The sequence below is a fragment of the Rhipicephalus microplus genome, chromosome 6, assembly GCF_043290135.1.
Source record: "Rhipicephalus microplus isolate Deutch F79 chromosome 6, USDA_Rmic, whole genome shotgun sequence".
Lineage (NCBI taxonomy): Eukaryota > Metazoa > Arthropoda > Arachnida > Ixodida > Ixodidae > Rhipicephalus > Rhipicephalus microplus.
The window spans coordinates 161,697,636-161,838,999 of NC_134705.1; the positions used below are offsets into that span (position 1 = coordinate 161,697,636).

The 141,364-nt window shown below is 48.8% G+C and overlaps 2 protein-coding genes across 4 annotated transcripts; both read left to right on the forward strand.

Annotated features, from left to right (window-relative positions):
* Positions 1–22,978: 22,978 nt before the first annotated feature.
* Hers (Histone gene-specific Epigenetic Repressor in late S phase) lies at positions 22,979–110,390 on the forward strand. Of its 3 annotated transcripts, none has more exons than XM_037418662.2 (11): positions 22,979–23,114; positions 72,419–72,531; positions 82,335–82,722; positions 85,455–85,808; positions 87,509–87,949; positions 89,978–90,426; positions 92,315–92,547; positions 93,269–94,155; positions 95,810–96,352; positions 102,536–102,867; positions 109,971–110,390. In XM_037418662.2, exons 3-11 carry the CDS (start codon positions 82,516–82,518, stop codon positions 110,155–110,157), a joined length of 3,633 nt encoding a protein of 1,210 aa, XP_037274559.2. In that variant the 5' UTR covers positions 22,979–23,114; positions 72,419–72,531; positions 82,335–82,515; the 3' UTR covers positions 110,158–110,390. The 3 variants fall into 3 exon arrangements, with proteins under 3 accessions (XP_037274559.2, XP_037274561.2, XP_037274560.2); XM_037418664.2 differs by having other exon boundaries at positions 89,978–90,393; XM_037418663.2 differs by lacking the exon at positions 22,979–23,114 and adding an exon at positions 23,537–23,830.
* On the forward strand, positions 28,847–31,863 carry LOC142765620 (uncharacterized). Its single transcript, XM_075866899.1, has one exon. The coding sequence runs from the start codon at positions 29,439–29,441 to the stop codon at positions 31,728–31,730; it is 2,292 nt and encodes a 763-aa protein (XP_075723014.1). The 5' UTR covers positions 28,847–29,438; the 3' UTR covers positions 31,731–31,863.
* Positions 110,391–141,364: the final 30,974 nt, after the last annotated feature.

Sequence of the window (141,364 nt, forward strand, 5' to 3'; positions counted from 1 at the left end):
GAGGCTCTCAAGGTGAGAATATTAGTAGTAAAATCCAATCTAATTCGACTAAAAACCGCTTTAAGAATGTTTTCCCTTGGTGACATGAAGCGAGTACACAACAAAAAATAATGCTCCACTGTTTCGTCCTTGTTACAGAATGAGTAGAGAGCAAGGAGCCAGACCAGCTGTGTGCATCTATATCTAGTTTTGGAACACTGCGGCGTAATTACGTAAAAATAACTTATTCTTTGCGTGTTGAGCAGAACTTCTAACACCAAGAGAACAAGAGGTGTCATTATTCGTTCAGGTGAGTGGTTAATGTTTTACCAGAGTCTTGAATCATGGCACGCCTTCGAAATCTTATCACGTATTATGAGTAATATTATGAGAATAATTTAAAGTACCGGACCACTGAGAGCGGCTTTCGTCAGAGTGTCCGCCAATTATTTCATTTTTATCCCTTTGTATTCCTCCATTAAATTTTTATTTGTTTAGAGCAGGCTTGACTCCCCTCTCCACTTCGTTCTTTTTGTGGAGAAGAAGAAACTGTGGAGCACTTTTTGATCTCTTGTAGAAAGTTTTCAACATTAAGAAACGTATCATTAGAAATACCGTTACGAATCCTTGGCTTGGCTTTGACAACGTCAAATTTACTATCTCTAGGTGAACATATATCATATAGCACAGCAACGGGAAAGTGTGCGAGGCCGTGCAAGGTTTCATTCTACAGTCTAATAGATTTACTTATTAACCTCAATACCGAAATGTTCTCAGTTAACTAATGTAGGCTATAGAAATATTTTCATTATTATGAATCATTTATTCCTCATTCAGTAGGAACTAATTCATCTATTTTTTTTTCTGAAGGATAGTTTACGAAAAGTCAATACTTCTGTTAATTTTTTTCGCCAGCATTTAAACATATACATTCTTTTTTTTTTTTTGTTAAGCTACCCGATTCTTGGCTGATCCTCCAGGGTGGGTGAGAGCCACAAGTTTAGGATCTACATCTACATCTACATTGTGTCCGGAAAGCCAGATCGATGTGATTAAAGTTATATCAGTAAACACAAGAAAACTAGCCGTGCGGCATAAATACGAATCACTTGTTTGAAGCGAGCGTCGCGAACACAAATATAACGAATCGCCAACTACGGCCACGCTTGAGGCTGCCGGGCTGAACTTTCTCAACGCCATAATCACCGCCATTAAATTCTGCCGAATATACTGACAAGAAATCGTGCAGTCTCAATGAGAAGGAACAGTTAAGGGTGTCAGAGAAAATGCCGACGCCAGATTTCTCTTCAGATTGTGATCAGCAACGTCCTTTTTTGTTGTTGTTGTCCTGCACGCGAGCTGCTTGAGCGCGAGCTTCTTCGTTTTCCTCCTCATGGAGGCGGAAATGTTGTAGGCCCGTGTACTCAGATTTGGGCGCACGTTAAAGAACCCCAGGTGGTCGAAATTTCCGGAGCCCTCCGCTACGGCGTCTCTCATAATCAAATAGTGGTTTTGGGACGTCAAAACCCACAAATCAATCAATCAATCATCGTTTTCCTCCTCGTTTGTGACCGTGCCTCGCAAGTCGATCGCCCGCAATATCGATTAAGATCGGGGCGCGCCGAACGGTCGCAACCAGTCACAATAACGAATCGACACGTGCACATTTGAGTACGATGGAAACTGAGCGGGAAAGAAAATATAAATAAACGTGGACAAGGACTGCATGCGAAATAGCCCAAAACAACTTGTAGTACAACTCGGGAGCCACAAGAAAATTTGCAAAGCCGTGTGCGATTTTTTTTTTTTCACGGGAAACAGAACGAATAGAATGTGAAGTTCATGTACAACTTCACTGTTTCACCCTATTGGCTTGCTAAGTTCTTTTATTTTTATTGTACTATATTTCTTGAAAACCTTGATGGTATCAGTGAGTCTCCAAAAAAAAAAAACCACTCATTGCTAAACATGTTTGAATTGTAAACAATATCAACTATTAAATAAGGTATACCGTTCGTTTCATGGCCAATCCTCCGCGGTGGGTTGTGCCAGGTCGCTAAGGAACAACCAACCAACTGCGTAAGACAGTTTAATGAACTCTGGAAGTGTTACAGAGTTTCTGGGTTGCGCCTACTGAAGGCGGGAGCACAGTGAAGTGAACCGGAAACCGGGAACGGGAGATATGACCCCGCTATATTCAGCGCTTTCTGCTTTCTGAGACGAGTTGCGTTGGATGAGATGAAGCGGAAATGAAAGAAAGAAACAAAGGAAGAAAGAAAGAATAATGAAATCAAGCGTCTGTACTAAATAAAATTCATTGTAAGACCCTGATGCCGCAGCTGTGGCGAAGCGACGACGGGATGTTTGAAAAAATAAACGGGATTACGTTCGTCCACCGCATGCGTGTCGAGACTTGCATAATTACGGGGTGCAAAGTGATTGATCGGCCGCCCCGAGTAAGCGACCTTGGCCCGCATCATGGGAAATGAATGAGAAAAAAAAAAGAAAGGTAAAGCGACTTTGAATCTCTGCACGGTATGTCAACCATATAACCTTTGTTTTTTTCTTATTTCATTTTCTTTATTTGTTTCTGTATTTTATGTTCGCTATGGGAGCCTATAAATTATGGTTTGTCTTTTTTTTTTTTTTCGAGCTAAGCTTGTCACGAGCCTCGTTCAAACAGCGAGAATAGGCGTAGACAAGGAAGGCTCGTACGTCCTACGCGTTGTTGCCATCACGTGTACAGTTTTCAGCTAACTTAACACGGCCCCGCCGCGGTGGTCTAGTGGCTAAGGTACTCGGCTGCTGACCCGCAGGGAGCGGGACCGAATCCCGGCTGCATTTCCGATGGAGGCGGAAAATGTTGTAGGCCCGTGTGCTCAGATTTGGGTGCACGTTAAAGAACCCCAGGTGGTCGAAATTTCCGGAGCCCTGCACTATACGGCGTCTCTCATAATTATATCGTGGTTTTGGGACGTTAGACCCCACATATCAATCAATCAGCTAACTTAACATGAACGCTGCGCAACCCGCAACAGTTTGATTGACGCTAGCGCGGCGTAGCTTTAGGTTATGTTGCCGATATGTTACTTGTGCCTGCCGACATACTATCCGAGCACGCCGAGGTATTATCTTAACAACAACGTCCAGTGCTTCGCGGCTGGCATCAGTCAGAGTACAGTTTATCAGGTCACGTGTCGGGGCGTTTTTTTTTTAAAGCTTGCTGATGACTGTACGCCTCCTCGCGCTAATTTAACGATGCAGTTGTACCGACTAGCCCAACACTCTATCCTGTTGCTTGTTATGAGAGGCTCAATTTGGTGTCGGCGTTGTCGTGCGCTAGAAACTAGGCAGTGGGTGGCTGCCCGCGAACATAAGCTGGTCACACGTGTGTGTAGTTGTATGCGCATTTTTTTGTGTGTAATCGATGACCTTTTGTTCGTGGCCTTCTTAGCGATAAGCCATTTCTCATCATCATCATCATCATCATCATTTATTAAACCTTATTTTGTTAAATCGCTGCTGGGGTATAACTTAAGGAGGGTGCGTCATCATCATCATCGTTTATTAGCCCTTAGAGACCCATTTTGTGATACTGTACATAAGGGGGAGCACGCGTAGGATAAAAGGAACCTTCGAACAGTCGTGAATTAAGCAAATACAATAAAAGTAACGTTTAGAAAAACACAAGGTAAAATTCCGGGACAGTTGAAAAGTGCAGGAAGAATAACGTGCTGAAAAAGAAGAAGAAAAAATGAAAAAAGCAAACGTCAGAATACTTTACGTGTCACGACTCAATCCTTTCTGATTGTGCAATCTTATCTTTTGCTGAAGTCACTTGAGCTTTGACGTTGCTTCCTGGATATGCGTGAACTTTGGACCTCACGTTCCGGTGCTGGCCTTTGAGTAACTGAAGGTGCAATGGGGAGTGCGCAGGCGCAATTGGCTTCGTGCTTGCGCAAAGAAAGAAAACCAAAAGAAAGATAAGAAGGAGAAAGAAGAAAAGAAAGAAAAAGAAGAATAGGAAGCAGTAGTAGTATTAAGTTGTTGTTTATATTGAAGAAATACACAGTACAGAAGTAGGGGAAGGAAAAAGAAAATATCTGAGATGCATGAAAGCCTTGAGCAGGTGTGGATCGCACTCGCCAGACAGATCGATTATGTACGCCATGTTATGACCGTCATCATTACTGTAGTCTTTTGGCCTTTGTGAGCTGGTCGAAAATATTTCGACGCATTCCAAGCAAGGATGTGCCGTCAAGACGGGTTGATTTCCTTTCGGCAAAACGTGAACCGGGGGTTCCAGGACTGGGTCGGCGCTAAGAAAAACGCACGAGCAAGGAAATGCCATTGTGAACTCGACTCCATTCAAGGCTTTCCAGGGAAACGAGGAGGCAACTGGGCCACTTACGAGATCACCGTGGATCTGGAGAGACCAAGACTATTTTTAGTTTGGGCTGAAAGCTACAACCCAAACCAGTTCTGGCTGCACCTTGGGAAGAGAAGCAAAGCTTGTTCGAGTAGAAGCGAGGTCCCGGAAATCAGCAGTTAAGCCGTCACTTCTAGCAAACGACGAGGGATTGAATGGTGTGTGATTGAAGGAAAGGAAAAAACGCACTATCTTCTGCAGCCCTTGCGGGAGCACGGCTCAGCGCCTCGACGACGAGGGATTATTCGACCACTCCTCCGTCCCCTTCTCTCCTTGGCATCGGCTAAAGGGAGCGGCAGATTTGACGATAAGCTGTCAGACCACTACATTGTCCTACCCGAACGCAGTCAGGCAAGTTTGGCGTGCACGTGTACCGGATGCCGGTTTTTCGAACCTCACTCTTACTGCCGGAAGAGCTCTTGGAAACCAAGGTCATCTAGGATCATCGGACGATCGCAAAATCTTGGTGCAGTGGTGGTGGTGGTTGTGATTAGAGGAAAGAAAAGACGCCTAATTTCGGCGGCCCGTTAGGGAGCACGGCGCAGCGTCTCGTGCAGTGCGTTCGTGATTGTATTTGGGCATCGCGTGGAGAGTGCCCTCTCCACGTGCATTGTGTGGTGTCTTTCCTCGCCTTCGTGGGCGGAGCACCTAGACCATCGAGCGCCGTTTTTGCTGAAGGCGCGGACAATGCGCCCAGGTTTGGCAACGTGGCGCGATATAAGCTGAAGACATTTGTATATTTTCAGTTCTATACTTCTTGAGTTCTGCTTGATCACCTCCTTCCGAATTCTCAGTTACCGTGTAAATAAATTGTTGTTGTTCTTACGAGTGCCTCGTCTGACCTGTCCGACGATGGGTCCTAGGACGGGGGCCCGCTACCAGAATGAGACCCGCGGTACCCGGAGTCGCAACACCCACGAGAAGTTTCGATTCCGTATAGATATACGCGAAGCTTGCGATGGAACAAGTAGGCGCGGAAAGGGGTGGGCGAAGGAATACCGTATTTACTCGCATAATTTGCGCCCTCGGATAATTTGCGCGTCCCTAATATTTTGTCCGCTTTGCGACAAAAAAAAATTACTCGCATATTTTACGCTTCCCGAGCCGGCTCACCGGCGCACACACGAAGAGTCTTTGGACCTTTGTATGCCTTGACCGGACGCGCGCCTCTCCGAGCAGGCGAACTCAATCAAACAAGCTGCGGGTGGGAAGCCCCTCCTTCCGATGAATTCCCCCGAACTAGGGTACCAGAACACCCTATCCACTGGAACTGCTCGAGCGTTTGCCTCCCTCCCCCTATCTCTACGATGTCTACCATGGTAGTGGTTAGAAGGAAGAGGAAGAAGGCACCTAATTTCTGTCTGCCTTCAGGCGACACGGCGCAGTGCCTTATAGGGGTGGGGGGAAGGAGGGATAAAAAGAATAGAAGGAAAATAAATGAAGAAATAGACAGGCAAGCAGCGGAAAAAAGAAGGAGATAGGAAAGTGGGGATCCGGTCGAAGCAGTCCAAGGGCGGGGGGCCACAATGCGAGAGCTGCACGGCGTCAGGAGACCGCGGAGGGCGAACCAGTCGGCGGGAGCTACGCTGGCGTCGGAGATCGCGAGGGCACAACCGTCCAGCTTGAAATCCTGCGAGCTAATCCAGCGAAGTCCAGAGAGAGAGCCGATGTCTACCATGAGAATGTACTTCGCGTCACGGCACGGACAACTTTCTGCATCGAGGGCGCTCCTGTCGCGCCAACTGTTCCTTTCGTTCTCTGCGTCCGCGATGCAACGCAAGCATGGTTGATTTCCGAAGATGTGTTTTGCCATCCATCCGTCGCGTTTTTGCTGTTCTCTGGCGATGGCCTATACGGTAGTTATATATATGCGGCAAAATTCAAGCTCGCTGTTTTGAAGTTTGCCCGAAGAAAACTGGAACCGTGGCGCCCCCAAGCAGTTCAGCGTGTACTTCAACGATCGGCGCGATGGAGGAAGCAGAGTGCCCGCTAGCTAATACGAGTTTACTGCCGTTGAAGAAGACCTTTTTTCAATCACATGCGAACGCTTGGGTCCTTCGGTATTGCCGTGTCGTGGGACCTAGTTCCTTCCGACATTGTCGAACTGAAGAGCTTCAAGAAAATTGGGAATTCGAGCGGGCTCGACAGGTTTGTGAGGGTGGTGACAGCGGTCGCGATGATGATTCACGATTGGAACTTTCGATCAGCGATTCCAACTATACCGCGCATGACCGCATCTGACTGCTTACACTTTTAGAAAAAAAGGTGGCAGTACTTGCTAACTTTCAGGTAGTAATGGTTTGTCACATATGTCACAACCCTGGTAGTGAGCGCAGTTAATAACGGTGAGGGTGGTAACAGTTACTGCCTCTGCTGTTACTACCAGCAGTTAGTAACTGTTACTACCCCAGCCGTAAGCACCCATTGGTAGTAACTTTTAAGGGTTTCAAAAAAGTAGTAATCGATACTACGTGGTTTATTCATTTTAGCGTATTAGTACTCCACTGCTAATGTTGGCTAATCAATGTCTTATATTGATTGATTTGTGGGGTTTAACGTCCCAAAACCACTCTTTGATTATGAGAGACGCCGTAGTGGAGGGCTCCGGAAATTTTGACCACCTGGGGTTCTTTAACGTGCACCCAAATCTGAGTACACGGGCCTACAACATTTCCGCCTCCATCGGAAATGCAGCCGCCACAGCCAGGATTCGATCCCGCGACCTGCGGGTCAGCAGCCGAGTACCTTAGCCACTAGACCACCGTGGCGGGGCAATCAATGTCTTATAACTAGACAAGTTCGGGTAAGAAGCGGTGTGTGCCATGAATGCGAAGAATGCATAGACCATACAATTTCACTATCTTTTACGTATACATGTAGTAAGTAGTAAGCGTGGCGTATATATCGCCCCTACTTCGCAGGGGCATGTCTGGCACAAGGGAGCACTTGCGTTTCGGGATGAATTATAACAAATATAAACCTCAAGCACAGTATTATACTAACTGGTTACGTGTGTTTGGTGACACAGCACAATACTTTTAATTAGCCTTACTCATGACAAATTATGTATCATATTTATTTATTATAAAGTGGCCACAATACGACATTATGTACAGTGGCCGGAACAATGTACCAAACTCATTCTCAGTGCATTTGAATGCTTCACACGACGAATATATCAACGTTTAAAAGATAATAATGGTTTTGGAGGTTCGACGTGCCAAAACAATGATAATATTTGGAGACACGCCGCAGTGGATTAACTGTGAATGTCCTCGAAGCTAATTGTGGCCATCTGGTTATTTTGATCTGCCGGTCTTGTTAATATGTGCTGTAATTTACTAAGTTTGTTGTGATTGTCTATTACGAGGCGTGTAGCACTCGATAATGGTTCCTAAACTTCCTCGTTTCGACAATATCAGAGTGACGTTTACATATCTCGGTTGAGTAATTCAAAACAAAATGTATTTTCTTGATCTATGGATACCTTCTGCATCATTTTTCCGTGTAATGGATATACGTCGAGACGATTCCTCTCTTAAACTAATAATCGCTATCACACACCACTATTTTGGAATAGATAGTCAAAATCTGGTTAGCAAAGAGGTAGTAACGGGGCAAGAAAGGTAGTAACGGCTGCAGTTACTACCTCTTTCATTCTAGTTACTAACTGAATTTACTAACACAGGTAGTAAACAGGTCGCAAAAAGTTAGTAACGGTAGTAGCTAGTAACTGTTTACTAACGTAGATAGCAAACAGGTAGCAAAAGTGTAGTAACGGTCCAAGTAAGGTAGTAACCACTGCAGTTACTATCTATTTGTTTGCAGTTGCTATGTTTCACTAAGTTTTCTAAGAGTGTAAGGTACGCGCTAAATCTCTTTAATTAACAAGTACACTTCGTTTGTGAATCAATTCATTATTTTGAGTGTATGTACTGTGCGCGTTAGGGCGATTGCGCATTATGTCGTATGCGTTTGCGAAATCCCCGCGTAATTTGCGCACCCCCTTTTCGGAACCCCAAAATCGCAAAAAGAAAAAAAAGTGCGCAAATTATGCGAGTAAACACGGTATTTGGCCTGCGGCGGTCTACAAACCTCCTTCCACTGTCGGCCGGCTCGCCAAGGCCACCCGGTGACACCCGCTCGTCTGAGGTTGTACTGCAGTGTGTGTTTAGTAAGTAAGTGCGTGTGCGTACAACGCGAGCGTCTGTGACATCGCACAGTCGCTCGAGTGCGCTGATCCGTCGCGCAGACACACCACCGCCCCTACCGCACCTCTTTGCGGGTTCTCTTGCACACGTCCTGGAAGGTCGCGGGCTCGAATCTCGGACCGGGATGACCTACAGCGAATCTGTCTGCATGTATACCTTCTGCCGTCGTCGTACTATACTAGTGGTATACCACTATCAGTACTACTACTATACTACCGTTACTTCACTATTACTGGTACTACTACCAATAATAATAATAATAATAATAATAATAATAATAATAATAATAATAATAATAATAATAATAATAATAATAATAATAATAATAATAATACCTGTAGTAGTAGTAGTAGTAGTAGTAGTAGTAGTAGTAGTAGTAGTAGTACAACTTGTTGTAGTAGTAGTCACGCAAGTAGCTTCACGAAAACGATGATGCTCAGTCTTGAAATATGTAAGCATGCGTATTGCATCCAAATCTAGCGGCGGATTTACGGCACTATACGTGGCTTCGCCTACCAATCCAACGCACTCGCGCGCTTACGGCCGGATTTGTACTAAAGCATTTCATGTAATACTTGCAATCAGTCATATGTTCTTGTATTTTCGATGCTGTAAGTTTCTGGGTAAACCTAAAATCACTCTAAGGAGAAACGATGACTTCGTTTAGATTGAGAAACTGCGCTGGGAAAACCAACGCCATAAGTCTGATTATAATAAGTTACCTATTAGCGCAGGAAATCAAGGTTGAAATGCCACTTTTAAATATCGCGCCGAAATCTCCGCGTGTGACGTCAAATTTCAGAATGTGATTTTAGTACTTTTACGACATTGGCTCGATGACATTTCCCGAAACTTCGCACTCTGCATGTATACTGCACCCACGGTTGACCATGTACTTCAGAACGATCGATTAGAGGCTACGTAGGACCAATGAGACGCCTTCGAAATCTATGACGTCATGGTGTTTGGTGCGGGAAACGTGCAGCTATATAGGGCTAAAAAGCGCTGTGACAGTCATCTTGCTTTATTATCTGAAAGTTATTGATTATCTTTGGGTAGATAGGAGTAAAGAAGTGGTCCCGCGGGCAATGCAGCACCTATGACCGCGTAATACGACTGAGAACGTCGTTGAAATTGAGCATCTGTCTCTAGCACTGCGGCTTGTTACGTCTTGCAAGGTTTAAATTAATTAATTACCGATTTTCCAGCAGGATATAACCTTCAAGTGTTACATGTTGTATAGGAACATGCAGCAGCCCCCACCCCCTTTCCTCCCCTTTTTTTGTAAATGTTACCATTATTCTAGTGATCTTATAAATGTGCGAGAACCTCAATGGAGATCACCCATTTCTATAGAGCTGCCAAAACGTACCTTCCTTCCTGAAAAGGCGGTGCACTTATTTCACGCTGGTTCAGCGCTTGTCTCATCTGAAGTCATCTCCTTTTTTGCGACTGCGCTATTTTGAATGGGGAAAAACTGGCGTTCATTTCAAAAGCGACATTTAAAAAACCCAAAAATTACACATTGTTAAAAAAGACTTTCAACGATGCGAGTTCCTAAATCAAACTCCCACTTAAAAAAAAAAACAGCCGCTCTAATTTATACACCTTCATCGCCCCATCACAGGGGACAAATTCTATATAAATCTCTTCCGGTGTGGTGTCCTTGTGAAAGTGTATATACGCTTTCGCATTTTAACCGCGTGTATTTCGAATTGGGAAGATCACAGCAGTGCTCTAAAAAATCTTCTTTCATGCCGCGTAAAAATCGGGACAAAAAAAAAAAAGCGACGATGACGACGCCGTCGCCAGCTCACGTCGTTCCTTTTGTCCTATTTCTCGATGAATGAGACGTAATTCTTTTCGGGAGCGACACTGCTTTCTTTTTATTCTTTCTTTTGCAGATCGTTTTTTCTTGTTTTTTTTTCTTCTCTTTATGGGTAAAGAAATACGTGACAGTTTTTTTTTTCTTGCTTTTTTTCAGCCGCGAAAGACACGCCTTAGGTGCCATTGAGTGGCTATAAGTTATGTAAATGAGGACCCCGGCCGTGGAGGCTTGTAACTCAATTTCGTTAATTTACTTTTCTGCATAGTACGTTTGTCTACGGAAAGAAACGCACAAATCAGAGCGACGGAGTGCGTTGATGCGCGTGTCTGTAGTTTGCCTACATTTCACGAACTATTTCTGAAAAAAAAAAATTAAACAAAATTAAAAAAGGAGACTTGGGGATATTCTTTAATCGGCAAAATAGGGGTGAGGCTTGGCGTTTGGGTGTCCGATCTATCTATCTATCTATCTATCTATCTATCTATCTATCTATCTATCTATCTATCTATCTATCTATCTATCCATCTATCTATCTATCTATCTATCTATCTATCTATCTATCTATCTATCTATCTATCTATCTATCTATCTATCTATCTATCTATCTATCTATCTATCTATCTATCTATCTATCTATCTATCTATCTATCTATCTAAATCGGGTGGGGGTGAAATTTCTATAGAAGGGGTGTTTTAGCGATGGATAAAGAAAAGGGGTATTTTTCAAAGCCTTCAACGGATGGACCATTCCCGAATAAAATTTCTGGCTACACTGAGCCTGCCGTGACTATACATGGTGTGATGATGACACACCGCTACGACAGGAGAGGGTTGAGATGCTATGTCTACCTCCGAACTCAAGTACTTGGGTCTTCACACCACTCATAATATGCGTTGGAATTACCACATAAACCATATTGTTAATATTGCCATGGCTAAATTAGAGGTGCCGCGAACCGAGACCCAAATTGCATCTCACATTTAAGTATGCCACTATAGCTTTGCGCCTTCATTTTTTTCTCCTTTCCGCCTCTCATTTATTTCCGTGCACGTACCTAAAAGGTGCAGCCATGTGTCTTCGCCCGAACTATCAAGACACTTTCCCTCAAAAGAGATTGGCCGTTTGTACAAAGCGCTGACAATATAACGGGACACACATTTACCAATTGTGGACGCGGCGATACATGTATATACGTGCGAATAAGCAGGCGCGCGCTATATACATCGAACGAAAGAAAGCAGTGTATACGCAAGAAGGCTGTCTCATTACGGCAGCGAACGGCCGGGGACACCCGAGGTGTCTGTCCTAATTAAAACGCTAATTCTTCGAGCGCGTGGACACTTGGCGCGAACACCCTACCCGCCTCCCGGGGAACTCTGCGGCTTCCCAGCAGTGCTTCTCCTTTTATCGTCGCCCTCGTTATATAAGTGTTGCATGCCCTTGAGGCGAATAGTTTAGGGGCAGCGCGCCGCCCTATAGCTTTCTCGTATACGGTGTGTCCTAATGCAAGAACTCACAAGGATAATAAACGGACTCTCCAACCACGTGTGGATTAGCTTTTTTTTATTTTAAAATTGGCGCGGTAGGTAACCGCACCCATGGCCGCACCAAAAGACAACTCTGAAAACCTTCATATATTCAAAGATATGTGGGGTGTTAGGACCCAAAGCTGCCAAATGATTATGACGGACGCCGTTGTGGACGGCTCCGGAAATTCTAGCCATCTGGTGCTCTTTAACGTGCTAAAATCTGGGGACCCTTAAGCTTCTTCGCCTTTAAGAGTTGAACGCGATAGCGAAATCCGGCCCATAGTGCACCCTTAAACCGCTAAGTGCGTACTTATTCATATGTTTTGTTACATACACACGCACGCACATGAACACGCACACAGTAGATTGGACCAACGCGCGCTATTATCGCCGAATGGGCTCGTTTTCGTCGTGACACCTGTCGAACAAAATGCGTTAAAGGGGCTCTGAAGCACTTTTTATAGTAACCATAGAATGAATTCACTAGAAGAACTCATTGCCTCACGAATTCAACGCCGGTGAAATTTTAAGAATCCGTCCAGTGCGAGTGGAGTTGCAAAGGTTTGTCGCATGCTGCAATTGCATTATCTGTTTTCTCGTCCCGACGAAAGAGTGGGAAGCTAAGCAGAAAGGGTTGGCAGGGCAAAGAAACTACCGCGCCTCGTGACCTTGACCGCTTTTTTTTTCTTCGAATGCGCGGCTTTCTCAGCCTTATCGCGCGCGCACGCGTGGACAAGTAGCGGCCTCCCGCGGCTATCTCGGTACCTTGATTTTTCGGTCACAGACGCACAGACGATTTTTCGCTCATTACCAACGGGGCCGACGCCGGCGGCAGGTTTTCTGCGACACGAGCTCTTTAACGAGCCCTCTCGTCCCGACGAAAGCGCTGGAAGCTAAGCAGAAAGGGTTGGCAGGGCAAAGCGACTACCGCGCCTCGTGACCTTGAGCACTTTGACCATGGTTACTATCGCGTTAATAACATCGCCCAGCCACAGCTACCATTCCGCCTCCATCGAAATGTGACCGCCGCTGCCGGGGCCGAATCCGCGCGACCTTTTAGTCGGAACGACCGTGTTCTCCCTTGCACTGACGCTCTCTAATGAGCTAAAGAGTCCCGGTAGCCGCCGTGATGAGGCACCTAAGATAGAGAGCCTGTCTGCGGCGTCACGTGAACACAACCTACATAAACCAATGTAACCACACTTCCGGAACTTCTCTTACGCGCGCTACACGCAATTCTCCTGACCTCCACACTCCGAGAACAACGCATTTCGTCTCGGGCTTTTGTTGGCGGCAGCAGCTGCGCTACACTTGTACTTCGCAAGCGCACACCTGTAGGCTTCTGTTTCCATTCCAGAAAACCCCTCCCCGGGAGAGACGCATATGGGAGAATATCATTCACGGCTTTCAACTGCTCATCGCCAGCTGTTACTGGCGATGAGAGAGTCTTCTTGTTTCTGTCGCACCTGTTCGTTCGAGGCTCTAAAGCGCCCTTTGTTTCCGCGCACTGGCGCACGTCTACCTTCTCCGGTATCATGCACCTCTCGCGATCGTGGCGTGCGACGTGAAGTCCTCTGTCTAAGAGACTCAAAACCGACCAATGGCGAATTCCATTGGGAGAGCAGGAGCACTCAAAAGCACACTAAGTGCTCTCTTTAAAGCCGGCGTGTTTCAGTGGTCGAACACGTGCAGGAGCACTGTCATCAATTAGTAGAGCGATAGTGCTTTTGCTGTGCCCAGAGCAGCCAGGAGCAGTTTGCAGTGCTCTCGCCTGAAAAGTGGAGTAGGTGCAGTACGACGAGTCACGTGGTCCTTGAACGTCATAGCCTCCAAATTTTTCTTCAGCCGGTGAGCGCGGTGGCAATGGTAGCAACCATGTGTAGTTTGACACCCCTGTTTTGTACGGATGGCTACGATGAGAGCTGGACGTTTGCCGAATGAGTCATTTCACAGGCATACTAGGTATTAGGAGAACGAAGAATATGTGGCGGACCGATTTCACGCGTACTTTGCTGCTGCCCCACAAAGAATATGCCGGGGCTTGGAATGTTTCGGTCACACGGTCTTTCTACTCGTCACCTTCTCACCTGCCCTCTGGGAGCGTGGCGCATTCCAGTGGCAGGTTGAGTGGCCCTGCACTCAGCGCTCTGCCCCCCACTCCTCAGGGCCCTGCCCCTCTGCTGCTGTTCTCGCACTGGAATTCGCCTTAAGAGAGAGAGAAAAAAAAGGAAAGGCAGCTAGGCGGCTTCCTACTGTTGTTGCCAAGCCTGATTGAATGACGACTCAGTGTGGCCTGCTTCATAGCTTCACGAGGCCTCCCCACACGTGCGCGCTTCAGTGTTTCAGCACGTGGTTGTCTGACTCGACGTCGAGCACTCTTCGGAGAAAGAAGGTGCGCAGCTTTTTTTTTTTTTTTTTGACGCGGCACCGACTTCTTTTTTATCGGAGTAACACAGATGGAGCCTACTTCGTAGACGTGGCGGGGCCCGTGGAAGGAATTTCTACAATAGCGGTCGTTCACCAAAGTATAGGTAGTTGACAGCCTATCACTAAGATGCTCCGATGCATCTGTCGTAGAAGAAAGTGCAGTAGCCCTAGCAGCAACGCACTCCTCTGCGCTATACATACTCACAGATTGAAAGGTAGCGTACCACAACTATATGAGAGGCCGTATTTAAATGCAAGCCACGAGAGAAGAAGAGAGAGAGAGAGAATAAACATTTATTAATAACAAATGCACACTGAGCCTTCTTTGGGTGGGGCCCTCAGTCCAGGGCTTCATTGCCTTGAGCGACCCTGCGAGCCCGCTGGACCAGCTGCTGCTGTTCCTGCCGGCGTAAGCTGAGCAGTGCAGACTCCCAAGAGGAAAGGGTGGGATAGGGATTGGGAGGAACGCCCTGTAGGGCAGAGCATTCCCACGTGGAGTGGTACACCGTCGGTACGGATCCACAGAAGGGGCAGTAGGAGGGGTAGAGAGTCGGATGAAAGCGATTTAGCATATAAAGGCAAGGAAATGAATTGGTCTGTAGCTGCCGCCAAGCGACAGCATCTGCTCTGTTAAGTGAAGGATGAGGGGGAGGATACGTATAACGGCTCTGTCGGTAGTACTCCAGCGTAGCGTTGTAGTTTAGCGGTTCTGTCGATGCGTAGTCTGGATTGGACAGCTTTTCCAATGGAACGCAAGCCACGAAAAAGCAGCTCATCTGGCTGCCTGTTCAACAGGGGAAACGAGTTAGCACATAAGTCGACCCGAGCATTCTTTCCCCGGGTTCTGCATACCGACCCTTCAGCTGACCACGGCATTCAACCACCAATACCAGCTACAGCATACACAGATATACTGCCACCTACGAAGACAAACTTTGCCTCATTCCGCTAAGGAACTTATTATTAAAATTGAGGAGACCTGTCTGCGCACGCTCCAGACCATGTCTTATACAGCAGCCCGGTCATAACGGCGAAGATAGACCCAGAACAATTTTAGTGCGTTGCGTAAATTCTTTGGCAGCCGCGCTGACTTGTTTCACGTGGTTTTGGCTCGCCAGTCTAAATAGAAGCGTCGCGCAAATTACGCAGCCAACGTGGGAGGAGGCTTCGTCGGGCACAGCTCTCGAGGACCAGCGGAGGCTCGTGTAGCGGGCGCGAATTGCAGCGCAATCCAACGGAGTCTCGGAATAGGGACCCGCCCAGTCCTTCCTTCATATAAAATAAATTTTTTATTCATTTATTCACTCTCCCGTCGGAGAGAGAGGTTGCGCGGCTGTACAAGCATGCGCGCGCGCTCCCTCTGCAAAGTATAAGGGCTCGACGACGCGTCAAAAAAGGGCCACGCGCTAAAATGCTGCAGAGCGCGCGTGTAGTCGGGCCTTAACCTGTAGGTAGCCGCATGAACATCGACATAGTAGTTAAGCTTGTGAAATTACCCGCTACGGTGGTCTAGACCCACAGGTCGCGGAAGCAAATCCCTGGCCGCGGCGGCCGCATTTCCGACTGCGAACATCTTTCCTCCCTTACCTGCTTTCCTTCACCCTTTACGTAACGAGGAGCTGTGGGATGATGCTCTCCGCAATGGACCTCCCGAGGTCCGTTGAGCTTTGGCACAGCGAGGCCGACTCGTCGCTGGAGTCGTCCTAGGGACCCCGTACTTGTCCCAGGGACCCCGGAAACGTTACGTCAAACGGCCGACCACATTCGCAGCGCCCACCAACATTTCTCGTCTCGGCGTTCATACTTGTGTTATTGTCGCTTTAAAAGCAATTATTGCGCATATCTGAGGCACCGCAACAACACGTCAATATTCTGTATGTGTGGCTTTATGGTAGAGAAAGCATACGTAAGTAATTCTAAGAACCGTTCCTTTTATCACGCTGCGCTGACAATGAAAGGCGTTTCCAACGCTTTACTGAGACAGCACGGTGGCGGCATCTACCCGTCGCCTAGCGTTCTACACCTTATCACCTCTGAGAGGGGCGCGCACGCCGCGTGCTCTGTTTTTCCAGATAAGTGCCAGGTAATTAACGCTCATGTCTCACGTGTGACGTGACTCGATGTGCTCGTTCGCCCCCGCTGCTCGCTCGAGGCACTCTAACGCAGCGCCTCCAGAATACCATTCACCGATTTTCTTGCGCAGAACATCAAATAAACGTTTTGTTCACTCTCTCCAGACGCAAGACTGCATCGTCTTTCGACGACATTTGTGGTGTGACATGCAGATACGGGGCCATTTTTATTTTTACTCTCTATACCACTCTAGGCTCCAACCTTCTACCCCACCGCTCTCCCTCCATTGTCTTCGTTCTCTCTCGCACCTATACTGCGCAAGGCAGTGAGGCTTGCCTTCCGAATTTTGGCGGGCTACACCTTACTATCGCTCCGACCGACCTCTCTGTTTTTCTGTCAATAAATGTCCTCCACTGTGGATCACTGGCCACGTTGTTCGGCTGCTGACCCAAAGGTGGCGCGTTTGGTGCCGGGCGTGGCTGTCGCACTTCGACGGAGGTGAAATGGTAGGGGCTTATGTGTACCATGTGATGTCAGTGCACGCTGAAGAACACCAGATGGTCCAAATTTCTGGAGCTCTCCACTATGGCGTCTCTGAAAATCACGTGGTTTTGGGACGTAATACCACAGATCCTATTGTTTCGTAAATAAATCTTGTGTACCCAGCTGATTTCTTTATGCATCATAGTTCCTCTTTGATGTTTGTTTTTCTGCATCTTTTTTTTTATCTATTACCATCAGTCCTCCTAACCCTCACTTCTCTTTTTGTACTATAACCCCCCCCCCCCCCCCCCCCCCCCACGGAACGCAAAATTTCCGAGAAAGCTACATGCCCGCTTTGTCGGAGAACACAGCCTCCAAACAGGAGTTCCAGCTTGTAGGGGCCTACGCAGTTACTTTTGTGGGTTAGAAGCGCCGTGCACTAACAGAGTTGAAATTCGAATTGCAGTGTAGCCCCCGCTCCGTAAACTTTTATGGTTTGTTGTATCTGGTTACAATATAGATGCTTGGAGCTGCTTGGTACATGTATCTATAGGCTGGCATGCGCTACCGAAAGCTGTGTGTATATTCTTTGCACGCCAACAGACCTTAAGCTGTTAAATTAAACATCAGGCCCTTTGCGTTTTTACCACTACAGATTAGTTTCCGCGGGAGATAAGTTTATCCCCGGGTCTCCACCGCTGCGATTCTTTCAATCAGCTCATAATCGAAAATCCGGATATCTCCACTTTATTCGCTCTATGGTTCATCGTCCTCGCATATATTGTGCCGCCCTTTTTTATTTTTTTTTTCATTTTGATTGTCGTGGTCTTGACGAGCTTTTGCTCAACGCTTTCTCGCACGCGCTTATCAGATAGCGTGCTCACACGCGAGGCAGTGTGCGTATGCTCTCCAATCTCCGCGAGCCTGTCGCCTATAGAGATTGTATATACGGAACGCTCGATAGTAACTGTTTGACAAGCAGCGTCAGTTTCCTCCGCGGCGCAGATAAGATTTGACGCTCGCAAAGATTAGACTGATAAGCTCTCTCCGGTATTGTTACCCTACGCGCTTAATGAAGTCAGCAGAGAACAACGCCATTCGTGCGAAGGGGCATTATCTGTAGCTTCTAATTTTTTTAAGTAGCGTGCAGTAACTGTGTCGGGAATGAACAGGAATTAGAGCGGACGAAAAAAAAAAAACAACTTCTGTCGGTATAAGTATTGAAGCCACAACTTTCGGATAACGCGTCCAATGCTGTACCGATGGATGGTTTACAGAAAGTCACAGGCTCACTTCTTCTCCTCCTCCTCCTCCTCCTTTCGTGGCTCATACCCAATGCGTAGGATTGGCCAAGTAGTAGGCGAATTTTATGCATCCGCCTAAGGCGACATGATGGTAACATACATGTATGGCTGACACCATCGAGTTTCATATAAATACACTATACGCTAATGTGTCAAAGAGCTGGTAACGGCGCTTCAGCGAGCATGTATTGGTAGCAGATGGATTTGCCTATATTTCTCGCGCTCTGTGTTCCGTTTGGTTTGTCATGGCTTGAAGCTGTTTTTTCACGAAACAACAATCAGCAAATGTTTATCAGTTACGTTTCACTATTTTTACCTGTTAAGCTCACCAGTTTGAATCGGGTCACTAAGTTCAAAACGGTTTGTTCTTTTATCGTTTAGAAAAAAAAATTATTCACAGCATGTACAGAACACAAAGGCTTCATACCATTCCAGTAACAGGGCACATACACTTCGGCACATCTATATTTCACGACTAACATCACTACGTTACTGTGAAGACATTTGCTCTAATATACATGATTATGTGGCATACATGTACACAAGAACTCAATGCGATATCATGATACAATGGTATAACGATACAATAAATTATTTTATAGGTTTTTTTATTCGAATAGGTTCTTTTATGTTGGAAGAAAAACTGAAACGCTGCAATGAATGAAGCCACAACTGCGTTCGTAGCCCACAAGTACGAAAACTATAGGCAAAACCACGTACTATCCACCATTCCCATGCCTGCTGACGATCGCAGCGCCAGGGTCCCCTCTACAGTGAAACTATATGTCTGACACCCACTCTGGGGGATTGGCCAAGAAACGAATAGTTTTTAATTAAAAGTGATCACGTATTTGTTGTATGACTTATTAGTTGCGAAGTTGTTCTAATAAATTAATGATGGTAATTTACATACCAGACATCGACAAGGCGCAAGCCGTATTCTTTTCCTTCTCGACCGATGTGTTGATCCATGCCCTCTGAAAGCTTTCCGGTGTGTAACGTAGTTTTACGTGGCCTCCGTGATCGACTCATTTTTGACCGAGCGATGACGTCACAGGCATCGGTAAGCTGTGACGTCATGTGGTGACTTCATCGCGTGATGGCAACTTCACTGAACAATTTATAAGGGTATATCGCACCACGACAAGGACACGAAAAGAGAGACGGACATACACATAGCGATAACTTGCAACTATTGTTTTATTTGCGATCACACATGCCATTTATACAGTAACAGTGGACCGATAAAACCTGGAACATATCATGTTAGGATACAGCACACCTCATGCACGCGTCATAATCGATCGCGACGATCTGAACTCGCCAACTTCAAAGTGAAGATTCCAGATACTTCTTTTCTTTAGCTGACGAAGCTATCGAAGCCACAGTCACGCATTTATCTTTCATTTTGTCAATGTCAAAGGCTTCAATGATTTCACGCGTAGTTCTGTCACGGGCCCTAAAGAGAATACGGGTGTTTTGAAACACAGGGACACTGTGTGTGTGTGCGTCTCTCTTTTTGTGTCCTTGTATAGTGGTGCGCTATACCCTTACAAATGATGAACCCAAACCGACTAGCCCGGTAACGTGTCTTAGCGAATTTCACTAAACCGCTCGTGTAGGCGCCGACCCCCCTAGGATGCCGGTCAACCTTTGCGTTTGACGAAGCGTTTAATAAGACTTTGGCCTTGATAATCTTCAAAACGGCTTCCCTGCAAGTTTTTTTTTTTTCACCAATGTATCTCGTTCTCAGACTGCTTTTCTCGCGTCTTATCTTAATACTTATGAACGTCTTCTAACCCGGTAGTCGCAGGATCAAATCCCGGCTGCATTTTCGATGGAGGCGAAAATGTTGGGGTTAGTTTGCTTAGATTTAGGTGCCTGTCAAAGAACCCCATGTGGTCGAAATTTTTTGGAGCCCTCCACTATGGTGTCTTTCATAATCATATCGTGATTTTGGGACGTTAAACTCTAGATATTATTATGATTTATTCCTAATTCATCGATCCCTCCGTCGATCGATCGATGTAAGGGCGCTCGCGTTCGTAACCTGGTATATAATAATTTCGCAGCACCGGGACAGTGCAAAAGGTTGGATCCCGGAGGGAGGAAGCTTGAGCTAACTGTGGGATTTAAAAGATTGCCTCTCTGTTACAAAGCAGTAACGAAGTCCTTGGGCCGGATGCCCCCAAGCGTGCCTTCCCGTCATCTCGGACATTCTTTTGTGGGGTGCGGGTTGTCACCTGCACCGGCTCTGTTTGTCTCGGCTGTGCGCTTTGCCTGCGGGGCAGTGGCTACGGGCGGGCCCCTCTGGAATGTGGGGAAGGCCGGTTGTGTGCTACAGGAGCGGCTGCCATGAATTTCTCCTGCGTGGTCGCTTCCTAGTCCCCGCGCGTGTGCCACGTTTCATCTGCCACGTGTGTGAAGGGATACTTGTGTTGTGCTCTCTATGAGTGGTTGGTTCCCCGAAGTGTCATTTCCACCCCTATCTTCGGAACTGCCCGGCGAGGCAGCGGGAGCAGCCCGCCAGAAGGGAACAGAGGAGTGTCGCGAGAAGAGTCGTCGTTCGGACGTGTTACTGTCCAACATGTTGCAAATAAACGTCTTGTTAAGTTTTCCTTGACGCCTGTCCCTCTGCCTCAGCTCTCGAGAGTTCTGAACGTCCCCGTGGCCTGCGGAATGACGACCACCACCCAGCTCCACGCTACCTACTGGGTCCGCTGCGGCCACCGACGCGGCTCGTAACACTCTCCCAGTGGAGGATCCAGAGGGAGAGCAGTGTAGGGTATTTTTACCTCGCATCAGACCACGTGTTTGAGACCCCTGCCATATAGGAGGACACCAGTGCATACACAGATAGTGCGCTTATATGACGACTGTTCTTTGGCTTTGCTACAATCGTGTCCCGCTTTCTTTCTGTACGGTTGGGATCACCGATGAGTCGACACTTATATGGCCCTCATTGCATAATTTCGTAGTTTGCTTACGCCAACGCACGAGTGTTTGCATACGAACAGCGCGCGGTCCGCCGAAAACGGCATACGACATCAATAGACTTGCTTAGCTTAGGGAACCTTTATGTGCGCGTCGCAGGCCGCGCCCACGTGACTGCTCCCTCGGTTCGCTATAGGACGATCGTGAACGCGGAAACGCGCGCAGAGGTTGTACCGAATCATCCCGGTTTTTATTCGCTACTTTCAGATAGCGCGCGAGATAAACGCGTCGGTTGCTTTTGATAAACGTTGCATCAAACGGGGCGTCTATTCGAACTGGATTTCGTGAGACGCTTCGTGGACTTCGTAGACGTGCGAATATCATCATTGCACCTGTGAAGGGTGGCGTAACGTATGGTAAAAGTTCTTAGGTTGGGTACGCTCGTAATGCATGACGCCAGCCAAAGGGCATTGCCACATATTTGTCAGGGAAAGCGGCCGAACATAACGGCAAATGGTACATATGCGAGTTTTGCGTGCCGAAACTCGTATACGATTACGAGGCCCGCCGCTGTGCAGAACCCCGAAAATTTGGGCCACGCGGTAGTCCTTAAAGTGCACTGAACTCGCACAGTACGCGGACCTTCAGCGTTTCATTCATTAATTTACTTATTTATTTATTTCTGCTGGCTTGCTTTGCAACCCATAAGCAGGAGTGGGTTGTACAAAAAGCTCAAAGAAACAAAAGTAACGAACTGTAAATACACATTGTAAGAAATGCGACCACCGCGAACGGAATCGAACCCGCTATCTTTGGTTCAGTATCCGAGCACCACAACTACCGTAGAAACCGCAGCGAAATGTTCACCTACAGAGATATAATTCGCGATAACCCAACAATAGTGTGACTTCTGTGACTTCCGGTTGTACCACCCCTCCTCCCTTGATTTCTGCGCCAACTCTATTATCCTCTCTCGGCGCGACTCAACAAGTGTGCTGTCAACGTGGGCGTATTCGACCAAACTCATCTCACGCGAATCAAAACACTAAAAAAAAAAAAAAAGCGGCAGCCGGGAGCTGTCAGTCGGAACAAAAGCCGTGACCTGCGCGCGTCCCTCACCTTCTCTCTCTCTCCTCTACCGACCTTCTCATCGCTTTCTACACCGGCATAGATCTCTCGCTAACGCGGTCTCTAATTGAACGCGCGGGCGCCCCTGACGCTTAATTAGTCAAATGAAAGCTGGCGACGGGACTGCCTGCCCGCGTCGTCTTCAACACCGACCTTCTTCCCTCCCGCGTCCTTCGCTCTACTCCTAATCTCCCTCTTTGCCGTCGCAATAACAAACTGCGCCGCTGTGTTTTAGTTGGATACAGGCACGCACAAACACAGCGAAAGGAACAGCGCACGTGCGCATCTCGTCAAGTGCCGCTTGACAGCGCGATTTTCGGCAGCAACTCTCGAGCTTAGCTCATTCGCGAATCCTCGCTCACCCGTCATCGCATCTACATTCTAGCCAGCGCGGGGTTATCATCTTCTCCGAGAGCTAGCGGCGTCACGCTTGGAGATGTAGCTCCGCGTTCTCTACTGCTACCGCGACCTAGCGAGAGAGTGGACTGGGAAAGAGCGAGAAACTGCGAGAAGCGAAGCGTAGTGCACCGCCACCGCTACGCCCTCTCCCATTGGTCGACACCTCGGCTTGTCCGTGCCGCGCGCTGCGATTGGCCCATCCTCGCCGCTGCTTTCCTCGTCTCGGCGACCGCGGCGACGCCTCGGCGGCAGTCTCAGGGGTGGGGGGTTGCGAAGGGTTTCCTGGCTGCGTCAGTGTTTCTATTTTTTTGTTGTTACTTCAGTGTCGTGTCGGGTCCTTGACGCCTTCGGCCCTGGATTTACGCCGTGCCCTCGACGTCGCCATCAACGTAAGTTCTCTGCTTCCTTTCGGAACTACGTTGCCGCTTTCGCGAGACGCGCGCGCTCGTAGTCAATTCGCCTTGCTTCGGGCGCGCGCGGAAAAAACGGACGCAGCCAGCGGCAGCACTGCATGCAATCGTAACCGAGCCAAAAAAAAAAAAAAAAAAAAGGAATACAGGTAGCGCCATCTGTCGACGCAGCTGTCAAGCAAGCCGTGTCGCTGGCTGCTAGCAAAAGTGCGAGGGGCTTGCTAAGCCTAACGCCACGCTTACTCCTCCTCGCTTGCCTTCCCTCGCTCGTACGCCGCGCTACGCCCGTTCTAGCGGCGTTTTCCCGTGGCTGCTGCTGCGGACATCGGCAGGAGCATCGGCTCGCAAGTAAGCCTCCGGAAAACGTCTGGCAACGAGTCAAAAAAGCAGAAACAAGTGCGCCGTCTTCCAAACAAGAGTTTCTGCGGTTTGCGCTTGTCGCCGTTTTGCGACCCGAAAGGATGCTCGCCTCTTTCTTCGCCCAAGACTGTGTTCACAAGTGGTGGTGGTGGTGTTAGTGGTGGTTGTGGTGCTGCTCAGTGGATAAGTACGGCGCGGGGGCCAGCGCTAGCTATTGATGCTGGCCGGCCTTGCACTGTGAGTACCGCTGCCCCGTCGGCTACGAACGTCGCCTGTGCGGTGAAGAAGTACCCCTCCACTGCGTGTTGTTTCCCCTGCGCTGCTGCTGGCTCCTCGTAAGTGCGCTCACGCTCATTTCTTTTTTTTTTCTCTCGTGTTTTCCTAGTTAGCGTAGCGCGGCCGGTGGCGCTTAGGCACAAGAAGTTGCCTACCCGTAGTTCACCGCCTACCCAGGCGAGAGCTGTGCTAGCGCCGGTGTCGAGCTATGCCTAGCGACGACTTCGGGGACTCCCCGTGAACAGCGCTCGGCTCGGTCGGTGGCATCTCGGGCTTGTTCTAGGCCATGCCGCCGCCAGCGCCGCAAAAAAACAAACAAAAGAGAACGCGTGTTGGGGCGGCGTACACGTCGAGTACCTCGGCTTCTTTCCTATTCGACTCTCCCGAGTTGGTCGCTCACATTCTAGAAAGGTTCTGTCCAAGCAGCCGCGTCGTAGCATTTAACGCGACGGTTATTTCGATTTCGCCACCGTTTCTGCCCGTAGTGAAGTGGAAAGATAGCGTTTCTGCCTAAGTTGGAACTGCACGATCACTACCTGGTTAGCGCTTGTCATTCGTTTCATCGCGCATTTTGTCGTGATAACGCGCTATTGATCTAAGCATCATATAAGGTGGTGGACTATTACATTTTCCCGAGTGTCGGTAGTTGGTTGGAAGTTGGGCGATGCGAGTCCCAAGTCGCGCGTCTCTTACGGGCCGAGTTCTTCACCTCGTCTTGTCCCGACGCTGAATCTGCGTTTCATTCGTGAATGAATGCCGTAGATTGCCGGTGATTCCTAGTGACTGCTTTCCGACACTGTAGTAGCGCCGACGACGCACTGTGTCTGCGCGCTTGCCGCGACCTGTTTGTTTAACCCTGCGAATTCGATTGAACAAGAAGAAAAAAAAAGTTGCGCGGCATTCCTACCTCGGAATGCGAAGCTGGTACGACATCTTGGTTTCGTTGCGTTTGTTCCATTCGCGGTGATGGATCTAACAGAGAGTACAAAGTTGCGTAATAACTGTTTTGGCGTACCTGTTGCGTATGTAAAACGCTAATTGCGCTCGCGTCCAAGCTCTGCCAACTTTTCTTTGTCGGAGGCTGGTCCAGTCTGAGTCGACACCTTTCTCGAGCGACCGCTCAGTCGCTTCGGCGGCCGTTTCTTTTGCACAAATAGACAGAGGTGAAAAAAGTTGCAGTGATGGCAGACCTAATCGTGCCGCATGCTAGGACCTTGCGCGTGAATGGAAGCTTGTAGCTAATAACCACAGCCCTCTCCTAGATTTGAACTTGCCTGCCGGATTATCGGCGGTCACTTGGGAAGCGGCCGTCGTCGGAACTACGGTGGTAGCGCCACTTAAGTAGGGTTTGTCTTCAAATAAGTTTTTGAGTTTTTGGAGCTTATATGCAACAAAACTAACGAAAAACAGTTTTAAAAAGGCGTAAACGTAATTAAAATTAATTATAACTAACCCTACGTAAGTGACGCCGCCATAGATGACGGGCGTTTCGCGCTCATTCAGCAGGAAACCCTTTGAATACAAGGCATAGCCTCTGAAATTAGCAAACGCCAACGTTGCTGACCTTAAAGGCCAAGTACAAAGACCCTTAACCCTACGTAGGTGGCGGTGCCATGGATGACGGGCGTTTAGCGCTCGTGCGGCAGGCAAGAAAAATCTTGGAGGCTACGAGCTAACATGAGGGTGGTGCTAGCGTCCGCAGCCATCTTGAAAAGTGCGCAAACTACGGGTACAGGGAAAATATAAGGACCCACCGCCGCGCTGATTCAAGAACCATCACCGATTGAGCCACCTGTCGGTTCTACAGTCCAGAGCCAGGCGCCCGACCGCTCTAGATAAGCGCGGTTCAGACTGCGCTCTTTGCACTGGTCAGATGCGTTGTGTCGTAGCAGACGACCAAACTTGCGGAGCCCCAAAGGGATGCCTTGTCACGGTTAGTCGCATCCGCGATCGAAAAGTAGTCCGTCGGAACGCCTTACGCAGTAACGGTGTTAGCTGAACTCTCGTGCGTGCTTCGTTAATGCGTGGTGGGTGTCGAGATCTGGAGCTAATTATGCGCGGCGGAGCGACACACTCCGGTTGATCAGAGGACTATGCGGCACATGCGTCGTTCTCCCAGGCGACCGACAACGTAGTATCACTGAGCGAGAGAGGAGGAATGATGCTTTGTGAGGCACGGGACCTACTGAAACCAACATACAAAGAAGAAATGAAAGTTTTCGACGACGTTATTTTTGGTCTATTTAACTATACGTTTCTAATTGACATACACGAGAGCAAAAAAAAAAAGAAATCCAAACGTGTACGAAAAGTCAACTTCTCGCCGGCAGGGTCTGAACATACAACCATAGCATAACGCGTGCGATGTTCTGCCACGCACCGGCTCATACTTTTTGTCTGTGTCTCCTGGCGCCTACACTCATTTCGGCGCAGTTCGTGGCGCCACCAGTCCATGCAGTCACGAGCGATATCAGTTTTTGAATCGCGCACGGCCGCGGCCTCTAAACATGCCTACACTACGCCCCAGTTCAGATGGTAGATTGAGGGGTTTCTTTGCCGCCTTCTTCCTAAAGGCGCATCCTCGCCACTTGTTATTTCTTCATAAAGCACGCGCACAAAGTCAGCCCTAAGACTGATCGATTGATATGGGGGGTTGAACGTCCCAAAACCACCGTATGATTATGAGAGACGCCGTAGTGGAGCCAGGCTCCGGAACTGGGGTTCGTTAATGTGCACCCAAATCTGAGCACACGGGCCTACGACATTTCCGCCTCCATAGGAAATGCAGCCGCCGCAGCCGGGATTCGATCCCGCGACCTGCGGGTCAGCAGCCACTAGACCACCGCGGCGGGGCAGCCGTAAGCCTTCCACTTATCAGAATATCGCGCTTTTCGGCTACACGCTGCTGCCTCCGCTGGCGCAGAAGGCACGAGACGAAGGGAAATCGTGGAAATCAGTGATCGCAACACGATATTCATGCGAGACGAGGCCATGTGGGCGTACTACTCCGCGAAAAAAAAAGTACGGCAGGAAACAGTCATCGCAACCGATACCACTCGCGTATAGACCAATCGAGAGCCTATATACTCTCTCGCAACGTCGCTCGCGCGGATCCGTTGCTGCATCTGACGAATGTCGCGGAAAGGGCGACAAACTCCGGCGCCAAATAACGCAACGCGCTTGTTTTTTCGGAGGTTCCTCGGGGACCGTTCAACGCGGTACTGCACAGTCTCTCACCGAAGACGTCGCTGTTTGCAGTCACGTTGCTACAGTTGCGTCGCGAAGAAACGGGAAAAGGGTGACCGAAACACTGCGTTATACAGTCGAGTTCTGTAATACTTTCGAGGTGCAGCTTGCACTTCTGCGTCACGTCAGGCAGGTGGCAGTGGAGTCCTGGACTTGGGGCCCCACCCATCAAGCTCATGACCCCTGTACCAAACCCTTGCGAATAAAGTTTTTTTCTTTTTTCCTTCCTTCGATGCCTTGAACATGAAACAAAATAACTGGCAGTTCCGTGTACGAATACAACTGGTGAGCGGAGATCCTGAGAATTGAGACGCTAACGATTCGATGCGTCTGCGTGATCCTGCTGCTGGCTTTCACGAAGACAGTAGGGTAGAGCAGAAGTTGACGTTTCGAGAACCTGTACCGTTTCGCAGGCAGTTCCGCTCGCTAACCGGCACGTGCGGCTGATGCGTGAACGCGTATAGGCGACGCGCATGCCGCGTCAGCGATGCTGTGCGCGTTCTTCCGTGCCCTTTTTTTCTCCACACGCCGCGCGTCGTTTGCGAACGCTTGAGGCACGATCACCGTGGGCGGGACGCGAGATGGAACTGCAGCGTCGCAGACGACATTTCTTGGCAATGCTGCGAAGGCTACAGAGGCGAAACGCGCGTGTCCTGCCGCTTACGAATGTATCGTCCGGCAATTGTGTCCTTATCTTCTGCGTGAAATATGAAAGATACCGCCTTCAATATTTGCGTATGGGCACCGTGCAGTGGAGTTTTTCGATTGAATTGCAGCGCCAAAACACATAGCCTTGCGGAAGAAAAAAGCATCATTGGGACGGGTTCGGTAAAAAATGGAACGCGATGCGCGCGCCTAGCGCCCTGCATGACAGGGCGCAGATTGTGGCCGGGGTGCACGCGTCCATTTCTGCTTGCCCCTTAACGGCCAATGGCAGCGACTTTGAGGCGGGCCAGTGTTGAGCAACGCAGCTCCCTCTGGTCACTGGACGATGCCCGGAGGACGCAGCTTACATTATAGTAAGATGTAAGATCCATTTCCGATGGAGGCGGAAATGTTGTAGGCCCGTGTGCTCAGATTTGGGTGCACGTTTTAAAGAACCCCTGCAGGTGGTCGAAATTTCCGGAGACCTCCACTACGTCTATAGTTCTAATCTATGCCAGTACTGTACCACCAGAGCCACTCTCGACCATATCCTATGGGAGTGTCCAGCATTAGTCAGAAATTCTGGGGTCGCGGCCTCCAATGAAGACCTTCGGGCTCGTTGGCGGACTGCGCTGCTCAGTTCGGGCCTGGACAAACAACTTTGGGCGATCCAGCAGGCCAAGGAAGCTGCCGGGAGACACGGTCTCTCCGTTGGCCCCTAGGTGGGAGCCCATCCCAGCAATCTGCCGGAAATTAAGTCTATCTCTTTCTCTCTCTCCACTACGGCGTCTCTCCTAATCATATGGTGGTTTTGGGACGTTAAACCCCACAAATCAATCAACCTCGTTGGTTTTATCTTATTCGTTGTCACTTGGCGTTTTCGAACGTGTGAGAAGAAGAACATAAACTTTATTTGTCGAATCCAGACGATTCTAGTCCGGCGTTTTTTAGTGGGCCTGGGCACCCACCGCGGATGCGGTTCCGAGACCTTGTCTCGAAGCGGCTTCCTCGGCACGCTGGACGGCCCAGAGTTGTGCTGTCAGGTTCGAGCTGAGCAGTGCAGCCTTCCAACGCGAGTGGAGGCTGGCGGTGGAAGAGTGAGATGAATCGGCACTGTTCGAATTGTTTATTAGGCTGTTCGAATTGTTTATTAGGCAACGTGTGAGAAATCCGCGCCTTTTGTGTGCACTTACAGGGTGTCTACCAACCTGGAAAACCTGGAAAACCTGGAAAAGTCAGGGAATTTGAACACGCCTGGAAAAGTCAGGGAAAAGTCAGGGAATTTCTGAAAAATCCGGCCAGGTCATGGAAACTGACTGTAGTCTTTCAGATCGTCACGAAAATATTCATTAGCATTAATCAAAGCTTTAAAAATCGCTCCTTAAACCACACAGAACAGCTAAGCAGAAGCATAGTTAAAAAAAAAAGCAGTGCATAGCTGGCGCTTCTACTTTCCGAGTACAACGTTACTCACGCGCATAAAATTGTGCATGTTTGTCTTGGCCGCGATCTCGGCTCGGCTTGAGGGTTTTCTGGTTAGGCTGGAAGTGCCATCAGCAGAGGGCAAGGTGCACAGAATATGCGAGTCGTAATTATTTTTTTACTGAAATGTGTAGTTTACAGGTGCGTAAATTGGACTGGGATACAAAAACAGTAGTAGAGCAAATATGGTAATCCAGATCGGATCCAATCCAATCCAATCCACATATCAAGATGCCTGGGCTGCAGCCATATTGCCATTCTTCTTGTGATGCCGTGAGCATGCAGTGAGTTGCTATGCCTCTTGCGAAGAAGTGTTCGTTTAACCCTGATTGGGTGAACGCGGAAATATCCGAGCACGCCTCATGGATTAGAGCAGTGCCGAACGATACAAGTAAGGCTCACTGTGCAGCATGCCAGAAGACTTTCTCGCTTAGCAATATGGGCATCGCTGCTGTCTCCAGTCACGCTGTGAGCAAGAAACACCTAACTGCTGTGAGCATTGTGCAAAGTGCTTCCCAGACAAACATCCGCGCGTTTTTCGGTGCTGGACCCAACTTGCCGTGTTCCATGACTGCTACGACTACGAGTGAATGTGTATCGACTGTGCCAAGCACGAGTGCTGAAAGCGTGCCTGCTAAACCGGTGGCCGTCGCGCCTGACGGGAAGGCATCCTTAAATGGGTTTCTGGTCAAAAAATGTGTCACGAAAGCAGAAGTTGTTTGGTGTCTGAACACTATAGCGACCCATGGATCGTTTCGTTCAGCAGCAGCGTCAGCGGCGCTTTTTCCCATCATGTTCCCCACGTGCGACGTCGCGAAGAAGTTGCAACTTGGTAAGGACAAAGTTGGCTATACAATTTGTTACGGTATAGCCCCGTACTTCCGAAACAGGCTGCTATCAAAGCTGCATAGTGTCCCACACGTGGTCGTGGCTTTTGACGAGTCCCTGAACAAAATTGCTCAGAAAGAGCAAATGGACGTTTTGATCAGGTTTTGGGACCCAGCTGACGACGTTGTCAAAACCCGCTACCTGACGTCCTGTTTTTTAGGACACACTCGCGCAGAAGATTTAGCTGCCGCTTTCAAAAAGGCCACTGAGAACATTGAGCCGGCAAAAATACTTCAACTTTCGATGGATGGTCCAAACGTCAATTTGAAGTTGTTGAAGTCGTTGAAGCAAGAGTTTTCTGCGTCTGATGGAAATCAGAATATTGTGGACATTGGAAGCTGCGGACTGCACGTTGTGAGTGGTGCATTTAAAACAGGCCACAATGTGACAAAGTGGAACACAGTAGTGTTTCTTAGAAGCTTGTACAATTTGTTCAAAAACGTCCCTGCACGCCGAGCCGACTATGTCAATTTCACAGGGAGCATACTGTTTCCGCTAAAGTTTTGCTCAGTGCGCTGGCTGGAAAATGGCAAGGCTCTTGCTAGGGCACTGCAAGTCCTCCCAAATGTGGTCAAATATGTTGAGCATGTCAAGAAAGAAAAGAAACTTCCAGCGTGTGGCAGCTATGCTCATGTCGAGACGGCTGTGAAAGACGAGATGCTGCCAGTAAAGCTGGCCTTTATGCTTTCAGTTTCAGAAGAATTGGAGCCATTTTTGGCTGAGTTTCAGACAGAAAAGCCGATGCTACCTTTTCTTGCAACAGCACTGGACGGCCTGTTGCGGTCACTGCTGGGACGAATCGTGCTAAAGGAAAAGCTGGATGCTGCAGGCACATTTTCAAAACTGATAAAAATTGATCTGGAGAACCCAAACAACATCATTGGTATAGCTGCCTTTGACATAGGCCTTGCCGCCAAAAGTGAGTTGCGAAAGATCACTAAACCATCTCACACTGCGGTGGTAAGTGTCAAAAAAGAATGCATCTTATTTATTAAGGCCTGTTCAGCAAAGATAATCGAAAGATCACCTCTGAAATACAAGCTGACAAGGGGGGCCAGTTGCTTAAACCCAGCAGTTTGTGCCGCTTCTGTGGAAGCTGGCCAGAAGCAGCTAAATATTGCACTTGAAGTACTTATAGATCATGGGCGCCTTACAGGCCTACAAGGAGAGAGAGCAAGTAGATCATATGTACAAGTGTGCTCGAACAGCACTGCACAAGTGCGTTTGCGAAAATTTGATCGTGCAAGAGAGCGCTTGGAGAAGCTGTGGGTGGAACTCTGTGCAAGTTCTCATGAAGAGCTACTGCTGTTTGTGAAGATTGTGCTGTGCCTTTCTCATGGAAATTCTTCCGTGGAGCGGGGATTTTCAGTGAACAAGGAATGTCTTGTGGAAAATATGAAGGAGGAGTCACTTGTAGCACAGAGGTTAGTGTACGATGAGGTGTCTGCAGCAGGTGGTGTTGCAGAAGTTGACGTAACAGACAAGATGATAGACATGGTTCGAAGTTCCAACATCAAATGGAAGGAAGACCTGGAGAGGAAAAAGAAGGAACGGTTGGACGTATTGGATGCTGAAAGGAAAAAGAAGAGGACTGCGGCTCTTGTGAAAGAGCTTGAATCAAAGAAGCAAAAACTGATGGAAGACGCACAGCTTCAGGTCTCCATGCTGCAGCAAGAGATTGAATCCTTGAAACAGTGAAGGCATTGCCGATGCAAGTAAACAAGCTTTTCTGTTTGTCGAGGGACAATTATTGTGTCTTTGAATATTTTATTTATTGTAAAAAATGCTTTCAGACAAGGGAATGCAATAAAGCAGCATGGTTTCCATTTTATATGAGCGCCTCATAATTTCTTTTTACCGCTCTGGAGTTTGTTTTCCAGTGCGCAGTTTCTTCCAAGCAGACGTACCGGTCATGGAATTTGCTTGAAATGGTCATGGAAAACCTGGAAAAGTCAGGGAATTTGGAAAAATGTAATTGGTAGACACCCTGACTTAGAACGCCAAGTGGCGCATGCGTCGATACGAAACGCTCTTCGCGCGCAGCCGTCACTTTGCCCAGCGGCGCGGATTATATCGCCTCGTCGGGATTAGATATGATTAGAGTGCCACGTCGGGGAAATACCAATTGCCGACAAGCCCACGATCTAGAGGGCGACACTGGTTGGAGAGCGGAGCATACGGACCCGGCGTGTTACCTGCGCACCTTCGAGTAACGCGTTTCTGTGTAGTCGCCGGCGACGAATTAATTACTCGCGTACGACAACGCCGCCGCCTATACCAAATCGCAGGCTTCGCTCGAAACTTCTAGTTGTTGTTGCTTTTAGTGGTTCACGAGGTAAAGGAAGAAGGCACCTAATTTCTGTCTGCTTACAGGCGACAAGAAGAGAGCAGAGTGGATTAGGCGACAAACGGGGGTTAAGGATATCATAGTTGAAATCGAGAAGAGGAAATTAACATGGGCCGGGCATGTAGCACGTAGACAGGATAACCGCTGGTCGTCAAGGGTAACTAACTGGATTCCCAGAAAAGGGAAGCGGGTTAGGGGGAGACAGAAGGTTAGGTGGGCAGATGAGATTAAGAAGTTTGCGGGTGTATAAATTGGCAGCAGCAAGCACAGAACCAGGTTATCTGGCGGAACATGGGAGAGGCCTTTGTCCTGCAGTGGGCGTAGTCAGGCTGATGATGATGATGATGACAGGCGACACGGCGCAGTGCCCCTTCTAGTTAGTTCGAGATTTCCCATCCTTTCTTTCGGTAGGCGTCGGTGGAAGAGAGAGAGAGAGCTTCGCAGAAGTTGACGGGAAGACCAGAAGAGCGAGGCTCTCGTTTTGACGCGCCAGGCTTTGCGCCTGACGTCATCGCTTTCCTCCTCTCCGAAGTTCGTCTGCTGCTCGTGCAGTGACGTCACGAGCTGGGAAGACGACGTCAGTCCCGTTTGCGGCAGCGCTACTTGTCCGGTTGTAGTGAAACTGTGTATATAGCTAGGGGGCTGAAGCAGAATTCGTCCTCCCTGTACGTGCCGTCTATTGTTCCACTCTGTATTAGTGAAGCAGTCGCCCGCGGGCGAAAAATGGGCGCGTCACAGATATTGGGCAGTGAAACGCCGGTCCACTCGAAGTGAACGCATCGGCGGTGAACACCGATCGAAGTTTCGGGACATGCGTAACCAATAAGGGGGAAATACTTTACACGAGCCATTGGGATTAGGCGCAGTGATAAACACCGGAGCCGCTAGTTTCAGCCTCGCTAGTCCTTGCGGAGAAAGTAATTGTAAATGTGAAGAAAAAAAGAGTGGACGAAAAAATAATCTGCCTTCGGGAGCTACCGACAAATTTTATGTTCTATATAACGGAGTGACACTGCGCTATATATGTATATAATGTATGACATGTCGATTATAGATAAGCTTTATATAGTACATCAAGTTTATATTGTAAGTCTGTCATGTTCGTAGTGCCTCGCTATAGCTAGAGATCCACAGCCTGCGTGTTGTGACCATATATGGTCTGCATCGCTCGTTCATGGTAAGTTCTGTTTGCGTCACCCTCGCAGAACTTTCTCGCGCGCCTGCCTGAAGTAGCTTTTGGATACGTCTTCCTCGTAACGAAAACACAAACACACACATACACACTCATGATGTGTGAGCGCTTGTCCTGTATTGTCTCTCGCAGGTTCGTTCACGAACTCGCCTGGTAACAAGTTATTATTAGCCGTGAGGTGCCGCCACGTTACAGCTATAAAATTAGAAAGAATCGAAAAAAGTCTCTTTTCCGCTGTCATAATTCTTCTGGATAGAAAAAATGATTTATGCGTGGCCATAACTTCGTTAAACCAAGTTTCAGCTGCTATTAGTTCACCTATATAGTATCCACTTAAAACGTCTGCGAGCTTGCTTTCCTGAAAGAAAAGGAAAAAAAAAGCAATAAAGTTCGCGGCGGCAATACGGTGTTATCGCGCCTTGTGCCGCGCCTGCAACAACGGAACACTTGACGAATGTCGCTGGAGAACGTCCACGCTTTCTGTTTTGTTTTTGTTTTTTTAGTCTACAAGCTCTCTCGAATGCAGTTGACGTTGCTTTGTGATGCGTGCCGCCCCCGTGAGCACGTGTCAAGCGCCTCGGTCACCGCTGTTATCGTCTGAACAAGCTGTTTCTCGTGACGTCATGGACGCGCCTTCTGCGGCCTGGCAGCCTAGATAACGTCAACGCAGTGTAGTCCATGTGTGGCTAACCGGTACGGTATGGCGCGATCGCATCCAGTGAATATCGCCGAAATCGAAACTCCGTGGCCTCCGAACTTGTCTATATTGTATTGTCTATATTGTATTGTACAATCTATATTGTATTATCAATATAGATAATAAGACTTTCCGTTCGGCTAGTTGGTGCTCTATCCCAGACGTGATATTTTTGTAGCGTGAACAGGGAAAAAAAATGTAATGCTGAAAAGATGTATATAGCTTCCCTTTTTTCCTGCTTGCGCTAGAAGTCACGACGTCTGGAATAGAAATAATCTCGGGGACCTGGTACTTCTCGTAATAATTCACAAGCCGGTGACGCCAAGTGCCGCTGAGGTCGCTCTTGTCGCCGCCGCTGCACATGCGCGGAGTAGCCTCCTGGAAAAGGCGCATTCCGTAAGGTAGAATATAGGTTTTTCTGGTGAGAAATAACATGGGGGGACTCGGTGGGCACGATAACTGACCCTCGAAGAGGACGCCGGAACCGGTGCAGAAGGGTTAAAAAAAAAAGAGAGAGAATTCGGAACAAAAAGATAGGAAAATGACGACAGTATGGAAATTCTACTAGGGAGACGAGTGTCCCGATGAAGGCATTATTTCGCATATTTTTGAACAGTAGGTTGTATTGCAGTACAACTAAAAAAAAGATGACAGTATTTTCTGGAGGATTCTCGGCGTGCGGCGGCTGCAAGCCAGCCAGCGCAAGCCGTGACGTCAGAGTCACCGTGGTGGAACCACGCCATCCAGAACCGTAGGTGGTGTCTATAGACTATTGATTGATTGATATGTGGGGTTTAACGTCCCAAAATCACCATATGATTATGAGAGACGCCGTAGTGGAGGGCTCCGGAAATTTCGACCACCTGGGGTTCTTTAACGTGCGTCCAAATCTGAGCACACGGGCCTACAACATTTCCGCCTCCATCGGAAATGCAGCCGCCGCAGCCGGATTCGATCCCGCGACGTGCGGGTCACCAGCCGAGTACCTTAGCCACTAGACCACCGCGGCGGGGCGTGACAAGCACTAAGGCTATCATAGGGTGCAACACAATCGATGGCCTCGTTCTCCTTTTGTGTCTCTCGTACGCTATAATGGAACGTTCTTAGTGGCTCTTGTGGCGAACTCCATTGAGTGTTGACAGGAGCACCCTATAACCGCCGATCCGCCGCGGTGGCTAGGGTGCTCGCCTGGTGACCCGGTGGAAGCGGAAATGCGTGCGGCCCTTACAGTTTAATTCGGGTGGTCGAAAATTTTCCGGAGTCTTTTACTACGGCGTCTATCATTAATTTATCCAGATACTGCTTATACTGTGCCCGACTGGAATAATTGTATAAAGAAAGTAAAGGAATACGCAGTAATACATCGCAAGTAGTACGGTTAGGCTAACAGATAACATGGCGTATCTATAGGAGGGTTGCACAGGGGCGTGGCCCATGAGATGGCGCCAGCGTCGAAAAGGCAGTGCATCCATCTTTGTGGTCTCCCTCCCTGCCGCCGCGGGCAAGCAGTCGCACAACTATAGTATGCAGGTGTTCTGTGGCGCACTCACGGGTGCGCGCGCGTCTGTGCAAGATTCCTGAGCTCATAACGGTGAACTGTGTAGTATTTGGTTGCTACAACAACTCGAGTAAGAAGGCTGGTCATGAGAATGCGTCTGATGTCGGTTTTTTTTTTCATACCTAAAATGATTGTAAACCAATCGAAATTGTTTGGATGACTCAGCCACACAATATACCGCGTGTGCGTTAAACATTTCATTTCATTTCCGGTAAGTGTTCAGAACCTATGCAACATCATAGAGGTTCGCTTTTGTGGTGAAAAACTTGAGTTTTCACGATGTGCTATAAAGCTTTGTTTACGCAGCAGGAGACGAGCGCGCGCACTATATACGACCGCGATCGCTGCTTATCAGCGTTATCATTCTGGTAGGTGCGACGTGTTACTGATTTATCTGTGTTAGTAAAGAGTCAGCGACGCAGTGCGCTCTCGTTTACCCATGCTTTAAAGAGCTGAGCACATTAACGTCGATCAGTTACAATCGAGACTGTGTCATTTCTGGGTGCGCAACTGCCCAACGCGCGTGATTGGACCCTGCAGCAAAGAGCATTTTTAATCGCAAGCGGCTTGGGCTCAAGCACGAACGAACTATGCCAATTGTATCACCTCACATGCTGTTGCAAATGGTGAAGCCCTTCCCCACGAAGAATTCGGGAAACGAGACCACCGCGGTGGAAAAAAAAAAAAATTGTCCGAACACTTGTTTCCGACGACGACGTGGCGGCCGTCTCCGAGGTCGCTGTTGGACTCATCCGCTAGTGGCATAGTTGTGGGCGTCCATCAATTTACAGGCTTTAAGCTCGTCCCTTGTTGCAAAGCTTGTGCCGCCAACAAGGTGGTCCTTAATGTCCGTGAGCTTGATGCGGGAATAATACTTCACATCCCACACAGCTTCATCGCTGCTGAAGTCGAACGGGTCGATATCCGCCTCAAATGTGAACCTTATGTTCGTAGCGAAGTTTCGCCGGACCTCGGAAGCCACGCGCGTAAGCACTCAGTCGAATTTCACCACGTTGGTACCGCACGTAACGGCACGCACACAACCTCTCACTGCCGCTCGGCTCGCCGCTTCAAAAAGGGCGCGCTTAGACCACTGACATGGCGGTAGAGGCAAACGCCGCTAGCGCCTCAAGTGGATGACGTCACGTGCAACCCTCCTATACACTCGGAACATAACACAATACAAAAAGTGGAAAAAAACTTGTTTTAATAACTACATTGTATTTTCGCGACGTTACGCCCTATGCAATTACATAGTGTTATAGTCTATTTTGTCTCCGCTGTCTCCCCCCCCCCCCAACTACAATGCTCGTACCAACAGCTGGTTTCTCTTAGCACCTTTAATCGCTTTTGTCATTACCGGCTTCATGAGAAACGATGTGACGAAAAGTATGCGCATGAGCTTTCGTTCGCTGCACTTTCTATGGGTGCCAATTTTCGGAGAATTTTCGTTTCGCTTTGATACGTTTTCCGCTAAGTGTGCGTCACGAGAGAATTCAAGAAAAGAAAAAAGAAACACTGGTGAAAGATATACGTACGGATGATGTCATCGATTAAAAAGCACCGCCGTCTGTGAGAAGCAGACGATACTTTTTTTTTTGTTCCCTTTTTTATGCGTATATTTTTTGCGGGCTGCCCTGTTCCCATAAGCTCTTTTGTTTTCTTTTTTTATTCTTATCTTTCCCTTTCTTCTTGAAGTGCGTCCTCCTATCATTCTTTGACCCTCATTTGCAACGTGGTGCGATATTACAGAATATCTTGTCCGTATGAAGTTAAAACGATGACGAAATAGAACAAAAGAAAAATGACAAATGTTAAGCTGGCGGCAGCAAATACTATAAAAAGTATCTATTTGATGCAAGATTGTTTCGTTCGATTTGAATACAATCGGTGATTCGTCTCGCTTTTTTTACGTGTTCTAGCCGGGAGCCGTTGTTTCTGAAAACAAAGAAACAAATAAGTAAAAAACGACAAAATCGTGAAATTGCGCGTGCACTTTCCGCATTGTTTTTTAGAATTGTCAGCCGAGAACCGTAAAAGAAAATATGCCGCACTGGCTCACAATGTCTTTCGTGGTTTTAGCGTATCTATATCTGCAGTTAAAACTCGATCTAACGAAATCTAATTTTGCGAATCTCTCGGCATAGCGCAGAAATATCCATTCCCTGGCGTGTACTTGTACGAGGGTCAAACGTTGCCGCGAACTGAAATTAACGATGTATGCCATGGAAGTAGAGTAAAAAAAATGCAGCAACATTCTGTAATTTCGACGCTGACTGGTTTTATACGGGCGCGCGATATAGCGCTGAAACATCTGACCGCACTATAGTCACGACACTGGCTTATATGGCCGCGTTTGCTTGTTTTGATACATTCGGGTTTCACCCGGAAATGCTGTTTGCAACGTTCGACGCAGACCGCGTCGAACGTTGCCAATCGTCTATCGCTCTTTATTGCTAACAGCTATACATATAGGCTGCACGCCGCAAATGTGCAATGGACAACAGACTTGAAAGGAATACGGACACAAAGTTGAAACATCGCAAAAAGGACATTTGACGCGCACAAAAAGGACATTTGACATTTCTTTGCTGTGCAATGCCGACGCTTTCCACACGCCGGAGTCAGGCTACGCGTATCAAAATTTGAATACGGTGTCGGGTCCCTGCTGAAACAGACTTCTCTGAAGCTGGTTTAAAGCTATCGCGCATCATTATAATTTGCACATCTCTCTATATACGCGAGGTGGAATGACGGCATGTGCTGAAGCTTCAAAGAGACGACGCACGGCTGCACGTATACGATGCGTATATACACGTCGACGTAATAAAAAAAAAACGAATTGGCTTTAAATACTCGGCGTACGAAAAAAGGGTGACGTCGGTGTGCTCTGAAGAGTTTTGCGACGTTTACGATGTATACGGGACCGCTCGAGTCGGACGAATGGGAGATTCTAAAAAAACTCGCAACAATCGCGCTCGTGCCGTTGGTGGTCTCTGTATAGGTATATGCAGTCTTGAAGAGCGCTGCCGACGACATATGTTGGAATTCTGTACTTTGACGACGCATCTACACCTGCGGCTACTGTACCACGGCCGGGCTATAGCGCAGTCCTCTTTAGTCCGGCCGTGGCTGTATATAAACGTAAAGGGCCGTTCGACATCTCTTCAACTGCGAGGTTGATTTTGTCTTGATAATGAGCAGGATTCCCAAACAAAGACCTTCTATCAAACCACACTGCATGTCGTATAGATGTGACCACCCCCACAAAGTACACATTCATTTTTTAACATACCAAGTTTTTTTTCACGATTCTTTTATTCCCACTACCTCGAACGAATGGAACCACCTACCCTCCTCTGTTGCCCAATCGGCCAATGTCACTGCTTTTAAGGCTGCTGTTCAATGCCATGTTTACTCTAGGCGGCATTTTTCTTTGCTCACTCTTATTGTTCTTATTATTATGTATACTATTGCCCACTCCCTTCTGTGACGCCTTCGGGCCCTGAAGGTACTGAAATAAATAAATAAATAAATAAATAAATAAATAATATAGCGTAAAATAATAGTTGGGGGGTTTAACGTTTGCAAAACCACGATCTGATTGTGGGAGGAAGGAGGGCCCCGGAAATTTCGACCACTCGGGGTTCTTTTTGTCGTGCGCTGACATGGCACTGAACGCGCGTGCCTCTATAGCACGTCGCCTCCGTCGAGACGCTATCGGCCGGAATCGAACCCGCGACTCTCCGGTCTGTGTATCCGAGCACCGTCACCACCGTGGCAGACCCGCCGCAAAGAAACGGCACAGGGCGGACCCGGGACGCGTTCCGTCTCCGGATGACTTGTGTTGGATCGAAACGTAAGCGCTCGGATCCGGGAAGCGAATCGTATGGCTCTTTGTGTCTGGCTTTGTCTGCGGCTTAATCCAATCGCGCGCCGACCGTTTGCGAAACGGGAACCACTGAATGTCTCGTGCAGTTGCCAAAAAGAACTGCTTTTTGGGACAATTGGTGCGCACATTTTTTTTTTTTTTTGGGGGGGGGGGGGGGTACTTTTGACCGTGATGCGAAATACGTGTTTAAAAGGAGGCGAATGGAAGTGAAGCGCCGACTATCGACCGTTGAATGACTCTCTGAAAAACGTACAAAAAGAATCTTCCCGCGCGTGCTTTGTGAAGACCATATGACTGGGGAGCGTCATGGTCGGAATGACGTGCTATCAAGAAAGCGCGTTTCTGAGGAACACAACGTTACAGATGTGTCACTCACTCAACCAGACCGTTTCCTTATGATATGGAAGGCTTACAACTAATACTCGTGAAATCGTGAAACCACTAGTCGTCCGCTCGAAGCATTGAAAGTTCCAGTACAGCGGAAAACAGCAAACGCAACAGTTTAGCATTGGCGTTGCGTGCTCCAGACTGAGCATGCGCAGAACGTTAAGAACGCCCGGACTCTTACGTACGAACGCTATCTCTGGCTTAAAGCGTTCAATGCTAACGCACGCAAGAGGTCGCGTACGTAGGATAAGATGGCGGTGCCTGTCGAAGCGAGAGCCGTCGACTTGGTATGTTTCTATAGCGGTCAGCCTGCATAGTTGAAGTCCTTCGCTCCGAAATAGTGGTCGTATTTGATTTAAATTGGAGTAATGAGGCTTCGCCTGCAGCTGTGTACTGTCGATAAAACACCTATGAGATTTTGTGATGCACACTCAATTCGGTCCAAACTATTTTACCAAATTTCCCATTTTTTGAACGAACACCCGACTCTAGCTAGCTACTTTTATTGACGATACTGGCTCATATGGCAATTTTAAAAGGAAGATACAGGCTCACTTACTGTCTACGCAAACATAATCACCGTCATCATTATTTTTGTTCCGTATTTTTTGTATTTTTGTACTAAAATTTTATGTTCTGTGTTTTATGTATCCTAATGTAAATCACATTAGCGTTTGAGTATATTTTATGAACTGTTTTTCATTAGTTGTTGCCGTAGATGCTTTGTGGATGTAATTACCTGAGCGAATTTCTCTCATATTTTTTTATCTTCGCACAGATGTGATTTGCATGTAACACACATTTATGTTTGTTTTACACTGAGTGTTGTGTTATTTTGGTAGGTTTTGGGTTTACAGGGCGCAGGCGCTTTGTCAGGCTTTTATGCATTTTCGCCGGTCCCCTAGGCAGAAAGGCAATTTGTACATCTCCTTCTTTTCATTGTACTACTTTTCCTTTTGCCTAAAATAAACTTCAACTTCAATGAAACACGTCTAGAAGGTTCGCTTATGTTATAGCAACGCAGAGGTGGCGACGCTGTATACATTCGCTTGTTTCTATAGGACAAGGCGAATACGGCCGCAACTCAAGTTGAGCCAGGTAATACTCGATTACGTCGTATGTTGAAAGAAAACAGTGCGTTTCGGGCCCTCGGACGCAACACTGAATTAAACGCGGCACGGAGACACAGCGAAGGCGACTTCATGTCAATTTGTTTTAGTGGTGCACTTGATGTTTCCAGAGTAACTATATATGGCGATGTAGATGCTTACGAAATAAAGGGCCACAACACCGGAAAAAAATACCGAAATTTAACCACCCGTCAATCAAAGCGTATGATAAACTAAAAGGATGCCCCGCCGCGGTGGTCTAGTGGCTAAGGTACTCGGCTGCTGACCCGCAGGTCGCGGGTTCAAATCCCGGCTGCGGCGGCTGCATTTCCGATGGAGGCGGAAATGTTGTAGGCCCGTGTGCTCAGATTTGGTTGCACGTTAAAGAACCCCAGGTGGTCAAAATTTTCCGGAGTCCTCCACTACGGCGTCTATGGTGGTTTTGGGACGTTAAACCCCACAAATCAAAAATAAAAGGATGTAAACCAAAAGAAAATAGGAGGCCACGGTTCCCTGTCCGATGCACACTGCTTTCGCCCCATCTCACCAGCATTCACTTCGTGGACATGCATCGATGATTTGTTTTTTTCCCCTAATGGTCGCTCGCTCTTTCTAAAACTTTATCTCTTCCCCGCGAGTGCACGGAGAGCTTTGAGCACGCCACTGCCCCGCGGTGTGGCTCGGCCCTTGACCTGCAGTGATCAGCGAGGCGATAGATTGACGACGCACGGCCCGAGTCACGCCTTGTGCGATCGATAAGCGCGCCTTTTGTATTTGGTACACACTGCTTCTCGGGCGCCGTCCACGCGTCGCAGCGGATCGACTTTGCCGCGTTTCCGCTTTGCTATGTGTATAAAGTGGGAACGACGCGCAGTAGATGCACCGTTTCGGCATACGGCGAGAGCACTTCGCGTTTCGCGTGGGTTTCGTTCGTCAACGCTGCTTTTTCTATATAGCCCAACACAACTCAATCAATCAATCAATCAATCGGTCGGACGGGTCGGCTGGTTGATAGAGGAAACTTACTTTTGCACGGAATAAATTCACACCTTCTCACTATTGATGCATGCACTTCGCCTCGCTACGCGCTTGTCAGTATACGCTTTCTCCATAGGCTCTTGAGGTCCTGGCCTTTCATTTCATAGAGTTTCCCGAAAAATACGCTAGAGGCAACTCTGGCGCTAGTGTCTACGGAAGCTGGAACGCAAGGCGCTTCAGCGAGCATGGGAATGATGTAGTATACACCGATTTGTCTATTCTTCGTACTTCTGGCTCCGTGTGTGTTCGCGTCTCCCCTCCACTACACGGCGTCTCGCGTAATAGTATCGCGATTTTGGGATGGCAAATCCCAACTATTTTAATGATCAGTATCACTTTAAGACAGGAGGATATACACACGTAATGCAAAACTATATACTAACATTGGTATACATTGCTCGCTGCGATGATTGGCTTAAAAAAAAACCGCAGTTCACGCTTATTAGTGGTCCCCCTTACGTATTCAACTCGACGACGCGGTGATAATAATCCGCTTGCACTCTGCGGGGAAACAATGCGCTCGATTGAAAAGGGGGAGGGCTTTGCGTTGGCGCCGCGCAAGTGTTGTTGCCTCATCGCTCGGCAATGCGTTAGTTGCTCGTCACAGACTGCGCGTCGAGCGAACGCTATTGTTCTACGCCGTAGAGGGATCCCCATTCACGACGCTTTCATATATATACACACAGGCGCGCGCTTATTGCGTGCACAGCAGTTGCCGACCGACACTGTTGCGCGTCCCTCGGGAGTGTATGTGGCTGCATTGTTTTCCTTGCGTTTCGTGTCGGCCACACCTCGATTGTGATGAGCGTGTGTGTGTGTGTGTGTGTGTGTGTGTGTGTGTGTGTGTGTGTGTGTGTGTGTGTGCGTGCGTGTGCGTGCGTGTGTGTGTGGGGGAGGGCGGGCGGGCGGGCGGGCGGGCGGTTGCGACGCGTCGCGGCGCCTCTGGATCGATGGATGGATGGATGGATAGATGTGGCTGTACCCTTTAGATCGGGCGGCGGCTAACGCCACCTAGCCGTAATACATAGTGAACTAACCATTAGATTTATCTTTTTTTTTTTCGTTTAAATAGTGCGATTGAGGATTCGTATTTTGCAGTGAAGGGTTTAATTTTCGCCCGTGCCTTGACTTTAGCCACCAATCACATAACCGGATTCTAGTTAATTCTACCCGCTTAGTCTATTTCGCCCTCCCTTTCCCTAAACCCCAGTGCTTTGAGAAACTCTGCGTCATCGTCCTGAACTATAGGTTGAAGCCCTTTACAGAACATTATCAAGTATTCTCGAAGCGTCATTTTACCGCCACCTGCACGCAAGAAACGGCAACAGCTCGTTCGGGCGAGCACGTTTTTCGAGGCCCTTCCTTCCTTTGTACGCGGCGCGAGACACTCTGACGTCACACCGGGCGGGTGCGAAAAAAAAAAAAAAGAGGTGCCCGAATTTCGCGCTTGTGTGTGCAAGTGCTGTTCTAATTAGTTATGTGTTTAATTTTAAAAAATGAGCCGCTGATTTTGCTTTCTCTCGTTCAGTACATATATATAGAGGACGCTGTGCGCTTTGTATGTGTACTGAACGTACGTTGCGTGTCAGGAATTTTTTTTTTCAATATTTCCAGCATGGGTAGTTAAGCAGAGTGACTTGTTGGGAGAGTTGGTGGCGCGCAAAGAAAAAAAAAACCACGCGAGAAAGACAAGCGCGAACTATCAACTAAATTTATTCGAAAAAGCGCACACACACATATATATATATACAGGTCTTAGATCGCCAATTAGCGGTACTAAGCGAAAAGGTCTTGCACATGTTGATGTTGGAAGCGCGGGGGATATAAGCCGAGTAACGGAAGGAAGGGGCTCCTCTTGTGAGCATTCCGTATGCTCACGGGGTTTCCCATCAGCTGAGGAAACTTGAGGGTAGGTTCGGATGTAGCGTCTTTTTTTTTTTTTTCTGCCGCAGACAAGCTTGGCCGGATTTGTGTGGCTGTGAGTGAGAAGTTACCTAGACAGTGAGCGGGTCCATGGGTGCGACATCAAGCACCGTCATAAATTGGTCGAGTGTGCCAAAAAAGTGCTTTATGATACCCCACTATCTTGTGGAAAATGATAGCCCCGCCGCGGTGGTCTAGTGGCTAAGCTACTCGGCTGCTGACCCGCAGGTCGCGGGATCGAATCCCGGCTGCGGCGGCTGCATTTCCGATGGAGGCGGAAATGTTGTAGGCCCGTGTGCTCAGATTTGGGTGCACGTTAACGAACCCCAGGTGGTCGAAATTTCCGGAGCCCTCCACTACGGCGTCTCTCATAATCATATGGTGGTTTTGGGACGTTAAACTCCACATATCTATCAATTGTGGAAAATGATATGTCGGGCAGGCGGGACGGTGTGTAAACAATGGACTGTTAGACCATAAGGCGGCGCCTTTGAGGGGGACACCCTGTTCAAATCTTTCGTTACACTGCAGGGAGTGCGGCTGCGCACCCTATCAGAGACCAGGGTGCTCGCAAGAATGAAAGGAAAAACTGCGCGAGAAAGGAGGCATATTTTATTAAGATTAGGCGATACATGCGTTGCGAAGCCCTCAATCACGTTACATGCTACCGAGATGTACTTAAGTGCTTGCCGCTAAAGGATTTATTTTCTGCTAATATGACTTGTGACTTTGTTGACCTGTATATATGTGTGCGCTTTTTCGAATAAACTTAGTTGATAGTTTGCGCTTGTCTTTCTCTCGTGTCTTCTTTTTCGCGACATAATCTACGTTAAGGGTAGTTAATGTTGCTTAATTAACTGTATCGTACGAAAGCTGTAGCACTAGTTTTGAAACGTCGGAAGTTTTAACTCATGCTAGGATAATCGCAAATTTGATTAGCTGGTTATTTAACTAATATTGCTTCACATTTAGGAGAGTGACTAGTAACGAAAGATATTGTACAGTGAAATTGTAGTAACTAAAATTTTCGGAGCCCTCCACTACGGCGTCTCTCATAATCAAGTGGTGGTTTTGGGACGTTAAACCCCACAAATCAATCAATCAATTGTAGTAACTAAATTTTGTTCAACGATGGCGGACTTCTTTTTTTTCGTCTATGTACGTTAAGATAGCTTTTTCGCTAAAAGTTTACTTAGTTCAGGGTTCTACCTACCTACCTACCTACCTGTGTTGAAAGTGGTGCTGGAGTGAAACAATGAATCTGTTTAGATTTCATGAACTGTACTCTGAAAACTGCAATGACGTTAATTTCAGCGTGAAGTGTTGATTAATAGAGGCGGGAATGAATATCAATGTTTTACTTTTATTAAATCTGGCGCCCAAATATTCCCGCGGATTTTGAGTTATACTTTTTCCGTACTGCGTGCCATCGGTTGAAGGGAAATTTTCTGATAATTCACATGTCAAGTGTTTCGGCTGCTCAGAGCGCGATGTTCTTCGTTTTTACCGATTAGAAACTCTATGTAGGTCCTGCTAAATATCGTCAACATCTATGTCGTCACGACGATTTGTGCAGGTTCTTCAAGGTGGCGTCGCCGCCTGCATTTTCTCCTAACGCGTTTTCTCGCCTATACCAAGCGCCATCTCGCGGAAAGCATGCTGTTTTTGGTTGTGTTCATAGAGGTGCTCAATGTCAACTAGAAGGGACTCTGGCGCTGTGATTGTTCAGCCATAATGCGAATAATGGCCTATATAGTACACCGGTTTGCCTAATGTTCGAGCTTGCGGGCCTCGAATCGTACTTGTGGTTTTGTTTATTGCTGCGTCTTGCTTTTGTTCTGAATAAAAAAAAAATGAACCGTTATGAGCTTTGTGAGCCGATTTGAATCGGTGAGCCTTGGAAGTTCAAAGTGGTGGAGTGTAACTGCGGAACTTTCTTTGCTTATCTTCGTCTTGCGGCAAGGGGAATTCAAGTCCCGCGAGGCCAAGCAAAGCCGGAAGAACGAAGATTCGACAAATGTGTGTATCGCAAATCGCTCCCAAGCTGTCTGAAGCGCCGTGCGTTGCAGCTCTCGTGGACACTAGCGCCAGTGTTCCCTCTATAGTGTATTTGTACGAAACTATGGTTTGGGTAGATAGTAATCTGATAATACGTAGAAATCTTTCGTGAAGTCCTAAAATGGCGTGCGTATACAGTAAACGCTGCGGATCGTTTATAGCGTGCTCCGCATGCGTGTTTCGATCTCGCTATTATACGCTGAGCCCGGTACAGCGTAACCGAATTACTTTTCGTCCCTTTGTAACTGTTTTTTTCGTTGTAGGGTAGCAAACCAGGAGTTTGTCTCATTAGCACCTTTGCCTTCCTTTGTCTCTATCGGTATGCGCACAACGGGCAGCGAAATGCGGCTCGACTTAGCCGTGTCGTGTTTTAATGCGGAGCGTTAAAAGTAGGGGGGCGCCGTTTAATGCTATACTTCAGTATGGCAATTATCCAACTGGACTTTTTGGTAAGCTTGGTTATTCGGGTAATTAACCGAGTCACTCAAATAATTAATGGGGCAGGTTTAACGTGGAACTCTCACTGCATCTTTAACCGGGGCAGGTCTCCAACAATTCGTTTTGTGTGCTTTTAATCCGCCGGTGCTTAGCTTCTCCCTGTCTCACTAGTTTCGAAAGTATACAGTTGCGAAATCCTAACACGTTCGTGCATGGCCAAACCTTCTGGTGTCGCTCCCCCCCCCCCCCCTTGGGTGTGTGTGTTTTTTTAGGTAAATATTTGTGTGTTTAGCTCGGCAGCGTATTGCAACTTTGGTTGCAGTGGTCTGTCTCCAGGGAGACCACTGCCTCCGTGTGTCGTCGACCTTGTGAACCGTCCACATCGATCGCCACTGATTTGTAAGAAGAAACAGGCGAGCAGGGCACCCCCCGTTTTTTTTTTTTTTAGTTCTTTCTCAACGCCATTTTGATGTCGCAAAGCTTTCGCAACTCTCGACGCAAATGAAAGGGACGCAACGCAGCGAATGCAGTCCTCAGATATCCGCTTTTGGATCCCCGCGTCTCGGATGTCGTGCATGACTGACTGTGATAAACGTATAACCCCTCGAATTGTGTAACGCGGCCGCTTGCCTGGCCCGCCTGGAAAGTTGGTAGGCCTTATCGGCCTCGTTTTGAAATATTCGAACACGTTCATATCTGTCTTCAGACTTGTCAAGTTTCTTTGATTGAATCAGCAGGGACAGTTGGGTGGAGTTGGTTGAAAGTAATGTCTGAAAAAAAGAAAGCGCGAAAAAAACACAACACACGGGCACCTCATCCTGTCCCCTTCGTGCCTGTGTCTTGTGTTTTTTTTTTCCCCTCGTGCTTTGTTTCGAACGCGAGTTTATTTGGGTGTCATGTTGCTGTACATCTCGTCCACTTTGTCTTTTTACGCTGGGAAAGGGGTGGCCGGTACCGTGCGTCGATGTGGTCAAGAGTGCCGTGACATCACTGCTTTTTCGTGTAACTGAATGCGCCGCGCCAAAGTGGACACAGCCTACATGGACACAACGTTGATGGACACATCTCCCCGGTGCGCCGCCTGGAAACACGTGCGTGCGATATCGGCCGCGGCGTTCGCATTTCGGTGGGGGCGAAAATCACAACACATGTCCCTTGATGACACCCGGTTTCGTCCACCAATGTGTGGGCAAGAAGACCTTTAGAAAATAGCCCGCTGATAATCTACAGTTTCCTTCGCTTATTTGGCAACAATATTTTCAAGCAAATGTCTTTTCGAGGTTCATAAAAATACGAGAGATTCCATTGAACATTACGCACGCAACTTTTATCTGAAAAACTACAGAAATATTTTCCTTACTCTTGGAAAAAAGAAAAAACTCAAAGACGGGCTGTCAGTTTCAACGTTAGGAGCTGGTAAATTTGGTGACTAGGAGTTTTTCGGGGTACAGCGCTTGCGATCTTGAAACCGTATACAGAGGCCCGTGTGGTGTGCGATGGCAGCGAATATTGAAGAACCCCGAGGGGTGATAATTATCGTGAGTCGTCCAGTCTCGCCGCCCTGTATTTGATTTGGGACAGACCGCGCAAACCATTCAAAGGACTAGTTTTCAAGTGAAGCTTCGATGAGTTGACATTTAAGATGTGGCGGTATATGGCAGAATTGTGTCTGTAACGAGTAATCCTACTTCAATCACGTATTTCTGAATTTGTCCGAACAAATCCAAGCACCCGTGGCGAGGATTGGTAGGCTGCTCCGCGCAGCTCGTAACCGGAGTTACAGCTCCGACCAGTGGGCTGGGCCAGAGGGGTCTCCCAAGCACAAAAGTGGCAGGCCACATATAGAGTGGCCAGAACCTGTCATCATCCCCCCGCCCCCCCCCCCACACACACACCCTTAAATGGTTCTTTTGTGAATCAATAAAACTGTTTACTTACCTACCTAAGCGTAATTGGGTCGGTAATGAGTCACGTTAAAAATTTCAAGTAATTCGTTAAATTACTTAATTACCAGCCCACGAAAGCACATCATCGCATTGCTCCACCAAAGTATAACTTACGGTCCTGTCTGATCGGAATGCTTCTGCAGCCGTTGACCTTACACAGCTGTGATAGCATAAGCATGCCGTCTGGACATGCGTTCCTGCGTATTTGAACGCACCCACAGGCAATGTGCGTGCGTGCGTGCTTTCTTCCTATCACGAAACGATTCTATAGGCCTGCTGCTTACAGCCAGGGAACGCGTGTCGGAGTGTTGAGTGTATACTTAGATTTAGAAAGTGCATTTTAATTGGCCGAAATTAAACATCAGTCTTGCATGAACGCCGTGCCTCAAAATCTTTTCGTCACTTTGGTGTGCGAAGGCTCAGAAATTATCAATAGTAAGGGACGTGTGAATAACAATTCCTTACTTCGAAGTTTATTCGAATAAGGAAAAACGAGGGCGAATTTAATAGTTTTCGAATATATTGGAATACGGATTCATTGGAACCTTCGTATTGAAGCAGCACATGGACCACAAGTTCGTACGCTGTATCCGATATTCGTTGTAACAGTACACATGAACCGGCGCCAACGGATCGGCATGCGAGAATCCCGTGTACAGAAGGGAATTACTCCTTGCTTTCAAAGCCACTGTAAACGAAGCACTCCTTACCTGTGCCTGTAGCGTTGCAAACTGGACAGAGCGTAACATGAGTAAGTGAAATGGCAACAGAAGAGAGTTCGACAAAACAGGCGTGCGTTCACATTCCCTTTAAAGAAGAACGTGCCTAATTTTATTACTCAACATTTTACAGGAAAACGTGGTTGTCATTTCTCTTTTAATTATTTATTTTGCTTTTTATGCTATATTTTCTGTTTCAAGCCTCGCGCAAACAAAATGTTGTTGGGTGAATGACAAGTCGCTTGCGTTGTATACACTATTTAGAAATTAAATTTAGAACAGCGGACGCAGCGCTGACCAGTTCTGCGCAAAGCCCGAGCACAGAGACATTTATCGTCTTCGTCGAGCGCGCATGGGCGTGTGGTTCAAGAAGCTGGCACTAGGCGTAGAGTAATATTTTTCTTTGATACCTCTTCGTTATAGCCAATGTCCCGGTTGATCACGCGTCTTTCAATTTGAATATGAAAATAATAAATGTGCTTGAAATGAAGCGTGGCGTACCGAATTCTCGTTTAGTTCGCCATTGCCGGTAACTCGGTATATTGTTGTTCGTTATAATGACCTTATAAACTGTACTATACACGTCTATATATCTCTTCTTCTTCTTCACTGTCGGCGGCTGCTGCACAAGATAGTCTCACTTTGCTCGGGCGATCAACTCGCCGATCGGAGGCCGCGAAGCGCTCGTTTTCCGAGCTCGCGCCAGAAAACGTAGAAAGGGGCAGGACAAAAAGAATAAAAAAGAGATACAAAGCAAAAGAGATAGGAAAGAGGTTCGCCGCTTCAAAGAAGTCGGGAAAATCACCCGTAAAACTGTGTGCGCGCCGTCCACCGATAACATCGCGAGGCCGCTTTCTCGTTTTCGTACCCACAACTCTATACGCGCACCGATTTCGAGCCTTCTTTTTCCTCTTGTCTGTATATTTATTTGGATAGGTTTCAGCGTGAATTAGATGAAGACACACAGACAAGCCCTCGTCGGTGTGTCTTCTTTGTCTTCGACTGAATCGCGCTGAAGCCTACCAAGTATGTTACCAATTTGCCCAAGTCAAAGCGCTATTGGAATATATTTCATTTTTCGCGCGTGCACTTTTGAGAAGCTGTCGTGGTGTGTGTGTGTGTGGAGGGGGCGGGGGTATAGCCTAACAACACCACTGTCGGTCTGGTTTAGAGAAGCTAAGGAAAGGTATACAAGGACTTCACTTGTATTCTTTTAACTTTTGTGTAGTAGTTGTTTAGCGGTAGAAATTTAAATTGAATGAAACGACTATTTGCCGCCGGTAGAAACCGAACCCCTGATTTTCGGATAACGTGCGTCCGATGTTGCCTTTGTTAGGCAGAACCTAACGAAACCAACGAAGAAAACGAGCCCCCTGATGTAATCAATACTTTCGATTTTACGTGAAGTATAATTTTAAAGCAACGTTTCTGGCTATTCGCTCAACTATATGAGTAACAGTTTTCGACCGAAAACGTGACGTCTATTCTGACGCGTCTACTGGATAACGACGTTAAATTAAAAATTATCTGCTCTCGGTCGAAACGTCCGAATAAATGTTAGTTCTCGCTGCAAATTTGTGCTTATACGTATATACGGCCTTCAGTTGTATATTATACGTGTGTGTGTGTGTGTGTGTGTGTGTGTAGCTTCACTCATTTTTGTGCCAGTGGTGTAGCCAGGGGTAATACACCGTGCCCGTGCAGCCCCCCCCCCCCCCTCCTCCCTTCGAAGTTTCTTTCGCTGTGGCATACGGAGCGGATGCGAAATAACCATTTACCGCCTCTCCGTAAAAATTTCTGCCTACACCATTTAACCCTGATTATCCTTACGTCATCCGCGGTACGCCACTGGAGCCCCCGGGTTGTGGGGCAGATGTCTTCGTTCGGACGGGCGGTCCTACCTGGACGAGGGTGCTAACGCTTAGCGAAGGGCGTCCAGCACGTGTAACCTGTCTCACGGGCCGCCGAGGCGCTATCAGTTTAGGGCCGCGGCATTTCGTCTACGCATAGATCTCATTCGGTGTGACCAATTCAAGGAATCAATACAGGCCTGCGTAGCATTTGCACTAACAGATCAAATACACTGGATCTCAAAGGCCTCAACCAGAAAAACAAGTATGTTTTCAAGGTTTTTGGAACGCTAAAATTCGCTTCACTTTTGCTGGTAAGGTATCGCGGGCGCTTCCACTCCAGCAATATATTTTTTAACCTGCTTTATTTAGGAAGAATCGTGGTTGGAAAATATTTATTTCTTCGTAGGGTGCTGCGAATACATATCAGATAAATTAACGTACACAAATTTCTATGTACAGAGCCGTCCACTGTGAACATGTCTCAGCGTGGCCGCACTCCGCGGAGCGCCAGTGTGGCCATCCAAGGGTAGCGGCGCATGCGCACATGGACACACGGGAGATACTTTACGTCGTCTGCTACATTGCTCGAGCGTGCTGCTCCGTAACAGCCAGACGCCGGTCCTGCTTCTCTGTAGCACAGCGAGATCGGCGCGCCGTAGTGCGCCTGCGCCACATCAGTTCAATGTGCGGCCGCGCCGGCTGCACTGGCGCTCCGCCGAGCATATGCACTGCCACGCGGAGCCGTGTTGACTCTAATAGTGGACGCCACTGTACATCAAACGCTTTACCAAAATTGGCAGATCCCACGTGCAGTGGGAATCGATGATATGCGAAGCACGAATGAGAAATTGTGATATGTCACTTTAAAATGAGCACAACTTTACGAGGTGGAGGTAATTCACGTCGTACACGACTTCCGTGTCATGATCATCTTGTTTCAATGTGTCGTTAACATTAGTCATCTATTCACGTCACGTGATACCAAATTTAGTATATGTGGAGCTAGCGAAACGGCCACGCGCATGCTATGAGCGTGGTATGTTGTCAAGTTATAATCATATTTGCACCAGTCATATATTTCGTCATCCATTGACGTCGCGTAACACCAAATTTGGTATATGTGAAGAAAGCAAAATTACCGCGAGCACATCATGAAGAGGCCAATATACTCCAATGTAGCGTTGACGCGCGCGCACGCAGGGCACAGCGACGCTACGTTAGTTAAACGCGAGCACTGCATAGTGTGACGCCAGGCGCGACCAGCGTCCGTCGGCGCGGCCCGCAGGCAACCGGCGCGAAATATGACATGCTGCAGTTCGCGCCGATGCGTTACCGAGACAACACTGCGTCTCCTTCTTCTCGTGACAGAGAGACGCTGGACGCGCTGAAACGCGCATGCGTCAAAGCAACGCAGCGCGGCGCGCGTCTGCGAATATATGGCAGGACCGGCGTCTGGCGTGGCAACGCCTGCGTGACGTGACGAAATGAACGCCGGCGAGCACGTGCAACGCGTCATGTCGAAATGTATTGGTGCCTCGAATGTGGTATGTAGTCGTGTTCTTACATGACACGCATATCATGATTATCATGTCTGCACCAATCACATACCTTCGTCATCCATTGGCGTCACGTACTACCAAATTTGGCATACGTGAGGCTAGCGAAACGGCCGCGAGCGCATCATCAGTGTGTTGTCACATGACACGCATCTCATGTTTATCATGTTTGCACCAGTATAATACTTTCGTCATCCATTCACGTCCTGTAATACCAAATTTGGTATAAGTAAAGATAGTGAAATGGCCGCTATAGCGCATCATGAGCGTGGCATGTAGTCATGTTGGTACATGACACGCATCTCAAGATTCTCTTGATTTGCCTCTCGGCCCTTGGACACAAGGGCGCTGATGAGGCATTTGTGCTAGTGCCAAATATTTTTACACATGCTTTTATTATCGAAACCTTTTGTCACCCATTTTTACTATCCATATCACGTCATTGCCATGATTTTATTAGTTGTGTTTTTACCCGCGTTAGCGCGAGGGATTTTAAGGCCCCTATACAGCCACGCACCATATCATTCACTGAAATGGCGCTTTTTGGCCACCAATTGGCCTTTGCGCCATTAAGCCCTACACATCATCATCAAGATTATCATGTTTGCACCAGTGACATACCTTCGTCATCCATTCACGTGCCGTAATACCAAATGTGGCATATGTGACGCTAGCGAAATGGCGGAGAGCGCATCATGAAGGGCCCGATAAACTCCTACGTAACGTCGACGCGTGCGCATGCTGGGCGCAGTGATGCTACGCTAGCAAAACGCGAGCATTCTGACGCCAGGCGCGACCGGCGTCCGTCGGCGCGGCCCGGCAGCAACCGCGCCAAATGCTACTTTGCGCCGACGACGTTACCCTTTCAATGGAGGTCACTGCGTTACCCAGACACAACGTGTCTGCCTCTTTTCGTGACGTAGGGACGCCGGGCGCGCGCCTGCGAGTATATAGAGCAAACCTCATAAGCGCGAAAATGCACGCGACGGCGACGAGCGATGCTATGAGCGACGAAACAGGGCGTTCGCGCGACGTGTCGCTTGCTCGTTTTCGCGCGATCGCTCGGTTCTCCAGATTTGGAAACCGTCGCTCATCGCCCGGAAGTGCTGGGCTCAAGCAGCCAATAGCGAAAAACCGGAAAAGACAACGACTACATAGGTGCACGTGACCCTGCCCGAGTCACGTATTCGCAACAAGAAATAACGCAATGTTTATTACGCAAGTGCAGATAAAAAAAGTGCTGCTACGCGGTTCTCTTGGTACGAGTAGACGGCCTCACTGCCAGCAACAGTGGAATTCGCTCGCCGAAGCCGTCGCGTGAATGAGGTTGGCCTGCGCTAGCGACTGATCGCGCGAAGACGATCTACGTCGCATCGCTCGTCGCTGTCGCGCGCATTTTCGCGCTTATGAGGTTTGGGCTTATAGCAGGCAGATGGGCGCCTGGCATGACATAGCCGGGGTGACGCGACGAAACGAACGTCGGCGCGGACGCGCGCTAGGTCACGACGAAGTGTATTGATGCCTTTAGTGTGGCATGTAGTCTTGTTCTTACATGACACGCCTGTCATGATTATCATGTTTGCACCGTCACATATACCTTCGTCATCCCTTCACGTGACGTAACACCAAATTTGGCATATGTGAAGCTAGCGAAACTGCCGCGAGTGCATCATGCAGCGTGGCATGTAGTCATGCTGTTATACGGCGCGCATCTCTTGATTATCATGTTAGGGTCTGTAGTTTGTGTTCACCATGTAGCCATGTCATACCATACCAGTTTTGGAACATAGCATGTGAACGAAACCACCGCAAGAGCAGCAAGACCATGAAATGCAAATCATGACATACATGTCATGATTTTCATGTTATCACTAGTCACTTATACTCGTCGTACAGTCATGCTATGCCATACCAATTTTGGTGCTGGTACCATTATCGGAACGGGCAGGAGAGCTAAATGTCGTTAGGTGGCTAGATAGATGGTTATATACGTTGTTAAGGTTCGGAAGGAAGGTCGCTGATGGCGGCATCCCACCGCTGCCACCAGTTGTTAAGGTTGAAGGAGGATCGCACGAGGATACGAAAAACAGAACAGGTTTATGGCACTATTTACACATATTTACAAAAAAGAAAGGTTAGTGGTTTCCCAAACCACGAGCGTGGTGGTTGAACCGTTACATGGTTCAGAGCGACGTCCAGCACTCTGCGGCGGCGTTTTAAGCTCTCTGTCGGGCTTCTCCTCTCCGAGTGGAACACCAATCACACACACACAACAGGTGAGGGGGACGAGCATGCACGGCCCACGTGCACGTCCAATATTGAGTCGTGAACACTGCACTGCAAGGTGGCGCCAGCAGGGCTCTTCCTCGTCGTGTGTGTGCCGCTAGTCGAGAGGTCCCAAGATCTTGACAGCATACATCAAAGGGTCCGCCGATCGGTTCGCTCAATTAGCGGGGTGATTTGCGGCGGCCTCCACGGTCAGATGCTGTCTTTGTTGTCCTCTCTGGAACGGTTTACGGCGTCGTGGTGACACGACGTCTCATCCTCCGGCTAGCACGGACAATGCCTGACGAGCATAGGCAGCCGGCCGGTCGGCTACTTGATTGAGGATTAAAAGAGCGCCGCTCCCCCGTCAGCTCTGGCGCCGGTCACGACAGCTTCCCCGTCGCCCGATGAGTCGCTAAGGGCATCAGTCATCGCATCTGCTCGAAGAGACGACGACAGGGTCCGTAGTTGAAAGTCAGGAACTCGCCTTCGCTTGCCACATGGTCTGGGTAATTGCTCAAATCTTCGACAGCGTCTGGCAGACTGGACGCCGAAGGGATTGAGAGCCTCCCCAGTAGACCGGCTTACGCACAATGGCGTCTGCCCAGACGAATTTCCAGGCCAAACTTAACAACGTTAAAGAACCCCGGGTGTACACGTACACGTGCTTTGCGGGGACGTGGAACCCCAAATGGATATGTTACGACAGAAATGCGAGCGACGTCATTTTTGGTTGCGACGGCGTTATTTATGCGCGCGCATATTATATATGCGGCCGGCGGCGACCACGCAATAAAGCCTCCGGGTAATTTAGGTATGTGATACGTGTCTCGCGGATTAAGTCCGTTAGAGACTTCTTCGCCGCCGCCGATTCGTTTTCGCATACCGTTATCGAACCTGATCTGCGTGCGCTCTCTTTAGAGCTCTATTTAGTTTGTTAAGCGGTTTATTGACGGACACTCAGCGATGATTCACGACAGCGACAGTCAATGCGGGGATCGACTCTCTGCACGAGCTGCTCTTCTCCTTAAGAAAAGGGCGACCCACTAGAAGGCGCTGAAGAGGATGACCCACTGTTCAAAGGCTTTACCACAAGTTATACGCCTTGGTGGAACAGTGGCTAGCGTGCTCGGCTGCTGACCGAAAGGTCGCGGGTTCGATTCCAATCGTGGCGGTAGCATTTCGACGAAGGCGCAATAGTATAGAGGCCCGCGTATTGCGCGGTGTCGGTGCACGATAAAGAGTACCAGATGGTCGGAAATTTCCCTCAGCCCTCTCCACTATACGGCGCCTCTCGTAATCATATCGTAGTGATAGTTGTAGCGCGAGAACAGAACGACGACGCAGAGACACGAAGGACACGAGCAAAGAGCAGCGATGATGCGCACCTTGCAAAAAGGCTGGCACCGGACAGTTGATGACGTCATTTCTCCTGAAGGACCCGCGGCAACTATAGGAGGAATGTGCAACGAATTTTGTTGGTCTTCCTGCGAGACACTGGGCTGTCTCACACGTGGTGACAATTTCCAATTTCGGGAGATGCTCGGGCGGAACAATTGCCGGTCATGCAGGCCAGGCTAACCCCGCCTGCTGCAACACCACCACCACCGACTTGAGTGCTCGTGTCCTTCGTCACCTTGTCTCTGCGTCGTCGTTCTGTTCTCGCGCTACAACTATAGCGTCATGTCATACCAACTAGCCCAAGCTGCCACACTCGTATCGTGCTATTGGGACGTTAAGCCCCACATTATGTTAATAATCCTGAGCCGCCTTTCACTTTTTTCATTGTGATTGTGTCTGTAGCGTGCTTTGTTTAAACAGGAGAGTGCAGAAAACAAAGGAGGAAAGTGATATCGTTACTTTCTTTCCGCTTTGCCCCTGAGCTGTTTTATTGATACTGCGCGCCGAGTATCTATATAAGCAACAACCTTCTTGAGGATGCAGCTCACGCTACCTGGCTCGCGCCTTCGATTTTGTAGTTGTTTTGTGGTCACGGCTATATATAGGCTTGCACCGGCTTAAACTGTTGTGCACACCTGACATCGCCAAGCTATAAGCGTGCCTGCTGATAAACGTGCGCGCCGTTCATCCGTACCGTGCGATTTGAGCACGCTATAACCCCGCTAGTAACTTCTCGGGTTTTTGCGTACCGAAACCGCAATGTGATTCCGAGGTACGGGCCATATATACTGCCCCATTTAATTTCGACCAGACGATCGAAATGGTCCATAGAGGCATTTTGTGTTTTATTAATTGAAGCGTGGCGGTATCGAACCAGCTACCTTCAAGTCTGTGTAGACGTGCACCGCAACTATTAGGCCACCGGAGCGGGCAAAGCACACGCATCAGGAGCGTAGGCAAAAATCTTTTAGAGGGAAGGGGGGGAGGGTGTTGGACCACACTTTGTGTTCGTACATGCGTTTGTATGTGTGCTTGTGTATATGCGCAAGCAAAATTCAAAAATTTTCGAAGGGCTTTTTTTCTTTGGGGCGGGGGAAATCAAATCTTCCCCAACCATTTGGCTTCGTCCTTCACACGCATATATTATAAGCGGCGTTTGGGTGAGCGTAAAAAAAAAAAAAAAAACACGCAGGTGGTTTAACGTATCACCAGCCTCTGTCATGTCTATCGCGGTTGGCGCTCGCGAGCTCTCATAAAGCGTTGTCGCGCACATATACATATATTAATCGATGGAGGCGGAAATGTTGTAGGCCCGTGTACTCAGATTTGGGTGCACGTTAAAGAACCCCAGGTGGTCGAAATTTCCGGAGCCCTCCACTACGGCGTCTCTCATAATCATCAGTGGTTTTGGGACGTTAAACCGCACATATCAATCAATTACATATATTAATCAACGGCCACTTGCCCGTCCTCTCTCATCGTTTGCTTTTGTATTGCTCGCTTGTGTCATTTTTTATCGATAAGCCGCACAACCTTGGCGCGAAGTTTTTGCATCCGACTCATTTAATTCTTCCAGTGCTCTGGCGCACGGATTTTCCGGTTAGTTTCGTCTTTCTTTATTTACTTTTTTCAAATTGTCACATCCGCGACCTTCCCAGAAGATTGCCCTATATACAGTATCCACTGCGCGTCGGCCACGGTTTGGGCCCGAAGCGTACGCCGTCCGATAAGGCGCTACTTCCTCGTGGCGATAACAGTAGTGACAGGACGAGATAAGGTAGCGACCGCAGTGTTCGTCTGCGATAGGAACGACGTGCAAACGTGAAGCGGGAACTGATCGAGTTTGGCCTCATAAAACTGGGGGTGTGCTTAACCGCATTTTTCCCGCGCTGACCTTCTATTATTATTATTATTATTATTATTATTATTATTATTATTATTATTATTATTATTATTATTATTATTATTATTAGTTTCCCGTTGTGCGCGATTGCATGCCGCTATGGCGTATTGCGGTATACTTTGCGGGAATCCGCCTTACGTCGCCGAATAACACCTTGGAAATGTGTTTTCTTTTTACTTTATTATTATTTTATTTTTTCACGGTGCTAACACAAGTTCTGGGTGTACGTACACTGAGCATGAAAAGTACGCGACTTGTCGCCACCACAACAAATGCGAGTCTCTTGTCTTTTATAGTGCGTAATGCTTCTAATAGGTTAAAGTATGAACTGCAGGCTAGAACATTCACTTCAAAATACTGCAGGCCAACAGTCTGAGTAGGAGGGAGTGATACATAATACATACACATATTTAACAACGCACAAGTGAAAAAAAAAAGAAAGAATATAATGCTTCGTGACGCCAACAGGTAGAAAAAAGTGTCCCACACTGGCCGTCATGGCAACAAACGGCGCTGACTGACACTGCAGCGTGACTGACACTGCAACGTTTAAATGTACATGTATACCCCGTAAAGTAAATGGGTGGGAGGGGGAGTTACTGCCGCTGTAGCTCAGCTGGTAGAGCATCGGTCGCTTTATTCGAAGGTCACGGGTTCGCTGCCGGCCAGCGGCAAGTTTTGTTTTCGTCCACTTTTCTTTCTTCGCATTCACATTACGATTACCGCTAAATAACGTGCCCCGTACTTACTTTCCTTAGCATTAACTGTTAGTTCACTTTATTGCCTAAAAAAGAAACTGAGGACATAAATTTCTACCTATTTCCTTACTACAGTACAATTTCGAGGTTATGGTCCCAAGTGGTGGAGCGAGAAGGCAGCCTTCTCGAACGTTTCACGTCCCGCAAACTTCTTCTGCAAGGTGTGCTTAAGGTATTGCAGTACACTTACGCCAATTCGTTCTCGGGCCACCATGGGGCATCTCAAGCCGCCTTGGTGGTCGCCACTGACCCGAATCTCGCCGAATGGAATCCCGCCCTGGGTGGCCGCGATGCGACGGACGCGAAATTCGACAGGCTGTGCGACGTCAGTGGACGCTGGGGAACACCGTGCACATGGTAGAATTTCCCGAGCCCTCCGTTACAGCCTCTCTCATAATCATATTGTGGTGTTGGGAACTACAACGGTACCAATTGTTGTTGTTGTTGTTGTTGTTGAATACGAGACGCAGAACTATTAGTATTAGTATGTTGAATACGAGACGCAATTACTATTATGATAACGGCGGGTTCGTTTTCTCAAGCAATCAAGTATGTCGGATACGGAAATGTTGTAGGCCCGTGTGCTCAGATTTGGGTGCACGTTAAAGAACCCCAGGTGGTCGAAATTTCCGGAGCCCTCCACTACGGCGTCTCTCGTAATCATATGGTGGTTTTGGGACGTTAAACACCACAAATCAATCAAATCAATCGATCAATCAAATATGTCGGATACCCAACCTCACACTCACACTCGTAACACAAAAGTTACTGCATTAACGTCGTTTCGACATACTTATTAATGAGCTCGAAAAACAATTTTTTTCTTCACTCATTTAGATTACAGCAGCTTCATTGATTGATTGATATGTGGGGTTTAAAGTCCCAAAACCACCATATATATAATTATGAGAGACGCCGTAGTGGAGGGCTCTGGGAATTTCGACCACCTGGGGTTCTTTAACGTGCACCCAAATTTAAGCACACGGGCCTACAACATTTCCGCCTCCATCGGAAATGCAGCCGGGATTCGATCCCGCGACCTGCGGGTCAGCAGCCGAGTACCTTAGCCACTGGACCACCGCGGCGGGGCTATTACGGCAGCTTCAGAAGTCTGTCTCTGTTCCCTATAATCTCTATATAGACAGCCCTTATTGTAGGCCGCAAGGCGGCTATCGCAGATATTGCGCGCACCAGTTTGCTGGTACCGTGGTAGACATACAGCTTTGGAGATAAGTGGATCTATATACTGTGAGAAAGGAGAAAGGGGGTGAGAAATAAAGGGAGGTGGGGGGCACCGTAGTTTGACGGCGCTCGTCGCCAACAGCGAGGTAGTACTAAGTACAACATGTGTCGTTGAGGTGTGCTCTCGGTCACTTAGTGCGACACGATCAAGTTGACTATTATACCCGTGCCATTGGAATATCCCGCATTAAGCTTTGATTTGAACAGTACCCCTGCTTCAGCTATCACTTGGGGTATATATACCTATTGCTATAAGCGCGTGTGCATGTACATCGGCTTAGCCTGAGCGGATTGCGTTGAAACCTGCTCCCCGTCCGTTCGAAACTCACGGAGTTCGTATGCATTTAGTCGTCTTATATACAATGCGCTTCTTGGGAAACCTTGTGATTTGTTCCAAGTCTCTCGCAATTCCTTTAGAAGGCGTTGCGTAAGGGAAGCATCAAGAATGGCTATGTGGTTTATACTATTGAGGAATAACAGACAATGATGCCAGGGAAAGTATTAGGGGATGTTATTAGAAGTAACTTTAATGTAAATGAAACGGAAAGAAAAGTGAAGGAAGGGATAAGTTGCCACCGAGGTTTACAGGCTGCTTGAGAGATACTATAAAATGGACGCACACGCATGCCACTCGTGCTGATTTGTTGGTCGTTTTCTTACGTGTATCGATCTTCAGCCGTGGCACCGCTTTAGCCGGAGACGGTTTTCGTACGACTCCCATTAACGCCCTTTAACCAACCGTGCAATCGATTCCGTTATTCCCTGCTGCCTCTGATTGACTCAATTAGGCAGTGTGGCTGAACTTCGCCGTGTTTTTCGGAGATTAATTACCCTCCTTCCTCCACCCCAGCGGTGCGTGGTTGTGGTGCTGAACTTCTGACTCAAAGGTTGCGAGATGGAATCCCCGACCGCGTGCTTTTTTGTCTTTTTTTATGGAGGCGGAAAAGTGCTTGAAGCCCGTGTATTCTAGCGACCCCGCATTCTGTGCTCTTTCGGTGCACTTGAAAGAGCACCAGGTCGAATGGAATTGGAGAATAACTTTCAAACTTGAGATGGTCGAAAATTTTAGAGCCTTCTACTACGGCGCCCCCCCCCCCCTCCTTCCTCCATACCCCGGTTTTGGCACGTCAAAACCGAACAATTGTTACAGAGATTAAATTTTGCCGCCCTCTTCGTGACAATGGTGTCGTGAGCGAACGACGGACGTAGTGGGTACCTTGCAGGTGTACTCGTAATAGTTACCCAAAGAGTTTAAAAGGGAGGCTCAGAAGAACCGCTCTTCCAGCTTTCGCCGTGACTGTGCTGCGCGGGCTTGGGCGGCTTTTTTTTTTTTTTTTCCGTGGTCCCGATAAACGGCGTTATCTTCTCTGTCACGACGGGGCTCTGCGCGTTTACGATTTTTCTTGTATGTTTGTAGTTTTTTTTTGTTTGTTATCTTCCTTCTCGTTTCACATTTTCTTTTTGCCTTCGTCGGCGATTCGAGCGCTCGCGCTGCCCACTCCCGTGTGTCATACGCGTACAGCCTCGGAGGCTTATCGCGCGTCGTGTTTTGTGAGCGGCGAGAGCGCAGAGGTCGGAGGGGGATCGGGAGGCGTGTCCTCTGGCTTAATTGTCACCTCGAGTGACACTGTAATGCCTCGAGAGAATGGTAAAAAAAGAAAGAAAAAAAACCTAATGTTAGACCGATAATCAGATCGATAAAAAATAGAAAAACAAGGAAGGGGCTAAGTATGTAGCTAAGAGTGTTTCTGGTGCTCCGCTAACTGCGTGGTAATGCAGCTTTTTTTGTTTTTATTGTTGTTTTCCTCTGGAGATGGCTCGTACTCAAATGGCCTGTCTTTTTCTTCTTGCTTACGTGCTCCGCAAACGTCGACAGCTATTTGTTGGGCTGTTTCTCTCATTTTTTTTAGTGGAGAGAGTCACCCAATTCTTGTGGTGCATAGCGGTTTACGATAGTCCGTGACCACATTACAAAGCGTGACGACGTAAGACTTCGACAAGCCGGGACCCTCCTGAGGTGCTTCGCGCCTAAAGAAATTGAAGGATTGCCCCCCGGCGATGTTGCCCCTCGTTCGTCCCTTAGCCGGCTGCTCCTGGGTGTCGGATCTTGGCTGTAGCGTTACAATGTTTCACTGCGTGGGTGTTGGCTGTGGGTTTTCAGTGCGGCACGCTCGAGGCAATACACAGGTGTCTAATATGCACACAAGTAACGCATGCATTCAAGCACACACACACACGGTCTTCTCTTACCCACAGCGTAGTACTTACGGCGTAAGCAAAAAAGGAGTTAATTAAACGTACCCTGGAACAGTTTCAGTGACTTTTTGCAAACACATTGAGCTGGCAGACTAAGTGTCAGGAGTTACTTAGAGACAGATTTGTGCTCTATGCATAAACTGTGCAATTTGTTAGAACGCTTTAAAGCTGTGAATCGCTTCAGATCGTTGCGGCTCCGTCCAAACGCGTTTTCAACCGCCCATTCACAGAGCGACACAGCGCACGCCAGCAGCACGTCACTTTGGCGTCTGATCTGATTGGCTGTTGTGGGCCGTAGAAATGGGCGAAAGGAAAATCGGCTGGCAGGGTGGTGGCACCGGTCGGAGCAATCCACTCCGCGATCTTTGTCTATGTTGCCAGACGGCGCGCGTGCTGCCGGGCGCACTATGTGATGGCCTCGGAGACTGTGCGCTATCTGTTGGCGTGCGATTTCGGAGGTCTAGACTGGTGAAAGCTCAAATCGTCACTCACGAAAGCTCTGCGATGCCAGCGTGTCTCATCATTTGAGAAAGCCACGCAGAGGTGAAAATGGGGGGGGGGGGGGGGGGATACAATATAATTGTCCGTAGCGGCCTTGATACGCGGTGTGTCACTAAATTTTTGGTGCGAATGGTTTCGTGATGATTTTGCCTAAACGCTGACAAAACTTCAAGAAAACTGTTTCGGGGTCTTTTCAAAGGTGGACTAAAAAAGAAAGTCTGCCGCCTGTGTACAGACCCAACCGGTGACCTGCTGATAACGTGCGCGATGCCGCCCCGCCGCGGTGGTCTAGTGGCTAAGGTACTCGGCTGCTGACCCGCAGGGCGCGGGTTCGATTCCCGGCTGTGGCGGCTGCATTTCCGATGGAGGCGGAAATGTTGTAGGCCCGTGTGCTCAGATTTGGTTGCACGTTAAAGAACCCCGGGTGGTCTAAATTTCCGGAGCCCTCCACTACGGCGTCTCTCATAATCATATGGTGGTTTTCGGACGTTAAACCCCACATATCAATCAATCAACGTGCGCGATGCCGTACCAGTTCAGTTAGCACAGCGGTCACTCAACCCGTACACTTTGCCGGCTGTTTCCGTGTGTGTAAAGTGTTGGAGTCGCCGTGAATGCGAGCGTGGCACATTTCTTATACCCCTGTCACACGGCCACCACCAAACTCCGTTGAACACCGTCAACGTAAAAATCTCCCCTAGGGGGTTCGACGGAGAAGGAGTTGTGGCAGTGTCACACGGCAATGACAAGGTTGCAACAGTTGCCGCGAGGGGGCTCAGCTGGCGCTGTTTGATTTTCGGAAAAGCATTCTAATCTCATCTCTTTTGATTTTTTTTTGTGAATCCTTGTTATGCGGTTTTTGCAAAAAAAGCACTATTAAGTAAGTATGCGACTAACAAACCATTAAAAATAATTTCAAATAAAAACGCATTTGCTAAATGTAGCAATGCTGCTAGTGACGATGACCACATTGTGCTTTTAGTTGTTTTTTTTTTTTTTGCCGGTATACATGCTCAATACGAAAATTCTTATGCCTCCTTGCCTCGTGAGCGCACATTTTGTGTTCTTCAGCCATGAGTGACACAGCGGACGACGTGAGGAAGTGGTGCGATATTGCGCTGGTAATGACGTTGATCGGCTGGCGCCGGCCGGCCCGACTCGCGAGGCACGGTGTGTAGGGCATCGGTGTTGAGAGTAAGTGAACTCTGGCGGGCGTAAATATTGTAAACAAACACGCGTTGTGAATGAGTACTGCAACTAAAGAACGTTTAAGATTGCCAAAATGTATTATTCTTTCACTGCGGCCACTTAGTGCTCGAAATTTTTCTCTGACCTCTAGACTGCTGGGGACAAGAGTACCTCGTTTCGCTGCGAAGGGAGATCGTTGAACGTCCTTTGGGAAATGCTCCGTTTACCTTCGTTTGCGTAAGGGTGGCCGTGTGACACGGATCGCATCTTCGTTGTCCTAAGGACGAGTTAAACGGTCTTCGCGGGTGCCCGTGTGACAGGGGTATTAAAGGAGGAGCGCTTCAGAGGGCCGTGCTGTCTTGTGCTTTCGTCCTTTGGCGAAGCCACGTGTAAAAAATACAGAAACAGAGAGGTAGAGAAAAACAGGTGAAGGATGGGAAGAAAAATGGATAGAAGTAAAGACAAAGAAAGTGATGAAGAGAGGAGGAAAGAGCCCGAGTAGAGCCAGTCGTTGATCAATAGATACGTCTCGAAATGTAGAGCGTATTACGTGTTCTTAAAATTATTTTAATACCAGAATATAGACATCTTATCGTGAAGTTTGTGTTCTTTGTTATGTAAAGAGCGTAAAAGCTTCAGGGCAGGAATAAAATACTAACTTCGGTCGGGACATTCAAAGGCACTCCTCACAATCGTTTATTTATTTATTTATTTATTTATTTATTTATTTGTTTGTTTGTTTGTTTGTTTGTTTGTTTTGAGCACTCGGTGTCTGCAAGAAACCTTTGAGATGCATTTTTGATATTCTGCCAATCCACAGATCCGGCTACGAAAGGGGATCTTCTCCTCATCAAAACTGTTACTGCGGAAAAGCCAGCTTTCGGGGGTTTCTGACGCGACGCGCAGACGCTGCATCTGAACGGTGCCGATTTCGCGCGCCGTACGTGGAGGATCTTTCTCTGGCTCTCCACCTCGATCTATCAGGGACTAGGGTGCTCGGCCGCTGACTCAGATGTCGCGGGTTCGATTCTGGCCGCGGCGGTCGCATTTTGACGGGGGGTGAAACGGTAAAGGCCCGTGTACAGTGCGCTGTATCGTAATCACATCGTGGTTTTGGCACGTAAAACTCCACATCGTCATCATCATCATCATCGTCACCACCATCATCAACACCACCACCACCACTACCACCACCATCATCATCACCATTATTATTATTATTATTATTATTATTATTATTATTATTAATATCTTCTCTGGCTGCCGTAGTAGTAGAGTAGCAGTACTAGCAGCTACCTGTATACCGTGCGGACATGTTCGCTAGGTGGGTGTTGTCCGAGGCCGCCCGTTTCTTGTACTGCCCCTGACGTGCGTCGCGTCGCCGACATGAAGGACGACTCCGTGTGCCGTTGAACACCGATCAGTGAGCTTGTGCGAAACGTTGTGGCCTTGCAATACCTTTAGCATGGTGCCATTTTTCGTCCTTCTTTCTTTTTTGTCCGTTTCACCCTCGTGAGACACTGCCCCGGTATATTCCCTAATGCGAAGCGTGTGGTGGGGCAGAATGAACGGCGGTTCCAGAAGTATTGCTTAACTATTGCTTAGGGGCACCGTCGAAACGTAAATCTAATCTACGAAAGAATTGCTTTTGCTCGCTTCCGACCCACTGAAGTTTCCCACTATATACTCTCGGCTCTCTTATATATATATATATATATATATATATATATATATATATATATATATATATATATATATACACACACACACACACACACACACATCCACAATTCGACAGTCGCCGAAGACGCGTGCAACGAGTGGTTTTCGTAAAAGCCGCCACACAATTGGCAAGAAAACCGCGCCATAGAACGCCGTCGCGAACGCGCCACGGTGCGGGACCGGCACGAGACTCGAGGGGCAAAGAAGAAGAGAACCGACCAAGTTCGAGACAGCGAGCAAGGGACATTCCGCCGAATTAATTTCACAGTCAAAACACAGTAATCATGTTCCCCTGATCTAGAAAATCTAAAGGAATTGACTTGCATTAACCACCGGCTTCTTGGCCAATCCCCCTTAGTGGGTGAGAGCCACAAAAGAAAGGAACAAGCAAGCAAGCAAGACATTTTAGGGGCGAAGCTTCTTACGGCGTGGCTTGTGCGTCCCTCGTAGTACGTAACCACCGGTGGCACATACCCGAAATAGCGGTCCTTACGTTTTTGACCTCCAAGGTGGTTCCGGTGAGAGATTTCTTCTGTGCGTTGCTGAACAATTAAAAAAAGTGCTCATCGCACATGTTAATGGCTGCTAAGGGGGGATGAGAGACGGGAGCATTCGGCCTTTAGGTAACGCGCACGCTGCGATCCCCATTAGCAGCTATTGTCATGTTCATCGAGCACGATCTGACAAGAAAGGGTTGCTACGTTATGCTCGCTGGGTGTAACCTCCTTGGTTTTAGAAAGGTTTAGCGACCGTTGGGCCGCATAGCCATGAATACAGTGAACTAGTATACACCATGAATGAACTCGAGGTGGTTAAAGGTGGGAAGTAAACCCGAAGCGCAAGCCGTAAGAAAGTGTGCATGTGCCACCTCCCGTTTAGTCATTGAAATGTCCGCTTGATGGCGGTGCTTCTATATGGAGAATATATGATGAAAAGATGCGAGATGGTGGTACTTGGAGTGCTGAATAGATGTACGAACAGACACACAGACAGGTGCATGGATCGACGCATGAATGGACGCAGGCGCGGATGCATAGACGAACGCAGGGACGGACGCACGAACAGACGCACGCACGGACGGGCGGATGGACGCATGGACGGTTACACAGACGTACGCAGGAACAGACGGAAGCAAGAACGAATGGACGGACGAATGCTTCGCCCCACTCCCCATCATTCACTCCGTGGATATGCTACCATTTTTTTTGGCCGACCATTTAGTTTTGAGTTTACGGGCACAAGATCGCCCTACATAGTTTATATAGTACCGTGCTTTTATCTCGCTGTAACCCACGATTGGCTGGGTGGAAGTGTTATGACCCCTTCAACAACTGTTGTTATTGGGAACCGAACCCAAAAACTCACAGCATTGTATGTGGACGCTCTCTAAGGGCCAAACCTCATAAGCGCGAAAATGCACGCGACGAGCGACGCGACGTAGATCGTCTTCGCGCGATCAGTCGCTAGCGCAGGCAAACCTCATTCACGCGACGGCTTCCGCGAGCGAATTCCACTGTTGCTGGCAGTGAGGCCGTCTACTCGCACCAAGAAAACCGCTTAGTGAACGGTATGCAATTTAAGAATAAAATATATTGTTGTATAATGGAACGGAAAGTGTTTATGAATGCCTTGCAGCACTTTCTTTATATGCACATGCGTAATAAACATTGCGTTATTTCTTGTTGCGCATACGTGCCTCGGGCAGGGTCACGTGCACCTATGTAGTCGTTGCCTTTTCCGGTTTTTCGCTATTGGCTGCTTGAGCCCGGCACTTCCGGGCGATGGGCGACGGTTTCCAAATCTGGAGAACCGAGCGATCGCGCGAAAACTACCCCGCGACACGTCGCGCGAACGCCCCGTTTCGTCGCTCATGGCATCGCTCGTCGCTGTCGCGTGCATTTTCGCGCTTATGAGGTTTGCTCTTAACACATCCACACCGCCGACCCCGCCGCGGTGGTCTAGTGGTTATAAGGTACTCGGCTGCTGACCCGCACGTCGCGGGATCGAATACCGGCGGTGGCGGTGGCTGCATTCCCGATGGAGGCGGAAACGTTGTAGGCCCGTGTGCTCAGATTTGGGTGCACGTTAAAAGAACCCCGGGTGGTCTCAATCTCCGGAGCCCTCCACTACGGCGTCTCTCATATGGTGGCTTCGGGACACCGTAAACCCCACATATCAATCAACGTCCACACCGCCGCTGCGGTTAGGGACCTCGGAAGCTCTCACCCGAAGATTTATCGTCCCCTGCCGTGGGAGAGGTGTATCGCCGTGAAGATGCCGTGTTGCGTAACAGTGGCGGGAGACGCCGCGCGTAAAGAAGTGGCGACGGGGGTGGTTTTTTTTTTTTTCTCCTTCGGCGACCTTGTCGCACACTCGGCTCTCTTATCGGTGCTCGACCGCCCGTGCATGTATAAGAGAACCGGCCGAGGGGGGTGAACGATCGCCGTCCGCCTCGAGCGGGATCCCCCCTGCAGGCCCGATCGGTCTCTCAATTTCGAACAGCGGTATATATGCGCGAATGCGATCGTGACGGTGATAAACGGGTGTATATAATCACGGGTGAAAATGTGACGTCAGTCTTTTATGATTATTATTATAACGATTGGCACGCGCATTTGCTCGAGATAACCATGCCATGACACAAAGGAGGTGGTCGTTGACGATATTGCTGACTCTGATACCAACGCGCTATAGAATAAGACGAATCCGTGTACTACCTATCATTCCCTTGCTGGCTGGAGTGCCGTGCGTTGATGTTCCGATAGATGGACGGATGGATGGATGAATGGGTTGGTTGATATGGCTGTGCCCTTTAGATCGGGTGGTGGCTAACGCCACCTAGCCGTAATACTTAGTGAACAAGAACTAAATTTATTTTTTCCCCTTTAAATAGTGAGGTTGAGGACTGCTACTTTGCAGTGAAAGGTTTAATTTTCACTCGTGCCTTGACTTTAGCCACCGATCAGATAACCTCCTTCTAGTTAAGTCTACCCGCTTAAAGTCTATTTTGCCCTCCCTGGCCCTAAACCCCAGTGCTTTAAAAAACTCTGCGCCATCATCCTAAACTATAGGGTGAAACCCTTTTCAGAACATTGTCAGGTGTTCGGCAGTTTCATCTTTCTCTCCACACGCACTGCATACCGTGTCTACCCCTTCGTGGCTCTACTGACTCTGTCTTGGTTCGCAATACTCCCGTACTGGCGTCAAACAGTGGAGAACTACCCCGAGTATTATCATAGATCCTTTCCTTGGCAATTTCCTGCTTAAAAGTTCGATAGATCTCTAGTGCAGGCTTTTTAATCATGCTAATTCTCCACATACCGGTCTCAGCTTCCTTCACCTTTTTTTTTTAACCGATAGTTATTTTTTGTTTGGCCCCCTGTTGTTTTCTAAGTATTTACTCGTCAATTTTCTCGTTAGCTTCCTCCATTCTGTATCGACATTCTTCATGTACAATTAGCTGAATACCTTTCCTAGCCCAACGCTCCTCCCCCATTTCTCTCAATCGCTTCTCAAATTTTATCTCGCTGTTAGCTTCCCTGCCCTCGAATGATGTCCATCCCATGTCACCTTGTACTCCCTGATTTGGTGTATTCCCGTGAGCACCTATTCCACGTTGCTTAATTTCTAATCTAGCGCCATATACACTAGCTCCAGAGTTTCCCCGAGTGTATTTATAGGAAACTCTACGGGAGGTGGGGCGGGGGGGGGGGGGGTACAGCGAGCTACAGCTCATGTGTGTCGATACGTTAAGTCCGTCAGTGCTGTGCAGGCAGACAAAAGTTTTGAGGCCACGAGACACGACGCTGAATATTACCGCCGGCTGCCTTGAATTTGCTGTCTTTTAAATAAGATATTCTTTCTCTGGGACCTTCGACGCAAAAATTTTGGTTTGTTCTGTTTGTTCGTATGTCTATCTGTAAATTTCTTTGTTTGTCCGCCTTTAACGGCACCCCAAACGGCGGACCCATCCGCAGCGCTCACCAATATTGCTCACGATTTAGCGTTCATACTTGTGTGATTGTCAATATTAAAGCGATTATTGCGCACACCCGAGGCATCATAACAACACGTCGATAATCTATGTGTGTGCCTTTATGCTAGAAAATACATAATTCTAAGGACCGTAGCGTTTATCACGCTGCGCACATAATTCAACGCTTGCACGAAAAGGCAAGTGTTTCCAACGCTTTGCTAAGACGACACGGTGGCGGCACTTACCCGTCGCCTTGCGTTCTACACCTTACCGCCTCCAAGACGGGCGTGCACGCCGCGCACTTCGTTTTCCAATATAACTGCCAGATGGCGCTCGTGTCTCACGTGTGACGTGATTCCATGCGCTCGTTCGCCTGCGCTGCTTGCTCGAGGCACTATCACGCAGCGCCTCCAGTATACCATTCAGCCCCGCCGCGGTGGTCTAGTGGTTAAGGTACCTTATACTCGGCTGCTGACCCGCAGGGCGCGGGTTCAAATCCCGGCTGCGGCGGCTGCATTTCCGATGGAGGCGGAAATGTCGTAGGCCCGTGTGCTCAGATTTGGGTGCACGTTAAAGAACCCCAGGTGGTCCAAATTTCCGGAGCCCTCCACTACGGCGTCTCTCATAATCATATATAGTGGTTTTGGGACGTTAAACCCCACATATCAATCAATCAGTATACCATTCACTGATTTTCTTGCGCAGAGCATCGAATAACCGTTTTGCAGTGTAACATGCAAATACGGGGTCTTTTTTTTTTTTCTTTTTCGTACCTCTTCTGCAACGTATCGCTATATGTACTGCTAGAACAGAGTCGCAAGTCGCTGGGAAATTCAGTCTGCTCGTTCACGACGAAACCCTTGCCGTATACGAAATAGCGCTCGCCTGTATACACGTATTGAGCCGCGTTCTTCACGTGATGTCGCCACGGCTGTAGCCGGGCGATGGAGAAACAGTATATGGTGCGTCGTCCCGCGTTGTTTGGAAAAGGCTTCGCTCGAAGCGCGCGCGCGCGGTCGATATAATATAGCTGCGGTCTCGCAATGGCTTCTGTGCAATGGCTTCTATGTGGATGGACGGCGTTGTGCGGTCTACGAACCTGCTATAGATGTAGCGCGAAATTTGCTTCAATGACACGGAAGGCCGAGACGCAAGCAATCTTTGGGCATTACGACTATAGGGATATATTCATCACGGGGAGTATCCTCTGTCGAGGAAGAAGAGGCGCGCATAAATACACCCCTCACTTCCTTCTCATAAAGAAGGAACCCAACTTCACACCGTGCCCGGTTTCTCCTCTTCAATCAATTAGTGTTTTCTCCTGTTATCTTATGTAACTCGCATATGCTATACAATTGCCAGGTTTTGTTTTTGTTTTTTTGCTCCTCAGTTGTCCATGTGTATAAGTTTTTTTTTTTTTTTTTGGCTGTGAATCGTAACTACGCACACAATTTTCTGTGCCTCATAGTTTGATTTCTGTAGAAATGTTGATGTATTTGATTTTTTTTTCGACCCATGTTTATATTTTTGTCGTGTACGTCTGGTTTTTATACGTGTGTATGCGCTGGAGATAAGGTTATCAGCCGCATACGATACGGCAATGTGATCTTGTATCTAGGGGACTCGTGGTTTCTCGTTTCGTTGCCGCCTTTCACTCAGGTTGCCCCGAATGCGGACGCATGACCCGTTTGTTGTTGTTGTTGTTGCCGTCGTCGTCGTCTGCAACAGCTGAAGTGTTGCGTCACTAAGTGGCTGGGTGAAGGTCCGATTTTTGCATGCAGGAAGAACACAGTTCGGGGCCATGGATTGATTGAAGTTTATGTTCGCGAAATAAATACAAATCGATTGCGAACTCTCTATGGCCCCTTGGCCAAAAAATAGTATTGGGGCCACTTGCAGGCGGGTAATTGACAGATGTGTTCGTCAGGGACGTTTGGTTGCAAAATGAGCAACAGCAGAGAATGACCAATCTCGTAGGAAGGAAACTATAGCGGGTCGGGAACTCACGCGCCGAGCTGCGTCTGCCTTCATTTTCCCGGAAGGTGAATGGCAGGTTGCCCAGTTTGTATTTCTTCTTGCGCACGGATACAACGTATAACATCGCGCCGTTAAGGTTCTCCATGTTTAACCACAACAGCTGGATGTTTTGACTAAACATCGTTTAGTGGTGATGTTTTCCATGAGCTGCTTTTTCTTATTTTTTGTTCGAAGCTTGTTTTCGATTCCGATATAAGCTCCCCTAATTTTGTAATAATAATAATAATGATGATGATGGCGTTCTTGGTCAGTGTGCGTGAGCTCCCCGTCTCCCCTAATTTTGTAATAATAATAATAATGATGATGATGGCGTTCTTGGTCAGTGTGCGTGAGCTCCCCGTGATAGACGAGCTGGAAAAGCGAAAATTTTGTGCTGATTCTGAGCAAACGTGCTGCAATATCCCCCTCTTGTTCTTGCTTGCAGGAGGGACCCTGCGTCGTGGATGTGCACTGCCGTAGTAGCCGCAGCCCCTCTCCTTGCCGTCCTCGGTGAGCTGGCTTCCCCACCGCGTAGCGTGTCCTGAGCTACGTCTCGAGGTAAGTGCCGTTATATAGCGGTGACTGAGTCACTTCTTAGCAGCTCGGAATCACTCTGGTTGTTCCGTTGGAAGACACGGGCGGCTCCAGCCGCTCAACTTATGTGGGAGTGGCGGTCGCTGGAAGAGAAACGGGACGAGGGGGAGGAGGGGGTGTTTCTGATTATGCTTTCAGCAGTAACTATCATTACAATAATCCCATCGCAGCATAAATACCGTTAGTTTGTCCCGCCCATCAGTCGTGATTGGTGAAGGAGGTGGGCGACGGGCACTGAAGGAAGGCGGGGGGGGGGGGGAATCGCCTTTACTGCACCTCTAACCGAATCTGCCACTGGGATTACAGAACATAGGCCACTTGGCACAAAACAACAAATAACGTGCGTGTGCGTATGTTAAGGGCTATCGACAGTTTATTGCAGGCTTTCTATTGTAAGACGCTCTTGCGGGCTTGCTGCTCCACATCAGGAAGGAGGGAACGAGACACCACAAGAGGCCTTGTTCGTTGTCTTCCGTGTTCCTGTTTTGAGCAGCTATTAATAATAATTGTTCGGGTTCTACCTCCCTAAACCTCGATATGATCCAGAGCGACGCCGTAGCGGAGGGCTCCGGGATCTTCGGCCTCCCGGTGTTCTTGAATGTGCACCTAAACCTATAGGCACTTGGGGCCTCAACATTTTCGTCTCCATCGAAAATGCGGCTGGTGCGACCGAGATTTGACGCCTGGTGTTTTGGTTTTCCGCAGTTATTAAAAAAAAAAACAGGCGTTTAGCAGTCAGTTTTCTTCTCTGCATTGATTACGCGGACCTCGAAACTGTTGCCGAAGTGTCGGTGCCCCGAAGCGGATATCTAGAGTAGCGACGTCGCCGTATAGCCGCTTCGGGACCCAGACAATATGCGCGTATAGTAGTTCGAAGATCGCAGCTTCAGATGCCACCGACCGGAAGAGTGATTTTTTTTTTTCGTCCGCTTGGGTTCACTCTAATTTACGCCACAATTAGTACACTACTCTTAAAGTCATAACGCTTTCCCCCAGAGCCTGGGCCTTCCGTGTGCAAGAATTTTCACGGCGAAAGCTGTTATGAAATCATAACTCGGGTCACGCGTGACACCGTAGTTGTCCGCCGCTGCCACCGGTGTCCGTAGCCACTGTCGCACGAAATGAGGGAAAAAAAAAACTTGGTACTAGTACCAAGGACACAGTTAAGCTCGAAACCGGGTTCGCTCCGTGCCAGCCCAGTATTCTACCACCGAGCCACGCCGGTGCTTGGAACTTGTTGGCAAACTTGCCTTAGGCAGGCTTGATGTCAGGAAAAGGGGGGGGGGGAGTGATTTTTAAATGAGTGAAAAGAAGATAAAAGTGAGCCCTGTAACTCTCTGCATCATGGTGCGACACCTCAACAGTGGCTAACGAAGGATGAAGGGTAAAGAGAGATTAAAATGATTGGGAGGATTAAAAGGGATAGGGATAGAGATAGAGGAGGGACAGAGAGACTCACATGCAGAAATAAATAAGGGGAAGATAGGAAAGATGGAGACCGTCGCAGGAGTCCGAGGACGGGGCACCACTCAGCGAGAGCTCTTGTCGGCGTCAGGAGATGGTGGAGGGCGAGCCAGTCGGCCAGAGCTGCGCTGTCGTCGGATATCGCGGGGGCACAACCGGTCGGCACGAAATCCAGCGAGCGAGTCAGATGTCGGTAAAGGAATCGCGTTAATACGAGTAATAAAGCGTTTTAGAACATCGAAAGAACAACCAGGCGTTACACACTGCGAATAGCGTAACGAGTGGGCCGTCCAATGCTCCAACCAATTAGAGCAGCTTGTTCTTGATCACCTAATAACTGTGGCGCATACTGACTTCAGGCGTAATTCCTCATCGTCGTCAGGCACTGCATGAACAATAGGCACAAAATTCCTTGCAAGTGTTTAACGAACACCACGCTTCTCCAAGGAATGACGAAGGGTAGCAAAGCGAATGTCGGCCCACTATTCAGGAATTATTAATAATGCTGTAGTGGGTACCCAGCGAGTGTGTTTGCAGTAGTTACCCGATGAGTGTTTTGAAAAGGCTCTGAAAGGCCGCTCTTCTAGCCTTCGCTGTGACTATGCTGCGCCTTCCGCGCAGGCCTGACGTTTTTTTCGTCTAATCCATCTTCCATCCCCTCGCGAACTCATTGTTTCACTCTGTAGTGTCGCTTCGAGTTGCTCGTTTCGCTTCGCTGTGGAGCGGGCTACGCGCTGACATGGCGAGGCGTTTGCGTGTTTATCTCGGAGAGTGAGAGGGACGGTCTTCTTCCGCGACGTGTTCTCCGAAGTGGCCCCGTTGTCGTCATCCTCTTCCTCGCTCTGCTTGCTCGGCGTCCTCCGCGGTGCGACGACCGCTGCGCGTTGTAAGGCGGGCGAGGAGGTCCTGCCGCTCGTTGTTCCTCCTCCTCCTCTTCCTCCTTGGCTGTGGCCTCGATCGCCAACCGCGACGTGCCGTGGAAGGTCACTAGCGCAGCGCGCCTCCCGTTTGCTGGCCTGGCTGTGATGTCCGCTTGCTCGGTTTCTTCGCGTCGTGCGTCCGCTAGTCGAGTTACCCCTGCTTGGCTGTTTTAAGAGGATAATAATGATGTCAGGTGGTCGCCACTGTGAAGAATGCGGGGCCCGGACTCGTTTTAAGGCGCACTAAAGCGAAGCAATAAATTAGTGCAAAGTATCCGGATAAATTGCACTGAAAATTTGGGTGTCGTTAATAATAACAATAATAATAATGTTTTATTGATATTTTCATAAAGCAACAATGCTATACATTATTGGCGTGCCAAAGCCTCATTGGGTTCGAAGGGCAGAGCCGACATACAGCAAACAGGAACTGATTTATCTTGTCTTGTCTCCTAGGAGATCTTGGCTCATACCCACATGGGGGATTGGCCACACTGTGCCTCATAGTAGATCATTTTTTACAACGCTTGCTAAAAAAAATAAAGAGAAGTTAGATAGGAACAATAATAATGTTCCTTTGAAAAAACGTGAAAAAATTTCAGAAGAATGCGATAAACCAGAATATATAAAACAAATTAACAAGAATGACGAAGGGGGAGCAAGAATTGAATATATCTGGCAGTACCACTAGCAGCGTATCCATCTAAAAGCGCACAAGCGCAGACTTTTTTTTTTTCTTTTTTCTTTTCGAGCGACATGCAATATGTAGGCGCACGTGTACCGCAGTGCGTGAAGAAATAAAACTAATGCTAATACGTATAACATCACCCAGCCCTTACATGAGTTAATTTTACCACTACAGATTCGTAAATAAAGAAAAATTGATGTCAAAAGTATTATCACGTTCAAATTTCCTGCCCAAATATCCTATCGTAACGTCACGGATTTCTTCGAAGTCAAGTGAAGTTTACTTTTCGTTTTGATGGGTGCATACATCGATTACTTATTAAGTAGTTTGGCACCAAAGCGCTGGTGAAAGGCAATGGAATGCTTGCGAATGCACCAATCCCCTCTCGGGCCACTACAGCGCGTAACGTGCGGCACGTCTATGTAATGCGTAAGGGCAGTGCATCTGAATACAGTGGAGATGCAATGCAGGCTTTTTAAAAAGTGTTTGAACGATGACAAATTTGAGCGTCTCCCCCCCCCCTTTTTTTTTCGTTTGTCTACATTATCTCAACGAAAGTTTCTGAAAGTTGGTGTGTGAAGTCTGTCTACGTTGGAAGACAGTGTACTGAGTTTTTACACTTTAGGAACTTCGTAGATTCTAGAAGAAATCGTCAAAATCTAAGACGTCACGCCGACTGGTTCCGGAACTTTTATTTGGGGTCGCCATCCGCTTTTTATTTTGTTAATTTTATTATCCTTTATTAGTGTTTTTTCTCTCGTCTCCTTGCTGCAAGAGTGGTGTTGCTATTGGACCACAACGTGAAAGGTGGAAGTGCCGTTTTCTCTTTTCCGCCCCGAAATTATTCCCCCACTCCTCCACCTCACGTGTAGGGTAGCCGACAGAGCCAAAGCTTGTTTAGCTTCCCTGTGCTGCTCTTCGGTTTCTCTCTCTTTATGAGAAAGTCGATCTGCATCAGTGGGAACTCCCTTGGCCCTTTACCGGCCAAGGCTAGGCGCGTGCGCTTGGCCCCCACTTGTGCTCGGTGTTCTACTATAGTTAATTAAAATGACCGCCGCAGGACAACGCTCGAACCATTTCTACTGGCATTGTTTTGATCTCTACTTAATTTCGTTGATTTTCGCGTTGAAAAGCTTGATTACCGGAGATTTAGAGCGTCTGCTTGAGGCTTTGTTCGCCGCTGAGGATCGGTAGTAGTTGTGCTCGGCTGCTGACTGGGAGGTCGCGGGTTCGATTCCGGCCGCGGTGGTCGAGTTTTACGTGACTCGAGGAAGTACTACGTAGCATGCTCACCCAGCGATTATACCGTTCGTCGGCCACTGATGCCACTGCTCGTTTTCCCGTTGATGACGCCGATGGCTGATGTAAGCGTGCATGCAGGGTTCACGACGTAGGCGAAATTGTAGATGTGCCCGTGTGTTGGGCGACGGGAGTGGGCGTCAAAGAACACCAGGTGGTCTGAATGTGCCGAGCCCTCCGCTGTACGGCGTCTCTCGTATTGGTATCCCGGTTTTGGCACGTAAAACATCCATCAATAAAACCGGTCGAGCTACCTCGATGGAGCAAGATGGCAAGTTGGATTACGTTCATAATTGAAAACTTTGTCGAAGCGCACTAAAAAACGGACAGACAGAGAAAAGGCTGACAAGGACAGCGCTTGTCTCGGCAGCCTCTTCTGTCCGTTCGTTTTTCAGTGCGCTTCAACAAAATTTTCGACTACCTCGATGGGTCGCAGTATAGTGCGCTTTTTTCCCCCTCCTTCACTTACGACTGCTATGTGCCCACACCAGGAAGCGCCATGGCGGTTATCTTTTTTTTTAAAGTTATGGAATATCTGACGCATTTTGGGGATTGATTTTGTGAGAAGCATTCGACGAGCAGCCTGTAGACCAGCCTTTGGGCCCAGCGGTATACGAGGTGGGTCGACGTCATCGTGTCAATTGAGGAGTTGACATATACGGTCGGACTGGAAAGGCTGGTGACCTGCAGGCGCGCCGACTTCACTGACACCTGAAAGGTGACTCGCGGTGGTTCTATGCGAGGCCAGTACTCGCGTTAGGGCACTGTATACGACACCTCTGTTGGAACGAAGTGCGTGCTCCGGCGCGATGAGCTGCGTATCACGAGGAGCGCTCGTTGGCCTTCGGGTTCGAGCAGCGCTTAGCCGGCGCTTGCTTGGACCTAGCGAGTACACGTGTTACGACGTTTATTTCATGATGATCAAAGCGATTAACCAACGCTGCTACCACAACTGGCATTGCCTCACGTCGCGCCTGTGTATGTTAATTAGCAGTTTAAACCGTGGTGCGACTTTGTGGTGAGGCAATACTTTTTTTGCAGACTAGTTGGTTCATACTTGAAAAATTGAATTGCTGCACAAACTTGAAGAAAAACAAGGGAGACAGGAAAGAGCGCAGTTGTTTTGGGTCGGCTTTGTTTGCGGCGTCTTTGGTTTTGTGCGCATCGTGGAAGCGCAGCGTAGCATGCGTATATATTGGTTTCAAAAAAAAAAAATGACGACATAAACAGTTGGTAGAACTGCGCTCTTTCCTGTCTCCCTTGTTTTTCTTCAAGTTTGTGCAGCAATTCAATTTTTCATTTGTGGTGAGGATGCCTGACTGCCTCGCAGAATTCCGCTGTTCGATGCCGACTTGGTGGTGAAATATGACTTAACTAGAAATCCGACGAGTGGAAGGCCCGGGCCAGCAGGACCCTCGTAAATTGTCGCTTGCAACGCTTGCTGCCGCGCTGCCTCCATGCATATGGCTCGTTAGCGGCCTCAAAGTTGGTTTCATAAGCTCTGAACTGAGTGAGGCGTCCTGCCACGGCGCCCGCAGATGTTCCGGGGGAGACCTTAATCGTGAGTTTTGTGCGTCTATTGGGACTCTCGGCGTTGCTCGCAATTGATACGGACCGTGAATGACGTGTATAGTGCACACCCACATTCTATACGGACTCCAGGGGTGGACTTGTTCCACATGTCACGAGGCTGTTTCATGGGCAAGCTCTCGTGTAGGTTCGTGTAAAGCAAAAACCACCGATGACATAACCATCATCGGGAAAAGAGCTGACGAGACCATTTGCTTCCACCCTAATTCCCAACACTCAATATATTTAGAAACCCCTAAAAACAAATAGCAGACAAAGAACACAGCATACATAACTAGAAAGAGGTTAGCGAGAAGAACAAACGGCTAAAGACGTGAGCAGTGCATGGACATAAATGTTCAGTGTAAAATAAGCCTTGTCACAACATAGCGGGACGCGGTGCTTGCAGCGAAGGCTGTGCTACCAAGGAAGGCATGGACGCACTCACGTAAACGATGACAGTGGTGATGCGGGGCTTGCAACCGATGCGATCGAGTAATGGTGAAGACGCACTCGTGCAGCAGGGGAAAGACTGGCGATTAGCTTGAGACGCTCAAGAGGCTGACTTGCACGGAAGGAAGCGTCAGGCTGGTTGAAGTCAGTGACCTTCCGGCGTTCGGCAGCCGCAGCTCGCACACGAAGCCGGAGGCGTTTCTTGGCCAACGCCAGAAGACCAGAACGAGCCTGGCCCACGTCAGGTGACGAGAAGAAGCTCTGTGTCCAGGTGGGAGCCCGCTGGGACCTTGATGCAGGAACTCTGCTGGCCGCCACTCCCGCACCCTGGCCACCTTCTTCACTCGATCCCGACTCAGCCACGTCTGCCTATAGCTTCACTGTTCTTCTCCAGTGGCTCTCCTAAATCTCCGTGGAGAGACCTCATTGGACCAAAATGTTCACGCCCCCACGTGCCGCAACCGAGCGTTATCTTCATCTTCTTCTGGCTGATGGAGTGGCGCACTTTTTAAACGCGCCCAATCACATCACAAAAGCCCCCCTTTCAAAAAGTTTTTTCGCCATGAAAAAAGTGCAGATTGGTGTGCGTTTCACCACACACAACACACATCGTGCCCAATGTTCACTACAATCTTACAATCAATCCACTCATTTTGCGCAGTCACACAAAATCTACTAAAGCCCACTAGATAATTCACAGCCAAGCTACAACATCCTGCCCAAAACTAAGAAGATCACAACTCTTGTGAAGTTAGTATTTTAAATCCAGAATATATACAAACTATGCGTGTCCTTGTCCATATGGTCTAAATCTAGAGGTAGCGACCGGTTATTTGAACTCGACTCTCAGATTATAGCATCCCACACCAGACGAATAGAATGATTGTTTCTTTCATATGAATGCAAAACGAAAACCTTGCACATTTCCGATCAGAGATCTGCCTGTACTTCTGCCTCAGAATTTTATCCACATGGACATCAGCCCTGCCAGCGGCATCTGTCACTACAGCTGGCGCCATGCAGACAGACGCTGCTACAGACCCCTCCGAGTTTTTTATTTGGCTTGCAAACAAGTCACATGCTCCTTCATATAACTTCTTTTAGTTTTGCAAACTCAGACACAAATATTCCTCTCGCCAGTCTCTATCTTTTAGTGTGCTCACTTCGGCAAGTCTAAGACGCAGCTGCAGGTTTTGGTTCTGTAATTCAAGCTGCTCCTTCTTCGTGCGTGTCTCCAGTTCGAGCTGTTTTTCTTTCTCGCGCGTCTCGAACCCAAGCTGCTCCTTCTTGGCCTGCGTCTCCCGTTCCAACTGTTCCTCTCAAACTCAATCTCCGCCTCCCTCTCTTTGCGAATGCGCCTCTCGCGTTCCTCACACCAAGCCTCCATTTCATCGCCTTTTAGACCCAGGCGTCTTGCTAACTCCTCTAGGTCTGCTTTACTCATGGTCGTGTTCTAGTCTGGAGAGGTAAGTGGTAAAAATGGTCTCGTCCTGTCGCGGACGCCAATTGTCACGAGGCTGTTTAATGGGCAAGCTCTCGTGTAGGTTCGTGTAAAGCAAAAACCACCGATGACATAACCATCATCGGGAAAAGAGCTGACGAGACCATTTGCTTCCACCCTAATTCCCAACACTCAATATATTTAGAAACCCCTAAAAACAAATAGCAGACAAAGAACACAGCATACATAACTAGAAAGAGGTTAGCGAGAAGAACAAACGGCTAAAGACGTGAGCAGTGCATGGACATAAATGTTCAGTGTAAAATAAGCCTTGTCACAACATAGCGGGACGCGGTGCTTGCAGCGAAGGCTGTGCTACCAAGGAAGGCATGGACGCACTCACGTAAACGATGACAGTGGTGATGCGGGGCTTGCAACCGATGCGATCGAGTAATGGTGAAGACGCACTCGTGCAGCAGGGGAAAGACTGGCGATTAGCTTGAGACGCTCAAGAGGCTGACTTGCACGGAAGGAAGCGTCAGGCTGGTTGAAGTCAGTGACCTTCCGGCGTTCGGCAGCCGCAGCTCGCACACGAAGCCGGAGGCGTTTCTTGGCCAACGCCAGAAGACCAGAACGAGCCTGGCCCACGTCAGGTGACGAGAAGAAGCTCTGTGTCCAGGTGGGAGCCCGCTGGGACCTTGATGCAGGAACTCTGCTGGCCGCCACTCCCGCACCCTGGCCACCTTCTTCACTCGATCCCGACTCAGCCACGTCTGCCTATAGCTTCACTGTTCTTCTCCAGTGGCTCTCCTAAATCTCCGTGGAGAGACCTCATTGGACCAAAATGTTCACGCCCCCACGTGCCGCAACCGAGCGTTATCTTCATCTTCTTCTGGCTGATGGAGTGGCGCACTTTTTAAACGCGCCCAATCACATCACACACAAGCGACTTGGGGAACGGGTCTGATGACGCACGCGATAAGCAGATGTCGCGTTACTCATGTCATGACATGCTAAGATCGTTCGTCATTCGCTGATGTCCTTCTACTCCGCTTGTGTAGTTGATACCATATTTCAAAGAGACGGCCACGAGAGCGTCCAGCATACGCAGATAGACTGAGTGACGGATAGATACACGTGCATATATATATGGGTAGATAGATAGATAGATAGATAGATAGATAGATAGATAGATAGATAGATAGATAGATAGATAGATAGATTGAAAGAGGAGCAACCGTGCACAGAAATTATCTTGTTGTGAAAGGGGGTGTGGATAAGAGAGGAGTTTAAAGAGAGAGAGTGAAAGGGATTGAGGGGAAAGAAAAGCCGAAACCTCGGCACGGCTCAGCGCTGAGTTTTGGGACAAAGCGTTTCGGCGCCGCGTCTCCTTCCTATCTGACAACGGCACCCGCCTGCAGCAGTCGAGCGCCTCCTCCTCCTCAAATGGGTTGTGTGTTGGTGCGCGCGCAACTTCGTATGCGTATCCGCCTCCACTTGGGCCACATTCGCCGCCTCTTCGTAGTGCGCTTGCAGAAAGGTGAGTTCGTTACCGAGGCGTGGAACCTAGGCTCGAAGGGTCGTTAGGGACGAAAGAGTTTTCGGGGGGCACGTGTTGTCATGCGTGCGTGGACAAGTCGGAACTGCGTGGGAAAGTTAGGCCTAACTCAAGAACTCGCGTTGATTGCTTTTTTTTTCTCGCCGGTGTGCTTCACATCGGCATTGTTTATTTCGCTTTAACAATTAACAGGTTGTTCGATGTTGTGCTCTCTAGGTGTGTAGTTTGTGGAAGCTGTTTTACACATTTTTGCTATGATTTGATTGTTTAGTGTTTGTGTGGGTAACGTGCCGGCCTCTTGTTTTACTGTGTGTGTGTCTTGACTGTTGGTCCGGTGGGGCGGGGGTTTCTTTTTTTTTTTCCTGTTCGTCGCAGGGCCCCTCGTCGGTTCTTCGTTTCCACTCCGCGTGCGTCTCTCTTCGTTTGCGGTGGTGGGACTCTAGTGCTATAGCCCTGGCGTCGTCCCTGTCGCGGCGGTGATGGCCGCCCCGGAGAAGAGCCAGCGTTGGCGGGTCTGCAGTGCGGCTGTGCCGATCGTCGCCGAGCGTCGTGCGCGATGAGCGAGCGCCAGCACCACGGCCGCCAGCAGCACCGCCGGCCCTCGGAGGACGCCGGCGGACGCAAGCTGAAGCGGCCCAAGAAGGAGCCCGCGGCGTCGTCGCCCGCGCGGGCTCCGACGTCGTCGACGACCTCCGCGAGGTCGGCCCGACGTCCCAGCGAAACCGTCAAGGCGGCCGCTACGTCCGCGCGCAGGAACTCAAAGGTGCGGTGAAATGCGTGACCCCCCTCCCCCTCCCCCGTGGCTTTCCGTAGAGCTTCCTATACAAAACAGTGGATGGCTTGCATTTGCGTCGCTGAAATTGCCGCGTTGGAGCACCGCGTGATGCGTCACGAAGTTTGTGATGTCCCAGTGATGTCGTCGGTGCACCGCATGGTCGTCTTTCTTTTCTTTTTTTTTTCCGTACACGGGGGAGACAGTTAGCTTCCGGCAGCATTGGTTATCGCATTGAAGTAGGTTAACCTGGCAGAAATTTCTGGTGTCACACTTGAAAACGAATATATCTAGAAACTGTCATCACAAAAAAAAATGTCCTAACGATTGTAGCATAAGGGTTTCTTTTTGCCAATTTTTGTAGGAAACTCTGCGCCATTCGCAGCCCTCCTCCGGCCCGGCATATTCTTGTTCTTGCCATACTCCGTCTGTTGACGCGCATGCTGTGGTCCGTCTTTTAATGGAGAATGTGCTTGTTGTGGAGGTAACATGTGGGCTTAGCCAGTTTGTAGGCACAAAAAGAAAAACAAGGAAATGTGCTTGTGAAAAATGCTTGAAACTGGCCCGTCCATAATGTCCTGTGACTTGTACTAAACGTTGGAAAAAACAAAAATTCATGAACAGGAATATTGCTGGAGCCAGCGTTTTGTCAAGCAGTCTTGTCAGGGCAGCAACTGCCTTTCTGATCGCATGTATGTGTATGCTTCAGAGAGGTCATATGGTAGTTTTGGAATGTTAAACCACACATATCAATCAATTATATTTCATAAAAGGGAATTGACAAGCACCAGAACCCAATTGTGGCATGAAGGCACAGGGAAATTCATATGGATTTCTCTGACAGGAAGCTTCTTATAGTTGCCAAAAAATTAGTCCTGGTCCGAGGGATTGATCCCTGGATCAGGATTGGTATCGGCCTCTTTTGTCCGCAATGTATCTATCCCCGAACCTGGAGAAATTTTTGAGCAACTATAAGCAGCTTTCTTCCCGAATTCATGCTACAAATGGGTGATCATCCCGTCTTTAACCCTTCTACCACATTGTGGGAATCCACAGAACGGATTTGCAAAGCATATGCTTCGTCCACTCTCCTTCGACCACAAGTGTACGAAGCATGCATATACAGTGGTGAACACACATGCTTAAAACGGTGACATGCCACGCTCAGGACAGCACGAGCGACATCTCCAGTTCAAAGCGGGAGACATCTGAGCATGCACAGCGCCACTGAAGCTCCTACCTTGCAGTTTCTGTCCTTGTGTATCGCAGTGCTCGCGACAGCCTGTTTTGTCCGTGAGAAGTACTGTCAACTATATAGCATCAAAATAGAGTGGAATTGCCCTGATTGGCACTTTCTGTACTGTTAACTTATTCTCGTCATAGTATAATATCATACTGAGAACAGTTCTTTTTTGTTTTTCCCCCATTTTACGCTACAGTTCAGAGCACTTTCAACGGTCAAAGTGGTTGTTGCATCCGTGGTGATGAACAGATATAAAATGCAAGGGAGGTTGCAGCGGTGGCGCCAGGCATACTTAGATGTGGCTTGTTTTTGACAGCAGATGTCGGTTATGTAGTTATGAGTGGAACGATTCATTGTTCTAGACATGGGTGTGGACCACTGTACATGTGCTACGCTTGACAAAACGTTGGCCCCTGTTTAAATATTTTTCACCGGTTCAACTCTCCATCTTCACCAGGACTTCGGCGTAATGCTAGCGTAAGAACATCAAGACATAGTGCAAACTTTCTGGTACTATTTTTTCGGCAAACACACAGGTGCATGGTTTGTGATATTTGAAGTACCATTGCAGCCAGTGCAGCTGCACGTCAAATGAAAATTGCATAAGGGCAGTGATGTATGGATGTGCATGACTTTGTGTCAGCTACGTTGCCATGGTGTGCCACATTTTCGCTGCCACAAAAGCAACTCTGTTTTCAATGCAGCATTGATGTTGTGGGCTAGCAAATCTTGTATTTTTGTACTGTATCCGAGTTGTCAGAGGTTTCAGAGCTTCCAGCTTGTGTAACAACACATGTATCACAAAAAAACTCTGGCTTCTCATTAACCTCATCAGTTGAGGAATGGGGTGGGTTTTCTTCAGGACAGTTCACTAGTGAAGCGTGGGGTGGGTATCTGCTAGACACGTGCATATTACAGGACTTTGCAGACGTGGCCCCTAGGGCTACTTCAGGCAAAGTTTGTTAAAGCAAATTGCTGCCATGGCACAACACAAAAGCACAGCTCCATGCAACAATTGCACCCACAGATCTTTCCTTAGCTTTGTGGTTGTGCTAGTTGCAGGCGTTCTGCAGGGCATGGCCACACGTATGGGTTTTTCGCTTAAAGAGTGGACATGCATGTGCGTGATTTTGGCAGGTAAAACTAAAAAATTCAAGCCTTTCGTTATGTCAAACTAATGCTGTTTGCAACATGCACTGAGTGCTGATTATATCACGGCATCACTGCTAAAGTAGCCAAAACGAGTGGTATTGAAATAAAACATTACTTTGTCCTGGTTCAGACTTCCAGCTAGTACAGTGCCCATGTGCATATCCTTGTCATGTTTTACAGCCTGAGCTATAAGCCACAGGGCTTATGCACCTGCTAACCTTGACAGTGGCAGCTGCTACTAAAGAACTAGTTCGGTGCGTACTGCCCCAGTGAATGCGGCACGGGAGTTAAACTATTCTCGTTCCGTTGTCTGTGCCATTCTGTGCAGTCCAAGGCGCAGCCGCCTCCCAAGCCCCAGCCAAAGCGGAAGCCCGAGCCACCGCCGGCCAGGCACAACGGGGAACGCGTCGTCTGCAAGCGCAGAGCAGGCGTTCGCCGTTCGCAGGGTATCCTGGGCCTCTGTGATTCATTCTCGTCGCAGTGCGACCTGCGCGGAAGCCGTTCTGCTTCTGCAGTCATGCCGCCAGGGGCCGGTGGTGGTGCCCGGGCGGTTGAGCCGGTCCCGAGCCCCGGCCCCAACCTGCGGCCCAAGTTTCCTGCCTTCCTGGCATCCGTGGCGGCAGCCGAGGATTGGCCCACGGCCCGCGTCCAGCGTGTCGCCAGCCTCAATGCTATGGCCAAGGTATGCTGCCTTCCATGTGCGTAATCTGTCCTTATCAAACACGCAGCTCAACAACGCCGCGTAGGATGTCTTTAGGAGCTAGCTGGTTAATTCTAATGACTGGCTACTGAATTCACAAGATGAGGAACGAAGACTGCAAGAGAACACACAAAAATATGGAGGGCTGAGTATTAACTGATTGAATGAAACCTTGTTTATTAGTAGGTATGACATACACAATCTCCTAAATATGCAAGCACCTAAGGTATGTATGCCATATCATGTGATGGTGAGGGTTACATTAAACCAGTTGGCGTCCTGCGCTTAATCCTACTGTGAGTCTCCTGTGTCTTTTTTCCGGACTTTCACATCCTGTAATCCATCATTAAAAACCTGTGCACAAACACAAATGATAGAGAAAGAAAAAACAACTTTGGGGTACTTTAAAGGGGCGCGGCAACACTTTTTTAGCATGGTCAGAAAATGCTGCCAATCGGTAGTAGAGGCTCCCAAGAACACGCGAGCCGAATGTTGTAGCGCATCACGCGGCCTGGAATTCATGATAAATTATCAAAGTCAAGTAAAAATTGCTTTCTCTTGCCTTGAAAAAGGGCGAAAAACGCTCAAAAATCACACGTATATTACCCATCTATTAGCCATTAGCTGATTTGAACATGGCAGGCTCGGTTGTTACAAAGATCGCCTCAAAAAGCCATCACTTGTCCACGCGTGCACGATCTCACTGAAAAGGCCGCATATTCGAAGAAAAACGGAGAAAAATGGGCTCAAGGTCATGAGGCCCGCGTGCCGTTTTTTTTTGTTCGCCCCTCCCATCACTCCCTGCTTAGCTTCCAGCCCTTTCGTGGACGAGAGAAGAAAGAATGCAATTGCAGCGTGTGACAAATCTTAGGGTAACTCCGCTTGTACTGGACGGATTCTTAAAATTTTTGCGGCGTTGAATTTGTGAGTCAATACACTTTCCCAGTGAATTAATTCGTGTTACTCAAAAAGCATTTCAGGGCCTTTTTAACACATAGGAAGACAGGGGGGTTGTAATAGCGAGCTAACAGGGGCACCTGATACTCTTTTTCAGAATAAGGGAGGAGAAATCGAGCTGGTCAAGGTATGCAATGCGTATGTTAGATGTCTAATCACTAATTCATAGTGACAGTGGATGTCAAGGAGAAGGGAAGTGCAGTTGGAGACTGGGCGGAATGCAGTGGTGTGATGAAAATTTGGAAGTTTAGACATAATTCTATATATACTTAAGGCAGAGTGATTATAATTTTGTTGGGAGAGGCATTTTGGCCTCGGTAGGTGTATAAGTAAACCAATGAGATGACACCTGTGAAAATCGCCCCCCTTTTCACAAGGAGAGAAACTGTTCACCCTGCACATGCCTCTGATCAGAACGAGAGATTCTGAGACTGTGCAGCCAAATAAACTTCATATGGAAGGCCTCATTTGTAATACTCGGATATGTGACGCTTACTGCCGTTCTTGAGTATATATATATGTATATATATATATATATATAATCATTTTTTAGCACCTCCTTCTGCCACTGTTCACAGTATGTACTTGGTACTTGGTGTTCATTTTTCTCTCTTCTAGTCATGACATCTTTTATACTGCCTGCATTTTTTCTTCCTGTGCATTGAAATAAAGCAGAAATACCACTGTTCAACTCTCCTGACCTTCTGCGCGCATCCTCTCTGCAGGTGCACATCTTGTACGAAAACGAGAGCCGCCCAGCCATCGTCGAAGCAGACGACGCGCAAGAGGACTGCAAGGCCCTGGTGCCGCTGAGGACGGACCACCTACCATCGCCATCTCCGCCGCCGCCGCAGTCTTCTCCACCCCAGTCTCCTCCGCCCTCATCTCCTCCCACTCCGATTGTGGTCACCAGGCGGAAGAAAAAGGCCATAGTCGCCCGAAAGGTGATCAAGAGGAAGCGTGATGTCCTCGACGCCGACGTGGAGATCATCGACACGCGGCAGTGCCGCCGCATGGCCAGCCTCAACGCGCAAGCCATCATGGCAGCCAGCTACAGTCGGGAGCGGAGCAGCCGCAAGTTTGACAAGGAATCTCCATCATCATTTTCTTCCTCCTCCTCCTCTTCCTCATCGTCAACCTCGTCAGCAGCTTCATGCGAGCTTAAGGTGCCCTTTTCTTTTTGTGATTGTTTTCTTATGCTAGCTATGTAACGAAGTTCATTTTCATCTCAGATGCTAAGTTTGAGTATACCGTATTTACTCGCGTAATCCTCGCACTCGCATAGTTCTCGCACCCCCCACATCGCCCCACATCGTCTGCTCGTTCCAGCCACTGATGATGAAAGCACACGCCATCTGGCGCCATCTCTTAAGCATCAAGCGCACTATTATTGCACGGAAATTCAATTCAAGCCAAAGTGGCAAGTGTGCATTGCGGCGTGTTTTGTACGTTGTGTCGGTAATCTTGTCATGTTATTGGGCGATAATGAAGCTACACGGCTGCTTTCAAGTTGAAAGTGATAGATCATGCACTGAACAATGGCAACAGGGCCGCCGGTAGGCTCTTTGGAGTCTATGAGTTTTGTGTTTTCTACTGGCGACGGCAGCTGAAAACCACTAAGACGCGTTGGGCTTGCCAAGTGCCTAAAACTGGAATTGATGGTGAACTTCATTTCTTCAGAAGGAAACTGCGAATGATTCGGTTATATAGCCATCAGCCCAATACTGACGTCCCACGCTTACCTTTTGAGGGCTCCTGTCCTGAAATGCTACTGCTACGCCCGCAATGCCCACAAGCTTTGCGTATGGTATTCTAATTCTCAACTATTTGCTTGCACTTTTTGTGTCTTAAATAAATCTTGCCTTGTGTTGAACCTGTGCTTTTATTGTTGGGATGAGTTTAATAAGTTCTTTTCAAAGCTTGCTGTTAGTTGCTGGTGTGAGAATCCCGATTTGTGGCCACTTCATTTTCTTTTTTGCTCTGTACGTTTTCGTGAAAAGTTCTCCCCGCGTAATTCTCGCACCCCCCAATTTTGCATTGGTTTTTTTGCCAAAAAAAGTGTGAGGATTATGCGAGTAAATACCGTAAATGGGAATTTTGGAAACACTGAAAGACAGGCAAAGCATAACTTGCCGCTACTCACCTCTGATATCGCATGGAACAGCCTAATCCAACTTTTGAAGGTCACTGAGCTTGTTTGATAACTTGCGGTCTTCTTCTCGTAACCTAACTGGAGGGCTTTTTGCATAGCATTATTTTTCTTAGTTTCTACAGTAAATGAGAGATAATGGATAGCGTGTGTGCTGTTTGATTTGCATAATTAGAAGTCTTTGATGATGCGGGGAAAATTCTGTGCTTTGCCTCTGTTGCCACTGTTGCATGTTGCATCAGTGTGGAAAAGGGTGAATGAACACTTAACTCGCATCTTGTGAGGTGTGCCACTTCACTGTAATGTGCTCCAATAGAAGCTGTGTGTTAAAAGTTTATCAGCAGGCCTCTCGATCAGATCGATCATCTCCTTTTGCAATATGTTTTGTGTCTGGAAACAGCTATTGTACAACATTAGTGGATTGTCACGAGGCACATGATAGCCTAAATTTCGACCGTGCTGTCGTGTACGGTGCGGAATTTTAAAGGGGGGAGGGCGATAACAATGAGGAAAAACGTAGGATGAGCAGTGACTATTAGCTGTAAGTTGGTTGAGTAAAATTGGCACTTATGCTTGAAAATTGCTTGCAGCTGCTCACGCGCATTCATTATCGTGGGTCTGAAGCATTCACGTAACCAGAGAAAACAGTTACATGCGCATGTGGTTACTTACATATGTGTTGTCAAGAAACATAGGTTTAGATGATAAGATAGACTTTTTAAGGAAGAGGAACCAAAGGTCACTGATAAGAAGATAGGGTTTGGGGTAGTAGCTACACACTAAAGCGCATGCCCTGAGTGATTAGTAAGTAGGAAATTGGCCTATGTAGCAGGCTGAGAGTTACGGAAGCCTGGCTTTCAACTCATTGATTTTATGATTGCCCCGTGACTGATTGCCAACATGTCCATCCTTCTGAATTCCTACTCTTGTGCCACCTAAAGCTGTGCACGTGTTGGCAGGTGCATGGAGGCAAGCCACCATGCTGAGCATTCGTCGTCACACTGAACCATTCATCTCCAATCACTTTTTTTCTTGTTTTCGCTAGGTCGTACACCACCACCATCAGCAGGAGATTGTTGTCTGCTCAGTGCAGACAAAAACCGTCCACAAGACGGTGCAGGAGAAGGCTGAAGTGCCAGTGTTGCCTAGCACCCCCAAGGGGCCGCACGGCGACGTGGTTGTCAGGCGCCCGCGCAAGAATGACGCCAAGGCGGGATCGTCGACGGCAGCCGACGGGGCGGCGTCCTCATCGTCGGTGGCGGTGAGCGAGTACCGAGAGGTGGTGCGCATCAACACCACCAAGGAGATGGCGGTGAAGGACGAGCGGCGCGAGAAGGAGGGTGTCACGCACCTCTACCACTACCACACGAAGGCCACCTGCATGCAGATGCAGACGACTTACAACGGACCTCCGAGCCCCGTCCCGTCACACCCCGCAGTGCTGGGCCCTCAGGCACCGGGGTATGACCGGGGTTTGCTCTCGGAGTGTGCATGGTGGGTCTTTTGTCCCGAAGACGCGACTCAAGCAGCTCCTCTCGTAGATGACTTTCGTTTCCCGCCACGGAGACGTTACTGAGTAGCATTAGCAGTTAGCATTCAAATTTTGCGTTCGGATAAGCTGGCGGCATTTATCTTTTCGGTAGATTCTTTTCAGAAAGTCGGTCACTTTCGTGCAATCTTGCGTGATCTATTGCAAAAATGTTGTTGCATAAAGGGTTGCAGAAAGGGTTGTTGGCGCTATAATGACAGAAATGGTGTTGCATGTAGACACGAAATCACATGTTGTTACCATATTGCCAGAAACAGTCTGTGTAGAACACTGCCGTGGGCTATGAAGCTAATTAGATAATGAATGCATAGCACAGATGCAAATGGTAAAAGCGTTGTGAAAAATGGCAAGAACTACTGACGTGCCTGAGGCATACCATTTAGCACACTATTCTATTAGCTAGTCAGGGTTCTGTTATTTCAAATGCTGTGCAACCATGCCTTGGCTTTAATGAATGCCAGTCTGAGCATTGCTTCAGTTGATTTGAAGTTGGTGTTGATCATTACTTGTAGCTCAGGTGCTAAAACAATAGTGGTACGATTCTTTGCATCTTGGAGCAGAACAACCCACATGATACACATAAATACTATTCACTCACCAAGAGCTAAACGAGTGTTAGCTTGTTGACTACTGTGTCAGTAAGCACTCTATAAACCTCTGCATGTTATACATTTTAGCTGCCGCAATTGCTATAGCTGGCTCCTTTGAATACAAATGCAGTCATTGAGATTGTTAAGAAATTGTGATTGCATACCTTAGGCCGAAATTTAGGTGGCACTCTTGAGGCTGTTGTGGAAGTTGTATTGATTGTAATTTTCATGGTCAGTCAAAAGACCTTTACTGTGTGTATTATGGGCCGTGTCAGATTCCCACTGACTGCTCATGTCATTGGGTAGGTGTGTCACTTCTGTTCTTATTAGCATATCAGCCTCCTACAAGGCAATGGAGGTCAGCCGTGAGGGTGTTGTGTTGCATCGATGGCCTTGTGCTAGGTATCGTGCGGTGGACCCAAGATTAGGTTTGGGCACCGTGCAAGAATACTTTAGGTTAGCGAATGCCACAAAGCGAGCGCTTGGCAGGGAGGGACTGATCGTGTTTTTTTTTTTTTCTTTTGCGGCATGCCAATAGATGGCTCACCAGATGAAGGACCGTGGCGGGCTGCTGGCAAATTTCGCAAAGCACATCCGGCACGTGGGCGACGGTTTTCAAATTCGAGAAAACCTGGTTATCTCGCGAAAGAGGAAGGTGATAAGGGAGGAGGTTGGTGGCGTGGCGAGGGTAGTGTGGCGACGATAAATGCTCGGGCTCCTCGCGAGGCAGAAGATTATCGGGCAGCGGATAGTTTCGGAGTTCGCTCGCCTAAAGTATTCTTGTACTGTGGGTTTGGGTTACATGCTTGGTAACCCCCCTTTGCAAAGTGCTACAAATGAGTGCTAAGGACATTACTTGAAATGAGGAAATGGGCAAGGGCAATTAGCTTGAAGGCAAAAGGTAACAGCTGGTCTTAGGACAGGAGTTGGCAACATTTTGAAATAGAGGGCCTAGTTGCAATAAACCGATACAGTAGGAGGGCGGGCAGCAAATAGAGGGGGGAGGGGGCATATCAGGCCAAGATAAAATTGAACCAATGAACAATAATGTACAAAACAGCAGTGTTCTTTGGATGTCTGTTACTTTCAACTTCTTCCGAAAGATATCTTCAGGAACGTAGTTCTTGAGCTGTACTTAATGCATTCCAGCTTCTCTAGTTTCTAAAAAAGCAAACTTTGTTGCGGGGTCCTCCCGTTTGCCGCAGGTGGCACAATCTGGTGTTTTTCAAACGTCCTCTCGCAGGTATTACGGTCCACCGTCGTACCCTCCGGCCCTGACGGGTCCACCTCCGATGGCAGCAGCGGCTGCGCTCATGCCCCCGCCCACGGCCAGTGCTAGCTCGGCACCAGGTCCTCCTGCCTACGGGGTGAACCACGTGATGCCCATGAGCGGGGCACCCATGCACCGGCACTACGGCAGCGCCTTCACTGTGCCCCACTATGGACACGCGGTTCCCTACCCACAGGCGGAGTACAGTGAGTGGACGATGGGCACGTTTTTACATTCATAACTTTGCAGAGGGACACTGCAAACCCAGAGATTTCCCCAAACTCTCTAAATATCTTGCTCTATCCTTCTGATGCCCAGAGTGAATTCAGTGTCATTGGTTTTTGTTAAACTTCCAGAAATGCTTTTTCCCAGTGCAATACAGAAAATTTTCCGGTAGGTTTCTTTTTTTCTGTATTTTATATTACTCAGCCGCAGCACATTGTCCAGTATATTGGACAGAGTCGGGGATGTCGTGGAGGCGTTGCGTGATGCACGATTCTAAATTTTCTGATTCTTACTGCAGTTCTGATGGGTTGCAGCTGTCATTTCAATAATATTTGATATTTTCCTTATAGACATAAAATTCCAAAACTATTGGAAAGGTTTAAGTCTGATTTTTGGAAGTTTTAGTGCAGCACTATTGAAATATACCATAAAATGCCAAGCGTAAACCTCCCTTCCTCCCACCCTTCAATGGTGAACGATAATCTGACCAGATTATGGATGCGGGCGCTTGCTCTGTCCTGGGGACCGATAAATCGCACTTATTTCAAATGAACCGAAAAAAGCGCTTGCTCGGAATTTCACAGTCGGGTCGGTATGAAAGCCTCCACTGAACAAATGCCCTCAAAATAAGCCTTAATGTAGTTTGCACACACTGCAAAATAAACCTTCCCAGAGTTCATTGTCATTTCTGTGCGTTTTCAGTGCCCGGCTACTACCAACCTGCGGGGCCAACGATCCAACCGCCGCCACACGACCAGTGCCTCATTCACAAACCCGTGCCGTACCACCCCCAGCACCGGCCCGCCCCAGTTCCCCTGCCACCACCGCCCCCAGGCGGGTTCTCCTCTTCGCACTGTGCCTCGCCCCTGTGTCCTCCGCCCCCTCCCCCACATTGTTACTCGGAACACATGCCTTGCAGCCCCCCGCCGGCACCCCAGGGCAGCGCCGCCTCTGGCCCCGCCCCTCCTCAAGCTTACCCACCCTATAGGCCCGGCCCCTACCATACACAGCCTTCTTTCCAAGCACCGCCCTCTGCCTCCAGCTCGTCCAGCACATCGTCCCAAGTTTCGTCCTCGTCCGTGGCTCCACCCCCGGCTCCGCAGCCTCAGTCGACCACCGACTCGTACCAGATGTCGACGACGGCACCCGCAGCGGCCGTGCCCAAGTCGGAGCCCGTCACGCCTCCAGAGACCAAGTCACCGTCGCAGGGTAACGACTTCTTGGACGCTTCTAAAGCGGTGGGAAAGGATGGCGGGGCCAACGGCGAGTCGCGGACAACTCCGTTCCAGCCGGAAGCACAGTTATCAGTGGCCGAGCCACTAGTCCTGACAAAGAATGCACCCAAGCCGTCGTCAGTGAAGACCGCGACGACAACGCTGCAGCCAGAGACAAACATCGTGGCTGTAGAACCGGTGGTGCCCGTGAAGAAGAGGCCGAGGAGCATGGAGAAGCAGATCAAGAGTGGCACGGTGATGGCACAGCAGAGGTTGGGCCGAGCCTCTTCGATGGAAGAGCGAACTGGCGACAAGAAGGGCTCTTCGGCAAAACTCGTGAAAAGGAGCTTCACAAAGAGCGGCGATACAGACAAGGTACGATCTTGAGTTGTGATTGAGCGCAGTGGAGTTTGAGTGAGTCGACGCAAACAGTCACAAAGAGGTCACACTTTTGCCACAAGAGAGATTCAATGTGTGCCATAGCAATTGATTAGAGTGTTCTACAAAGTAATGCTGTTAGCTAACACCTCTGAGACGTGACCTATCGTAACTCTACAAAACGCTAGCGTAAGGAAATGTGGCTGTTCCAAAAAGCTATGCAGTTTTCGTGCTCTCTTTTCGTGCTGCATAGTAAATGGCAAGAGCAGAGCACATAGGAAGGTATGAGCCAGCTGCTAACTTTATTGGGATAGCGCATGCGTTGAATGCTGCCTGAGTGTCAATGCCCTTTACCGTGCCGCTCTTTGTGCCATGTCATGGGTTAATAAATGAGCCTCTGCAACAGTCAAGCAGCCCAGTGAAGTGTGCACCGCCTACTGTAAGTGGTCTATAAATAGCTTGTTGTTGGTATGTTGATGTGTGTGTATGCAATTTTGACTGGGTGGTCTAACACACAGCTGAGGAGAGTCGCTGCTTCGATTTCGGGGTCGCATGCTTTGAAAAAGTTTTCTGCAGGACTCTTTTTGTCAGTGTTTTAATTTTTAAGCACACATGCACACAGATGTATGTACAGTATAATCACTGTCATACAAACCCAGCTGATACGATTTCGGTCAGATACATGCTGTAGAATTCACCGGCCCAGTTACATTGTGCCCAATGAGCCAAAATTTCTGATGTTCTGAATACTTTTCCACCTTGCGATGGGCAATACGGACTTGTGTACCTAGACCGTCGAGCAACAACCAAAAGCAGCACGCTCTGGAAGCCAAGTGCACATGTGCCCAATGCACACAGATTGAACAGTAATCTAACGTTTTCCACAATCGCTGTGCACGAAACCACGGTCATTGTTAGCGACTATGTGGCAGTAGATTGAAGGCAATCAAGTCGTAAAAAGAAACAGCATTTCCGCATTCCTGCCATTCGAATATGGCTATGGGAGACTACATTTTAGCACTTAGTTTTCAGCTGTCCTCAGGCGACGATCTAATGCACGGGTTCGCGGAAGCCAGCTGCTCTGTCTTTTATTGGCCTGTTTTCGTGTGATCCAGAAACATGTATGCAAGTTCCTTCTACAAAAGTGGGTGTTTCATACATACATGGTATGTATAAAACACCCACTGGTAGTCTGAATTCAGTTTTTGCTCGTTTTTCGGTTGTGTGAAATTTCAGGCGATAGAAATATTTTCACTCCCCCTTAAAATTATTATTATTATTGTGATTCTATTGTATGATTTTTACTGAACATGACGGCAACAGAAAAGACAAAGCTGTGAGCCCATATGATGGCTTTCATATTGGAACAGTGTAGAGGCAAATCGTGAAGGAAGACTAAATCAGCGTTCGTGTTGTTTAGACTTCCTTCGTGATTCGTCTCTGCGCTTTTCCAATATGAACACAAGTCAGATAGCCTAACTTGCTCTGTTGCATATGATTGCTGTCGCAATAGAAGTGACAGTATCATGTGACAAGCCGTGTTCATCAAGATGCCATAAAGTGCCTAGATGTCCTAAGATCGGAGTGTCAATATCCATTTGCGTAGGCTCAGTCATTTTGAATTTTCTCCTTCCTCGCCGCACCACTCCAGGTGTGCCTGCCGGCGTCTAAGAACGGCATTAAGAAGTCCCTGCCAAACCATGTGGCAGCTGTGCGTATTACCGAGAAAAAGAGGCAGAGGCTCTCCGTTGGACCAGAGACTGACGCCCCTCCGGCCGAGAAGGAGCCTTCTGAAACATCGGAAAAGGTTCCCTCTTCCACATTCATTGCACCAGTGCATGCGGCGAGCAAAGAAAGTGCCGTGACAACGAACGCTGTGGCAAACGACAGTGAAGGTGTTGTAAGTGAACATGCTGTGAGCCCATTGCCACCGTCGCAGACCAAGGTGCGGAAGGAGAACGGCTCGGCCACCTCGCACTCTTCCGTGGCCACGACGAAGAAAGTGCAGCTGTCTTCCGCTACTAGTGCGGTGGTGCCCAAAAACTCTTCCCTGCTGCAGGCCAGCAAGACTGCCACCGTAGTGCTTCCCCCGAGGCTGCTGTTAAGTAGCAACAACAAGCGACCACAGCGGAGGAAGTTTGCCCATGGGTGGTCTTGGGACGGCGAGCCCTTCCAGAAGGTCCTCGTCATGAACGTAAGTGGTAATGAGGATGGTTCATTGCTTGGCATACATTTTAGACTTGGCCTCGGAGAGTATTATTGCTCTGTTAAGACAAGTCATTCGATTTAATGAAGTGCTCTGAGCATCTGAAAAACGGCTGGAAACTGAAATGGACTTTGTACTCAGACGTATTCTAGCAGTATAGCTTTTAATTCTTTGCATAATTTCTCACCCCTAAACACCTGTGCCCCGCTGTACAGACTGGTACACTGTTAAAGGGAACACTTATGCGTAGTGCCTGTCCAGATTTTGCTATCTTGGAGAAGCATTGTGGTTTAGATTTGCATGAGATCACGGGTGGTTGACAGTTCTGGCGCTTCTTGACAGACTAGAGGTGTGCACGACCCATGTTTCGAAGTCCGCTAGCAGTTAGGGAGCCAGCAATATGAAAAGTGCTCATTCAAGTTCTCCCATTAACAGTGCACCATACTATTAGGCTTGTGCGAATATAGGATTTCAGGTTTGAAGCGAATAGTGATCTAGCTCAAACACTTTCTAACCTAATTCGAATAGTATATAGTCATTATTTAAAAAATCGCCATACCGTATAAACGCGTGTAAGGGCCGCACTTTTTTTTCAGGAAGTGAGGGCTAATTTTCAGGTTGCGGCCCATACACGGAACTTTTTTTGGTGAACTAAAAACAACGTACCAGTTAGTGAACGAAGAGCGTTTATTGCAGTATGCCACGTAGCGCTTAATCGTCGTCACTCGACGAGTCCTATAACTCGGAGTCCGAGATAGTGTGTTGCGGAGCACCATCATTCCACAAACAGTCATCTTCGGTGCCATCCAGGCTGTTGGATATCCCAGTGACCTTAAAACTTCGGGACACAATGTCCGTCGACACCGAGCTCCACGCCGACAATATCCAATCGAGAACAGTAGCAAGCGGTGCCCTCTTCAGCCGTCCGGTCGGCGTGTGCTCATGGTTGCCAGTTGCCATCCATTCCGTGTAGAGTCTTCGGAATTCAACTTTGAATGGTCTATTCACGCTCACATCCAATGGTTGCAACATTCCTGTGAGGCCGCCTGGAATCACGGCCATGTCTGTGCCGACACGGCGCAGCTGCTCCTTCACCTTATCGGTAAGGTGGCCGCGGAAACTATCCAATACTAAAAGTGAATGTTTGGCCAACAAAGCTCCCGGTCTGTTCTGCCAAACAGTTTTCACCCAGTCTAGCACCAAATCATCGTTCATCCATCCCTTCTCTTGGGCTCTAACTATGATGCCCTTGGGGAAAACTTCGTTCGGAATTCTTTTCCTTTTCAAAACAACGTACGGGGGTAGCTTCCGCCCGTCCGCGGTCACACAAAGCATCACGGTGCAGCGTTGGCGCTCAGCGCCGGTGGTCCGCACGGCGACACTCTTCTTGCCTTTTACTTCGACTGTGTAGTTCTCGGGAAAGTCAAACCACACAGGAGTTTGTTGTCGCAAATAGCGAACGCTGATCAAATAACTGTGCTGATGGCGCAGGCCGATGACATGCTTGTGAAAACTAAGCACCTTGTCGGTATAGTCTTCTGGCCGCCGCTGGCACAGCGTGGTCCTTCGCCGAAAAGAGAGCCCCTTTCTTTTCATAAACCTTCGCACCCAGCCAGCACTAGCCTTGAAATCCCCGGCCGGTATATTTTTCGCACGTACCAAGGCTAGTGCCTTCATGCGCAGCATGTCTGTAGTGAGCGCAAAACCATCGTTCCGCACCTCAGTCACATAGCGGAGCAACTCCTCTTCCAAATCGGGATACTTGCACTGTTTTCCTCGGAAAGCGCGCTTTTTGATATTGGTGTTCTGCAAGGCTTTCTTCTGGGCGCACCAACGTCGAACACACTTCTCGTCAACGTCGAATTTTCTGCCGGCGGCCCGTTTCCCGTGCTCGAGGGCAAACTCGATCACCTTCAACTTATAGCCAGCTGTATAGCTATTCAGCTGCTGGCCCATCGTGCGAAAACGTAAACGCCCCGCAGAAAACTAGCTGGAGTCCCAGAGTCATTCAACGGTGCGCAGAACTCGAGCACATGGCAGGCTGAACAGCACAATGACCGAACAACGCACAAACACCAAAGTTGGTGATGCTAATGCCGATATGGATAGCACGTTTGTATAGAAGTGTCAGAAGTTAAAGATAAAATCCTGCTTTAACCTTTAGTTGGCGGGTGTATGAACACTACTAAAAAAACTAAAAATTTTTAGCCAACTTCATGAACATATTAGCATGAAGAAAACCAACAAATTATTCTAATGATGTACTATAAGGTGATGATGAGAATTGCGTTCTCTAACGCCATCTACTGACAACGCCTAGTAGCTCACACACGCGCGCGCATTTTGAATACGCATGGGTCAAGGAAAGTGCGGATGCGGCCCTTACACACAACTTTTTTTTTTTTTTTTTGAATATGTGCTTCTTAAAAACGGGATGCGGCCCTTACACGGGTGCGGCCCTTACACGCGTGTATACGGTATTTGTCATGACCTTACTAACCTGCACGGTAGTTTTTAATAAGTGAAACAAAGCCTGTGCAAATTCCTTTCTTTTTGTTCGAAGGAAACAAAGAACTTTTAATAGTAGCAGGATTTGACTATCAGTAAAATGCAAATAACCTGCAAAATATGTCAAGTTTTAAGATTTACTGTACTTGGAGCATGTAAGCCGGTATAACAAGCTTTTTTAAACTAAATAATTGATGAACTTATGTGAGAGTCTAATGTTCATTTAACCTTGATTGATATGATTGATATGTGGGGTTTAACGTCTCAAAAACCACCATATGATTATGAGAGACGCCGTAGTGGAGGGCTCCAGAAATTTTGACCACCTGGGGTTCTTTAACGAGCACCGAAATCTGAGCACATGGGCCTACAACATTTCCGCCTCCATCGGAAATGCAGCCGCCGCAGCCAGGATTCGATCCCGCGACCTGCGGGTCAGCAGCAGAGTACCTACAGTCAACTGCCGATTTTTTGGGCCCTCTAGGGAGCGAAAGACCGTCCGAAAATTCGGGCAGTCCGAAAAAATGAATGCAAGCAAAAAAACGCACTATTTTACTGATAATTTTTAATGCAAGCGGAAAAAACGCACCATTTTGCTAATATTTCTCAATGCAAGCAAAAAGCGCACCATTTCGTTGATATTTCTCGGATCAAGAGGGTCAAGGTTGAAGTACCAGACTTCCGAAACTCTGCCAAAGCATCAGTGAGATGGCTCTGAAAAGAGCCGTTAAATAAATGCATGCAGCTGACAACGGGTTCCGTCAGGGCAGCCGGTGTTAGAGCTGATAAGAGCACCATGGCTTGCATTCATCTTTGTGGCACCAGACGGTTTTTCGGCTGCTTTCAAGATTTTGTCTTTGTTCCTCAGGAAATCGGAAACTGTTTGCTCGGAAATGCTGAACTCCTTGCTCACGTCGGCCTGCGATCGGCCACTCTTAACTAACTTAATAATGTCGGCTTTCTTCTCCATCGTTAAACGACTGTACCGTTTTCCGCGCTTCGATGCCATCGGCGAGGACAACGAAGGCTGAGTGCGGGCTATCGCAGGCAAGCAAAATCCTCACAATGTGAACAAAGGAGTTTGCTGACGAGCGTCGAAGCACCTAGGCTTAGCGTTGCAGAGCACACTTCACACGATCGCACAACCACACTCTAGGCAAGCCAAACACCATGTGGGCTGCGTAAACAAAGCGGCGCGACGGCAGGCGACGGTGCCTCAAGTACTCCGGAGGTGGTGCTGGTAAACAGTCAAGATAGCCAGCGTGGCCAGACCAAATCGGTGTGTGATGGTTAGTTCTAGTTCGAAGTGGTGAAACGCTTCGCGAAAGCGGGAAGCCAGAGTTGGAGCACGAGCACAAGTGCTAAAGCGAAAGGAACTTTATTGTCGCCAAAAAATTTCCGGGTGGATAGTTTCGATTGTCAGCAAAGCACCCTTGCACGATAAACGGGGCCAGTGTTGCGAATCTCGGAGGCCGTGTTTGTTTCTCCGCTAACGATTGAGTCCAAGCAAGAGATGCCGCCACAGTAGACCGGCGAGCTCATTTATGCGATCGTAATCGCGTGTGACGCAGTTGTGGTGGTTTCCACTGGAGGTCAGTGGTGGTTTACGACCTTCCGTCGCGTCAAAAAGTCCGGGAAATTGGACTCCGGGGGGGTTCGTGCATCCGAAATTTCAGACTTCCTTATACATTGATTCTATCGGGCTTGTGGCGGTGCCGCGAAGATGTCCGAATTACCGGGCATGTCCAAAAATTCGGGTGTCCGAAAAATCGGCAGTTGACTGTATTTAGTTTTAATGAGCCGCATTACAGCATTACTCAAGACGTTTCTGTATGAGGGGTTGTGATATATTACCATGTACTCATATTGAAGCACATGTAGCATTTGGGAGGCCCTTGGTCATCTTGTCTATGCTTTATCATGTATGGTCTGTTTCACACTTAGGGGAAATCTCATAGCTCGGGGCCTCGTGATGCTGTCATGGTGTGGCCAGCGTGGCAGTCCCGCATGTGCAGACGCTTGGGAGGCATTGTGTTGAACAGTTGAACTGCGTCGTCAGCTACGGTGGCACGCGCAGGCCACATTGTCAGGCAGCGGGAGAATTTTATTGTTGCTGCAGGAACGTGGCTATTTCTCATCTTGTCACTGTACGCCTCACTTCCATCCAAAGTGAGCACCGGTATCGCTTGCCGCTGGAGACATGACGCAGTTTAAGTGGAGTTGGAAGCTTCACACGTGCATTTCGGTGCCGGCGAGTGAGTGCTTCCTCAAGTAATGAAATGCCATTGAGAAGAAGCATGTTGAAGTCGTCGCCTTAACTTACAGTATTTCTGAACTCGTTCTCGTTTGTTTTTTTGTGTTGAACCCACTTAGCTGTTACATGTGTTGGAAGCGAGACATAGTGAAGGCTGTGCGAGTGGCACAAACATTAAGGCTGTCCTATTTGAGTTTCACGGCTCGGCTGGGTTACCACCACAATTATTTACTCTGTATGCTCTCAGCTTCATGGCATTCAAACTGTGTAATTTTTCACAGACTGTGTAGTCTTAAAGTATTGTACGTGTTTCACCCACCAACTAAACACTCACTGAATATATCAAATGTTCGAGTAACCAAATACTTCAGATTCCATTGCGAATCAAACTATTCGATATGTTGGAATTCGATTCGTACTCGTATATTCGAATATTCGCTAACCCTTACTGAAAATGGCTTTCCACCGCTGACAACATGCGTCGCTATACATTTGTACCATCAGAAAACGAGTCGACTGCGCCTCCTACGAGGAAGCGAGAAAAGGAGGAGCTTTCTTTTCGAACTTCCAAAGCGATGCCAGGAGAAGCCTGCGCAGTGCTCGTTGACAAAGAGCTGCTGGAGTTGTAGTTGGTGCTTAACGAAAATGCTTCAAGTCTAAATTTTCTACTTCGCGCAGATAGTGTTCCGAAAATGTACAAGTGCCTCAGTGATGAGATGATCATTGCGCATATATGTGTTGAAGACAGCGATGAGAGAGACGATTCAATGACATGGTTGGGCAGCAGCCTACCTGGGTGCTCTCATCGCAGGAGGTCTAGTGAATGATAGTCCCTCTGGGACACTGTTTTCGTGAAGGACCTCCTGCTCAGCTATGTGGAGCACCTTATTGCTCTTGAGAAAGATGTGCACGAGTTTCGTGTGTAGCAATGAAAGCTGACTATGGCTTTTCTGCAAACAAGTACTATCACTATAAAATTAAACTTGAACAGCGGAAAGCCTTCGCGATGGTATAGTGCGGGCCATCCAGTTATCAGGATTGACAGGCGCGCGCATCCTGTTCGGCAGCTCTGCACATATATGTGTGCCTGTCCATGGTGATAAGTGGGCGACGCCCACTCTATCATCGTGAAGGCTTGCTGCTGTTTGGGTTTTATTTGACGCAGATAGTACATAGTTTCACTGCTGACTATCGCTTTTCTGCAAACGGGTACCTAATTACACTTCCTCACTCGCATGCTAATAAAGTGTTTTGATTTTTTCTTTGTCTTTCTTTCCTCAACCAGCTTATTGAGATTCTTAGTTATACTTACGAGATTTCATTGCCATGTAGATATCGTTATAAATGGACTGCAATGTACGGATGAATAATAAGCCAGTGTTGTGTTCATCTTTTTTTTCCCGGGGCAGAACGAGGACGCTCCGCGCTACCGGTTGTGCTTCCCTGCAATGCGGCACATGGAGGGTGACGTAATTCGTGTGCGGGACTGCGTGCTTCTTCGGTCGGGGACACGCAAGATCGACCTGCCATTCGTGGCCAAGGTGGCGGCGCTGTGGGAGAATGAAGACGATGGCGAGATGATGATGAGCCTTCTGTGGTACTATCGGCCTGAGCACACGGACCAGGGCCGGAAGTCTCACCACATGGAGGACGAGATTTTTGCCTCCAAGCATCGAGATGCCAACAGCGTCGCCTGCATTGAGGACAAGTGCTACGTGCTGACCTTCGCCGAGTACTGCAGGTACGTGTGGTGGCTCCCTTGTTGTATTTTACAAATGTTCAGTTTTTGGAAAAAAACTTAATTTCACCAAAAGGGCAAAGAAATGAATGTGACAGCAACATTTTCAAATGTTTTACAAAGCAAGGCTAGCGTCCCATCTCGTATAACTCTACAAAACACTGGTGTAAAGGCACGTTTACACTAAAGTGACAAGACACTGACACAACCCTGATGAAAACACCAGGCAGACGCAGGCCATCGGCCGACAATTATACTGTTTCAAAAGACAGCATGTCGTCGTAGTGTAACATAATGACACACGGCAAAATGCATCGGCAAGGTCTGCCGTCAGTCGTTGTTTCGGTCAGCGTGTCAAGAGATCTGTGGCTGAGCGAAAATTGGCTTATGTCTTTGCTTGGGGGAGATAACAATGCCCCCTCCTAGGCTTCCACGGGGTTATCTTGCGCACCCACAGAGGTCTTTTTTTTTACTTCCTTTTGTCTATCCTCTGCCTCGTCCCATGACGCCCTAGATTATGGCAGAGGCTGTGCGCCATAAGTGGAGAGGGACAGCGCCAGAGCCGGGAGCATAGCTGAAAATGAGGTGCAGGTGTGTGCTGCGTGTGCCTTCGGTGTGACTGCAGAATTGGCCAACAAACTGCTGTGAGCATGACAAGGCACGGATGGAATCTTCCAGAGGCCATCAGTGGACTGATTGTGTCGTTCTAGTGTAAATATGATGACAACAAGACAAGACAGTCCCAAAGACAGTCGGCAGACCAAAATCGGTGTCATGTCAGTGTAAACGCGCCATAAGAAAACACGGCTGCTCCAGGTAGACTTTTGGCACCGTTTTGTCGTGTTGAGAGCGAAAACTGCAAAAGCTTCTGCCTGCTGTGGGGGCACGAGGCACGCATTGATCATTGTTGCGATAGTACGGCAACCACAAACTCCCCCTCCCCCTTGTTCCCTCACAAGATAAGCACGCGCAGATGGTCTCGGCTGGAAAGGTGACATTTGCTCTGCAAAAAAAAAAAAAGGCCAGAACATCCTTCCCCCTATATATATATATATATATATATATATATATATATATATATATATATATATATATATATATATATATATATATATATATATATATATATATATATATATATATATATTGCTACCTGTAGGCTGCCACAAACCATAGTGCGAACGCGCGTGTGCGCCCGACGAGGAAGATGAGGCTCGCTGGCTGCTCGAGCTCGGAGCCAGACTGGCCAGTGCTGCAACCGCTCTTGCAAATATATTTTTCGAATATATTCGCAATACTTTGTCTCGTTACTCACGTAACATATTTGGTGGAGGTGGAACGATCCCCGTCCTCACCATGCAGCTCCGCAGTGGCCGCATCCTCCAGCGTTCCGCCATGGCTTCCAGTGACAACGCGTCCGCTTCATCATCTGCGGCTTCTCCGACAACCTTTGTCGCCGTCCAAACACCACGTGATCCCGGGACATTTTCTGCGCAACCTGGCCTCGACGTCGACAAATGGCTTCGCCTTTATGAACGGGTCAGTCAAACTCACCGTTGGGACCCTACCATGATGCTCGCTAATGTTCTCTTCTACTTGGACGGAACCCCGCGTGTCTGGTACGAGACAAATGAGTCCGAACTCACCAGCTGGGACACGTTCAAGGAGAAGCTACGTGACATCTTTGGGGACCCGACCGGTCGCCACGCAGCTGCACGACAGGAGCTGGCTACCCGTGTCCAGTCGCCAACTGAATCGTATGTGTCATACATCCAAGAAGTTCTCGCTCTTTGCCGAAAAGTGGACGAGGCGATGTCTGAGGCTGAAAAGGTTGGACACGTTTTGAAGGGGATCGCGGACGACGCCTTCAATTTGCTGGTGTACACTAACGTCTCGACCATCGACCGTGTAATTCAAGAATGCCGCCGTTTCGAAACAGCAAAAAGCCGTCGGGTGCGCCCTCCTTTTTCTCGGTTGCCAAACACGGCGGCTACGTCCACCTGCTCCGATTCTACCGTCACACCGCCCTTTGAGCAGAGTGTAACGCGTATCGTTCGACGGGAACTTGAAGCAGCAAGTCCAGCGCCGCTTCAGCCCACTTCTTTCGAACATACGATACCGACAACCCCCGCGATCTCCGTTATTCAGGCGGTCGTACGACAAGAATTCGCCAACCGCGGGTTCCCTGATGCTTGCCCCATCTCTTGCCCCTCCTCCAGACCAATTCCCACTAATGCACCTCGACGTGACCCATTTGTTGCTCCACGATCTCGCAACCCGGCGGAATGGCGAACTCCTGACGACAAACCGATCTGCTTCCGGTGCCACCGCGTTGGACATGTCTCCCGCTACTGCCGTGCCTCCTGGACGCCGCCACATAGGAGCCAGTTTTTCGCACCTTATAGCCCATATGAAGATCTTCGCCGGTATTCGTCCAGCCGTACCGCCCCTGCTTTCGACACGTCTAACAGCCGCCTTCCTGCTCGTTCTCCGTCCCCTCAACGCCGTCGTTCCCCGTCGCCCCAGCCACGCCGCCATCACTCGCCGCCTAACTTTTCATCGTACCCGACGGAAAACTAGACAGTGCAGCCCCTGGAGGTAGTGCTGCATCATCCCTGTCTGAACCAAACCCTCCATTGACGCTTCATACGAACAAAAATCTTGTCGATGTACACGTGGACGGTATTTCTCTGTCGGCACTAGTCGATACTGGCGCTCATGTGTCCATAATCAGCGTTCATCTTTGTCGCCGCTTAAGAAAAGTACTCACGCCCCCCGCTACCGAAGCTGTACGTGTGGCTGATGGCGGCACTGTTCCTGTCATTGGCATGTGTACGGCTCGCATACGCATCGCCGACCGTTACATCCCTGTTCTATTCACGGTGCTCCAGAACTGTCCTCATGACCTCATCTTAGGGATGGACTTCCTGTCGACCCATTCTGCTCTCATCGACTGTTCCGCTGGTACTCTTTGCTTAGACCTTCCTCTTCAGCCGGATATTCACCCTGAACCTCAACACGGCCTTTCTGCCACAGACTTCCTCCGCTTACCGCCTAAAGCCCTCACATTCACCGAATTTGCCACGACCTCACCCGTATTGGATGGGAATTACATCGTCACGCCGATTCCTGATGTCCTATTGGCACGTGACGTCACCGTCCCTCACTGCATCGTAACTGTAGCCTCCAACCGGACCCGTCTACCCGTCATAAATTTCGGCTTCACAAAGCAAGTCCTCCCTGAAGGCATCCTAATTGCCACGTTGCGGTCCTTAGCCGATGATCACGTCACCACTTTCGCAGCCGACGCATGCCCCAATTTTCCTTGTCGCCCACTCGATGCCACATGCCTCGACATGTCAATACGTCCCATGATCGACCCTGACCTTCCCCCAGCGCAATCAGCCGCTCTCGCACGCCTTCTAGCTTCCTACCGTGACATCTTCGACCTTGACGACCGCCCACTCGGCCAAACTTCTCTTGTAAAGCACCGCATCAACACCGGTGATGCTGCTCCCATTCACCGTCGACCGTATCGCGTGTCCGCGTCGGAGCGCCAGATTATTCAAGCTGAAGTGAATAAGATGTTAACTAAAGGCATTATTGAGCCCTCATCAAGCCCATGGGCGTCACCCGTCGTCCTGGTTAAAAAGAAGGACAACACATGGCGTTTTTGCATCGATTACCGGCATCTAAATCGAATCACCAAAAAGGACGTGTATCCTTTACCACGTATTGATGACGCCCTCGATTGTCTCCACGGCGCACGCTACTTTTCATCCATCGACCTTCGTTCTGGTTATTGGCAGATTGCCGTAGACGAGAAAGACCAAGAAAAGACCGCCTTCATCACTCCAGATGGCCTATACCAATTCAAGGTTATGCCCTTCGGTCTATGCAATGCCCCCGCCACGTTCGAACGTATGATGGACTCTCTGCTACACGGGTTCAAATGGTCAACATGCCTGTGTTACCTAGACGACGTCCTCGTATTTGCACCTACGTTTGAGACCCACCTTGAGCGTCTGTCGGCCATTCTCGACGTCTTCCGCAAAGCTGGCCTCCAGTTGAACTCCTCGAAGTGTCACTTCGGCCGCCGACAGATTACCGTGCTGGGCCACCTTGTCGATGCTTCTGGTGTGAGACCGGACCCTGAGAAAATTCGTGCCGTCACGAGTTTCCCAGTACCCCAATCCGCCAAAGATGTCCGGAGCTTTGTGGGACTTTGCTCCTACTTTAGGCGGTTCGTGAAAGATTTTGCGGCAATCGCCCAACCACTTACCGATCTTTTGAAGAAAGGCGTTCCATTTTCGTGGGGGTCCACTCAAGCTGCCGCCTTCTCTCACCTCATAACACTTTTGACGACGCCCCCTATCCTCGCCCACTTTGACCCATCTGCCCGAACTGAGGTCCGAACTGATGCCAGTGGTCACAGTATCGGAGCCGTTCTCGCCCAATGCCAACAGGGACACGACCGCGTTATCGCGTATGCTAGCCGCCTCCTTACACCTGCAGAGCGTAACTATTCGATCACGGAGCGAGAATGCCTTGCTCTTGTCTGGGCGGTCTCAAAATTCCGTCCATATTTATATGGCACTCACTTTTCCGTCGTCACCGACCACCACGCGCTCTGCTGGCTTTCATCCTTAAGAGATCCTACAGGTCGACTTGGTCGCTGGGCTCTGCGACTGCAAGAATACACCTTTTCTGTGATATACAAGTCTGGACGCCTGCACCAGGACGCCGATTGCCTTTCTCGCTATCCAGTTGACCCATCGGCCACCATACCTGACAACGACGCCTGCGTGTGCTCCGTTTCTCAACTGAACCACATAGCCGACGAGCAACGCCGTGATGCAGCCCTACGAGCTATCATTGAGCGCCTCGACTCCTCCCCATCGAACCGATCCTATCGCTCGTTCGTACTCCAGAATGGCACATTATACCGGCATAACTTCCATCCAGACGGCCCATCTCTGCTGCTTGCCATACCCAAACACCTCCGCTTGGCTGTACTCCACGAACTTCATGACGTTCCTACTGCCGGTCACCTGGGTGTGTCCCGCACATACGACCGGATTCGCCGTCGCTTCTATTGGCCAGGTCTGGCACGGTCCGTCAGAAGATACGTCGCGGCGTGTGAGGAATGTCAGCGCCGCAAAACACCATCGACGCTTCCGGCTGGGCGCCTTCAACCACTCGATATTTCTACGGAACCTTTCTTTCGCGTCGGCTTGGACTTACTCGGCCCTTTTCCTCTGTCTTCTGCTGGCAACAGGTGGATAGCTGTGGCCACAGACTACGCCACACGCTACGCAATGACACGCGCCCTTCCAACAAGTTGCGCCACTGACGTCGCCGATTTTCTTCTACACGACGTGATCTTGCAACATGGTGCTCCACGCCAGCTGCTTACGGACCGAGGCCGCACATTTCTATCGAAAGTCATAGCGGACATCCTACGCTCTTGTGCAACACGCCACAAGCTCACTACGTCGTACCATCCGCAAACAAATGGCCTCACAGAACGCCTGAACCGAACCCTAACTGACATGCTTGCAAAGTACGTTTCCTCAGATCACTCTGACTGGGACATCGCTTTACCATACGTGACATTTGCCTACAATTCTTCGCGCCACGACACGGCTGGTTACTCCCCTTTTTTCTTGCTGTTCGGCCGCGAACCCACATTACCCCTCGATACGACGATTCCGTTACCAGCAGCTCCAACTTCACAATATGCTCTGGACGCCATCAGCCGGGCCGCCCACGCACGCGAAACCGCTCGTGCTCGCCTTCTGACCTCCCAAGCAAACCAACGGCGTCGGTACGACCAACGACACCGCGATGTGCACTTTTCGCCCGGTTCGTTGGTTCTGCTGTGGTCTCCGACCAGGCACGTTGGCCTGTCTGACAAGCTGCTCTCTCGGTACACAGGGCCCTACAGAGTGCTTCGTGAGGTGACTCCCGTCACTTATGAAATCACTCCTGCTGCCTCGCCGTCTTCATCCACCCCTAGGGCCACCGACATCGTACACGTCGCACGCCTGAAGCAGTACCACTCGCCCAATGATCTTGACATCTAGATGCGCCGAGACGGCGCCTTTGCCGACGGGGGTTATGCTACCTGTAGGCTGCCACAAACCATAGTGCGAACGCGCGTGTGCGCCCGACGAGGAAGATGAGGCTCGCTGGCTGCTCGAGCTCGGAGCCAGACTGGCCAGTGCTGCAACCGCTCTTGCAAATATATTTTTCGAATATATTCGCAATACTTTGTCTCGTTACTCACGTAACAATATATATATATATATATATATACGTGAATGACGGCGGAGATGGCAAAATCCAGCCGAGACTGTCGATGTAATTGCTATTGCAATAAAATTTTGTTTTGGCTATGCAATTAAACCCCATTATTAGAGTAAAGACGTTAGAGACAAATGGGTATAAGATGCAAGTGTGCCAGCTTTGAAATGGGTGTTGATTAGAAAACTCATACGTAGTACTCTGCTTAGAAGAGACACCTTGTATGTGCAACAAGAAATGCTTCCCGCTAAATGTCTCTTAGGCAGAGGTTCAGCTGTTGTGCGGATATTCATGTTTGCAGCGACTTCAGTTAGTGTCAGAAATTTAAGAGATCATTTTTAACTCACGTTTTTTTTTTTTTTTTAGCTTCATTCATTGGACTATGTTTATGAGCTATACAGGCATTTTTTCTAAAGATTCACCTTCTGCGAATTCCTATGTCTTGATACATCACTGTGAAAGAGAACTCAAAATTGGCACCCAGATTTATTCATTTCGAAGATAAGTATCCTGGCGCTACCCATATAGGAGATATGGAAAAAGTCTATCAGGGCAATGCTTGCTGACACTTAGCACCAACTAAACCACCACCCCCTCCCCCTTGCTGGTTTTGCTTTCTTCACTGTCCTAGCCTACGCAGCAGCAAATTCAAGTTCATGTTCCGTTTAATGAGAGTAGAGAGTATGTAGGTTCTATGTAGGTTTCATCCAAGCTTGGCCATACTACATTTTCTCACAGCAAACTCTTACAGATCTGGTAAGACAATGTCGTGAAGTTGCATCATTTCCTTCCCTTCGCAGGTATCGAGCAAAAGCAAAGATGCTCGAAGAAGGCGTCCGGCAACCGGCACCAGTCGTGCCAGACCAAGAAAGCGGCTACCCTCGGCATGACAGGCTGCCCCCGGGTCGTATGGACCCGCAGATGGTGTTCTTCTGCAGGCGCGTGTACGACTTTCGTCAGAAGCGCATCCTCAAGAACCCATCCTGAAAAAAGTCGTGCCCGGATGTTCACCCCACCCCTTCCCCGTTTCTTCTCAGAGGACAGCTTTAGACAACGGATGACTCATTCCTGCGTGGCAGTGTGGCCCACGGCACATCCCACGTTCCTCCTGTTTTTTTACTCTTGTTTTCTGTTATCCCTCGTTTGTCCGTCGGCGCCATTCCCATTGGGTTTCGATTGTTTATCCGGGGCCGGGCAATACAAATGAATGTCATCGTACAGTTCTGTGTTCTCATTACCGAAGAAAAACGTTTCACACTCCCACTCGGCACATGTTTTCCTCAAAGGGGCAGAACTGAGATAAGCGTGCCATCGAGAAAGACTGTTCATCAATGAGCAGGCGCTTGCAACATGCCACGGCTTGTTTGTAGCACGATATCCGTCAACGCGAATTCGTTTCAATGATGCAGCGGTATCCTTATGCAAAGCCATGAGTGATGGAGACAGCTGGTCGTGGCTCAGGTTATTGACACTTGTTGAGGTACATGCAATAACTATGCATGACCGGAAATTAGGAAGACACTTGCAGGGCATTGCAGCCAGCTACTGTTTTAGATCTGTGTGCTCAGTTCGGTGACACAACTCCAGAGACGCAATCTGCCACAGCTGTTCAAAACAAAATGCTGCTTTTGATAGGTATGCTGTTCCTATGCAGTAATCCTCGTCTTCTTGTACACTTGTTGATTAGGTTTGTTCATTAGCATGTTTTCTGCGGAAGCAGTAAGCTTTCGTCAAAATTTCTGAGGTTCTTTTTGCAGGAGGTCAAAGCTTTGAGGCCTTGAACGACAACTGCCAGAAGATTCAAAATAACCAAATGAAACACCTGATTGAAAGCTCCAGGTGCATTTTTGTTCCATGCAATATTGGTAATTCAGTTTTTCCGACCCTGAGTATCAACTATTGTAGTTTTGTGAAGAATAGCTTCGGCAGTTGGTAATTTGGCACCTGCTGTGTCAGGTCACGTTAATTTTTACAAATTGATGGCCTCTTTCTTTTTGCCACTTTTTCTCTGGAATTCTCCGGGAAATTGCGGCTGTATATGTAAAAATATTGGACACACTCAACACAAGTTCGTGTTTTGGTGCATTTTCATTAGGTGTGTGCTCGCAGTGACTTAATCCCAAAGTTGTTTGCTTGTTTCTTGAAAAGTGCAGTTTCTTTGTTTAAGCCCTGCAGCATTTTGTTTAAATGTGCAGAAAAGCTGCAAGCTCATTCATTTCAGTGCAAGATTGGAGCACTGAAAGAGTCTTGTGCAGAAGACATACGGGAAGCATTTCGTAATGACGAAAGCAAAGAATGTCTTTGCTATTCAGATACCTGGACGGAGGCTTCGGCTAGCCACCAGACCGCTATTCAGTCTTCACTGCATATTCCATACTTCCTTGCTTCTGGTTTACGAAAAAGAATGTGACAATTGATATACGGAAAAGAAATGTGTGAATGTTCGGATGTTGGGAACACGCCCTGCAAAAGAAATATTGGAATGTGGACCAATCGTGATCAAACCAGGACAAAACCAGCATCTATCATCATCCTTTAGAAAAAGCATACCACTGTCATTGTTCCCACTGTCAACTGCTGTGTTGCCGAGGCTGTCCCCTAGAGACATTTCTTTTTCTCGGTCGTGAGTGTTTTGGACATCGATGCAATTGTCGTGAAGTGCTTGGGGACATCGTGTGGAGGTCATGTCTCCAGTTGAACTATGTCCCACTTGCTGTAACATACAGCCTGTGAAAAAAAAAAAAGAAAGAAAACAAAAGTGACATTGAATCAATGTACGCCCACACCATCGGGAGCCATTCAAAGAGGCATGGGTAATGTTAGCAGTACACTGGTGCCCTCGAGCTTCCATGCCAGAAGTTTTGGTGTGTGCGGGGAGAGACGGGTTGTTCGTGCCGGAACTTGTCTATAATTTCTCTTGAAATTTTTTTTTATGCCACTGTGAATCTGCTGCATGCGTATGCTTTCTTACGATTCCGAGACTTGCGTGCGTCCTCCATTTCTTAAAGCTTAGTCGTCGTGCGCTGCAGTTCCAGGCCATGCCACTTGGCCGTCGGCTGCTACAAACGGGATGGAATCATGGCAGTTGTGCAAATGAACTCGTCTAGCTAATTAAGTGAACTTTTGCTGCTAGAATTAACTCGCCTGCCTGTTTTATTTTGAACGTCACCATATGCCTTATTTTTTGCTCTACGTTGTACAAAGAAGCACCCGACTAATTTTTTATACAATGTCACTTTTTTTTTTCGCTTTTGTCCGAGATTGGCTGCTGTATGCAACATGCGCTAATCCAGACCTTCTTTTTTTTTCCTCCCTGCATTTATGCAACTGAGACAATGCCTATCTATACATAAGTACATATATAAATAGACATAAATATATATATATATATATACATAAAATAAAGTATATGGAGGTGCACACATTGCGTTAGTCATGAAGCTGTTTATGTGAGCAACTTCAGGTTCTTTCACACACCCCCCACGGTATTTACCTTTTTTTTATTGCACAAGGACCTTAATATATACACTTGTTTTCTGCACATTTCTACAGCCTGTAGAATTGCTCATTTCATTATGTGCTGCATGTGTCTTTACATTGGCATGTGTGTGTGTACTTCATCTGCACAGTGCTTTTGAGAATATAACGTGTCCGTAAAGGTTCAGACCCGCCTATTTATTTTTAAGAGATTCACCTGCCCACATGTGTTAAAGGGGCCCTGCAACGCTTTTTGAGCATGGTCAGAAAATGCTGCCGATCGGTAGTAGAAATTCCCGACAACATGCGAGTCAAATATTATAGCACAGCATGTGGCCTGAAATTCACAATAAATTATCAAAGTCAGCTAAAAATTGCTCTCCTCTCTCGACAAATCTGAAATATGCCCAAAAATCACACATATTAAGCCCGTCTATTCCGGGCGTATCAGCCATTGGCTGATTTGAACATGGTGCGCTCGCTCGTTACAGAGATCGCTGCCGGAGGCCGCGACTTGTCTACGCGTGTGCGCGCGATCACACTAAAAAGCAGCGCATTTGAAGAAAAAAAAAGTGCTCAAGATCACGAGGAAAGTGTGACGTTTTTCTGTGACCCTGCCATCTCTCCCTGCTTAGCTTCCAGCGCTTCCGTCGGGACGAGAGAAGAGAGAATGCAATTGCAGCATGCGACAAACCTATGTAACTGCACTCGCACTGGACGGATTCTTAAAATTTTTGCGGCGTTGAATTCATGTGGCAATAAGCTTTTTCAGTGAATTCATTCTGTGGTTACTCGAAAAAGTGTTTCAGGGCCTCTTTAAGCAGCGCACCTTTTCTTCCTTAAGGATACTGGTGAACCTTACAAGAAAGTCTCTTTTAGTGCGAAGTTAACGCATCAATGCACCTATTATGTGGGCAATTGGAAAGGGGTGATTTCAATTGAATTTGTTATGTTCAGTTCAATAGTTTGCTATATCATTGCACGATATATCTAAGTTGAACAGTTATCAAAAAGTTTTAAGAATTGTGCAGGGTGGACATAACAGGGATGACAAGGCAGTCTTGGATCCAAAAGTCAGTTTATTACCTGCGACTTCGTCAGAGGAAGCGCGAAAACGTTTGCGACCTGTGCGACGTGAAATACCTAAACTAATGTTTCATCATTTTATTATCTGTCTACACAAGGGTGAGTTGCAGGAGTCTGAAGTCTTCTGAGCTGTGTCTGACACGAGGGTCCACTCTGCATTTTGGCCTGTGTGTGTAGATGTGACGAAGAAAGAAACAGATCGTCTCCTTGCATTTCAACACCTACGACGTGCTTATATTAAGGAGCTTTGGTCACTGTGGAATTCTGGCACTCCTCTGGAAAGTCGTGGTGCCGAACCGGAATGCCGCTCCACCAGTTTTGTGTTCTGTTGGCGCACTGTGGAGACTAAGCGTTCTGAGACGTGTGGAACGACGCTTGCGCAGCAGTTAAGCAGCTCCGGCGCAAGTCGTCTTGGGTACTAGGTAGTTCTTGCCGTAAATTGCCAAAAAAGCTCTTTGCTCGTCAAGCTCGGCATCCCTCATTTTGGAGAGGGATTATTTCAAGCTGTGTGCCGACGACTGCATTGGGTTTGCGAGTCCTTGCGTGTGCAGCTTGGTCGTAAACCTGCTCGTCAAAAACTTTCGACGTCGCAAAGCTTGCTAGTGGGTAGCCTTTTTAATCTTGGTTAGCGCTTGTGTGGTGTGTCTGGTGCAACAGTTGTGTTCTATCCTTCTGCAGTGTCGCTTGCTCGCTGTGTGTTAGCATTGTGGTGACTTTTTTTTTTTTTTTGCTGTTGTTTCCTATGGCACTTTCAAGATGGTGGGCCAAGCATAAATTCATGTGCCTGTGTAGTGGGGCAAATGCACACCCCTCCATGGTGTACGGCTGTGAGGGTGCCCACAAAAAGAACACTGCATTTTCCTTCAGTCTGATGCAATGCTGTCTTTCGAACCAGATGCAGAATATTTGGTCAAGGCTTTGCTTGTACTTGGGAAAGCCTTTTCGCTTGCACGTCTTCAGGAGTTCTACTTTCAGCTTTGCATTTAAAATGAAATGAGAAAATTGACAGGGCTTGCTTTAGAAGGAATGTGTAATGGTCATTCTCACAGGCTTCTAAGTGTTAGTCCTAGCTAGAGCTAAGAAAACAAAGTGTTGCAAGCTCTCGGAAACTTTAATCCTTTCCTACGACATGGGACGGACGTGCCACAGTGTGATGGTAATGGTTGCGTAACGATGTTTATTCATCAGCTCTTGGTTATCTGCACACCGTTACAGTTGCTAAATTTTGACACCACTATTCAAATACACAACATGGTGTTGCAACACCTCCCGTACTTCCGTCAGCTCGGTGGAATCTCAAGTTTCCGGCAATGTCCCGGAAAGCTATAATTCGACGTTGTTTAATCTTGAAGGTTGGGAATACACCGTTGACGTCATCTTAGCTTGCGAGTTAGAGCTATTGTGTGTCTCTCGGGTTTGTTGAGCTTGAGCTGTATCGAACTGACGGGCAGTTTCTTAGTGACAACTACGAGCATCTCAGTCGTACCAGCTTGACATTTACGTGGCAGAGTAAACTGAAAAAACTTTTGAAATGTATCTTTCATTTTCTGCTCCCTCACAAGTAACGAGTATAGTTTTTGACAGCTGCTTGATTTGTCTGAAAGGCGTATCACATCTGCTGCTTAGGCCTACATCGAAATGGTTCAAGTTGAATTACAAGTTGGAATGGGGACTGTGCTGTATGATGTGATGCCCAATGACGCTGCTTGGCACTTGCAGTATCCGCCTTTTGCGTTTCAAGCTGTAAAATCCACCTCGCAATCGGTCTGCTAGACTACCTACCCCTCTTGCACATCGTACGTCGTGTGTGAAGTCACCGAAGAATGCCCATCTGTGATAGGTAGTAGTTTATACATTTGCGACGCAAGCGAACGCCGTACTCGGTGGTGTCGGCCGACATTTTTGTTTTTTTCCTTTAGCTGCGGCACCGGGGTGGTGGGAGAGGGCATACAGTTTCCTAATATGGAAGAGGATAGGCCGCGGCGCCATGTTTGTGCAGCCGCGTGGACTACTGCGCATTGTCGTCTGCGCAACACAGTGCCGATCGTCTGTCTGCGCAGCAGAAACGCGTGGTAGCGGACGACGTCATTTTTTTTTTTTTTTGCTCTTTTGGCGGTTTTCCGTCGCGACCGCTTTGCGAGAGGAGTCGAGAAACGCTCTCTCTTGGGGGCACTGCCTATATGATAGATCTATGTGCGACACATTTCGAGTATATCTATATACTATGTGTGTATCGGTAAGTGTGCCTCTGCGAGTGGCTTAGAGAGCAGTCTTTTTCTGGTGGTCTGTTATACCTTGAGGTGTACTTTTTCTCGAGTTACTACTAACCTCCTTGCCGGGTCGGTACCTACGTGTTTCTCGCCATCAGTTTCTTTCGCCACCCCATCTTCATTTTTTTTTTTTCACTGCGTTAATTGTATCTGCCAGTTCGGTTTGTTCGTGGATTTATCTGTGTTGTTGAACGATGTCTGTTCCTCTTTTCTCCTTCACAGAAAAAATTGAAAGTGCATTTGATAATGAGAGTAATAAAAAGAATGAAAAAAAACTTCGTTGTCTTTTTTTCTACGTGAGAGAGGGAACGTTGGGTGGTGTACAATTTTATTTTTAAACAAGCAAGTTACGCTCTTAGACTGGACGCCGTGGAATGGGACCAGCGTGTTTCACCACAAGCCTACACGTGGACGTACTCTACTCGGCGTGAACGCGCAGCAACTTGGATGGTAGCCAGTGCCTCTGGCGGTGGAGGCACAGAACACCAACCTTGAGCCCATGGCCTCCGTGATCGACACCGGCTGCGCGCCGTCCGTTGCTACCTTCACCACTCGTAACGTTGACCTTCACCTTGTCGCTGATGCTGTGCCAGAAGTCGCAACGGGTTGAATTGTCGGAACATTTCTAAACAAACAGCACGGCTTCTTGGAAAATCTCAATGAAGCGGCAATGACGAGCACCGTATTTTGCGTTGTATCGTGCCCGTTTCAAAAGAAGCGGCTCATTTGTCCTTGAATTGCAGGACTAGCAGCAACAGACTTCGACATTTCTACATTACATGAAAAACACCGCCTCTTTTTTCTTTAATCAAATATCGCCAGCGCAGATGGTTTGCAAGCTAATCTGTAGCGTGCGGTCCCTGTATTTACCACTAGTGCGGATCTATCGAAGTGCGTTCCGCTGTAGCTTTTCATTTTTGTATCGCCACATTTAAGAGGTGCGCGCTTCGAACTTCGTGTTTGGTGGTGATGTTAGGAACACCCATATAGGCGTCAGCAGGAGGGCGCGAAAGGGGCACTTGCCCACACCCGAGCTACACCAGCGCTTTGCCCCAGCCGCGATGCAACACAGGTTTGCACCAAGGAGGTCATACTACCTCCTCGGTTTGCACACCCCAAAGAGAAAATCCAGCCGATGGCCATTAAAACACCTAAATGATTTTATGGGTATTGATGGAGGTTTCGGCGGGTGCGTATTAACTAAACTTGGAGAAGCTAGTGCAAGCGCAGAGGTTTTTCGAGGTAGTGCAAATATAATAATAAGCAGTCAAGGGTTTGACGAAAGTTTGTCTGGTCAGGCATTGGATGAAATGAAACTCGATCACTGACCCAGTCGGATAATGACCTGACGTTTCGGAACCATGTACGGCTTCCTTGTCCAATGCACCTGCACCAGAAGTCGAGCTCGGTGAGCAGAAAACCCGCGTGCTGTTCCGAAGCGTCAAACCATCATCACACTGTGTTTCATCTCGTTATTATAATCGCGTGGCTGATTCATTCTAGTTTCTGCGCGATCACGCACCGCCACGTTTTTTTGCGCCTCCTAATCGCATACAGCGCGTCGCTGTATTATGCGTGACGGCCAGATTAGAGGTCACACAAACCAGCCAACAGGAGATTTGGCGAAATAGAGGTATAGGGATCGAGGTTCGTTTGTCGAGTCCTAAAGACGGCATCCTATTTCTTCCGAATTGTTGGACAAATTCAAATGAAGCGATGGGATGCTTCCCATAGTCGCCTTCTTTTGGAGTTTCCGGAAGTAAAGACGGGAAGTGCAGTCATATAGGCGTGCGCAGGCTTCCCCAATAGGGAGGATGCATTGCAGTGCCCTCCCCCCTCTCAGGTGACTAGGGGGTGCCCCCCCCCTCTTGCTCATGCCTATGTGCACAGTGCTGGGAATTGTGGGGTTTCTGAAGGAGAACACCGCTCTTGAAACGAACGGAGACACTAGACGTGGTCGAACCAAACCTAACATTTATTGAACTGCTTTTACATCGACGATATTTTCAGCCGAAGGAATGCATCATTAGTGATCAACACGCTGAGCAACCTTTTACAATATCCCAGGACACTCGATCAAACATAAGAACAAACATAAGGTAACGCGAATGCGGTGTCGCCAACGCTCGACTCGCGACGAGGGGCCCACAGGAAAGGACCCGTTGCGCCGTCCCCATGGAGTCGCCGCTGGAGCCGACCGCTCGCTCCAGCCGCCAGGGAAGTGCATTGTAAGAGAAGGCTGTTCAAGTTTCATGTGCCGCCATCCAGCCTCGCTGTCAGGCGTCAATGCTAATGGTGATGTTGATGATGAACTCGCACGCGATTACAGCGCCACTCACCGATCGATGGTTGTTAACCCTAAATGCGGCTTAACCGCGAGGCACGTGCGTGCCACGAGGCGCAAACGACTTTACATGAGGTGAAACATCATGTACTTCGCCCGCCCATTGTAGTAAGAAAGTTGAAGCCGTAACAGGCCCGCTCTTTAAAAAGATACTGCACAAAAATTTTGGCGTCAAGATGTTCAACCAAATTGAAAGATTGGGCCCCGAAATTGATAGGCAACCTTCATTCCAGTCAGAAACTTCAGGAAAAATAACGATTTTAATGCGTTTCTTACAAACTGCCGGGTCTAGCGACCGCGCCGTGAATTACAGGAGGTGATGTTTGGTGATGTCACACCTACCTTCTTATGTGGTTCTAAAAGGGAAAAGAAGATAAAAGTGAGCCCCGTAACTGTCTGCATCAGAGTGCAACACCTCAACAGTAGCTCACGAGGGATGGGGGAAAGGAGGGTATAAAAGGATACGATTAAAGGCATATATATATATATATATATATATATATATATATATATATATATATATATATATATATATATATATATATATATATATATATATATATATAAAGAGAGAGAGAGAGAGAGGAAGGAGAGAGTATAGGCTATGATATCCCGTGTGGTATAAGACAAGCTGTGTATTTCTCGTCCAAGCACTGATGAAGTCTGGTGATGACCTACCAGGGTGTTCAACAGACCCCTCAAACGTTGAACGGCTACCGCCGCGAATATCTTATAGTCAACGTTGAGGAGCGTGATAGGTCTCCAATCTTCAGGCTTAACAGAGGAAGCATCACCCTTTGGAATAAGCACAATGCGTCCATCTCGAGAACTTGATGGAAAGACACCGTCCTCGTAGCATCGCCGGATTACCGCGGTAAAGGTAGCACCAATCTCATCCCAAAATGTCAAGTAAAGCTCAACAGGAAAACCGTCTGGCCCTGGGGCCGTTCCACGTTTCATAGATTTCAGTGCTGCCTTTACCTCTTCAGCCGACGAAGGGATGTGCAGGAAATCCGCAGCTTCTTGAGGAATACGGGGCGAATTTCTAAGCATTGGCGGTGTTTCATCACAGTTAGTCCGCATGGCCGAACACGACATTGCTTCAAAATGCGCCAAGAAAACAGATCGATCACGCGTAAGGAAGCCGCTGCGCAGGTGGTATTTGTGCTGTCATAGAGACAGATGGCTCTGATTGCCCAAAAAACGAATGTCTCGCGTAGCGCAGCACCTCGGGATGTGCACATGGGTTGTGTCTACAGCGCCATGCTGCTGCCGCCAGGGACGAAGCAGCAGTCAAGCGTTGAAAGCGTTCACGCAGTTCACGCTGCCACGCTCGCATCAGAGGAGAAGGCGTCTCGGCGCGCAAAGCAATGCGCAACTTCATCGCAGTATCAGCAAGCTCTTCAGAAATGCGTCGACGAAGCGAACGCCCCTCTACTGCGCAGCGCAGGCGCCACTGTGTTTTAAGCGCATCCCAATCTTCAGGACCAGACGCCGTGAGCGACACACGTATTGCGCGTGACAAATCTGATCTTGAGCGCGCGTCCTGCAAGACGCAAACATCAAGACGCCATGGCTTTTCCGAAAAATAAAATGGAACTTCGAGCTTCAAGACAATAGGCCGACGATCAGATACGTACACAGGAGAAGGTGGGAAGGACGGAACGCATAAATCGGAGACACACGCCTCTAACGCTCGTGGGATATAAGCCCGGTCGAGCCTGCTGGAAGATCGTCCACGTCGCCATGTCCAAACAAAGGTATTTCCGTGCACTACATTGTGCGCGTCTAGTAATGAAAAGTGGTGGACAAGGCGACGCAGCTCGCGTGAATTCCAAGCAGACCGGCCCCAGCCAGGACCCTGTACATCGGTTCGTGTATTTAGAACGCAGTTGAAGTCGCCAATCGGAATGACATCACGACCGTCAAGAAAAAACACATCCAGGTCTCTAAAAAAGTCATTAGACTGTCCAGCTTGCGCTGGCCCATACACACACAGTATCCTTAATCTGAAAAAAAAAGTAGCTACAGTCTAAAGCCAAAACCCTGCCCACGCCATCGTAAAAAGCATGATGATCCCGTAATAGAGCTCGATTAAAAATAATAATGCCTACTTCCATAAAACGAGATGTAGCAAAAGAGAAATAACAATGTAGGTTGAACTTTCGTTTAAAAGCAAGCACGTCGAATAGCGAGAAGAAATTTGTTTCCTGGAGGCACAAAACATCACAATTTGCAGCGCGAGCGACACTAATCACTTCAGCCTGCTTTGCCGGACTGCGAAAACCCTGAACGTTCAATGAAATAATATGCAGTGTAGTAGCCATAATAAAAAGTAAAGACTAACCTGGACGCATAGTTCTAGACGGTGTCCTGGAAAGGGCCCAGGGGACACTTCCTCAATCAAATTACAACGCACTGTTCGACCCTCCAGAAGAGAGTCGAGGTTTTTTGGACCGTTGGGATTTACCACGGCTATCACTGCGTTCATCGGAGCACGACCTGGAAGTGTGCCCTCGCTTTGTTTCACGTGTAGCTCCCATATCGACGTCAAAATCAGCAAGGCTAGACAGTCCGATGCTACTATCCAGTCCCAGGCTGAAGCCGTCTTCTGAAGACGTGTCCTGAGGAGGTAGGGACTGAGCCGCCGGCAAGCTTGGATCCACATCCTTGATGCTGGCAGCACTGTCCACGTCTCGGCAGGCCGGTGTAGGCACCCTTTGTGTGGGCGATTTTTTACGTGTACGACGCGATGTCGAAATGGTCGGAGCGGCCGCAACAGAAGAGTCTGTGGTATTTTCGCCACTGTTTTCCGAAATAACAGGGCTCGTAGGGTCAACTCCAACAGCAGCAGCCCGAGAACTGGGGTCATTCGCGCACTGAACATCAAGTGGCGTCACAGAAGAGTGTGTGTAGGGACGAATCTCCTTAAAGCGGCACCCGTTAGTCCCTCGTAGTAGTCGTACTATGTAACCAGTCTTACGTTTTGACCTGCAAGGTGGTGCCGATGGGAGATTTATCCTGTGCGTTGTTGAACAATAAAAAATTCGCAGCGTGCGCGTTAACTAAAAGCCGAATTCTCCTGTCTCTCATTCCCCATTAGCAGCCCTTGGCATGTACATTGAGCACTATCTGAAAAGAAAGGGTTGCTACGTTATACTAGCTGGGCGTAACCTCCTTGGTTTTAGAAAGGTTGAGCGAGCGTTGGGCCGCAGTGCCATGAATACAGTGAACTAGTGTATACCATGAACTCGAGGTGGTTAAAGGTGGGAAGTAGACACGAAGTGCAAGCCGTAAGAAAGTGTGCGTGTGCCACCTCTCGTTTAGTCCTTGGAATGTCCGCTGGATGGCGGTACTTCTATATGTGGAATATGCGATGAAAAAATGCGATGATTGATTGATTCATATGTAGTGCTTAACGTCCCAAAGCCACCATATGATTATGAGAGACGCTGTAAAGGAGGACTCCGGAGATTTCCACCACCTGGGTTTTCTTAATGTGCACCCAAATCTGAGCATACGGGCCTACGAAATTTCCGCCTCCATCGGAAATGCAGCCGCCGCAGCCGGGATTCAAAACCGCGACCTGTGGGTCAGCAGCCGAGTACCTTAGCGACTAGACCACCGCGGCGGGGCAGATGAATAGATGCGAGATGGTGGTACTTGGAGTGTTGAATAGATGCACGAACGGACACACAGACAGATGCATGGACGGACGCACTGATGGCGGCACGGATGGATGCAGGAGCGAATGCATGGACGAAAGCAGGGACGGACGCACAGATGGACGTGCGGACGCATGAACAGATTCATGCAGGGACGGGCGGATGGACGCACGGACGGTCACCCAGACGACCGCATGGTGGTGGTGGAAGTGGTTATAATATGAGAAAAGGCACCTAATTTCTGCCACCCGTTCGGGAGCCCGGTGCAGTGCCTGAGAAAAGGCAGGGAGGTTAATAGAATAAAGGGAGAATAATAGAAATGAAAAGAAGAAAGGAAAAGAAGGAGAGTAAGAAAGAGATGGATGTGAATAAAGCAAATCCGACCGCATGGACGGACGGCAGCAAGAACGAATGGACGGATGGATGCTTCGCCCCACTCTCCATCATTCACTCCGTGGACATTCTGCCTCTTTTTTCTTTTATTTTACTAGCGAAGCTGTACCGGGTTTTCGTTCAGCCGTATTGCGGGATGAGAAAACGAAGCTGCGCCGAGCAAGTGCCTTTTTAACACGGCCAACATGTGCTCTGTTCGTCTTCTTTTTGACTTATGATTTACTGTAAATAAAGGTAGTTTGTTTTTGGTGTTCTACATTTAAGAAATGAGAATAAATATGGCATAGTTTTTTTATTGTCTAGGAATTTGACAAACATTTAGGCGTATGACCAGCACACCCATTGAGGTTGAGACGATGAATGTCCAATGTAAGCTACTCGGAACGAGTGTGATCGTAATAAAACTAGTTTTGTTACAAATTGTATTTCATTTGTATTTCATATTTCATTTCTACGAGTCACCCTGCGAGACCTGGGGTCACGTCACGCTGACGTCGGCCCCCGGCCCCTCTGAAGACCGAAGAAAGAAGACGCCCCGTGGCAGCGCTGCTCCGTTCCGCGCGCGCCTGCCGCTCCTGGGTTCCCGGCTCCCGCCTGGTGCCCCCTGATGCCTGCAGCCGCTTGGACCCGGACAACGCCTGCTGCCCCGGAGTCCCCCTGCCGTCTTCGCGGCGCCTACCTCTACTGAGCGGTCCTCGCCTCGGCTGAGCCGCACACTCTACTAGAGTGCAGCCCGTCTGCACATTACAAGTTTCCACAAGTCTCGCCCTCCTGGGACCAGCGTCCTTCAGTATGGCGACCCCAATGGAGCTCCCAGCCCGGGAGAACTGTTTCTTGTTCACCGCGCCGGAAGGCGACGTAAGCATAGATAATTTGATTGACGCTGTTGAATTGACTGCCGGTGACGATAGTGTTTATGTGTTGCAGCACATGGGCGGTGCCAAGTTTCTCGTTTGCACCAGGAACGCTAGCCAGGCGACGAAATTAATGGTTGCGGAAGGTTTCCGCGTGAACGACCAGCACGTGCCGGTTGAGGCCGTCGGGCCACCGGTCACGTTTGTTAACGTTTACCGGTACCCTGTGTACATGTCCGACGAGACGCTTGGCAACGCCCTTGCGCAGTACGGCAAAATTAAGGGCATTTCTTTTGCCCCTGTAACAACGAGGTTTAACAAGCTTAGCGGCGTTCGAGTTGTAAAAATTGAGATGAGTCGACCGGTGCCCAACTTCATCACCATCGCGGGCCACCGAGTAATGTTTGAGTACCGCGGGATGCGCCGTGTGTGCGCGCGCTGCGGCGAGGTCGGGCACATGGCCACCGCGTGCACGGCCGCGTTTTGCAAGCGTTGTGGCGTCTTCGGCCACGACACAGAGGGCTGCACAGCCGAGTGTACGCGTTGCGGGGGCCGTCACGGGACGCGCGAGTGTTACCGCAGGCGCTCGCGCGTCCCGTGACGCACTCCAGGCGCGTTGCCGTGCCTTCGCGCCTGGAGTGCACGGACGCTGGCCGCGTCCCGTGATCCCGGCGTGTTTTCGTGATCCCGGCGTGTTTCCGCAGGCGCGGTTCGTCAGTGCTGACAGTCACCAACGCAGCACTTAGCCAGTCATCTGGTGCCCCTTCGCCGAGGTCGGGTGAGACCACTTCGCGTCTACAGGTCCTCACGCCGAAGATCACGCCCCGCACGACCGCAAGGGGCCCTCTCTCTTGGCGTCGCGACGGGGAATCAGACTCAAGCGCAAGCGGCAGTGCGGCGTCTTCGGGTGTCAAGGAGGTGACGCGCGGAGCGTCTGCCTCCGTTAGTTCGGCGTCGGCGTCCTCTGGCGCAGACACAACAGATACCGAGTCGGGCCCGACGCGATCGGCGTCCCTTTCAACACCCGCAAGCCTATCGGGCGCCGAGGACTGGCCGCCTTTGGCTACCTTAGAGGCCGCGTCCCCGGCGCCTCCTGAGCAAGAGGAGACGAGCCACCCCGTCTCCGACGCGCCGGCCAACGTACTAGCCCCTGTCACGGCCCAGGATTTGGGAGCGCTTCAGCAAGCCCCGGCCAGGGATGACAGGCCTATTGTGAGCCGCGGGCACTATGCCCTGCCTGAGGACGACGACCACGCGCCGTCAGACCCTTCCCCCGAGCAGGTTGTGCCCCGCGAGAGCCGGCGACCGGACCCGCCCGTGGTTCGCCCGGCGTCTGGCCGCGAGCGGAGATCTCGCTCGCGCTCGCGTCGTCGCCGCGGAGACGGGGATGGTCGCGATTCGGGCGTACGGGCCTCAAGTCGCGACAAGGGCCGCGAGCCGAGGTCTCGCTCGCGTCGCCGTCACGGAGACGAGCCGCAGCGCAACTCCCGTGAGGGTTCCCCCACTCGTGAGGCGAGGCAGCGGCGGACCGGGCTAGAAGTGAGCAGCGGCGACAGCGACGCCCCGCCGAAGGCGAAGACCCCGAGGTTGGGTGGGAACGCCGTGACCAAGGGGGACCCCCCCGCGGATGGCGGCGAGACAGCCGAGCAGGCAGCGGCGCCGCGCGGCATTGGGGGGGGGGGGGGGTGATCTGCTCGGGTGCCTCGGACGCGTCCGTGTCTGTTTTTTCTTTTCTTCGTTTTGCGTTGCCGTGCCTTCGCGCCTGGAGTGCACGGACGCTGGCCGCGTCCCGTGATCCCGGCGTGTTTTCTTGGCTTGCTCCTGGGGTACAACGCCACAGAGTCGTTCTGGCTGCCTTCTTTTTGTTATCTGTAGAGACGCGGCTCACGCCGGTCGGGTCTCCTGCTCTTGGCGTCGGCTGTCATAGAGGCATGCGCTCCTCAGCTGTTGCGCCCTGTTGTCATCATGACAGGGCCCTTTTCCTCCTTCCCATTACCATTTTATTAGGCTATGCCTCACCTTAAAATAGCTTCCTGGAACGTCAGGGGCTTCCGGGACAGGGCAAAACAGGAAAGCGTCCTAGCGTTTGCCCTGTCCCTGGGGATCGATGTGCTATTCCTCCAGGAGACGAATTTTCGATCGCCGCTGGACGTCGCCATCTTCAAGAGAACCTTCCGGGTCGACGCCTTTTTCTCACTGACAAACGCGAGGGCATGTGGGGTGGGGGCCATCTTCATTACGGGCCGCTTCCGGCAGAAAGCTTTTTGCACATTCGGCGCAAACGGCCGCACTCTTCTGTTAGACATATTCGTTAATGGGAAGCGGTGCCGCTTCGTTAATGTTTACGCTCCAGTGACGAGAATGTACACTAATAACTTCTTTCAAGAATTACTCCAGATGCTCTCAGAACCACTCCCACACATTCTCCTGGGAGACTTCAATTGCGTAATAGACTCGCACAGGGACGTCAGGGGGCCGGGCCGCGGAGCTTCCACATACCATGCGAAGGAGCTAGTGGCGCTCTTAAGGCACCTATCCCTCACGGATGTCTGGATTCACGTCCATGGCGATCTTTTCGCACCCACGCGCTCCTCACAGTTCACTGCCTCTCATATCGATCGGACCTACCTGCCCGACTTCCTCCTTTCCTCAGTGGAGGCATGCGAGGTCCTGCCCCTCCCTGCCACCCTCGCAAACCGATCCGACCACCTTCCACTTGTCACCACAATAAGGTGCCGCCCCGGAATTCTCAGTGGCAACCATGGCTGGCGGCTTGACGCGGCTTTGCTCCTCGACGAGGATAGCGTCGACCGAATCAGAGAGCGCATTCAGGCCTCAGTTGACGACGTCTCAGAAGTGACCCCAGAATCATGGGAAGCATTGAAAGCGGAGTGGAAGACCATTCTCCAGGACTAGGGAAAAGCCCGGAAGCACAGGATCACAGACAGACTGAATGAGATCCTACGCAGGATCCGTATCATCAGGGGGGCGGACACCCTGACGGACTGTACGCGGGGCTACCTCGCTGCTCTGGAGGCCGAACATACCCGGCTACTTCAACAACGTGCGCGGAGGCCACCCAAAGACCAGGCCGAAGCAGACCCCAATGGGGTGACCGGGAACGGCCGTGTCCACATCACGCGGGTTCAGCGCCCGGACAACTCCTTCGCCACTGACCCAGATGACATTGGCAGGACCTTCCGGAACTACTTTGCAGACCTCTTTCGAGACACAGACTGCGCCGGCACCCCAGACGGGGAGCTTCTGTATGAAGAGCTCTGTCGTAACCTTGCGCGCCTCGAGCAGGACGAAGCTGAAATGTTGGGCAGTGATGCAACAGCGGATGAAGTAAGGACTACCATCAAGAACATGCCACCGAACTCCGCTCCTGGCACAGACGGACTCACAGCTTCCTTCTATTCCACCTTTTGGAACGAACTGGAGAAAGTCCTCGTGCTCATGGTAAACATGGTGGTTACCCATCACCGGAAACCACCATCCTTCGGCGAAGGGAGGATCGTCCTCCTCCTCAAGGAGGGCGCCCAACAGGAGGAGCTTTCGGCGTGGCGGCCGGTCACCCTTCTGAATGCTGACTACAAGATGGTGGCTTCCCTGCTAAACAACCGCATGAAACCACTGCTACAGACCATAGTTTCAACACAACAGACCTGCGCAGTGCCGGGCCGCTCAATTTTCGACAACTTGACGGTCACGCGGGATGCCTTCGAATATTTGACTGCCAAATCTTTGTCGGGCGCCTTCATATCGCTCGACCAAGCGAAGGCCTTCGATCGAGTTGGGCACGAGTACATGCTCGAAGTCCTGCGCCGTTTCGGTTTCCCCGCACACTTTGTGGAAAGCATCGCCCTACTGTACAGAGATCTCACGTGCCACGTAGTCGTAAATGGCGCCCCATCGACTAACTTCGCGTACGAGAGAGGCATCCGCCAGGGATGCCCACTTGGGCCCACCCTCTTCATACTCTCGCTCGAGCCGCTATTGACAAGAATCATGAACAACGACCGCATTAGGGGCTTTCCACTAACGGGGGAGGCCACAATCAAAGTGCTCGCCTATGCGGACGATGTTTCGTTGTTTGTCCGTGACCCGGCAAGCTTACAGGCTTTCTGGGAGACGTTCGCACCCTACGCGGACGCCTCAGGCGCGCTCCTTAACATGGAGAAAAGCAAGGCCATTGCCTTTGGCGCCTTCCCCCGAGAGGCCCTGGGTGAGCTGTGCGCAGTGGACACCGTCAAGGTACTGGGCATCTACTTCTTTGGTGGCGGTGTGGCGGAGAAAACCTGGCAACGAGCGTTGGAACGCGCACAAGTGGCAATAGAGCGCCTCAGCCCAAAAGGCATGTCTTTGCGCGAAAAAGCCCTGGCAGTGACAACCACCATTTGCGCCTTTGCGTATTACGCCAGTCGAGTCGCCGTGATGCCCGCTAGGACAGCTACAAGGCTGATGAAAATGATCGGCGCCTTCCTATGGGATGGCAAGCCCGCGCCCATACGCCGCACCCTCCTACACCTTTCGACGGACGAGGGTGGCCTCGGATTGTCCCACCCGCCCACTACTGGCAAAGTGCTGGCATTAAAAACGGCTAGGGCATTGTTCCAAACAACCGGATACGTAAAGACGGACATCATGCGCTACTGGTGCAGCACAAACGCTGCCTTCCTGAATGCGGAGCGTCCCCTCACTCCGCTTGCGGAAGCTCCCTCAAGCTTTTATAAGGGCGCCGCAAACACGATGCGGATGCTTGAGAAAGACGCCTCTGAATGCGACATCGACAAAACCCCACCCGCTCGCATCGCGGAGGACATTGCGCGGCACCAGTTGACGCATGATGAGTGCAGGCTGTCCCAAAAATGGCAACGGAATGCGCGTAGAGATGGGCGGAGAATGCCCAAGCAGGTAGCAGACTTCACGTGGAGGAAAAATTGGGACATCCTACCAACTCGCCAGCGCCTACACAGGCTAGGCATCACACCTTCCGCCCGCTGTCCCAATTGTCCCTCCATCGAAACCCTTACACACGCCCTGCACAAGTGCCCCGCAGCTAAGCCGGTATGGCGGATAGTGGCGAGAGAGTTTCGCATTCGCCCCCCTCCAGCCCTCGCCAGGAACAGAGACGCATTCGCCAAACTGGTGGTAGCGTGCACACTGTTCGTGCTTTGGAACCGGCGCTGCCTAGCCGAAGCTAGGCATAAACCAGTACGGGCAGCCTTCCCCGCGGTAGCCAAGATACGCTTGATGTTGTGGCATTATCTGTCAGAGGACCTCGAAACCAGTGGCGAGGAAAAATTCCTTCGCCGATGGCACACGAGGTTCTTCCTACTACAAAAAGGCAAGCTGCGTCTCCCCATCACCCCCTTCTAACCCTTTTCCACCAAACTGTCGCTCGGTATGGTGTTGACCTCTTAACCCACGTTTCTACTTTAAACTAGTATCTCCGTTTTTATTGTCCGCGTGCTTGTTTCATCCCTTGAGACTGTATAACCTTCTGTGTTTTGCAAGAGTCCTTTTTGTTTAGCCACAATACACACTGTGCTTGTGCAATTTCTCAACACATGTGTAGGCAACTGTGTGTTTGATCACATGTTTCTTGATTTTTTTTTTAATGAATGCACATGTTAATCTTGCATTGTAAACACCCCTTGAAATGGTGTATAAGGCTGTAACCTGGAAATTGCACTTTGCTGCTACTGCGTGATTTCAACCCATGTCGCGGTGCCTCTCATGTTATTTTGTGACCCTGAGCCTATTGTCCATTTGTGTTGTAGCCCCTCGGTGGAGGGCAACGTGTGACTCGTTAATAAAATTTCCCTTTGTGTATTTCATTTGGATCTATTGTATGGTTATACCCTTGTATCGTGATATAACATTGAATTTTTGTGTACATGTGCGCCAACATAATCATGTATATTAGAGAAAATGTCTTCACTGTAACGTAGTGATGTTAGTCGTGAAATATAGATGTGCCGAAGTGTATGTGCCCTGTTACTAGAATGATATGAAGCCTTTGTGTTCTGTACATGCTGTAAATAAACTTTTTCTAAACCAGGGACGGCGTAAGCTCTCCCATAGTAGAGTACCTGGTACTCTAAATCGTTACCCACTTTTTCTAACCGCCCCCCCCCCCCCCCCCAAGAGCTCAAACCTTATACACACGGGACGGCTCTAGGCTCTCTCACAGTAGAGTACCAGGTGCTCCAAATTGTTAACCCTTCTTTCTATACACAGAGCGCAAATTCACGCCCAGTCTTCAGTCGGGTCAACGGAACGGCTCTATGCTTTCCCATAGTAGAGCACTATGCACTCTAAATCGTTAACCACTGTTTAAATGCGAAGCGTTTCTTAACAAACTTCGGCGACTTAGAGCGTATCGTTACCAACCTTGGTATGGCATAACATGCCTTTATGACGAGTATATTTGACTAGTCGTAACATAAAAATCATGACATGTATGTCATGATTTACATTTCATGGTCTTGCGGTGGCTTCGTTCACATGGCATGTTGCAAAACTGGTATGGTATGACATCATTGCAATGCGAACACAAGCGACAGACCCTAACTTGAAAATCATGACATGCGTGCCATGTAACAACATGACTACATGCCACGCTCATGATGCGCTCTCGGCTATTTCGCTAGCGTCACATATACAAAATTTCGTATTACGGTACGTGAATGGTGGACGAAGGTATCTGGCTGGTGCAAACATGATAATCTTGAGATGCGTGTCATGTAACGACAGGACTAAATGCCACGCTCATAATGCGCTGGCGGCCGTTTCGCTAGCTTCACATATACCAAATTCGGTATTACGTGACGCGAACGAACGTCATAGGTAAATGACATATCCAAACATGATTATTACGACATGCTTATCATGTAACAACATGACTACATGCCACACTCATGACTAACTCGTGGCTGTTTCGCTAGCTTCACATATGCCAAATTTGGTATTACGTGACGTCAATGGATGACGAAGGTATGTGACTCGTGCAAGCAATATAATAATGAGATGTGTGTCATGTGAGAACATGACTACAAGCCTCAGTCACGGCACCAATACACTTCAACGTGACCCGGCGCGCGTTCGTTTCGTCACGTCACGCCAGCGTTGCCACGCCAGGCGCCGGTCCTCCCATATATACTCGCAGGCGCGCGCTGCGTTGCTTCGACGCATGTGCGTTTCAGCGCGTCCGGCGTCCCTTCGTCTCGAAAAGAGGCATAACGCAGTGCTGTCTGGGAAACGCATTGGCGCCAAATGCAGCCTGTCGCATTTCGTGCCGGTTGCCATCGGGCCGCGCCGACGGACGCTGGTCGCAACGGTCGCGCTTGGCGTCGGACTATAGAGTGGTCGCGTTTTGCTAACGTAGCCTCGCTGTGCCCAGCGTGCGCGCGCGTCAACCTTACGTTAGTGTATATTGGACCCTTCATGATGCACTAGAGGCCGTTTCGCCAGCTCCACATATACCAAATTTGGTGTTACGTGACGTCAATGAATGACGAAGGGATATGACTAGTGCAAACATGACAATCATGAAACGCGTGTCATGTAAGAACATGACAACATACCACGCTCATAGCGTGCTCGCGGCCGCTTCGCTATATAGCTCCACATATACTAAATTTGGCATCACGTGACGTGAATAGATGACGAAGGTCAGTCTTCTGAGCTCAGTCAGCCAGAGCTGCGCTGTCGTCGGAGATCGGCGTCAGGAGATGGCGTAGGGCGAGCCCAGTTGGCCAGAGCTGTACTGTCGTTGGAGATCGCGAGGGCACAACCGGTCGGCACGAAACTACAGTGTTCTAAAAGGGGGTAACGAAACCCAGCGAGTGAATGCCTCACACCTACCCGAAGCGGCCAAACCAACAATTCCGGCCGTCGCCCGCGTTTCTCGATCGTCTCGCTCATCTCCCCTTACGGTTCCCAGAACCGGTATGAACAGAACCGCTTACGAACAATGCTCCTGGCTGAGGCAAAGCACCTGCGCTTTTGTGGAAAGGGGGAGTGTAGAATGAAAGGACAGGTGGGGAAAGGACAGGAACTCGTGCCACCCGGATCCACTTGCTGGGTTCCGTGCTGAACGGTCGTGTCGCCCGCGATCTCCGACTTTAAGCCCAAACTCCATAAGCGCGAAAATGCACGCGACAGCGACGAGCGACGCTATGAGCGACGAAACAGGGCGTTCGCGCGACGTGTCGCGTGCTCGTTTTCGCGCAATCGCTCGGTTCTCCAGATTTGGAAACCGTCGCTCATCGCCCGGAAGTGCTGGGCTCAAGCAGCCAATAGCGAAATACCGGAAAAGACGAAGACTACGTACGTGCACGTGACCCTGCCCGAGTCACGTATGCGCAACAAGAAATAACGCAATGTTTATTACGCATGTGCATATAAAAAAGTGCTGCAAGGCAATAATAAACACTTTCCGTTTCATTACACCACAATATATCTTATTTTTAAATTTCATACCGCTCGATACGTGGTTTTCCTGGTGCGAGTAGACGGCCTCATGCCAGCAACAGTGGAATTCGCTCGCCGAAGCCGTCGCGTGAATGAGGTTTGCCTGCGCTAGCGACTGATCGCGCGACGCCGATCTACGTCGCGTCGCTCGTCGCTGTCGCGTGCATTTTCGCGCTTATGGAGTTTGGGCCTTACCGACGCCAGCGTAGCTCTCGCCGTGTGGTGTCCCGTCCTCAGACTCCTTCTACCGTTTCACCCTCTCTCTCTTCTTTTTGTCGCTCGTGTGCAGCGAGTGCTCCCTCTTTTCTATCTTTGCACTGCACTATTATTTTATTCCCCTTCTCCGCTTCCCTACAAGGCACTGTGCCGTGTCGCCTACTAGGCATACAGAAATTGGGTACCTCTTTCCTTTATCAAGAACCACGCACTCATTCACCGCGCATGCGCCTTGGCTTGTGACGTCATGGCTCCCGCTCGCGTGCAGCCGCTGCGTGCTGACAATCCACGAAAAATACAGCCAACTGTTCAAAAATACCGAAATTAGCACTGTTTTTTGTTGTTGTTTTCAGAACAGTCGCATTTTCCTAGCAGAATTTCGAAGTTTCGTCAGTTCTTCCCATTTTTCTTCACTATGCATTTAAACAAATATAAAGCAGGTCCGACAGAGTAAAAGCATCTGGGAGACCCAAGTTCTGCGGTCGAGTGCCACAGCACTCGACCGCAGCAGCACTTGGGTCTCCCAGATGCTTTTGGATCTCCCAGATGGATCTCCCAGCACTTGGATCTCTCAGATGCGAACCCGCGAATGCCATGTTCTCCGAAGGCGGGTTCGTGATGTTCCGGAGTGCGTGCCCATTGGTGAAGCATTCTGTGCACCTGTCTTTGAGAAGGAAATCTATAACACGGCATAACTTTCCACAGGAGAGAGATAAAAACAAACAAACGTGGCCATGTTGGGCTGCGCGCGGGCGTTCAAAGGCTGACGTCACAGCCTCGACAGTGCATTTGAATGGGGGAGGGGGTCATGCCAACTTAGCGCAGCACAGAGAGGACCATGGCGGTGCCCAGGGAGCCGCCTGTGAACAGGTCTAAAGTCCCATTTGGGGACTTTAGACCTGTCAAGTTCAGCTTGGTATTAGAATAAAAATCAGCATCCTCCCCACTCCCCCCCCCCCCGAAAAAAAAATAGCGCTTCACAATTAAACTTGTCGATTCGCAAATGGTGTGTCATCAATGGGTGCTTGCAAGGTGTGATGTTCGCGGCACAGCAGCGGAGCGGAAATGTGGAGGGGGGGGGTGTAATCTGGAGCCTGCCCCCACCACCAGAGCAAACATAGACAAAAGAAATTGCGTGAGTTACCTGCCTTTGTGCCCCCTGAACGAACTGCCCTGTCGTAGATGCCCTGCCCATGTAAAAAAAAAAAATTGGCCCCGTATCTGCATGCTTCACTGCAAATGTCGAAAAACTATAGTCTTGCGTGGGGAGAGAGTGAACAAAATGTTTATTTGATGTTCTGCGCGAGAAAATCACTGCATTGTATTGTGGAGGCGCTGCGTTAGAGCGCCTCGGACCATGCACTGGAGGCATACGAGCGCATAGAGGCACGTGAGACACGAGCGCTATCTGGCGGTTGTCTTCTAAAACGAAGGAAGGCGTGCGCGTCTGTCTTGGAGGCGATAAGGTGTACAACGCAAAGTGACGGGCAGGTGCCACTACCGTGTCGTCTTCGCAAAACGCTGGAAACACTTGCCTTTTTGAGCATCGCGTTGCACCGTCAGCGCAATGTGATGAACGCTACGGTCCTTAGAATTACTTCCGTGTGCCTTCTCTATTATAAAGGCACATTTACAAAACATCGACGTGCTGTTACGGTGCCTCACAGAGCGCAATAATTGCTTTTCAATAGATCGCACAAGTATGAACGCTGAAACTTCAGCGTGGGCGCTGCGTATGGGGTTGGCCGTATCAGGTATCGCTTAATCACTTTGGTGCCATAAGGGATATCGTTACTGAGGACAAGCAGAAAAATGTACAGACAGGCCAAAATTTCGGCGTCGAAGGTCGCAAAGAAAGACTGCTGTCTTTAAAACTTGGAACCTCTCCCCGAATGGAACACTGATGGGATGCGAAGCATCAGTGTTGTGCACGGGTGGCGTCATGGGTGGAACGGCGCTAACGCGGGTGCCGCGGTGAGTGCTGGAAGATTCGTTTGAAGCGATGGCTGGCGTAGGTCTTGTATAGGTCACACGTTCAGACATGTTTCAAAGCGTACGTTAGTCGAACGTCAGGTTTACTGCGCGTGAACCGACGAGTCGGTGGTGCAGCAAGCGGCAGGTGTTGCGGGCGAACGAACGAGGCGGCAGCTGCGAACGCCTCGGTGAGCGCGCGGCAGGCAAGAAATGAAGTGACGTCAGCGCGCACTGCGAAGGGAGCGTGACGTCAATGCGCAGCTGCAACGTGACATTGGCACCGCGCCAACTCCTGTGGCGCGCAGTGCGTTCGTACGGAGGGACAGCGTTACAGAGGCTAGTCAAAGAGCCGCATCGCATCTAAATATCCTGGTGCCATCCCTGTGGCGGCACCGTCTTTGGCGGCGCGACATCAAAGGGGACGGTTGTCTGGCTCTGAACAATGGCAACGTGCTCTGAGGCAGTGCTGGACTATTTTGACGATAAGCGTGAAGCCGTGGTGTGCTTTTCCAATCGTGTGGCTTCAGGTTCAGCTGCGGAGTATTAGCGGTTGAACTGAGACAGGGGTTGCTTTTCTGGACAGCGTCGAGTTCCGCCATATTGTCGCATTTCTCAATGGTAGTATTTTCAGCCAACCCGGGATCATCCCTTTGCTGTCCAATTACAGTCGACTAATGGCGGAGTTAGACAACGTCCGGAATTTAATCCCGGGTTTTGAAATTCAGGCATCTCTTTTTGTATCTGTTTGCTGCTTGCATAACAGGCTGAATCGGGTCCAACTATGCATGGGAATGGTGCGCGATATGATGTCACATAAGGAATTAATGCCGTAGATGAAGATCCTAAAATGTTTGTTTAGTGTCTATAGCGCCTCCTAACGTAGTCCTTTTGCATACGACGATGTCCAATCTTTCACCTTAATAAGCAGCAACAAAGAGAAAAGATGTGAAAGCGAACAAAAGAAACAAGAAGAAATAAAATCTTTCTGAATGAACAAAACACGTGATAGAAAATAAATAATTATGAAAGAACAAAACAAACTGAGCATGAACACACGACCGCAAGTATGTCTTTTTATCATCAGCCGATAGCTCATATACCCAATACAGGCAGGATTGGTCAAGAAGTGAGTGGTTTCTTTTCTTTTTTTTTCATTAGTTCTAGAGTGCAGCAGTGCCATGGAGACTACCAACAACGGTAAATAATATCCAACACTCAATGACAAATTATCACTCGTAAAATAGTCAGAGCTGGCAGAATTTACCAGGGCGTGCTTTTAGTATTTGTAACAAACTCTTCAATGGCGAAGAAAACATATCTGTGGTCGTAGCTTCAAACGAAAGAATAACTGGTTCTGTTGGGTACAGACCCAGCTTTTTAAGGAGTGCTTATAGTGTTAATTGCTTGAGAATGCTGGAACGGCGACAGGCTGGATAGAAGTTGCAGATCGTTTCCTCCTGATTGCAGAACGACCACACAAGAGAAAGGCCACCGAACCTCACCCAGTAATTGTTGGATTGTCCCAAACCAAGATATAAATATGAGAGACACCACAGTGGAAGACTCCGATCATTTCTACCAAGTGGCGTTATTTAAAGCGCACCCATTTCTATATAGGTACACAGGCCTCGAGCATGTTTACCTTCACCAAAAATGTGGCCTCGATTCGAACCCGCGACTTTCTTGGCTGGCAGTCGAGCACCGTGACCACTAGATAACCGAGGCAGACGCGGTAAAAATTGTAACTAGATTTCTGACAGGGCTAATTGGTGAAGATCCACGATAGCTCACAGCGCACTCAGAGACACGGACGAAGGAGGGACTCCTTGTCTTCGTCTGTCCCTTCTTCACTCGCCGTCTCTGAGTGCGCTGTCAACTATTATGGCGTATAAAGTGGCCGTTTTGAGACTTTCTCAGAATGTCTATTGCAATACAGTCGGGAAGTGCCACACTGCGCCACAGTTCTTCCATTTTGCGAATTGGCGAAGTATATACCCACTATACGAGTTCGTAAGACGACGCCCGAACACGTTGCTGGTGCGCTGTTGTTGATGAAGACGATTAATTATACCCGAGCATTGTGCAATAAGCCACGTTGTCGTTGCGCACTTTTTGCGTGGTGTGATTGTACGATTCCATCTCGCAATCATTTATGCGCTAAAGATACTCTTTGCTCTCCGTGTAGCAAGGAATTGGAAATTTTGAAGGCTCGTTCTTCTTTGTTAGAAAAAAATATTAATTGTAACAGACAACACTGTCAAGGAAAGTATAAGGGATGTAATTAGTAGTAAATGTAATAATGTAAAACGTTGTCCGTTAGTTCTCATTATATGCTTGCTCTACACGACAATCGTATATTGTGAGTGAGTAAATAACGTTATTCAGTTCCTGCCGGCTTCCTGGATGGGTTCCCGCCTAGTGGCCGGCCAAGAGACCGTGCCTCTCAGTACCTTTTTTTTGGACTCCCGGTTCGCCCAGAGTTGGTGGTCCTCAGCTGAGCAGCGTGACCCGCCAATGCAGTCGAAGGTCCTCATTGGTGGCCGCGTCTTTATTGTGTCGCCAATTATAAAGTACTGAACGCTCCCACAGAATATGCACTATAGTGGCCCTAATCAGTGCGATACTCGCACAAGTTGGTCGTGTACAAATCGGGGAGATTGTGCTTCAGAATTACGGTATTAGTGTGGGTGCCTGTTTGTAATTACCGCCATTGAATTGACTGCAGCCCCGGCTGAGTTTGGGGTGTATTCCGTATACGCTGTACCATGGCAGGACTCGTCTCTCTCCTCCACTCTGGAGGAGAGAGTCGAGTCTGGCAGCGGCTGTACTTGATAGTGTTAGATAATTGGGGTTTTTTTTCTTTTCTTTTTTTTAAGATCAGTTTCAAGCAGCGGCACCATCACTTCGGTATATAGAACACCTGCTTGCCCCGATTAACGCCTTGGCTCGATTAGCAACTCTAACCAAACCAGTTTACGGTATGTACATTTGCACATACCTCGAATTTTCGCTCGCGGACAACCCCCATTTTTTTCGGTCACAACCGACGAAGCCGACGCCGACTAGAGAATTCCTGCGAAGCAAGCTCGTTGACGCGATCGAGTTAAAAAGTTTCCAAGCCATGTCCGATTCATGCATGGTACGTGAGCATCATCAACACCGGCGGCGGCGGCATGGTTCAAAGGGCACGCGCACGGTGTCGCTCGTCTTGTCGGCTTAACACGGACCCTCTCCGCTACTGACGCCTTTGTACCCGTTCCCCTCGCCCTGCGCTCTCCGGGTGTGTTAGGGAAGGTGTGCGCGGCTTCTGTAGGCGGTCTTCGTTTTTGATCTTCCCCGCTTCTCTTTCATTTCGCCGCCAACGCTTTAGCGAAAGTACGCGTGACGGATCTTTTGCGCCCCTGCAGCTATTTAAGATAGACTACTCGTTTTGAAGAAAGTTGCCCTTTTGCCTCCGTGACTATCGTAGGTACTGCCAAATCGACCACGCGTTTTCCTTTCTTTTTTCTTTCTAAAGGCGCCGGGGTAGAATGAAGGAATTTAAGGAAGACACAAAGAGCGCCGACCGGCGGTGTTTTCGTTTGTCGGGCCGTGTGTGCCTTCCTTCTTCCGCGTCGCGGTGCAGTTTGATTGTCAACCGCTTTACTGTGGTACATGTGCAAGTCAATCACTTTTGACGTGGTCACTCGGCCCATACTTCGCACTTCAGGCCGCGCCACTCGAGGTTATCGGCCCGAACTTCGACGTACCTGACGCAGAGAGGCCGCTTCGAAGTTTGCTAACTGGGAAAAGTCTCGCTGCCCGTGTATATACTGTAGGTGTGTCTTTTTTTTCGATCTTTTTGCCCTCATTATCATTCGAGAAATGCGAGTTACCGCCATTTCGGCTGGTAATTAGACATCTGTGATTCGTTCGTGTCGAAGCGGGAGGGGGGCACGTTGCCGTCGTCGCCATTCTCGTCGCACTACATCGGGCCGAACAAGCCGTGCGAGTTGACGCGTGGATTGCGAGGACGACACCACCGACACTCTGGCAAGTATCCTGCTCGTTTTTCTTGAATAATTAACTGGTTTATTTAAGTATTTATTTGTTTCTCTGTTTCGTTTCGAAAGCCTGCCATTCGTCATACTAATTAGTGGCGTCAAAAATATACATGGAACTTTGATTCGTGTATAACGCCTCGTAATGATCGCTGGTGAGGTCCACAGATCCAGCGCTTGACGTCCAGTGATTCGTCAGGCTTGAGGCTCGTTGCACAGAGTTAGTTGGTTGGCTAAATATTTAGCTGTAGTATAGTCCGTTTCCTTCCTCGTAAACCGCTCCTTGCAATGCTTATTTCCGTCTCCTATCCATAAAAATGATTTAAAACAAATTAACAAGCTCGTGTAGGAAAGCGGACAATTGGGCAAAGGTGTGATCGATCATCACTCCGTGAGAGTGCAATGAAGCGCACAGAACTATACGGCGCTAAGAAAGGCACGAGAAAAGCAGCCGCATCGGGGCGTTTTCTTGTGTCTTTCTCGTATACATTCATGTGCGCTGCTTTACCTGCGCGGAACGATGAATAAACTGCATGGTGTAGCGACTATTCAAACGTATGAGCCATTTGTTACAGCGTGCAGGTTGGGGCTGTAGTTGTTGTAAGATCTTCGGGTCTATCTTCTCGTGTTGCCGTCTTGTGTTATACCCTATAGTATAAATTTATTTTGACAAAAAAAAAACAGAACAATACCGCTGAAACACAACTTCAAGTGCGTGTGTGGCCCAGGTCACTTCTTTTTCTCCACGCAAAAAAAAAAAAAGATCCCCGTGGTTGTGTGTGTTTCACTAACAAGCAGGTATTCGTAAAGATTATAATAGCATATCAGGTTTTACGTGCCAAACCCACGATATATCGTTACGAGAGGCGCCGTAGAAGGGGACTCCGGAAATTTAGACCACTGGCATCGCACAGTACAAGTGCCCTTTCGCCACAATGTCAAAGCGACTGTCGCGCACGAGATCCAACCCGTGACCTTTCGGTCGGCAGCTGAGCATCTTACACCACTGCGGCGGATTAGCGTGCATTAACCGCTCCCCAAACGAAGTCTTCGTTAAGCTTCCTTGCTGGGATGCGGACGCCTTCTGCAACTGCGCGATGTTTTCTTTTCTTGCATTTGTGATCGATGATGTTCTGATTTTATTCGCCGAAAATTGTGACTACCACAAGCTTTACGAAATGTTCATCGATTGGTTATCGAATGTGGCAGCAATAAGAATTCCAAAGCCTATAGACAGACGGAAAACGTATGTTAGAAAATACGCAACCTAAGTTTAATCGCGAGGGCCACTGCCCAAACTCAAGGCACCCTGGAATAAGGGCACCTCTTCTAAGCTATATCATAACTCGGAAATTCTGAAACAAGGTCAGTTAACATCTTTCGGTCTGTATAAGTATACCATACATGTGGCATGATCGCTGATTATGCGGTCGTCACAAATGGCCAAAGCCTCAAATTACGTGCGCAAGCCCGAACCATGCAAGCTGATATTAGGTGCACAAACGGTCACTGGCATATGGCGTGCGCACGGGGTCCCCCCTCCCCTAGGAGTCACGTAAAGGGGGGGGGGGCGCAAAGTCTGCCCCTATACCTTGACTTTTTAGGGCAGAGTGCTGTGATCGACATCCGCCTCCACCCCTCTAAAGGGGAACCCTGCTCGTGTCTATGATAATGGAAACGATGCGTTTCAGTTCTTGTTCGCATTTAATTTGTCCCTGACTGTACGTCCAGACGGCAGCAACCCTCAAAAGCCGTAATGTGCAAAGACACAAACGAAAAAGATTATAATTGTTATTTGAAGGTGTCTATGATTTACTTACCCTTATATATATATATATATATATATATATCATTGGTTAAATAATGCTCTACCTGCAATAATTTCAATTGCTCGTGGTATAGTTGACTGTATATCCCAATTAAAGTATTATGTAAAATCGAAAAAGAGAGCAGCGCACGTCGACATCATAGTTAATAAAGTTAATAACCACATGGTCTGTTAGGTCAGCCACGAATTCGTTTTTTTTTTCTTTTTTTAGGGGGGGAAGGGGACCTATATATAAGTTTTCATTATTTATTTTCGGTTGAAGACCCCCTTCCATACGGATTTTGTGTGTGTGTGTGTGGGGGGGGGGGGGGGTTTGCTTGGCTACGGGCCTGTGGTCTGCGTGCAAATATTTTGGCTGCAGATAAGCTTGAAAAACGCCGGTTCAAACGGCGACCGCACATCATCATCATCATCTTCATCATCCTCATCATCAGCCTGACTACGCCCACTGCAGGACAAAAGCCTCTCCCATGTTCCTCCAGTTAACCCGGTCCTGTGCTTGCTGCGGCCAATTTATCCCCACAAACTTCTTAATCTCATCTGCCCATCTAACCTTCTGTCTCCCCCTAACGCGCTTTACTTCTCTGGGAATCCAGTTAGTTACCCTTAATGACCAGCGGTTATCCTGTCTACGCGTTACATGCCCGGCCCATGTCCATTTCATCTTTCTTATTTCAGCTATGAAATCCTTATGCCCCGTTTGTCCCCTAATCCACTCTGCTCTCTTCTTGTCTCTTAAGGTTACACCTACCATTTTTCTTTCCATTGCTCACTGCGTCGTCCTCAATTTCAGCTGAACCCTCTTTGTAAGTCTCCAGGTTTCTGCTCCATAGCTATGTACCGGCAAGATGCAGCTGTTGTGTATCTTCCTCTTGAGCGATAGTGGCAATCTACCTGTCATAATTTGAGAGTGCTTGCCAAATGTGCTCCACCCCATTCTTATTCTTCTAGTTGCTTCAATTTCGTGGTTCGGCTCCGCGGTTATTACCTGTCCTAAGTAGGCGTAGTCTTTTACAACATCAAGTGCACTATTGCCGCACATCGATGGGGGCTGAATTCAAGGACAACCGTTTGCTTAGACGAACTATACAGGGGGCCGAAATCAGTTCAGATTCCGCCAGCTCACAATCATATCGTCGTTTTTTTTTTTTTCAAGCAACAGCCCAAAAATTAGCATTGTGAAAATGAGGCGCCGTGTTCTCCGCCACTGAATATAAACGACATTTCGTGGTACCAGAGCCACGCTGTATGGCAGACGCCGCAGTGAGACGTTCGTCACGTTGAACGCGGTTAAACTTGTACTTGTGAAGCGACATCAGCAACTACCGCAGGAAGCATATCGCGGTGGTGTCTGGAGCGGAAAGCAGCGGCATATGCTTTCTCCGTTTTCTCTTCGCATGGCCACCGCCATAGTCACGCGACAGTAGTTGAGGCCTCTATTTTCGAAGGTGCGCTGCCTACACCCTCTTGACTCTCTAAAAGGTGTTGCAGCAGCTCCCTCCGCTGGCTCACGGCCGGCTCTCGCCGTCTGACGGAGAGGAGTGCACGGGAAAAGAGAATAAATCA

Bases quoted from the DNA above. Each gene is read 5' to 3' on its own strand.
- LOC142765620 (XM_075866899.1), top strand. From the start codon at position 29,439: ATGCCTCTTGCGAAGAAGTGTTCGTTTAACCCTGATTGGGTGAACGCG.
- Hers (XM_037418662.2), top strand. From the start codon at position 82,516: ATGAGCGAGCGCCAGCACCACGGCCGCCAGCAGCACCGCCGGCCCTCG. The intron at 85,809-87,508 runs GTATGCTGCCTT...TCCTCTCTGCAG, and splicing joins GCCTCAATGCTATGGCCAAG to GTGCACATCTTGTACGAAAA. The intron at 90,427-92,314 runs GTGGGTCTTTTG...GTCCTCTCGCAG, and splicing joins TTGCTCTCGGAGTGTGCATG to GTATTACGGTCCACCGTCGT.